The 142,199-nt window shown below is 46.4% G+C and overlaps 1 protein-coding gene across 7 annotated transcripts; it reads left to right on the top strand.

Moving 5' to 3' along the window:
* The first annotated feature begins 41,964 nt into the window (after positions 1-41,964).
* On the top strand, positions 41,965-133,695 carry FRMD4B (FERM domain containing 4B). Of its 7 annotated transcripts, none has more exons than XM_083869759.1 (23): positions 41,965-42,034; positions 74,887-74,952; positions 75,644-75,738; positions 77,250-77,342; positions 80,601-80,685; positions 92,120-92,176; positions 93,113-93,135; positions 106,472-106,555; positions 107,758-107,823; positions 108,898-108,955; positions 109,865-109,951; positions 119,560-119,636; positions 120,035-120,173; positions 120,671-120,812; positions 120,954-121,087; positions 121,176-121,295; positions 122,533-122,761; positions 125,416-125,472; positions 126,910-127,057; positions 128,171-128,296; positions 128,989-129,794; positions 130,350-130,482; positions 131,951-133,695. In XM_083869759.1, exons 2-23 carry the CDS (start codon positions 74,887-74,889, stop codon positions 132,069-132,071), a joined length of 2,946 nt encoding a protein of 981 aa, XP_083725885.1. In that variant the 5' UTR covers positions 41,965-42,034; the 3' UTR covers positions 132,072-133,695. The 7 variants fall into 7 exon arrangements, with proteins under 7 accessions (XP_083725885.1, XP_083725884.1, XP_083725883.1 ...); XM_083869758.1 differs by lacking the exon at positions 41,965-42,034 and adding an exon at positions 63,766-63,870; XM_083869757.1 differs by lacking the exon at positions 41,965-42,034 and adding an exon at positions 71,136-71,348.
* Positions 133,696-142,199: the final 8,504 nt, after the last annotated feature.

Genomic DNA, 142,199 nt, shown 5'->3' with positions numbered 1-142,199 from the left:
CAGATTCTGTTTGTTTGTTTATACAGCATAAACAGGTGTAAAGGCAGCTCCTCTTCTAGACATAAAAATCTATCAAAACCAGCCTTCTGTGCTAACTTGCACAAGCCAGAAAACAACAAAAACTTTCCTCTGGCTTTAAGCACTATTCTCAATTGCAAGAGGAGAAGAAAAGAAGGCTGACTGACTCAAGTGCTCTCCAATGCCTCCCAGCTCTGTGAAACACTTACAGTGCCCTCGAGTCAGAGGTTAAGAATCAGAGCTGGCTTTGACTGATGCAGTCTCCTGGCCCCACACACAGACACCTTCTGTATTATCTAAATCCTCCCTGCCAAGCACTTTTCTGACCTCTTCTGTCAACCTACTGGAAGTGGGGATGCCCACACTGTCACAAAGTGGAGATTATTACTAGCAGAAAGTGCAGACTTTGTTCCTGCTGCGGAACAAGATTTCAAATCCCCATAGGAAGTCCTACAGAACTGGTTTAAAGGGTCTCTGGTAAGTTCCTGATGAGCCTTCACCGCCCTGAGCAGCCCCACCCAGTGCTCCACCCATTCCCATGGGCCAGGAGCCCATTTAAACTCAGCCAGGGGTGTTTAACTTCTCACTTCAGTCATGTTGGAGGAGCACAGCTGTGCTTGGAGTCTGCCATGGGGACCAAACTCCTTGTTTGACCATGGTTCCATATCCTCTGTGAATTTGCTTCCTGGTCTGCACTCCCACCTGGACCTGAGCTCCAGCTGTGGCCCTGCTTTGCTCAGGTAACCCCAGGGCAGAGCCTGAGCTGGCAGGATCCCTGGCAGGATCCCTGCTCCTGTGGTGTCATGCTCTGCACCACCCCCAGGCATCTTCTGGCCCTCTCTGACCCGTGATGTTCTCCTTGCCAAAGGTAAGTTCGCCTACACCCTGTTCTTCCATGGTAACAGACTTTCCTAATTTGTTCTGTAACCTCTATGGAGTGTTTTTGCCACCACTGCAATGCAGAAAGGAGATTTTGACTGTATCTTCCTGCTGCAATGTCTGGAGACATCCAGAAGCTCAGCTTCTTTGGTGAGCCCTGTTTTTTCTGTTGAGGTTGTGTGGGTTATGTGGGAGGGATTTGAATCAGAGGGTGAACGTGCTGCTGAAGTGTGGCTTAAGGGAGCTTTACCATGGCAATTCTTACTGGTTTTTTTAGAGGGGGAACACTTCATATATGGCTTTATCTTCATGAAGCTACATGACAGAGTCATGGAATCAGTCCCCTTTGAGCCACAGCTGAGCTGCATGATGGGCAAGGCTGTGGGCTCTGTGCCTTGGTGTGTGGAGAGGCCAAGGCTCTGTGTGAATGTAATTGCACAGTTCACTCATTCACCAGGAGTCATTTCAGAGAACCCCTGAAGAGCACTCTGGAGGCTGGGGGAGCTGATGGAAGGTCAGCAAGTTCATTTTCAATAGGTCACAGTCTGAGCTAGGTTGCATTACTGACGAGACAGAGCAAATCTCGTGAGCTCAGTGTCATTATTTCTCCTTGACACCACCATAACAAAACCCTTTGGAGCACTTTCAGCTCTTATGATCAAATAAACAGGATCCAACAAGCAGGACTCTGTTTGTCAGAATTATGTCCATTGACCTCTGGTAATATTTTTAGCTGGTTAAATGCCTCCAGTGTCATGCTGTTTTCCATCTTAATGTCTCTTCCTAGACTGGCTGGTGGAAAGGCAAAACAAAAGCCCTCACATAAACCCTCCATGTAGCCATCAAGATGGGTCTGACACGCAGCAGAGTGGCTATGCTTCTGGTTTATGGCTGGCAAATGTGCCTGGAGATAGAGGTTCAAATGTCCCTTCTGTAGAAGCTTTAACCTCTGTCTCTGATATATGAAAGCCAAAAGAAGGGTAAAACAATTCTTTTCTTGAAGCATCAGGAAAAAATCTGACAGTCCTTCCCTAGTGATCAAACAAAATCACAGGACAATAAAGTAGTGGAGAACAGGCCTGGGCACATGTTAACATATTCTGTAAGAGAAATTAAGAGGTGGAGTGCTGAGGGCATAAACAGCATTCTGCAAGCAGCCTTTCTGCCCTACATCCCAGAACCAGCTCTGGGCTGTGTGTAGTGGCTGTCCTTGCCCATTGCCCTGCCCATCCATGAGAGCTGAGCAAACCAGTGCTTCAGGAGTGATGAAAGAGCCCACCAGACTCTCATTTCATCAGCCTCCTCTACTGCTGTAGTCCATGGTGAGGGTGATTGATGTTTGGGTCTCAGGTGATGTTCACAATATGAAGCTTAGCAAGGACTGAAAAGGAAAGCAAGTGAAGTCCTGGAGGTATTTTGGGCTTGAGACACACAGAGGGGATCTGTGTGGGAGGATGGATTTATGAGGAGGAGTGGGACTCAGGAGGGAAGCTTTTTGGCTTATCAGACTGTTCCTCTTTCTTACCCTTGGCTATTTCCATTTATAAAAAATAAGGGAAGCTGCTAATACTAATGTATAATGTTAGTAATATACTTCTGGATCTCCTGAGAACACAATGACTAGTGTTTTTTGGGTTTGTTTTTTTCATACAGGGTGATGTCTCTAGATCCCCTTGGCACTAGAAGGCCAGATCTTAAACTGTTTGGATATGGAACAAATTTGGGAATTGTTTCTTAAGTGTATCACTAAAAAACTAATGAATGCTTCAAATCATTCTGAATGCAGATGTTTATCAGGAATATCAGTGTAAAATCTTTCCACCATTTAGACATAAATACACAGAGATGCAGAGGAATGCTCAGAAGCAGAATCTCTTCTGGCATCACTGGTGCTGCAGGTGTAGGACTGGCTCCTCTGGAAAGACACACTCCTGCTCAGCAGTGCCCAGGAAACTTTCAGAAAGTGCTGGATGCTGTGGTGGGTGCAGTGCAGGGTGGCTGGACTGAAGAGCTGTAACGAGCCACTCTTGTCTTTCTTTCCCTTTTGTAACCTGCCTTTAATTCTATGGAAACAGGAGTAGGATTGCTGACTAATGAAAGAGGAGAAATGCAAGAAAAGCCCAGCAGATTGTGCTGTCAGCCATCAGAATAGGCATAATTTCTGTGAGAACAGTTTTGGTGGTAACAGGAGCAGCACCCATGCCTCCAATAAGCTTCCTCTTGTTACTGTTAAACATGGGATAAAGGTCTCTGAGAGCACGTGGAGCACCTGGATGTGCTTCTTGTCCTTTTCTCCTGCTGAACTGCCTCTTGTTGAGAAACACTGGAAAAATTAGGAGCCTAGAAACCTAAACTTTGGACATTCTTTGTCTCCTTCTGCAGAGTTTATCTGCAGTCTCTGAGCTCAGCTGTTCTCAGCTCTGTGCGTAAGAGACAGTCTCATCTGCAATACAAACAGACAGAATGGGGAGATGGAATAGGTTATGGAAAGCTCAAAGCATGGAGGTTCAGGGTGATGGCATGACTAAAGCTCAGGTTCACTTAGATAGTTTTCACAGAATCATAGAAAGATTTGGTTGGAAGGGAACTGAAAGATTAGCTCATTCCACCCCCCCTGCCATGGGCAGAAACACCTTTCTCCAGACCAGGATGCTCAGAGCTCCATCCAGCCTGGTCTTGGAATTTTAAGTCCTTAATTTTAGGTCCTTAAAGTTGGGAAAAGGCCAGAAAAGACCATCACAAATCTTCCTGTAACATCGGGGATGAAAACTGGCAGTGGGACCTTGAGTGTGTCAGACTTGTAGGAAAGAGCAAATTACCAGGACTAATGGTGTTTACAGTCATTACCAATTCTAATTGCCTTTATACTATTTGAGAAGAATATCTGTGAACAGAGCCACATTTAAATGAAAAATGAAGATTGTGCAGCAGTATTTAAGAGGTTTACTGTTGGACGTAATTAGCAACTCTCTTTTTTCCCATGTTTAAGTAATGCATTTATGTAGTTTAATGCCTTAGAATAACATCAATGTATCTAAATTTAAGGCAAAGAATAACTCAGAAATAATTTAATATCAGGCAAGTTTGACCAAGGTGTTTTTTAAAGCATCAAAAGGAAACAATCAGGGAAATGTGGTTAATTATTGTGGACAATACAAAAAAAGCTATGGCTGAAAACAGGGCAGGAGTTGTATAACAGTGCAGATGTAGAGGAAGACACTTGAGCTGTGCCAAGCTTTGTAAACCTGGCTGGTGCAAATATCAGGAGTGCACTGGTGCCTCAGTGAAAGCTGAGATTAAGCACCTAAGAAATGTATTTGCTGAATTTGGACCTTGCACTTGAATAATGACATCTAAAGTTGGCTCTACAAAGAGCTTCTCAGGATTTGGAGCTGCTGGTGTATTTTTATAACAACACTTAGTGTGCTTTGGCAGTTAAGGTAAATGACATCATTTTCCTCTATCTTTCTGCATTTTATTTACCTCATTTCCTTTTCTAAAAATACACAAATTTGACTGCTAGTGATATGAATCTGAAAACAGAGAAAAGCCAGGAACTCCTTGTCTTCTAACCACATCATACCCTACAAATAGTTTCTGCTTGCAAAAGGTCTTGATGAGGAACAGACCCGAGGATATTTTGGGGAAACAGAGGAAACCCCCTCCCATCCCTCCTCCTTTCCTTTAATCTCCTTTTGTTCTGGAGGAGGGTTGTGCTCAGGAGTGACCAGTCGCCCTCACTGAGCTCTGTACAGCACCTGAAGCTCTGACCTGTCCTGCAGGCTCCAGTCCTCTGGGGCACAAAAATGGGAAATCAGTTTGCACAAGTGAAATGTGTAGAGCTAAGATTTTACAGACTTGTTCTGAAATGGGGGAGGGGAAAAAACCTTATAACTGGAAAAATGTTTTAGATGGAAAGAAATCCAAGAATTTTATTAGTATTGAGCAGCTTTTAGAATCTTCACATTCTTGTTTAGATTTGTAATACAACAGGTGGTTTGTGGCATTCCTGGACCTCCTGTGAGGTGGCTGTGGGAATTTGGAGCTGACCATAGTCTACCTTGAATTGTTTCTAACATATTTTTGTGCCCATACTGTAAAGGTTTATGAATGTACTTGAAATGCCACCACTTGGATCCCATATCCCATCCAAGCTGTTTGCTCTCATTCTCTTCTGGAGGTTTGTGCTCCACCTCAGGTGCACAGTTCCAGCATGTGAGTTCCCATCTTGGTGTTAACAAAAAAATCAGCCAACTTAGTTGAAATCAGCAATGAAAAAAAAAAAATGGAGCTAAGCAGGATGATTTTGCCTAAGATTATATTTTGGTTTTTCAGTTGAGCTGCAAAGAGGAGCCTCCAGTCATGGCAAGTGGTTTATTGCTGGAGTGATTATCATCTTTTTCCAGCTCCAGAGGAACCTTAAAGATGATCTTTGGTGTCAGCTAAACAGCAATTCTTCCCCTTACATCCCCCAAAAGCTGGGTACCTGCTGCTAGCACCTGCTGGCTGAATGTTGACTGTGCAGAGGCCATGAAATACTGCGGGTCTGTGCCTCACCATTCCTCAGGTGATTCCTCACTTTAGGATCTGTGTATGTCAGTGCCAAGCTACATAAACAGCTTGTCTTTACTGGGGTCTCTCAGAAAAATGCTGTGATGGGTTGGACTAGCTGTTCATTTAGCCTGGCATTGCTCTGTTCATCCTAAATAATAAATGAAACCCACTCTGGCAGTTTGTACATATTAGCAGCAGTGGAAGATCTCAGCAGAGAGGCAGAGTGCCTTTTAAAACATTAATATTCCTTCCTTGCTGTGAAGGGATTTTGGAAAGAGGTATGGTCAGAGCTGGGTCTGCCTTTCACATAAGGATAAATTCAGCCGTTTTTCCAAATCTGATTCATGTCCACAGCCTTTAGAGATTTACTTAGGGAGTTGATATCAAAAAAAAAAAAAAATTATGTTTCAGGGCTGGGAACTCAGGGATTCTGTTTCAGTCTGCAAACACTCAGGAAACAGACACATACATGTGTTGACTAACTGTGCTGCAAAGCATTTAATTTCTGGAGGTTTTAGCTGTGTAAATAGCTGTTGGACAAGGAAGGCAAAAGGACTTTGTTGTTGAGTCTTGCTTTGAGTTCTGCTCCCTATTGTGGACTAGAAGTGGAATTTCTCACCAAACCTGAGGCATCTATTGTGAGCTGCAGTCTGAGCTGACTTGGTTGAAAGCAATTTCTTGGAAGAAATTCTTTGTGCCTTGCTGTGAGACCCCAGGCAAACCACATCTTCAGGTTTCTCTCCCTGTCCTTCATGCCTCTGTCTCTCTGCTCCAGAGGGGAAGAGCTGTTGTAGGTTTGTCAGACACCTCCCACAGTGAGGTCTTGGTGGGGGTTGGTGTCTCAGGGTCAAGTGCAAAGCCAGCAGAGGTTACTCAGCTGAAGAATTTTGCCCTGCATTCCTCATCAATCACACTGGAAGGTCTTCTCTGCTGTCGTGCTCTGCTATCATTCATTTTCTGCACGTACTTTGTTCAGGTGCAGCAGCAGTGTTTTCTACGAGCTCCTGATGTTATTATAATACAGCTATAAACCAGATAAAGAGCATTTATTTCAGCCTCTATAAATATTGGCTGACCTTTTCTGCCCAGAGGAAGCTTGCTCCTCTGCCTCTAAATTTTGATTTAGGATTATTTGTGGAGGGCAAATGGATGCATACATCACATCAAAATATCTGTCAGTGTAATTTCCCCTAACGAAGTATTATATGCAGGAAGGAGGGGATGGTTGAAGCAGCAGGCAGTGATTTCTTGTGGCATAGAACAATCTTTTTAGGGATATTATGTAGTAGTTGTTCATCTCCTGCAGTACAGAGCCCACTGGGAGTTGGTGGTTGATGGTATCTGGAAATCAGACAGGGATGAGACTGCTGATACAGAGGTATACATTGCTCAAATCATCTGTTTGGTATTTCTAGGGAGAAGATAAACTTTCTATCACATAAATGTGCAGGGAACTTGTGGTAAGACAGGGAGAAGGGAGCTGCAATATGCAGAGAGCACAGGAGGAAGCTGTGGGTGGTGATGTACAATACCTGATGACCTAAAGCTGTTCTTGCATTGCTCTTGACTTGTGCCAGTTTAAAGCAGAAGAGGCAAACATTGTCACCTTCCTGGCTGTGGAAAATACTTGGGAACACTTCTCAGTGCCCAAACCACAACCCCAGAGGAGCTTAAGGGAAGGAAAACCCCAGAAAAGTCAGATGGCAGCAAAAACCAGGTGTGGGGGCCCTGAGGTGCAAGCAGTGATGAGGGAGGAGAGGCAAGAGAATGAGCATCATTAGCATGATTGATGCAGCAAGTGCCAGGAGAGCACGGGGAGATCATGGCAATAAAATGCCATGGGTGAGACACAGGCAGGGAATGCTGTGCAGTGGAGATGGAGATGAATGCAAAATACATGTGAGAGTCAAGCTGTGTTTATTGCTCTGCTTTCAGAAAAGCACCAGGTAGTCTGGCACTGCAGTCTGTGGATGTGATAAATAGGAAGACCCTGTGTTTCTGGGGCTAATAACCATTATTTGATATAATTCGATTGCCATAAAAAAAAAAAAAAAAAAAAATCTTCTCCTAGGAAGCTATTGCAAGCCTCTTAATTCTGGCCAAATGAATGAACAAAGATTTGTGTGAATTCTCCAAGAATAGCAAAATACCCATTCATTGCAAAATGTTAGAGTGGATTTCTTTGCTACACGACTGCTGTGTGAGCTGCAGTGATTTGATTTGTTTTGTGGCATATACAGAACTCGCTATGCTGCTGTTTATTGCAAACGGCCAGCCTGGCTTACAGCACCGCTTGCCAGCACCTCCAGTGGCTCTGACACCCCAACAAACAATAGCCAGGCTGCGATTCATTACTTTAGGCAGCTCATTTCCATATGGTAATGAGGAGCCCGTGTGTAACATACCAGCACGGCTATTCCTGAACTCATCTCATTGTTCTGCTTCGCATCGCGAGGATGACAAAGGCTCCTTATGGACAGAGGTAGTAGCTGGGTTGGGGCAAATCCATCCCCTTGGCGCAGCCCTGGAGAAATGGCCATCCATCACCCCGGAGGAGATGACACACGGCTGGTGCCGGGATTGTGGGTTGCGCCTGGGAGCAAAACAAAGGCGGGGGAGGATCCACGGCAGCTTTCCCAGGGAATCGCCGGCGGTGACCGCTTGTTGTAGTGAGGAGCGGGGCAGGACCCTCCCCTGGCTGGACCCTCCAGCCCCTCCCTGCGCTCAAGTTGAGGACCGGGATGCTCTAAGTTGTGTCCTCGGCGGCGGCGGCGCTCCGCGGGGTGAGAGCGGCGGGTACAGGGACACCCGGGGGACATCGCTGTCCCCTTGCCGGGGCGGAGCTGCCCCTCGCCCTCCCCCTGCTCGGGGGGCAGCGGGGCCGGCGCTCAGCCCAGCCCAGCCCCGCCGGGCGGGCGCTCCGCAGCCGGGGCCGCCGCGGGTGGATGCAGAGGCGCGGGGGAAAGGCAGAGGCGGCGGGGCCGGGGCCGGGGGCGGGCTGGGCTCGGCCGGGAGCCCCTCCCGGGCTGCCTGCACCGCGGAGCCCCCGCCAAGGTAAGGCCGGGCGGGGAAGGGCGGCGCATTGTTCTCCGAGCGGGATGGATGGATGGATGGATGGATGGATGGATGGATGGATGGATGGATGGATGGATGGATGGATGGATGGATGGGGAGTGATGTCCATCCAGGGTCCCTCCGCAGTGACAGTTCCAGCGGGCACATCCCCGTGCGGAGCGCCTGGTTCAAGTTCTGGAGGAAAAGCCGAGCCGGAGTGTCTCGGGGAGGGTGGAATTCCCGGTGGGATGCTGAGATGGGACCTGCTCTCCCTGGGGTGATGGACAAACAGCACCCGGCTGTGGGCGCTGAGAGCATCCCCAGCCTCGCTCCGTGGGGCATCCCCAGCACCTTCCCCTCTGCCCAGCAGGGCAAACCCACCGCTCTGAGCATCCGTCCTTTCATTCCTCTGGAGAAAGGAGCGGAGCAGCGCTGGGCTCAGCCCGGCACAGGGTCCGTCAGGGCACAGGGCAGGCGATCGGACAGAAATGTTTCCCTGCGCAGGGAGGAAGCTTTTCCTCTGCCTTTGTTACACTTGTTTCCCTGCCCGGCTTGGCCTCGCATTCTCCCTCTTGCCCAGATCAGCCCCTTTCCCAGTATTGTTCTCCGTGTGTTTCCTCTCGCCTCCTTCTTCCTCCCGTCCTTAGCGCCGCTTCTCTGCAGACCTGAGACCCTGATTAGGCATCTTCCCTCTCCCCTATGGCATTTTAAAGTTCAAATCTACCTTTTATTGGAGAAAATTTTCTTTTTTTTTCCTGAGGTTTTTAAATTCGACTTAATCTACCATTCCATGGGTTTGAACTGAATTGAAATAAACTTCTCTTAGGACGTGCTGCAGAACAAGGATGAGATTTCTGGCTGCCTGTGCACTTGGGATCAGTTTCAATTACACTGAGCACCGTGTGCTTTTAGACTGGCCTTTCTAACCTGTCATTGCTGTGATACAGAATAAGGTAATGCTTTACCTTTGACCTCCCTGCTGCCTTTTTTTTATATATATATATAGATGGGATGAGGCGGCTGAATGAGCACAGCCTTGCTGAATGCAGCTGAAAAGTGTTAATGTTGACATTGCTCCTGGAAACAAGTTTGAGGGTGAGATCCAGGGACAGACCAGGTTAGGAGCTGGTTAGAACCGTGTCTCCAAAAGGGTGCAGCCCTCGCCTTGTGCACTGTGCTGGTTTCCAGGCACAAATCCATTTGAGAGTGTTTGTGTCTCTGCTGGAGCAGGGCAGAGCTCAGCTGCTGCAGGGGGGCTGTTGATTTTTCCTTTAGGGGGTTGTGTTCTTTAAGCACTGCCTTTATTTAGAGTTTTGCCTAATGGGAAGCAAAGAGCAGCTGAGCTCATTCTTGTAACTTTTGCTGGATTCCCAATAGCTGCAGTCAAGGCTTTAATCAATTTTTACTTGGCTATAACTTGGGAAATCTTTGAGCAGCCGCAGGGGCACTGGCTGGAGAGCTGTGTCTGCAGCCTGGGGAAGAGACTGCAGTGCTTTAGTTATGCCTGCCTCATACAGAAGCAGGAACAAATGTTTAGAAAATTACATGTATTTTCACTTGTGTTTTCTGCTTTTTAAAAATCACCTTCTTGAAGCTGCCCCTTTTCCTCCTTTTGAAGAGGGTTTTTGCAGAAGTTACCAGTGCTTGCCTTGGAAGGATTGATATTTCCTGCAGCAGCATGGATTTCAAGGATTGGTCTATTTCCAGGGAGATTCATCTTGCTGATTCTCTTGGCCTTGCATAGGTGCAGCCACATCAGATTGATCCCTTTAGTTTAATTCTGATGTATTGAACATGTCAAAACCCTTGGTGAGAGTTTGCTCCTCAGTCCATTAGAAATATGCATGTCATCTTAGTCAAAAGAGATTGTACAGAAACATTTCAGTGTGTTAACAAGCCCTGGAATTCCATAATTTTGAAAACATGACAGGAGCAAACAAATTCCTGAGGTCTGAGATGCAGGTGACCATTTTTTCTGTGGTTTCCTGTGGGAATGCTGGGGTTGTGCTGGGTGTTTCCTGGTCAGGGAGATGAAATTGCTATAGAAATCCCCAGAGGAAAGGTTGTGAATGCATCTCAGCTGCAGAAATCAGGGCTCTCCCCTAGACTTTGAGCTATAACATAAAAAACCAGGACTCCACACACCACCTAGGACTGATTTTTCAGTGTGTGTCATCTGGCTCAGCCCTGTGACAGTGAAGTGTGGTGTAAGAGGGCTCCTGTGGACGTGGCTTTGCCACCACTGTGGGACTCTGCTGACGTGGCCATGGTTGGGCATTCTTGGTTTAGACAATTCTGCTCGTAGTTTCTGGTAATTAAAGCAACAGAAGGTAAAAAAGGAGGCCCAGTGCAGGGCTTACAGGGGTTTGAAAGGGCTCTTGCATATTTTCTGTATCCTATTTTCTTCCCCCAATGCTTCTTAGCATTGAGTGAATGGCAGGGAGGAGGGAGGGAAGGACCTGGATAAATGGAGTTTTCTGGGATCCAAGAACTCTGTTCGTGCCTGTTGCACCTTCCCAGGGAAGTGGTGGGCCAATGTGTCAAATCCATTTGCAAGCAGTAGTGTAAATTAAAGCTGGGGGATAAGCAGGTTAGGAGGTTAATGAGATGTCTGAACTTAATTGATTTTCCATACAAATTGGCTATAATGTCTTTTGTTTGCTTTTTTTTCCCCTCCCAGGATGCTGTGTTACAGCAGTTACACGAATATGAAGAGTAGCAAAAAGGGAGGGGGGGAGTCATGGCTGTTTGGAAACCAAGGAAACCTTGGTTGTACTCCTGAGAGCTGGCTGATGTGTGATTTTGGGCACAGGAAGGTAGCTCTGAATTATTACCCTGCACCCCTGTGTCTTCTGGGGTTTGGTACCATGGACTTGGTGGTCTCTGAGCCTTGGGCAGCACTGTGCCCTGGCTGTCCTGCAGAGCTGCTCATCCCCAGGGTTCAGAGAAAACTTTCATTTAGATGTGGTGTTGCACAGGACAGCCTGGGAAAACCAGCAGAAGAGGAGCTATAGTTTGTGTTAGATGATTTCCAGGTCCTGAGGTTGTCAGGCAGCATCCCCATGAGGGTGGCACTGCTTTCTATAGGCCTGGCCTGGCTTTAATATCCACAGGAATGAAGCTGAAGGGGATTTTGACTTTATTCATCTGGCTGGAAGTGCCTGACTTAACAATGAGATCATGCTCAGGCCACCAATTTTTGGTCTTTTCTGTGTAGATTTTCATTCTATTGGGGATATATTTGAGTTAGTGGTTGGAGCCAGTCCAGTTCCATGGGGGAGAGGAGCTGAAATCCTTCCTGTTCACTTGGTTCCCGGGCAGTGCTGGTGTTGCCCAGTGTCCTTTCCAGTCTGTGCTGGTTTCAGGTGACAGGTCCAAGCTCAGGAGCAGCACCAGGCTCTGCCTGAGGTCTGAGGATGGCACAGCCAGCCCAGAGGAGTGGCACACCAGGACAGGACCCAGCTTTGGTCACCCTTTCCAAGGGTGTCATGGAGAAGGAAAGACATTGTGTGTGTTTTGGTTGCATGACAATAAAAGTTACAGCTCTTCTTGAGCTCCTTTGCTGTGAGAACCATGTGGTTAAATCACATTTCAGACTTTTCCTCTTGGATTTTATACCAAAACAAAAAGAAAAATAAATAGCGAATTCTCTAAGGGGCAAATACTATGTTTTGACTCGTGTTGTGTTTATTTCAAACTGGACCACCACAGTGAAACAGCTTTTGTGCTTAACATGGAAATTGATTGCAGAGTGACTGTGAAGAGTTGCCTGCAGACAGCAGTTTTCATAAAGCAGCTGTATTTTGATTTAAGGGTTTTTGAGCAGCCGAGGACAGCTGCAGAGCACACGCACCACTGCAAGGGAGATAAAGAAAGATCAAGGTTTCTAGACCACCAGATCATCACAGGAAGGGCTGATGGGAGGCTTGGGCTTGGCACCTTGACATTTGTAATCAGGCTTCAGATAAACCAGCACACGCCATATGCTGCAAGATTGGTCAATACTTAAAACTATTTGCTGAGGATGACTCAGTCAAGAGTCGAGGGGAGGGCAGGAAATAGGTCGTTGGGCGTCTTTACATCCTTATCTCGTGTGTGTCACCAGTAGTGACAATGTGTGACAATGTTTAGTTGTAGGAACAATTCCTTGGCCAGTTTGGAGCAGTGCATATCTTATTTTTTTGAACGGGATGAGCAATTTGCCTCCAATGTGATGGTGAAAACCCACGGGGCAAAGCTGCTATTGTTTGGTTGCAGCCATTTCAAAGCATTAAGCCTTCCTCTTGCCCCAAGTCATAATGCATCAGTGCTCTCAGCAATGGTTAACAGTTCTGCCCTTAAATGATATAGGTTAGAGAAAGGAGGGAATTTTTGTTTTCTTTTGCTATTTAAAGCAACACAACAAACCTTTAAGCCATAATTCCTTCAGAATTCTAGTAATTTTTGAAAAATACAGAGTGCACATTGAATACATGCAAACTGTAATTTTGGTCCTTTGTTTTCTGGGTAGACTGTTTACAGGGCAGTGTCAGGAAAGGAAATACTTTTATGTGATGGCCTCTTTGTTCAGAGCCTAAACTCTCAGTAGGTCAGCTGTACACAGAGCTGACAAGAGCTTCAGATTTTCTGCAGTTGTCAAAACTTCAGTGCAGAAGGGGGATGCTGAAGGGGTAGAAGAAAATACAGTTCTGCTGGGGTTATCTGTCAGTTTAACAAGCTGTTATAAAAACTGTTGTCCAAGAGTGTTTGCCAAGATGCCCCAGAACTCAAATGTATGAAAGCCCAAACCACCCAGGCCCTTCATTCCTCTGCCATCACAGGACTGATCACTGCTACACCCCTCAAGCTGGAAGCTGAACTTTTTCAGACCCTTTAGGAATGTGTTGAGGTTGTGTGGTCGAGTTATTGAGTCAAAAGAATGGTTTCAGCTGCTGCTTGTTGGCCTGGGAGAATGCAGGTGATCAATTATTGATTAGCTGTTATTGATCAGCAGTGATCAGTTCCAATGGTCACAGCCTGGTCAGGCTCTGCTGTGTGGCTGTGCCTTCACAGTGGGAGATGGGCATGCAAAAACTCCTTTAATATATGTAAGAAATGTAGCCCTACAGTTTTTCTCATGCTAATGTCTGAGCTGTCTTTAGTTCCTTTGAAAGAGAGTTCCATAGGCTTGTTAATCTCCCTGTATATAAATCTCTTTCATACAATTAATCCTTTATTTTTTTTCAGATCCCAGTGTAGGGGAGAGATGGTTTAGAAACAAATCCATTTACCTTGTGTTGAATTGAAAACAAGCCCCATGTACTCGAAGGCAGAAACAAAGCACAAACACAGACACATTTTTCTGCATAGTCTTGGTTATTATCGCTCTGTGGTGTCAAAATAAAAGATCTCACAGAACGTTTCTCTCTGCAAAGAACTTCCCAAGACAGAGATTGCTTTCAAGGCCTTCAGTCCTGAAAATTCTCATGGAAAATCAAGCAACAAAAGATGCAAAATTGACAAAATCTTGGCGCTCCTGAAGTGAATGGGAATGTTAAGACCAGAATTTGGCCTGGAGTTTTGAAGAAGTACCTCACTGGAATACTATATTTATGTGCTTTTAGAGATATGAAATTGCAGTTTTACTGAAATTCCAGTTGCCAGATGTTCCAGCTTTATGAATAAATGATCTGGCTGATTTTTCCCCTCTTTGAAGTGAAGGATAAGATTAGGAAGCAGACGCCTGGAATACTCAATTATTTTTAAATAGTATGTTAAACAGATCAGCAGAAGTTGTACACCCTTTCCCTTCTTTCCCAGCAAGTCCTAGAAGAACTTGGAGAGACATTTGAAGTATCTGGGGACAGAGACCACTTTGTCTAGTTTAGAAGGAAGCCTGAAAGCAATAAAAATAATCGGTGGCTATTTCTGGGGAGTGTTCTCACTGTAGCCAGCCTGCCCTAGCCCTGAGAACACAACAGAGGCTGTTGCTTGGTAGTCAGAATGTGTGGAATAATTTTGCATGGTCATGCTCATTGCACTCTCTGCTTGGGTTTAACATAAGGAAAGGGGTAGAGGATGATAGATACAATAGGAGGATGCTTTAGAAAAGGAAGAAAACCCAGGTTGGAAAGCTGGAGAAGGATCTAGGAGAGGAGAGGAGCTAGGCAGGGTCATTGTTGTGGACTGGGCATGGCACAGAAGGAGGAGGCTGCCATCTGAAATGCAGATCACAGCACGCTGATGGATTTTGTGTGACAGAACTCCTCTAGAGGCATTGCAGTGCTAAATGTGTAGGTTATGGGAACACGGGTCCTGCATCCCCCTTTACAGCCCTGCTTGGATGTTATGGAAAGCAGATGTACACATCTGGTGGCTGTTGTGCAAGGGGCTGAGTCCAACCAGGAAAGAAAGCAGCTCTTATAAAGGTAAAATGTCTTAAATCTCAAAAGGGAGGGGGGGAAAGTAGGGGTGTGCATGTTTAAGATTAAACACTGACATGCACTATTGTGGTGTTTGTTTCTGAAGGTGATAATGATGGAAAAATGTGTGTCTGGAGCTTAGGACGATCTCCAGGCTGTCTCTAGTACATGGACAGTGCTTCTTACTTTCTTCTCACACTTTATCCCTACTCTGTCTTAGTTTAGACTTCTGTTCCTTGTTTAGAAAACTAAACTACAAACCCCTCTGGATTGCAGATCCAGCAATTTAAACACATTTAATCCTTACACTGAGTTCCCTCTTGTGCATAACACCAAGGAAGTGCCTTAGTTTGCAGGAATGCTGCCTGACAGCAGGGCCTGGCTAAAAGCAAATTGTAAATGACCAAAATCTTAATAAACTCTCCCAGTAACATGACTGCACCACACAGGATAGCTGCACAGGGAGCAGAAATGAGAAGCGTGGGAACTGTACAGGGATGTGCTGCAGTAGGAATCCTTCTAATGGGGACCATATTTGCCAATTTTATGGTGAAACAGACTAAGTGTTTCAAATCGCTTGTTTCTCCTCCACTGTCAAAAAAGCTTAGCAGACAGCTCATGGAATCCAACATTCGAGCAGCTAAAGCACAACTGGCATTGATTGTAAGCATCCTTGGGAGTGGGTTGGAGAGATGTGTATGTATTGTGTAGCTAATGTAGATTTTGAATGCCTGGACTTGGTTCATCTTTCTTGCTTCCAAAAAATTTTTTTTTAAATTCAAGGCAACAGAATTTCTCCTAACTCTGCTAATACCTTGAAAATCAGCTGCATCTTTTTCTGATTTAATGCTCTGTACTGTTGTGTGGAAGAGAGTTTGGAGCAGTAACCTTTCCTAAACCCTTCTCCAGCCCCACCTGATTTTGCTTACACGGGAGGCAGAAGTGGGAAGCTCCAGGAGGTGTCTCCCTGGCAGCCTGGAGGCTGATGCATTATCTGGCACTGAGCTGTGTGCTTATCTGTCAGTATTTCCTAGTGCTGACCGTGTGAGTCTGCCTCTCTTGGCAGCAGCAGCGCTCCTTTTCCATGTTTTCTGCCTTCATTGCACTTACAAGAAAATCAGTGTGAGGGTTGGCTGTGAGTGTCTGCTGGAGACGAGAGAGGAGTCATCTAATGATGTGTTTCCATGAAACAGAAGGTGAAGTGAGGTTAAAATGTAATTATGTTGTGTTAGTTTGAGGCATTCAGGAGACACCAGGAAACTTGGCCAGCTGTTTCTGTAGGTAGTGGCAGGAGCCTGATAAACACACCAGTGTCAAGGCTTGTTCAGTTTGTTATATATATTTTATATAAAGTTGGCTTTTCGCAAGATATGTGTTATATAGTAAATAATGTTGTGGTAAGGATATAGAATATATAGAATATAAGTTTTTAATTCTGCTTTTAGAAAAGTAGGTATAGTGGTAATAGCTGATGCAATATGCTTAAACTGTCTGTTTGGTTGGGATAACATTCAGCAAAAATGTAAAGAGGACCCTTCTATTGATGCACTACCTATCAACATCTACCACCTGAAGAAAGCACGGACCAAGGCCCAAACTGGACGCGATAAAAAGGACACAGCCACGAAACACGCATGCTCTAAAAAGGTGGACCCAAGGAGGGGCCATGTAAAACAGTTCCTGGAATATGGAAACTAGTTTATGGAATTTTATGAATATTCATATATCGATGTAACGGAAAGAGTATTTAACGAGCGACTCTGAGAAAGCAAAATGTGGACTTGGCTGAATGCCAAGTCACCCGGCCGGCCGTAACTGGCTTTTTTCTTATCTCCTAATTGTCTTAATTATTTTATTAAACATATTTCTTAAAATTTACTAAAAGGTGAACCTCGTTTTTCACAAGTTTGTCCCTTAGATGAACTGATTATCACTGGGGAAGGAAAGAAAACCAGGGGCTTCATCGAGTCAGCCTGAGTGGTGAAGAGAGGAGGTTACTGGGATGATACAAGGTTTTGCTTCTAGGGTTAGAGGTTCCTTGCTTCTCCCATGCAATCCTTTAAAAGTTTTAAAGGATTTCTGCTCATCTTTAAAAGTTTTAGTGACCACTGCTTCAGTACTAACACAGGAGTATTGGTTCTGGATGCACGGTGGGTGGTCTTTAGGGATGGAGATTTCTTGATTGTCCACCCCTGGTAAAGGGAGGATGTGGGTCAAAGCCATGTAGGTGGGTGGTGGGTTTGGAAGGGAGGAGAAGGTTTTTGCTCTGTGTGTATAAATCCATCTTTAACCCTGTTTTGGAGTACTTTGAAGGTTTTTTGCTGTCTGGAGTTAACTTGGCTGCTGACTTGGTTCTTTCCATTTTAAACACAGGGGAGCTGGTGTTTAGACTAATTTTAACCTCCTCATTCTCAGCCTGAACCTCTTAATTTTTTTTAACCCAGTGTGAGTAACTTTGATGCTTAATGACAGAAAGTTCTGTTAGCAGTGCATTAACATCTTGTCTTTCAGTAGTTACACCCTGTCAGAGCATCACATGCTTGTTGGGACAAGCTACACCTCTTCTCCCTGTCTGAGAAATCCTTTTCCCTGCTCCCAGCTCCTCCATGATACTTGAATGGAGCTTTAGGCTTTGCAGCAGCTGAGATACAAATGTTTATTCAGATATATTTGAGTGTGTCATCTTTGCTCTCATCCCCAGCATAGCTGCGTGGGATTTCAGTGGCACCAGGAATCAGAGTCCCAGTTTGCTTTAACAGTTGTTGTCTCCAGCTCTGCTGTTGGAGCACAGAGTGGCAGAGTGTGCTGGGTGCCAGACTGTGTGTCTGGCACTTCCTCTGCAGAGTTGGACTTGTTTGGTTTTGTTTTTGCACACTGGTGGTGCTCTGTAGTCCCGTCCTCCTAAAATAAAATGTGGTGGAAAGGAAAAAAAAAAAAAGACAACAAAAAACCAACAAAAAAAAGACAACAAAAAACCAACAAAGCCCAATGGAGTGATTGAGAACCATGGGTGGGGCTGAGCTGGGGAGAGGAGGCAGAGGAGGGACCAAAGCAAGCAGGGTTCACTGGGGAGCAGGGAGGGTGGAAATGCCCCAGGGAATGAACTGCCTGGCACTGAACCCTTAGAAACTCACCTAGGTGAGTGGAAGGTAACCTGAGATTCAGATTTGGCCATTGTTATACTGGAGGGGTGCAGTCCTGCTGCAGCCTTGGGGAGAAGAGGTGTTTGATTTTACAGCTCTTTGTATCAGCAATAAAAGATTTTTCATTCCTTGCCCTTACTGGTGCAGAAACATGAGGATCAGTTCGGGAGATGTGTTCTGTTCTCTCAGCTGTGGAGGCTGCAGGGGGAGATGTGGTGCCCAGGGTGGGAGGCTGCAGCCTGGGACTTGTCTCCTGAGATGTCACCAACACAACTCCTATAGGATGAGTCTTTTAGAGATGTGCCTTATGAAGGTTGCAGGCTCAAACCCCTGCTTTGAGGTGCCAGAACTTGCCTTTAGTTGTCTTCTTGTTTTGTTTTGTTTGTTTGTTTGTGGGGTTTTTTTGTTGTTGTTGTTGTTGTTGGTTTTTTGTTTGTTTGTTTGGTTGGGTTTTTAATGAGTCAGTAATTTCTAGAGTTGCAGAATTTCTCAGGATGAAAAAAAAAACCAGAGCTAATTCCAGAAGGGCTTTCCTTCTTTTCCTGGGGAGTAAGTGATGCTAAAGCAACATGCTAACCAGCATCAGGACTGACCCTGAGACCTCCAGAACCCACAAAACCTGCAAAGAGCCAGTGCTATCAGAGACTGAATGGGACATGAAAGACAAGTCTCTCCAGCCTGAGGTGATGGGCATTGCTGCTGAAAGCAAATCTTCCACCTGTTTTAGCCCCAGAGGAAGAAAGCAGACTACACACAGGTGTTATCATCCATCTACTACAAACTTCCTCATCAGACAGCACCTCCTCCTCCTCCTCCCAAACCTTTCATTCTTTTCCAAAAGCCACTTCGGGCAGAGCAGTACCTTGAGTGTTATCAGACATCTTTTTCTCTCCAACAGGAATTTCCACTCCTGGCTGCTCTGGGAGGTGCAGAACCCCCTCCTCAGTCCTGGGAGAGGCTCTGTGGTTTGATGGCTCCAGGGCACAGGGTTGGGAAGTGCTGGGTGGAACAGCTGGAGAGGATGTCAGGCAGAGATCCCCCTGCTCTCCATCCAGTGTTCACTCACACACTCCTGCAGCACATCCCCACACCTCCTGAGGCTCAGCTCTACCCTCACATGGCACCCAGAGTGGTGCTTTTACTCAGACAAGTTTTGCAGAGGATGGTGAGAGGCACAAGTGATAAATTGCCAGGTATTTGTGCATAGGGAGAAAAATCATGGACAATTAAAAACAAAGCAAAATCTGTTTTTCCCTGTGTGTTTGAGGAGTTGGAAAGATCTGCTTGAAATGCTTTCTTGGTTCAGTGGCCTCTTCTGTGAGCAGGTTCTTGTAGCTTGTGTAGTAACTGAGTAAAGGAGTTTAAGGGCTGCAATTCTGAGTCGAGGGGCTCTTCACAGCACAGGCTGGGGCTGCAAATGAACATCAAAGAAAAAGGGGGTTTGCACAGGGCAGTGCAAAAAACCCATGACAAATATTGAAGGGGGCAAAGCTGCAGGCAGGAGAACTCCTTGGCAGGGTGTGAGGAGGAGTGACAGCACAGGGAGCTGAGGAAAGGAGCCAGCTCTGGGGTTACTGTGTAAAGGGAATTTGTAGATAAAAATCCCTGCCAGGCCCCAGGATGTTGGCTTGAAAAACGAGCAGAGTGTTCAAGGCAGAGCAGAGGCTTTGGAGCAGTTTAATCTTGGCCCAGACACACTGACAGGATCCAAGGGGATGGACATTTTTTGTAGTTTTAATGCAGTTCCTCAACATGAGCATCTCTCTCCTAATGACTCTCTTGGGCTGGAAGAAATCTATCTGTATTTGTAAATGTCCCTGTGTAACTGTGTCACTTATTTTCTGGGCTATGCTGGTTTTCTTTTGCTTGAAACTGTGCCTGTGGAAGATGTTGGGTAAGGCACAGCACCTTGCCCTGGTGGGAGGAAGGATTCCAAGGGATTTATTGATGGTGCTCTGTGCCCTTCTCAAGGACAAAAGGTTTTGAAAGTTTTGTTTGTTTGCCTTTTCACTGGGCAATTATTTCAAGCCAGCAATTTCTCTGCAGCTGTGACACCCATGTCCAAAGGGAGGATGGGGAAAGACAGGAAGAAAAATTTAATTAAATTCAAATTTACCACTGTGAAGTAAATTCTCAGGACTAATGTGACACTAATATATCATTAGCAATGACTTCATTACCACAAATCATAGCTGTTTTTCATGCAGGATACTTTTCTTTACCTGTAGGAACTTTCTGGCATGGTTACAAGCTCCCCTTTTGTCTAAATAATACAGTTTAGAGCCAGCATTTACTGGGATAAATGTGTGCACTCAGGGAGTTTAATTACATTGATTAGCAGAGCACAAAATCAGCTGTGTCCTGGTTTTTGGTGAAAACCAGCAGCAGGGCCATAGCTGTCCCTTCAGACTCTGCTCCTGCCATTAGAATCCCAACTGTTTGTGTGAGCTGGGCAGGAATGTGCTGGTATTTACCCAAATTTTGAAGAAGACACTTAGCAGAGGAATGTGCTCTGCATGCTCACCATTCCGCTGGGAAACTCTGCATTTCAAGGAAACCTCAAGCAAATATTTGGAAGGCTGGGGGGGGGCTTCAGAGGAGCAGCACATCCTCCAGATTTTAGGGAGAGCAAATCCTGACACATTCAGTTGTGTCTTGTCCTCTGTGCAAGCTCTGTCCCACCTAACGCTGCTACCTGGGTGGTTACAATAATCCTCTTTATTTCATTTTAATGTCTGTGTGAGCACCTGATACTCAGAATGGGATTAAGAGAGGTGAATTCCTGCTGAAATTGGTAATAACAGAAAGCAAACCTGTCTGGCAGCATCAGCCCTGTGATCTTCAGAGAGCAGGTAAAAGGATCCTTAATTAACTTTTTTTGCCAGGGCGGGGTGGTGTTTTTGAGAAGAATTCATTTGAGAAAGTTACAGCGTGAATTGTTGTTGCCGGAGTTAGAACAGCCTAATGAATTGCCATAAATTAACTCCCAGCCTGTAGGGAATGCTGTGTTTAAGGGGAAAAAAAAAAAAAAAAAAAAAAAAAAAAAAAAAAAAAAAAAAAAAAAAAATTGCTCTGGGCTGAAGGGAGGCAGCTGACTCAGAGAAACTTATTAAAGGTGAAACAAGAGTGTGATGGTTCTCAACTGCTGTTGTCAAAACATTTCCAGAAGCTCTTTGCCCTGCTCCTGTTTGGCTTTTCTGCCTCCAGGATTCCTCTCTAAGCTGGTCAAGGGCTCTGGTGCAGGCAGGATGTGCCTGTCATGGTTGTACAGGTCCCAGGCCAGTTACTCCACAAATATTTTATCTGACTTGTGTCTTGGGTTGCTGCACATCCCTTATTAACAACCAGCTGGGTGACAGAAAATGGGAAGCTGCTATAAAGCAGTGGATAATTACTTAGTTTTAAACTGAACTGACATTGTTACCCAAAGAAAACCTTGAGAGACCCTTCTGTTGGTGCTGGAGAGACACAAATGGGGATTTCCCTCAGTGAGGGCTGTCTCTGATTCAGGACTGTTGATAAAAGTGTCCCCTCAGACATTGCCACCACGGGATTTATAGTGTATTTTATGCACATAATCCAACACCTTGCTGGGAACAAGTGTGGAGTGGCTGGAGGGCAGGTTTGGAATAGCAAAGATCCTTTGTGCTGCTTTGTTCAGAATGGATCTGGGTGGCTTTACCTGTGGGACAGTCAGAGACACTGCTTCCCAAGGAATTGCTGTCCCAAAGCAAGGTTCTCCTCTTCCCAGACAGTAAAACCACAGGGGTCATTTGAATGAGAGGCAACAAGTGCCTTTAACTGGGTACAATTGCCTGGGAGGGTTAACAAGTTTGTGATTTAGTGCCTCTGTGCTGCTGCTATTCACCACCATGAAATTCTTGTGTTAAATGTCCTTTCAGCTTTGCCACTGTGAAGGTGATGAAAACTTTATATGAAATTTAAAGTCTCAAGTGGAGCCTATAGAAATTATCTGAATAAATTGGGTGGTTTAATACCCATCCCCTGGCAGCACCAGCTCCTTCACGAGTTGTTTTCCAAAAGTTCTGTGTGTGCTGGGATGGTTTTTCCCAAGAAGTTTTTTTCTCAACTTGGTTAGTAACTGGCTTGTGTCCAGCAGTATCCAAGTGGCTTTGAGTCCTGGTAAAACTCCAATTTATTCAGACCTTGCTCTGGAAAACACCAAATATTGTCATGCCTTTATGCTTTGGAGGTGCAAGAATTTAATCATCTGTTGCTGGAGGAACAATCTGAATTGCTGAATTCAGGGAGGGGAGAAAAAAAAAAAAAAAGCCAACCAGCTGTAACATAAACCAAACAGTATTTCTAAAGGCATGATGTCTTGACTGAATGGTTTTAATCAGCATAATTTGAATACTCTGTCATTGCTTAGCAAACAAAGCCCTAGTTGGCTCACAGAGCTATTGAATAACTAAAGCAGGCAATATCCCTGCCAGGGTATTCTTATCTTCCAGTTTGGTTCCTGTCTGTGCACACGGGTAGGATGAAATTGGTGCATGCAGAGGAGGTAAGGGGAGCTCTTCTGCCTGAGTAGGGAGGTGCTGGTTTGAGATCTCTGCCCAGAAAGCAGCTGCCTGTTCTGTGAAAGGGTTCGAGGCTCCACTTCTAGAAAACAGCCTTGGGAACCTCCTCATTTTTGCTGTGCAGGTTATTTGTGTTTAAGCACGTTGTGAGCAGGGAGGGTCTGGTTTAAAACAACAGCTGGGCAGAAACGTGGAACCCATCAGGTGAATCCTAAAGATTCATTTAAAGAAGAAAAACTGCCAAGGTAAAGCTGGCTATTTATTAGATGCATGCACAGCTCTGCAGTGTGAACGATTTCTGCCCCTCATTCTGACAGTTTCTACATGAAAACCTGGACTGCTCCCATGGGCACTGTCAGGCAGGGCTGTACCTGAGCTCCTTCTCCCTGCAGCTCTCCTGCTTGCTGAGGATGAGAGGGAAGGTGACAAATCCTGCAGGAGAGGTGCTGCCAGGAGGTTGGGCACATCCCCCGGTGGCTGTAGGTGCTCTCACCTGGCAGGCAAGCCTTGGCTTGCTTTTCCTGGGGGATCCCAGCCCTGCTGAGGTGCTGGCAGCTCTCACCTGGCCCTGGGGAGTAGGGTGGCCATGGGGTGGGTGCAGCTCCCAGATCAGAGTGTGGTAAAGGAGGAGGTTTGGATGAATTGGTGCTGCCTGAAATGAATGCAAATAGCAGAGGAGATGGAGGAGGAGGAGGAGGAGGAATCCCCGTGGCTGTGGGGAGCTCACAGGCAGATACTTGCCCAGTGCTGCTCTGTAGCTGCAGACCCACTGATCTCAGTCCTCTCTTTCCAAAAGGGGATGGAAATGCAGGCCCTGAGCCAAGATTAAGCCTGAACTTTCTAACAATATCTTTCACTGCCTCACTTTAAAAGCAATTTCTGTCAACAGGCAAAGACCTGCAGTTGGTGTGTCCGAGGTGAAGGTGCAGAGCACACAGGGGTGTGCAGGAGCACATCTGTGAGCAGGAATAACTGCACAGCTGCTCTCCAGGAATTCCCACAAATCTACCTACTTTTGCAGGTGGTTGTGTTGGTGGCACAGCCTTGTGTGTAGGGAGGCTGTTGTCTTCTGATGTCTTTGTATTTCTGAAAGCTGACCACTGAATTCCCAGCAGTGTTAAATGGAGTATAAACTCTCAAGGCTTTCCAGGCACATCGATGCTGTTGTGCAGGGATGTGTGCCAAGGTGTTCTCATTCAAGCTGTTACTGAAATCTGACACTGTTTGGAGCTGCCTGCCTTTCAGGGCTGCTCTCAACCAATGAACCTGGGCTGCTATTTAAATAAAAAGGTTGCTTAATCCAAGAGCTCTCTCTTAAAGAAAATCCAAACCGGCACCAAAATAACCCCAGAAAAAGTAATGCTGCCGCTTTGGGGGAGGAGAAATATGACAGAGCAGTGTCTGTGCTTTTGCTAAATTACACAGGGAGCAGGAAAACTGCTGTTTGCTGATGCTTCTCTGAGTTACGAGCACATTATTCTGGTGCTGCCGGGCATGGCTGGTGCAGCAGTGGGGATACAGCTTCCTTAATGGCTCTGCTGCTCTGCAGTGATCCACTCACTGCAAGTCTCCCCATTTATTTCACTTGCTGCTGCATACAGTCTCTGCTTCAAGCTGTCTTTCCCCTCCTTGTTTTAGGCTCTCTGTTTTGGAAACTGTCACAAGGTATTTTCAGATTAATCTTTCTCTCTTCTCCCTCTGCAACTTCTTCATCCTCATCTGGATGTGGTCTCTGGCTCTTTTTGTAGCTGTTTTGCTCCCTACATTGCTGAGACAAAGGAAAACCCACCTTCTGTAGGCTGGTTTGAGGCCAAGCCTGCCTTATTTAAAATTAGTGTGGGCACTTGCCAGCAAGGAATCTCAAGTCACAGTGTTTGAATTACTGTGCTGCTGGCACTGGCTGTAAAGGGAAGAGTGAGAAGCTGCACAAAATGAGTTGATATTTTCATGTCTGGCTGTGTATTTACAGGATGTGAAAGTTTATAGCCATGCAATGAGAACCAACATGGGTAAGATAATATTCTGCTGGCAGGCAAGAGCAGCAAGCACTGATTTTCCCAAAAGGATTTTGTTTTTTGAGGATGTTTGTGGCACACGTTCTGCCCATGTCAGTGGATGTGAGGAGCAGGTCAGCCCTTTGCTGACATCTCCTTGGCCCAGGATCAGTGTCTGTGCATATTGCAGGGCATGTCCAAAAAAGCATTTCGCAGCCTTTCCCTTCATTTGAGGTAGGGTAAGGAACATAAGCAGCAGAGAAATGTTGCAGCTGGGTGTTTTGTTGAATGGCTAGATGTGCTTTGTGCTTTTTTGGACAGAAAGTTCATTACTGTTTGATTTTTTGGTAATGAGGTTCCTTTGCCTGCACAGGTAGGTAGGCAGGTAACTGTGGCAGCAAATGAGGAATATGATGGTGCTGTAGAAAATAAACTTCTTGTTTTTATGGTGTTTTCTGATGTCTATGGCTCTGTGCCCTGGAGATTTAACATTTCAGGACAGTCCCTTTTTCCTGGGGGTGAGTGCCTGGCCCGGGTGGAGGAGCAGCTTGCCAGGCACCAGGGGCTGGCCTCTCCTGCTCCTACACAAGCTCCTGGGGACAAGGGGGATCCCCCCTGCTTTGGACACTTGGTGACACTCACTTGCTGCTGAACCTGGTCTCCAGCTCCTTGTGGGAATTGTACTTTCCTGCCCCTGATTTGCAAGGGGATGGGCTTTTGTTTTCCTCTCCAAAGAGACCTTTGGAGGACTGGTTTGCCTGGGCTGTCCCTTAAACATCCCTTGTTTAAAAGACACTGCCATATATATTGCACTTCCCACCACAACAACAGCTCCATACTTTGCTCCTGTAGAGAAAACAGTGGGGAACAAGTGCCACTAAAGTGACAGTGTGCCACCAAGGTGGGCAGGTGCCATTTCCTGCAGGATCCTTCCTCCTGGATCCGTGTGTGCCTCGGCAGGAGCGCGGAGAGCGAGCGCTGCCACTGTCTTTGTTCCTGGGTTATTGGCCCTGTCTGACAGCAGGGCTGGGATTTGCTCTGCCAGGGTTTCTTCTCCTGCCTGTTTAATAGGTGCTTGTGGGCATCTAATAATCAAACCCAAAATGAAATGCATGAGAAGGTGAGGCTGCAAGCAGGAGATGTATGAGCTTTGAGCCGTGTCTGCGAGGATTTGCGTCCCTGGGGATGTGTGTTTGTAAATGCTGGGTTTGCTGATGGCATAACAGAGACATAATTACACGTCTGTTCTCTGTCACAGCTGTGTTGTCCTCTTGGACAGACCAGGCATAAATTTGGGGTTCCCAGGGGAAAATCAGAGTAATTATGTGTGTGTGTATTTTAATGTTACCCATGTCAGCTAAAAGGAAGAATTTCCCACTTTTTGCTACCACGTGTCAAGCCTGTCTTTCCCCTCTGCTCCTTTGCCAGTAGATGTGGATTTTTAATATTTCTATTTAAACTATTCTTTCCCCTCTACAATTTGATGTTCTCTATTTCTAAACTTTATAGGGTGCCTTTTTCTGAGTGAAACCAGCAGGATTTGTACTTTTTGCTCATTGCATCTGCATGTCTCAGAAGTCAGCAAGTCATCTGATACTCTTTTCCCAAAAACCTATTTTTCAAAAAAGGTCACGTAACGAAATTTTCTGCAGTAAAGATGGTTTTAAATAGAAGCCCCACTTGGAGCTACTGAACCTCAAAGCATAATGCCACCAAAGACTGTAAAATAAGGAGGTGGGGTGGGGTGTAAATCTCCATGCTAAATCACATAAAGCCAGAGTCCCTTGAGTATCTCTAATGCTGTGTGATGGATGAGAATTTCCCAAAATAGACATTTGGATTTTTTTCTCTTTTGAAAGGACTTTGTCTCACCATGCAGTTGCTGACAGTGATGCATAAAAGCAATACAGGGAGCCAGCTCTTCTCTTGGTTCTCTTCCTCTGGCAGAGGAATAGAATATAGAATAAACACTTTGTTGAATTCATATGCCATATTTCTCACTGGGGCAAACATTTAAAACATTTGGGAGGAAGTATTGAGCCTGACTGCAGTTATCTCACTGTGGCTGTGCAGAATACACCTGGATTGATTTCTGTGAAGCCACTCAGGACAGAAAATGGAGATTGAGCTCAGAGCATCCCCTTCCCAAAGACTGTTCTCACTGGAGCATTGTGCTGCAGTTCTCTTTGTGTTATCCTTATTGTGGCATACAGTTAATGAGTTAAAGCTACATTTGAATTTCTGCTTTCATGTTCTCTCTTTTTCCTGTGCCTTTACCTTACAAGCTTTGCAAAGACTTTGAGCTCTGTTGTTAGAAGTGTAGCAACATCAGGTCAGGCATCCCTGGGGAACAGGGAGTTGCTTTTGGTCACCCAGCAAAGAAGGTGTTAAAAATGTCACGATAGGCAGCAGTATAGACACCAGAACATTTCCAAAGCAGACTGAGCTTTTATAAAGTTTGCACTAGTTAAAGATCACTCAGCAAAGTATTCTTTGCACTGAGAAAGTTTTATAAGTTATTGCTGTCATGTTAATGTTAGTTATTATCTTGTTTTCAAATTGTATGTTAAAAAAGTTTGAAGGTTCTGTTAGTCCCAGCTCTATATAAAGAAGAGAATATAGTTCACTTGAAAGCATCTCACCAGACTAAAAGGCAAAATATAGTTCCAAAGCAATGAGAAACTGAATTTTAATCTTAAAAAATTAATAATTGAAATAATTGGCAGGAAGAGAAGAAAAGGCCACAAATTCAACATAACTTAATCCATAAAAAACTACACTTGAGTTATAGAACCGAATTATAAAGCAATAATAAGTTATTAGCACAATTATAATTATCAAAAAGAGTGACAATTTTTTTCAAGGTAACTTTTTAAAAATAAAACTTAAAAGTACAGCAGCCAAGGCAAAGCATCATGGCTTGCACTAATGGCAAATAAACATCTTGAACTTTCATGGCAAGTCTTAGAGAGGTTGAGGTGCCCAGTTTTATAAACTATTCAACAAATGCTTCATGAAACCATCCCTGGTCACAGGGTGTGCCCTGAATTCCTGTCCCTTGGCTGTAAATGGTGTGGGAGTGCAAATCTGAGGACATTGGCCACACAGTGTGGAAAAATTAAAGTCATGTTCCCTGATGAGAAAGTGGCCAGACAGGGGAGTGTGGGCCACAGAGCTTGGAGAGCTTCAGATGGAGAGAACCAGAGTTGCCTGTCACCCCTCAAACTTAGAGACGGTTCAGAATTCAGACCCTGATTCCATTCAAATTAAAGTAAGTTTTTGTTCCTTATGAAAAACAGGGAAAACTTCTTACTGTGATGAGAGGAGCCTCATGTGTGTAGGTGTTGTTTACATAATGTGCCATATCAGGACATCTACTAAATCCAAAGTGGCATCCTCAGCTGCAGTCAGCCACCTTCTTTTCTGCTATAAATAATGAATCCATTTTTTGCTGCAGAACTAGTCCCATTGGGGAAAACTGATCAAGGCCATTTGCAGAGTTTTGGAGCTTTTAATGTGTTTTCCAGCTGGGATGTTTTGTGTGCTGTGCTGGTCCCCAAGCTGGGCTGCTCTGCAGTTGGTGTGACACAGCCTCAGTGCAGTGTGGTCACCCTGCAGAGCTTGTGAGGGGCTTGGTTTGTGTCACATCTCGGACTAAGGATGGAGAAATCCATGAGCAGCTTCCCACCCACTGCTTCCAGTGGGAGTGCAGTGATCTGAAACACCCTCCCTCTGCCTGTGTCATGTACATTTTACTCTTTTAGGCTTGAATGGATCATTATTTTGTTGCAGTTTGGTCTGTGAGGATTCACTGATTGCTTTACAAACAATCTGTGATCTATCACTAAGATGAAATCATGTTTTCTTATAGCTGTGAAAACGTAACTCGTGTCGAGTTTGAAAGCAATAAGGCTTCTGTCAGGCAAGGTTTTCCTGGCTCTGTTCTGAGGATAAATTACTTTTTAGGAGCATTCTGTTACACGGGGTCGTGTGGGTGGGAAGACTCACAACTCTGGGGCTGCATCAATCTGGGAAATTAGAGGTGCTTGGAGGTGCACCAATTTTAAACAGCTCTCGCAGGGAAGGTGTGGTGTCAGCTGGTAGCTCTTGCTGAGGGGCAGTTTGAGACTCTTTAAATGTCATTTAAGTGTCGGGTTTCATATGAAAGGGCAGAAGGGGAATGGAGAAGGCTGGGGCTGCAGCGATAGGTGCTTCAACCTAGCAGTAGCTAAAGACTTTCACTTTCATAAGTGTGACTGATTTCACAATTGGAGCACTTCCATTGATGCTGCTGGAGAGAGCAAAGCGTGGCTTGAATGATCAGAAGCTCAATTAGCAAATTCAAATGAAAGGGAACCGCTTCTATTGCGTGTTGTGAACAACCTCAGCCAATAAATAGTGGGTCTGTGGTTACAGGATGGTTTGGGTTGGAAGGGACATTAAAGATCATCTGGTTCCAATGGGCAGGGGACACCTTCCACTATCCCAGGCTGCTCCAAGCCTGATCCAGCCTGGCCTTGGACACTGTCAGGGATGGGGCAGCCACAGCTTCTCTGGGCAACCTGTCCCAGGGCCTCACCACCCTCCCAATAAAGCATTTTTTCCCCAATATCCCATCCAACCCTGTCCTCTGTAAGTGTGAAGCCATTCCCTGTTGTCCTTTGCACCCCCTGCCCTGGGTGGGCTGCAGAGCAGTGACACGTGCTGTGCCTGCTTATGTTGGTGGGTGCCATCACTTTCGCTGCTTTTCTCATTTCAGTTTGCTCTCCCACTCCAGCTCTGCACTTTAAATACTTGCAACTGGAATGGGATGAGTTCTGATTAAAATAAACATGATACAGCAATTTAGCATGTGATTATAGGATTTGTGCTCCCACCATAGGTAGGTGGGTTTAAACAAAAACGGGAGTGGGTAAAAGTGGAACCAGTTTGTATTTTAAAAAAAAAGTTCTCTTCAGGGCTGTAAATCAGTTTGTCAGTTTCTAAGTGCTTTGATTCAAGCAAAGGTTTTCTTTTGCTGCCCTAAAATCAAAATGAAGCCAAAAATCACAGGACTGAATTAATTATCTTTGAGTTAAATCTTGCAAGTAATACTGTATAAACACTTCAGATCCAAAGGGGATTACAGGCAAATGCTGAGCTGATGGAACAGTTTAGGGACATTCTGAATTGCAAAACAGGCATTTAGAAAGCATTTCTGGAGCTGCACCTCTGGGCTGGGAGATCATGGAGGGAGGATGAGGGAGCTTAGGGCAGACAGCTGAGAAGAAATTGGACTTGGCTGAGGCTGGAGAGACTGAATGAGAGCAGAAAATACAGAGAGGAACAAGAATGGCTGAATGTCTCTGTCTTTACCCCCTGCTCCATCCCATCTGTTCTCAGGTGCTGCCAGTGGTGTTTGCAATGCTCCATTTGCTCAGTGGGGTTTGGGGTGTTTTCTGTCAGGAGCTGGGGCTGGGTAGGGTGGGTGGGAGCTTTGGCTGCTCCTGGCACCAGGGATCTTTGTATGGATCTCTTTGCTCATCTGGGAAATGAACATCAGCCATAGCAGGGAACCCAAATCAACTGATCATCAAGTACTTGGGATGGAATTTTACTTTGGATCATCCTTGAAATAGAGTGAGGTGTGAAATTCTGTGTTACCGTGACGTGGCACAGATCACCTCACTGTGACAGCAGGGGAGGGGAAGAGAGAACGTGAGTGTTTTCTGTGATGGAGAATAATTAGTGTATTGCATAGTTTTTAATGTGATATCAGGACAGGTATCAAGTGCCAGATTCTTTCTTGTACAAGACAAATGAGTTCTTTATCCTCTCTCTGTCTGCAATAAGGCTACACATGATTAAATAATGGCTTCATTTCCCAAAGAACAGTAGATGAATCTAAAGTCTCTATCTTCCCTGTACAGGCACCTACACAGATTTTATGTTTGTTATAGAAATAATTTGAAATGTTACTTTGTTTTCCTAGCATTTTGGAGTTTTTCCTGTTTCAAATGCTTTTTGACTTCTCTGTTCTCATTTTTACCTGCTGTGACTAGTGGTGCAAGCTCCCTGCACAGTTAATTTCCTTGGATGATTTATTTACCAGTGACACTGCAGAGCCCTTGACATAGTAATTGCAATGATGTGATCATCCAAACATCAAAGGCAGGAGCCCCTGGTTTCTCATCTCCCTCATGCTGCTGCAGTCCTCCCACTTCTCCCTTTGTGCTCCCTCTTTGTTGCTTTAATCCTTTAGGAGAAGGAAAGAATTATGTCATAATTGGATAAGAACTGGGGGTGCTGGAGTAGGTTTCTGTAGGTAATTGCTTCCCTGGCTGGCTTTGGTCAGAGGTGCCAAAATGCTCTGCACCATCACTTGGGCTTTGCTGTCCCCATGTCCCCTGCCTGACCCAGTGTCTGGGTCCCAGCAGAGATGGGTTGTGCTGTAGCTGGCAGAGAACAGGGCTGGTGTCTGCTCTGCTCTTCCTGGAGATGGACTGGGGGTGGGTGAGTGAGGAGAGCCCTGGTTTTCTTCTTCCCCATCTGTTTCTGCATCTTCAGGGGTCAGACAGGTCTTGTGCAAGAGGGGAAGGTGCTCACCCCCTCACTGGCTGTGCTCCAGTCCTCTCTCTGCTCCCTGCATCTGATCTCAGAATTGAATCACTGAGGTTGGAAAAGCCCTTCAGGACCACTATTAAGCCGGCACTGCCAGCTCCAGCACTTAACCACATCCCTAAGCACCACACTTACGTGTTTTCTGAACATTTCCAGGGATGAGGACTCCACCAGCTCCTTGGATTTTCTCTCTGCCTGCTGCCCAAGAGCCCAGCCTGGGCTCAGCCTCTGCAGGAGGAAGACCTCTGCAAAGCCTGCAGGAGAGGCTCCTTGAGCTTGGTGTCCAGCTCAGACCTGTCTGTCTTTGTCACCTCTGCTCTGTGGAGCCTGTCCCAGCAGAAGTGATGCTCTCCCTGGCTGTGGCTGACCCTGGCTGGGTCTTCAGAGCAGCCACCAGTGCACTCCAGAGTGTGCAGCAGATACCTGGGTACAGTGATGGCTGCAAACCAGAACCTGAGTGTGCTGGATAAATACACCTATGCAGCTCCTAGAAATGTTTCCTACTTCTGCAGCCCTCCTCTCTTTGCTCTCTTCTTTAATTAAAGAAAACACATCCTGCAAGAGAAGATGCTGGCAGGATGGAGCAGGATCAGAATAGGCTTCATTCAGCAGGAAGGAATTTTAGTTTTAAACCTGCTTCTGTAGGAGCTTTGGTACCTCCAAAATGAGGCTCTTTGCTGGTCTGACTGGGGTTGAAGAGCTCATTTCTTGCACACTCTCCCGTCAGTTGCTGTGGGGCTGGGCAGCTGTTACAGATGTTCCTCCTTTTGCTGTCCCCTCCCAGCTCTGCAGCCCCACTCCAGCTCCTGAGCTCAGTGGGAACCTGGGATGCTTCTTGTCTTGAGAACAAGCTCCCAAAGAGCTGAGTTCTGGAAGAGGCCCCTCAGCAGGGAGCTAAATGTTAATATGGGGGATTAAAGACAGCTTGGAAGGCGAAAGTCTGGCAGTGAGTGTTGAAGTGCTAAATCATTGCTCAAGGCATGCTGGTTTCACCAATTTAGGCTGAGACCATTAATTAACTTGTTCTGTGAGTGTGCACATCTCATTTAAGCAGCTTTCTGTTATGTGGGAGGAGTTCAGAAGGGGAGAAGTGCTAGGAAATATACTGATAATGCTGTATCTTTGGAAAAGCAACTGGAAGCTCCAGTTCCTGCTGAGAGCAGAGTGGGGTGAATTCCCACCCCCAAGATAATGCACTCTGGGATTTGGAGGGACCAGCTGACCCAAGGCAATGCACTTAGCCCTTGGCACAAATTCTCTCTCTTCCCAGACAGCAGGAGCCAAGGCTGCTGCTGCTCCATTACATGCTAATAGTCTGAGAAATAAAATACAATTATTAGTTGAATTGTTAAATGGACCTAGAGCCTGAACCAGAAATTGCTTTCCAACAGCAACTGGAGCATATAGTAACAAAACACAAAAAAGAGGCAAAAGAAGGAACACTGCAGGGTTTGGTTTTTTAATGTGCTTAAGGACAGTGCAGTGGGCTGTTTGGTGGAGGGGATGCAGCTCTGGATGAGGCTGGGATGGAGCTGTGCTCCAGGCTTTGGAACTGGCTTTTTGTGTGCAGTCAGGTCTGTGCTTCAGTTCCTTTATTACAAAGGAGTGGGGTCCATGAGAATATGGCAAAATCTCTCAAGTTTAATGTGCTCTTTTGCACTGAAGCTGAATCTCACTGTGTTCAGGCCAATACCTGTCAAGTCCAGCACTCCAGCACTGCCATCCTGGAGCAGAATGGATTCTGTTCTTCTGAATCTGACTATTGCATGCTTCAAAACACAGAGCAAGTCCTGGGGATGCACTGGGAGGTCTTGTGGGCAAAGCTCCCCTCTCCCAGGGGCTGACAGGAAGATGGGATGGAAGCAGGTCCAACATGGAAAAAGCCAGGGACTTTGCTGGGTGCTGAGTGGCTTTGCTGCAAATTTTGGTGTGGGTTATGCCCCTTTTTCTCTTAGTGAAGGTGGTAGGACACAGGGAGCAGCCAGCCTCTACTTGTTCCCCTGCAATGGGAAGAAATGTTCTGTTGGGAGACAGCTGCCCCCCCACTCTCTTCCAAAAGAAAACAGCCCAGGAGTGTTGAAGCTTGTCTGCAGAGCTGTAGGTCAGCATGGAATCTGCTCTTCCCAGAATGGAATGCACAGTGGGGTGTGGAGAGAGAGGATGTTTGGTTGTAAGGGTTTTGTTTATGCCAGAAGCTTGGCTGGGTGAAGGCAGATGGAAGTAATTTTAAGAGACAGGAGCCAGCTGACAGTTGCATCTTGATTCAGAACAACTCTGGGCGAGCCAGTCCTTGGAGAGAGCTTTTACCCTAACCCTTGTCATTTAGTGGGTGTTCTGTGCCCTAAGAATGAGGTTTTATACTCCCTTACTGCCTGCCCATGGTGTTTTTAGATGCTGCTGCAACTCCAGCCCTTCCTGGTAATCACAGAATGACAGATCACAGATGATGGGGAATGATGATTTCCATGGTGTTTGCAGCTCTTAAAGGGTTGTGGCCCTTTGCTTTTGATTTCTTTTCTTACCTCTTACAGTCCAGAACTCTTGGAGTGTTGAAATTGCATGTGCTGCTCTCCCTTTGGTCAGTTTGTGAATCTCAGGGCAGCTGAGGAGATCCTGGAAATAGGAACCTCAGAAGGCAGATTGGAAAGAAACCCAAATGATGATAACTGTATAATGCATTTCTCACTGCTTTATGCTGTCTTATCCCAGACAAAGCTTTATCTTTCATCCCATAATTATGTGAGTCCCTGTAGGCAGCTTAAAGTGAGCTTTGGAAAGGTCGATAATTTTATCTATTAGATGCCTCCTATGATCTCTAAGTGCAGACATGGGTACTTGAAGGAAGGTTTCGAGGGCAAATTCCTGCAGTTTCAGTGAATTTAACTACCAGAATCAATTGCTCTGAGCCTGTTTAACAGGATTGTCCACATTTGCATTTGTGATATGGTTGAGTAATTCACTGCTGGAGGGGGCTCCTTCCTCTGCCACCTTCCCTTTCAGCTGAAGCTTAGAATGCATTCCTCCAAGATCCTTTTCTTTTCCTATACCTGTCCCAGAAAATAAGCAGAACCAACAGCTCGTGTTTTTTTGATCTTGGAACTAATATTTTAAACTGAATAGGCATTTAAAACGTGTCCATTTTTTTTCTTCTTCTCCTAGGTTGTGTTATGTGTAATGGTTCATACTAAAGGAAAATAAACTTTCCTAGGTGGTGAAGGGAGTAGATGTTTTTCCAGGCTGAATTCAGCTGCAGCTGTGTAGGACACCACTTGCAAAGAGTGGCTGAGCAGGGTGATTCAGGGTGCAGAGATCACTCAGACCAGTGATGACAGAAGCCACGTCCATTCCTCAGTGCTGAACCCACACTGCCCGTGCTGGTACGTGGCCTTTCCCTAAGGAAAGGGAAAAAGAGCAAACTTGTGCACTGCAGGCTAAAGCAAACAGATAAGAAGCTTTGAAAACAGATGGGACTGTTTTGAATCAGATCCTGGAAGGGGGAGTGAAAGGCATTGGGGGCTCCTTTGCAAGGGGGATGACTCACTGCTGTTGTCATCGAGGTCTCCTCTTACAGGATTAGTGATTATTGCCCGAGAACATCATTTATCAGAACCCAAACTGGAGACAGAAGTCTCTAACCTCCTTATCTAAAGCACAGGGTCATTTCTCCAGCAAGGTCTCCCTGACTCTTGCTCCAAAGCTCTGGCAGGAGGGACCCCCAGTGCTGCAAAGGGTCCTGCCAGGGCTGGAGACTCACCAGCCCTGCACCTGGGGAAATCCCAAGCACTAGGAACCCCATGGGACTGCATCAGGAATTCATTTGGCTGGTGCAGAGATGAAGTGAAATCACTGGATTGGTGTTTGGAGGGGAGAGTGTCTCTAATCCTGATGCTGTGGGAAGTTGGGCTTGGAGAGTGCTGCCAGCTGAACCTCTGCACACCTCTCAAAATATTTTAATTCCTTTTGCCCCAGTAACTGTGAGTTTGAGTGTGGCACTCTGCAAACTGGCCCATCACAGGGTACATGTGGGTGTGTGCTGGAGAGGGACCCCACTGCCATCTCCTCACAGTCCCTGGTCCTGGGGCAGGCCCTGGCTTTGTCTGATGGGCTTTTAGGAGCAGCTTGTCCTTGCTGAGTCTTTGCTGGATCTAATCTTGAGTGTAGCCTGAGCTTTTATTTAACTACAACAGAGCAGAGCAGTGCTTTGGTTAAAAGAGTGCTTTTGGATGGAAAAATATCTGAAAATTTCTTTAAAAATGCCCCCTACCAAAACCCCAAAAGAAATCACGAGACCTCTGCCTCTGGAGGTGTCAGGGACCAGAAAAAATGAAGAGTTGTCAACCTGACCATTGCTGCACAGGTGCCTGGTTAGGAGGCATCACCTGGAGAATGTGACACCCCCTGACACCCAGAGCAGTCACAGCTCTGCAGGAACACGGATTTTCCCTCTCCTGGGGTAATATGGCACAGGCTCCCAACTGTGCTGAGCATCAAAACAGCCTCTTGAGAAACTGTTCTCAGCAGTTCCAGCCAAGCCCCTCATTGCCTTGCAGGGCACTGCAGATTAGTGCTGGTGCAAGACTGGGCTCTCACCACAACCAACCTCAGCTATTTAATTAAAGTAAGGTGGAACAAAACGGGGAGAATTAGTTAAAAATAACAACTCTCAGAAGTACAGCTTGTCTTTTTATTAGGCTTGTCCTCACTTTCTCTGCCGCTCTGATAAGAAGGATGTTCTCCCTCTGGGATGGAGGGAATAAACTGGGATGAAACTCATTTGTTGGGGCATTATCTGTTAATTAATTTTGAACACTAATCCTGTCCCCATACACTGTTTCTTTTTCTCCTGGTTTTAGACAGTAGAATATAGTTCTGTTCAAGGAGAGGATGGGCAGTTTGTGCTGTGCTACAGGAGGGGGGAGGTTGTGTTGTCCCCCTGTCTCCGGGGCTGGGGCTGGTTTTCCCCAGCCCTGTCCTGCAGCTCACTTTTGGGAAGGTGGGAGCTTTCCCTGGAGCTCACTTAGAACATGGAGAACTTGAATATTCACTTCGAAGGGTGCCCTGAGTCTCCTGCTGGTGTGAATGCCCTGAGGGCAGAGTGAAGGGGCTGATTCCCTGTATCCCATGTGGAGCTGGCACTCTGGGAGGGACTTTCCCTCCACTGTGTCAGTCCCAGCAGTGCCTGTGCCCCTGCACTGGGCAGGAAAGCACTGCCAGAAAATTATTTTAGTGAGAAAAAGAAAATATATAGCATCTTTCTTTCTATAAATTTTTCTTTTTAGAATAAACTAAAAGAATATTTGAGCCTCTGGACAATATGAGCTGGTTTCCCTTTTTGTACCCAGACTTCTGATGGAAGACATTCTGGTTTTAAGTGGTCTCTTTAATCTGATGGGAAGTTTGCCATTCAAATGCAGGGAAAGAGGGACTCTCTCTTTAATCTTTTTTGATTAAGTGATATATTTTTTTTTCCTATTCTTTTTAGTCCTTTCTCTGGCTCAGCAGCTACGCCTGGCTGCCCCTGCATCCTACTCATTTAGCTTAGCCCAGTCTTTCAAAATCAATATGTGCTGCTAAACTATTGGAGTTGGATAATAAAATTAAAAAAAAAAAAGAAATCTAATATGAGGTTTTGGCATGTAAGTATTGCTTATAAAGTCCTGGGATGGTCTTTAATACAAGCCTTCTTGTTTTCTTATTTTTCATGTATTCATAAGTGTCCATAAGTGAAAATCTCTGTTCAAGGAAAGGAGTAATAATATTCAGGAATCCTGGAAAAGGGCTAATTCTTCATTCTGTCCAAGTTTCTAAGCCAGTGCAGGTGTCTCAGGCAGGGACTTCATGTGCAGATTCTTTCCCACAGTGGCTCACTCTCTAGGAACAGAGTGAAGGGTGACCTCTGTCCTGTCATCCTGCTATGGCTTCAGGTGGATTAAGGGACAGACTGGAAAAAATGTGTATGAAACAAATTGCAGCTTGCCAGTGTGCTCTTGGAATCCACAGAGCAGGAAAACATTAATTACATGGTGGCTGTGGACAAGAGTGATTTCTCACAGGGGAGTTCTTGGATATGGTGTGTTTCACTCCTTAAAGCAAGGAGACATTTGGGATCTGACATTTGGGGTCTGGGTTTGGAATTGGGACTAATGATGGGCTTGAAGAGCTTGAGAAAAGGAGGAAAATTGTCCTCTTCTTAAAAACCAGTGTTCTTTTTGGCAGTATATTTTAAATTATGTTCCTTTATAGTCCGAGAGCGATTTTCTTCTAACAGAGATCAATTTGTGAAGACTTTTACCTGTAATAAAACTGAATTTGGTTGGTTAAAACGTGGAGCAGAAGTGACTGAAGGGCAGTCCCTGCTGAGATGGGGTCATCCACAGGGCTGTGCTGGGTTCAAGCCTCTCCAAAACCATCTGTTGGCACTGGAGGGACTGACCCAGCCTGGAAAAGCTCCAGGAAGTTTTGGATCATATTGCTGGTCCCTCACATAAATAACATGCCATCAGAAAATAGCTCCACTGGGAATATTTGATCTGTTTAACTATTGATCTAAGCAAATCAGTCCCAGTGGAGGTTATTAAATCCTGGTGAGAACTTACACTATTTACCTTAAATCCCTGTTCCCATGGTATTTCCTAATAGGATAAGGTATTGTTGCCATACAAAGGCAATTACACCATGGTAAGCATTTACTGTAAATACCTCAAATGCTGAGCAGGTCTCCCAGCATTGGGGTTTGATCTCACTGCTTCTGGCATTGAAGGAATTTGGCCAGTGAGATCCAGGGTATTCCCATGGGAAAGGGGAACTTTTCCTGGCATGCTGTTGGTTCATTGATTTATATTTGTCAAGCAGGGAAACAAAATTAGGGTCTGGTGTGGTTTTTTTGGTGTTTATTTTTTTGTTTGTTTGGGTTTGGTTTTTTTTTGTTTGTTTGGGTTTTTTTTGTTTGTTTGTTTTGTTTTGTTTTTGTGTGTGTGTGTGTGTGTGTGATAATTGCTGGGATTTTTTATGAATTTCTGTTTTTCCCACTCTATAGGTAGCCTAATAACTCTCTGCCTCTCTCTCCTGGGGTTGAGGAGACAAATTTAGAGGTTCTGCTGAAAAACCTGTATTTTTCAGTAAATATTGGCGCTTTCATGGGGAAAACCATCAAAATCAGGGTTCAGTATTGGAGTCGGTGATGGAGTTTGAGCAGTCGGAGCTCTGGGAGAAAGGAATGTCCCTCTCAGAGTCCCAGCCCCTGTCTGAGCCACACCACATGGTCTCAACAGGCTTAATAAAGTGTTTTATTTCTCCTTCATCGCACTTTCTTATCTTCTTCATGTTAGAGCCAGGATTAATGCACAGGAAATGCAGCTTTTTGTGTTCAGACTCAGATGTTTATTAATTCATATCTACAGCACAGTCCCACAAATTGTGAGTTCTATCTAACAAGGTAGAAAACGTCTCCTCTCTAACTCTTTTCATGGTCTTTTAAGCACTAATTACCCAACAACGAGATGACACCTATATTACTTATACTTTTAACCTAATAACTGACCACCCAAGGTCCAAAATGTGGATCTTTTTCACCCGGTTAGGGAAAAACCATTCAAAACCGTGAAGAAGAAGGACTTAACCAAAGCCTTAAATCCATATATATTACTATATACTTAAATCCATATATATTACTATATACTAACTATATACCTTATATATACTATATACCTTAAAATCCAAGTTTTCCAGGGTTTCAGCACTGTCCCTTCTGGCCTCGCACAGCCGTTCCTGTGCTCTGTTCTGCAGAGGTTTGGGGTGTGGAGCCGTGTGCTGGCTGCCCTCTAGTGAGTCTCTGCCCGGGATAAAGAAAGGAATAAAATCCCTGCGGGAAGCGAGCTCAGCTTTTTCTCCTCTCCATCATCAGGTTTTTGATCAGTGTGTAGTAATCCTTTTCACCTCAGCCTGCTGATGCTCTGCCTTCCCGGTGTGGGGATTTAATCCCAGGTGTGAAGTGACACGGGGTAAATTCACCTTTCCTGAAGAGCATCACTACCTCAGGAGGTGGGAAGGTGTCTGTGGTATCCATTTAATAAAATGGATAAAATAAATAAAATTTTACATAAAATTTTAATATCTGAAAAAATCAATAATTATTTTAAATATTAAATAATACTTAATAAAATGTAATAAAATTGCAGGGAGGCTTTTAAGGGTTGGGGTAGTGTGTGCCCTGTGCTGCTGTGCCTGGTGGTGGGAGCCCCCTGTTCATGGGACAGGCTCTGGGCACCACCACGGTGTGCTGGCATCCCTCTGTGCCAACCACACCACTGGGAAAAGTTTTGCTTTGTGCCCGTAGTGCTGAAATATTGAAATACTTCAGGATAGGTGTTTTTATCCTGTGTTTCTCTGGCTCTTTTACATTGCAGCAATCGTGGTGTGCACGTTGTGTGGGGAAGGTTGAGACCAGTGAAAGTCCTGGCAGGTGTCACCATTATCATTGTGATAATGGGATTAAAAATACAGTTCTTGAGATGAAGTTGGCAACCCTGGAGTCCTTGGGGACTGCCCAAGCAGTGGGTAGCTCCCCATGGCTTGAGTTTTATATGTGAGGGCCCCCAAAACTGTAAGCAATGCCTGCTGCAGCTGCTGAGGACAAAAGCCAGGGAGAGCAGGAGATTTTTGGCAGCAGTTGGATGTTTTTAATGCTGGAGCTGCCCTGTCTAAGCACAGGTGTGTGGATGCAGGAGGGGAGCCAGGGCAGAATTCACCCAGGAGGGGAATTGGACAGATTCCTTGCATAAGGGCAGGCTTGAAACAGTCGCCAGTGCCCCTGGGCCATGGAAAGACCGGTCCTGCAGCACCAAAGTGCTGCTGCTTTTTTGGGGATACCTAAGGGCTGGAGGAGAGAGATTGGGTAAACAGGGTTAGGAGAGCTTAGTCAGGATGTGCTTGTTTAAAGGATCTGCTCCAGCCTGACTCCTGTAATTTGGTAACAAGTTGTGTTTCTGCTCCTTGGAAACACTTCATTCATTAGCCTAATGGAGGGGAGGATTATGCAGGGATCAAGCTAAAAGATGCTAAGCAGGGAGGGGTTTGCATCTGGGCTGGACCAAGGCATGCAGCAGGAGTGGCTGCTGGGCTGGGGGACACAGGAATGGCACCATGGAGCTGTGCTGTGGTTCATTCTGCACCAGGGTCTTAATCCATATCTGCTATTCCAGGCTGGGACGTGGAGGTGGTTCTGTGTGACTGTGGGTAGAAATCTGGAAAAACGTTTCCATTTAGATGCATGAGATTTTTGCAGAGGAAAATAGATATTCTGCCTTGTATTTTCCCATAAAGACATTGCAAAAAAGGTGAAATCATGAAAAGGATGAAATGCACACATGGTGTATAAAACTGAGGCTGAGCAAAGGCTGGAGAACTGTGAGTTTGAATTGATTAGGCTTCTCCCAGCAGAGCAGTCCAACAACAGGCCAGAAGTGCACTCGTGCACAGATGCTTGAAGAAATTTTAAGATGTTTTAAATCCTGAATGTCAAAATCTCCAAGTGGAGAGGCAGTGGCTCCTTTGAGGGTGCTGGTTTTTTTTTTTTTTTTTTTTTTCCTTTGGGGGATTCACAATGATGCAGGTGAATCTCTCCCCAAACAGCAACAGTCTCTACTGGAGGGCTGAAATGTAGCAAAGCACAGACACTAACAGTGCTGCAGTGATGAAGAACGAGGTGTCCAATGACTTCTCCCTAGGAAGTCATTTTACTGGGAAAAAATGAGAAAAAGCATCCCAAGATCTGAAATCATTGGGGCTCTCTTGAAGAACTGGAGTGAGATTGTGTTTCTGATGGCATTGAGGGGGAGTCCCATTGCCACAGATGGGCCAGTGGCTCCTGTGCCAGGCTGGCTCAGCTTGGAATCAGCCTTTCCCTTGGCCCTGTGCTGGCTCAGAGCTGTGCTGTGTTTTGTGGTGCATCCCTCAGGTAAACACAGCAGCTACTGAAACCTGCAACCATGGGAGTTGAGATGTTTAAGGTATAAGAAAAGTATAACAGGTTGTACTTCCAGATCAGCTGGATCTTTTTGAAACATTGATGGATCCTCTCCTTCCCTTCCATGGGAAATGAGGGCAGGTTGTTTGTAAAGTGATGCTATTGTCTTCATTTCTTACAGCCTGTGCCATAGATGGGGCTGGAGGGAAGAGAAGTGGAAACAAGACTGCCCATTCCTGACTGATCAATAAAATCAGAGCTGTATAAGAGAAGGTGTTTAGATGAAAAGAAAATCTGGGAGGAGGAAGGGTTTGTTTTGCTACAACTTTGGCATTGAAATTCTAGGTCTTGTTTTGTCCTTATTTCAGTCATCAAATAACCTCTTTGAAAGCAGTTAGGTGAAAGTCTTAAATCCGACGAAACCACTTGTTTTTTGGTTTTGTTCTTTTGTTGTTTTGCTTTTTTTTTTTTTTTTCAAAGCTGGAGCAGGAGCAAACACATGACTTACACACCTCCTGTGCCGGGCTGGCCTTCAGCAGAGGCAGCAACAGGCTGAACCAGTTTGCTCCTTTGCTTTCGTCTGCTGACAGGCGCTCTCTTGTCCCGGCTGCCCTGGGAGGTGCTTGGCCGCTTCTCCCGGTGCTGCAGGAATTCCCCTGCCTGCAGCCACCAGCCCGGCTGCCCTGACTGTGTGGCCAGCAGCCCCTGGCCAGCGACAGCAGCCTGGACAAGGCTGTGCAGGAGAGCCAAGGTCGGGAGCCAGTGTGGACACACTGAGCGGAGTGTCCGGATCCTGATTTAAGGAGGGTTTTATGGCGTGTGGCAGAGGGTGAGGTGTGCCAGCAGCTTTCCCTTCCAGGAGTGCCCATCTCCTGAGTTTCAGGTGAGAAGAATTTCTCTATGTTGGTGAGTTAATTGAACCTGGGAGACTGTTACCACTTTAGGAGTTGGGGGGATGCGGCTGTGGTTGGTGGAGGTGCTCCCAGAGCTGGGGTCAGAAGTGACAGAGCAGGAAGGATATTCAGGGAGTTCTCCCAAGTTTATTTTGGCTGGGTGTTGCTGATGGCAGACCTGCTGCTGGTGTGGTTCCCAGTGCTGGGCTGGCAGGTGGGTCAGCTGTCCATTTGGACATGATGTTGATCATGGGGATGGAGGATTGGGAATGCTGTCCTGGCTTGGGCTGGGTGCTGCAATCTGTACCAGAATGTCACAGCCCCAAAACTCTTCCTGCAGCAGCAGCCAGAGCTGCTCCAGCTGTCGAGGGCTTTGCTCCCTTGCTGAGCACAGAGCCCCACCAGCTGCTCTGCAGGCAGAACAGCAGGAATTTGGGTCCAGTTGGAGTGCGGGTTTTGCTCTGTTGTCTGCCAGGTCTGTCCAGCAGAAACTCAAGGGAGCTGCAGATGGGGCAGCCCTGGGAGGGCTCTGCACCCCCTGAACTCCCCCTGGGAATGGTCACCCTTGGGCTCTGCTCTGTACTGAGCTGTCTACTGTTTGAGATCTGCCTGAAGCCATTACACACAAGAAGTTTGGAAAGCCTGACTGACGTCTGAGGCTTTCACAAGCACTTGTGTACAAGTCCCTTAAATTTCAATCTAAAGATGTGCAACTGTTGGCTGCTTTTCTCCTTCTACTTTATCATAGTGGAAAATTTGCAGCAACCCTCAGAATATTTAGAAGGGAAAATGCTGATCCAAATGTGTTCTGGCACAAGGCACAAACAGCTGGAAAATGTGCCTTCCCCTGCAATATTTTAAGGATGTGTAGCATCATCAAGGGCTATTCACTGGAGCTGGCACTGTGAGCCTGTGCTGGATGACAGAAAATAAACGTTCTGCCCCCACCTTTCAGTAGGTTGTGTCCCTAATAGGCAGTGGGCAGGTGACAGATCCCTTTCTCCTGTGACAGATGCTCTTCCCAACAGCTCAGCTCTGCCTTGGAAGGGCTGTGGGAGTAAATCCTTGCAAGGGAAGCTGGCAGCAAGCATGTTGAGAAACAGATGGTGCTGTGCTACAATTTTACCTGCTGTAAGGCCAGTGCATCACTTAGCAATACAGAAGCAGGAATTGTATTCCCGTGGCTGCTGTGTTCTTGGTGGGGGAAGCATTATTCGATTTAACATTCAGCAGCAGGGGAAGGGGGCAAGGCTATTCCATTTAATTCTTTTATTTATTTATTTTTTAATTCCCTGAGGATTTGAAAATGTAGCACCAGCTAGATTTGTTTTCAAACCCCAGAATTTATTTTCCCCTCCTATGTGAATTCTAGCCATGAGTTAGTTGTGTGCTGAAGGAGTTTGCTGTCTCTGTGCAGGAGGGACAGATATCCCTATGTCCCTGTCCCTGAGTGTCTGGGCAGGGTGGGAAGGACAGGGCTGTGATGGGGGGCACAGTCCCCTCTGTCTGTGTCCCCAAGGAGTGATGTTACTGTCTCTGCAGGCAGCCTATGGGACATTTGAGCCGCTTTCAACCTTCAGCTGTGCTTTCTTTATCCTCCAAAACCCTAGTCCTGGAGTTGTTCCCACCCAAAAGCTACTGCCTGCCTTGAGGAACGGGTATATGGGGCAGGGGGGAATGAAACTGGCTGTAGCAGGGTCCAGTCAGAAGGAGCTGGAAGTTCTCCTTCCTCCTGATGTAGAACTGTAGGGAGGGGAGGACCAGGTGCTCTGGTTTCCCTGGGCTGGATGTCCCCTGTCCCCTTCCAGCCAGGTGCACAGGATGGGAGTAGAGTTTCTGGGGAGCATCCTCCAGGACCAGCTGGGCAGGACAGAGTGACCCACTCAGGCAGGCAAAGGACTTTTTGTGCTACAATTTGGCCCATTGATGTGAATGAGAACAGCAGATTTTTATAAAAAACCAACAGTTTGATCCTCTGACCTCTGAAAGGGCCTAATATAAGCACCCCAGCTCTACTTCCAAGCATCCTCTTCCTGCTCCAAATGGCTTCCTTTCCCTGTCTCATGTCCTCTCCAAGGAGGAAGGGGAAAATGCATTAGAGTTCTGCAGTCTTGGCAAGTGAGGAATCACACCCATGAAAACAAACATGTGTTAATTAGGACCATGAAATGCTGATTGAATCACAGCTCTGATAATGGCAGGGGCAGTTTTCAAGTGCTTTCCATCCCAAGGGGGTGGGGAGAGGGAAGCAATGGGATTTCTTCTTTTAGGAAGCCATTTGAGCCCCTCTTATCCATCTATTTAAATTTTTCTCTGCCAACAGGTAATACTCATTCCTGCGTTGTTTCCATTGGAAGCGAGGGGGAGACTGAAGTTACTGCCTGGGATAATTGTTAACAAATGCAGAATTCTCATTTGTGCCCGTTATAGCAGGAATAACTTTTAAAGTGCATGAATGGTCTCAGATTGACCCCCATTGGGGAGTTCATACTGCTGCAGAGTGGCCAGAATTGAGATTAGGAAACTGTGGGGAGCCTGGCTGGGCTACAGCCCCACTCTCAGCATGTCTGCTCTGCTTCCCTTCTTGCCAAGGTTAAAAATGAGAACCAAACACTGGATCCAAAGTATATTAAGATGAGTTTTAACAGCCTGTTTTATCAACTTTGGCAAAGTGGAAGAATGGGCTTTACCATTGAGTGACTCTGAGTTGTGGTCTGAGGTGACACCCTCACCCTCCACAAATACTGGGATAAGGGGTTTGTTGTTTTCATTTATAACAGGTTGCACAGTTTTTCCCATGGATCTGGCCACGGCCACCAGCTGTGGGGACAGATGTGCTGGCAAGGGGGGAGCTGCTGTGCCCCAAGTGTCTGCTGGGGCTGTGAGGATGGGGTGAGGTGTGGGTGAGCCTCACCTGGCAGGGACAGGCTCCATGCCCAACACCTCACTCACCCTGTTTCCTGCAGGGGTGAGGTCCTGCTGACCTCAACGGGCTGATTCAGCCATCCCCTCTGCCTTTCCCTCCCTCTTCCTCTCTCATTGTTTGTGTTTCTGACATTTCCCAACGTCACTGCTCCCACCCTGCCCCTGCTCCCACCCTGCGGTGTCTGATAGCGCTGCTGGCGTCAGGCTTTTCCCTTGGAGAGTTCTTTATAAAAAGGGAGGGAAAATTGGATCAGGGCTCGTGGCTTTTGAAGGAGCTTTGCTCAGCTTGAAGGTGCAAAATGTGTTGTCTGAACTTGACCTGTCCTGGTGGAGAAGAACTTGGAATTTCTGTGGTATCAGTGCAGATTTATTGTCCCAATTCCTGAAAGCTCCAGGGCAAACGTGAGGTGGCAGCTGGGGGAGGACTGAGCTGTGTCCTGGCTCCAGGAGGAACTTTGTGGAGAACAGAAGCAGAGCTATGGTTCAGGTTTTTGGTGCAGATCTTGTGAGCCACAGCTACGTCAGCAATGGATTCACGACCTGTATGAGTTCCTGGGGCTGGGTAAAAAAAAATAAATTTACTTTTATAGAAGTATATTTAATATAATTTGGATGGCTTGAATAGCTGATGACTGCTGGGGCTAAGCAGAGCAGAACAAGTGGCAGGAGGAGCTGCAGGAGGGAGGTGCAGAGCCCCCACTGGGGTGGGTGTGTTTGTTGGTGGGGCAGCCCCTGGGGCTCCCAAGGCATGCCCGGCCTCCCCCTGAGCCTATTGAGGGCAGCTGGAGGCTTTCCACTGCTCTCAATGGGCTTTGGAACAAGCCCATGGCCATGCTGCTTGTTTGTTTTGGATGCCTTCTGAGGATGAAAACATCCTTTCAATGGCTGCTCTTTCTCCTTCTCCTCTGGAGCAGCTGCTCCTTGCACCCCCCACAGCCACCAAGTGACCCCTCTGGGAAAGTGCCATGAGCTGCTCAGTTTGTTTCCTTCTCCACAGCCAAACACCCCGAACCCAGGCTCACCTTCAAGAGGTGCTTTACACCAGAGCTCATCTGGTCTAACAACAAGATATCCCAACCTGCCTCCTTTCCAATTTTAGATGGTTATTGCCCGTTTATTAGTCCAGAGAAAATGAGCACTGTACAGGTACTTTGTTAATAAAATGAGGCACTAATTGTTGTAGCAACAGATGAGACATTGTGAAATGTTGTTTTTGTGTTTTCCTAGCTCTGGAAGTGCAATTGCAGCACACTTGTGTTCACAGAAAACACCAGTCCATAGTACTGAAAGTCCTGGCAATTGATTATATGGACTTACAGTACCAATTTCTTTTTGCCTTTTCTATTAACAAGTGCTCTCTCTTTCCACTGTGATTCTCCTCCCCTGGCTGGGAAAAGGCACAGCTCTGCCTTGAAAGGATCTGAACTGACCCCACTTATGGCAGGTGCAACAAGATCTGTTGTCTTCAGGTTGTGCAGGATCAAGTCCCAGATAAAACTGCCCACAGGACCACTCTCTTGAGCATGCTGGAGTGGTGGGGCTGGGGCCTGGGGGAGATGAAGTGAGTGCTGGTGGCCCTGGGAGAGCATCAGCTGCTCTGCTGTGCTGCTGCCCTCATCCCTGTCAGCCTCTGCCAGCCACCAGCCACCAGCCACAGAGATGGGTTACTTTAAATAAATTGGTGCTCTGCTGTGCCAAATGCTGAATGGACACAGAAGTGAATCCTGCTGGGTTTGTGGAAATGGGGATAGGGAGATGAAGCACAAAGGCATCCAATATGTTGTGTTTGATGGAATGCAGTGATGTGGACTCTGTCATCTGAGCAGGTACACAGGGAAGGACAAGTCCTTTCCTAGGTGCACACCTTCCCTGGGCTAGGCATGACCCATGCAGTCTAACCAAGGGCAGAGCATTGCTCTGAGTCAGGATTTTTCTGGAGGCTACAGCATCCTGAGTTACTTATCCTAAGAAAATGAATGCACTGAGGATATAATTATAAGGGTTAGATATCACTTATTCTCACTCTTTAAAAGATTCTTGTCAGGAAACTGGTAGGTTTAGGTTCTTACTTTTGCCTTTGTGTCCATATATATCATGCAAAATGCTGAAACTTTACTATCTCATTTATGCTTCCTCTTACAGAGCTGTAGATCTCTGCCCAGTATTTAGGTTATGTAGTAATTCTGCCCCATTTGCCACAGATTAATGAGGCTATAAAATAATCATAGAGCTGGGGCAGCCGTGGTTTTTCACGCTCCTCACGTACTTCTATCTACTGTGAAATACTTCATCCAGAAGCAATTACCTGGCTTCTCCAGGCTCCCTTTAATACTCCTTGACGACTCGAAATTGAAGGAGACGCTGGCCCGTTTTCATCTGGGACATTAGCAGGGCAATGGCAGCATCCATAGTGATGCCTGAGGGAGGCTGAGCACAGGTGTGGCACCTGTCTGTGTCCACCTGAGTGACCAGAGCTGGGGAGGAAACCCTCCTGCTGCCAGGGGAGTGTGGGACAAACCAGTGGGGCTGGATGTGTCACCTGCCTGGAACCCTTTCTTTGGTCCTCCAGACTTTGAACCTGCCACTTCTCTGATAAGACCCTGAAGCATTTCATGGCTCCAGTAAGGCCAGGGACATGAGGAGTGTCCAGCCACAGAGAGGAATTTGGAATTATTCCAGCTGCTGGGAAGCTGCTGCAGCAGGTCTGGGTGGGAGGTGAAAGGACTGTACTGACTCACCTGAGTAATTGAGCACAGGAGGTAGAAATTTTGTCAGCATGGTGTGTCAGTGCACAAAAGATGTTATAGTTTTGCCTCCAAAACTAGGATGCTGAAAGTATTTTGTGCACTTTATTACTCCCCCTGCCAGTTTAGGGGAGGTAGAGGTGCAAGACCACTGATACTGGAGGTATGGAGGATGTTTGTCTCTTTCTATAATTTATCTTCATGGGGTGTGACAGCTGCCTGTCCCTTTGCTCTACAGGGTTTCAGTCCCTCTTTGAGGGTCTCAGTCCCTTTTTGGAGGCTCCTTGTCCCCTCTCAAGCTTGAGAACCATCTCTGAGGGTTGGTGTTGGGGTAGGAAGCACAGCACAGCCTGTATGGGAGTGAGAGTGACCTGCTTCTGGGCTGGGACCTAGTTAGGAATCAGAGGTGAAATCAGCAGCTTGGAGAGAAATTGCTTTTCCTGCCTCAGTTTCCAAAGGCAGCCAGAGTCTCTCCCTGCTGTGCCATCACTTCCCCTGGATGCTTCCCAGAAGGATTGCCCTGAGCAGGGGGTCAGGGTGTCCTCCCTCTCACAGGGGGCTGGTTGGGGTGGATCATTTCCTCTGGCAGCTCTGTCTCTGGGTGAAGCCCTCTCTGGGAGGGTGGTGGTGGTTTCAGTCTCTGCAGCTCTGAGGATGCTCCACGTTTCCACCCTGTGCTGTTTGACCTCTCATTTCCTCCAGATGTGACTTGGGAGTAGCACCAAGTGCAGGATGATTTCCCATGGCACTTGTGATGGCTCTGCCCTCCTGAAGGAGCTTTCCTTGAGAAGGAAGCCCTTCCCACGAAGCAGAGAACAAGAGGATGGTTTTCCAGGGTTCTGCCCCATCCTGGAGCAGGGAAGGCAGTGTCACATCCTGTCCTGCTGTGCTGTGTCCCTGGGCAGGTCTCTGTGCCCAGGGAGGTGCAGACAGTGGTGCTGGTGGCTGGGTAGATGTCAGCCTTCCTGCCAGTCCCCATTCTGCTCTGCTGGCCATCACCCATACAGCTGAGAAAAGGACATAAACGTGTATTTGGAAAGCATTCACAGGCTCTGTTGTGTGTGATAGAGACAAATCCTCTTTCAGCTGGAGATCAAACTCTTTTCTCCCTTTTCCTCATCCTTCTTTCCCCACAAGTCTGGGCTGGTGTTTCTCCCTAGTAGGTATCTTATCATTGCAAACTGACTTTGAAGCTGTAAAGTTCTTTCTCAGCTTAGAAATATGTGTTTATAAAAATTTAAATACAATTTGTATGCAGGTATATGTTAATAGTGACCTGCATTAGAAGTCCTGCTGCCAGGTGTCACGTAGCCTCCTTGTGCATCCCCACCTGATTGTGTGTTTGGACACATGGGGTTTCACTGAAGCCAGTGGAGCTGTGCCAAATTACAGCCCTGCTGCACTGGCCATGGGGTGCTGGAGGAACTAGGTTTGTGTTCTGAGAACTGGGTGATGTTGTTCTGATGGTGATAAAGTGGCAGTGCGAGATGATAAACTCTGACTCGTGAAACTGGAGCATCTGCTGCTTGTTTTGAACCTGACCTGATTTTCATAGTTCTGGGTATGGCAGGTATGAAATTTGCTGTTTGAGGAATCAGACAGCAGCTGCTTAATCATTTATAAAGTTAAAAGACTGTGGCACTTCATTTCTGATGTGAAGTGCTAATTAGTTTACTATGGGATCCAGACTGCAGGAGATTTGTGTTTCTGGCACAGTGGCTGTTCATCTCTAAAGATGTGTTTGTCACAGTGTCGTGTTTATATTATTAGTGTAGAGCAATATAGTACAGCCCAGGCTCTGTGAGAGGAGGGAAAACATCAGCACCTCATTTAGAAATATGTAAGGCTGCTGTTAAATGAGCTTATTAGAGGCTGTGCCCCATCCAGGGAGGAGAGCATTAGGTATCAGCCTCCCTCTGGAGCTGTGGATCATTTTGGGTGTAGTTGTGGCTTTCAGCTACATCAGGCACTTGACATAGAGCTCAGTGGGCAAAAGCTGGGAATTGAAATTCCTGCTGTAGAACCTGATAAATAAATAGCTACACTGGATGCTGTTTTTAGCCTTAAAGGAGAGTAGCATGGCCCTTTCATTCTTTCTAAGTTAAAATTTGATAATGTGAATGACAGTAAATAAATCTTTGTGGAAGTGTCGACTTAATTTCTGAGAGGTGCCCAAATTTGTGCTAATACAAAGGATTAAGTGGGTTAGTTAGAGGCACATTATGATTAATTCTTTCTGATAATCTCGAGGAACCAAATTGGTTTGCAAACACTTTTATCAGAAGTCGAGACTTGTGTCTAAAGCTCTCGATCAGGGCAGGTTGGATTACAGATTTATCCTGTGCACTGGTGCTGCTGCTTAAGCATCTTATGTACTGAGAGGTTAGAACATCAAAGAGAGGGTGCCCAATGTCTGCATTTCACTTTATATTTAAGTTGGTAATTAAGGGCCAGAGTGGAGCAAAACCGATTTCTGAAAAGTCACTTCATCTTTATTTGGGGTTAATTGCATTAATGCTCACAGCTTGACAGGCTTGGTTCATGACAGGAATTTAAAAAATAAAGTTGTGGGGGACATGCAGCCTTCAGCATTGTCTGAAAGTCCTAATTCCCAAGTAATCCTGTTGTTCATGCTTGTGAAACCGCCTACAAAACAGCACCTTTGAGCAGTTCTTAAGTTTATTTTTAAAGGCAGTGTAATTGTGTGCTGTTGGCTTCTAACTCGAGCAAAATGGGAAGATTTTCATGCAGATTTGTACAAAAAGGAGAAACATGTCTGGGTGTGAAGCAGGATGAAGTGGGACTGCAGCTGGTTCCTGGTGGGAATTTAGAGGACAATGAGGTTTTTGGTTTTATCATGGACCTCAGTGATGCTTCTCACTGCCCTGAGCCCACCCAGGGGGTCAGGGCTTGAGGGTTGGAGCCCTTGGAGCTGAGGTAACAGCAGATGTCAATAGTGGTGTGTGCCATGAAACAATTGTGTCTCATAACTTCATGAGAGCTCTCTGTGGTTTGTTGCTTTGTTTTGGTTTTTTGGGATTTTTTTAATGTGTGTGTTCCCTGAACTTTACTGCTCGGTCTACAGAATGCTGCAAATATTGGCTGCAATCAGGTGTAACCAATCTGAGTGCAAATTATTGATTAGTGTATGTTTTAAAGCTCTGGTCAGGACAGACATCTGCGAGCCTGCAGAATTAGGCATTTTATGCATCTGCACAATAACTCACCTTGTTTTGTGGAATGTTCAGAGACTGAAAATGATCAAAGCTTTAATTTCCTTGGCTATCACCAGGGACTTTGTGTGTGTGTCTCTTTTCCTGTATGCCTAATCAAAAGTCCTATCTAGGAGCAATACTGCATTGTAGATTTAAAAGCAGATTGATGTTCTTGTCCTCTGGCCTCACAGACAGATGAATTCTTTATTCATGTGAACTTCATATGAGCAACTTTGAAGAGGGGAGCAGCAATTCAGCTAAGCCTGGTTCCATTAATTTTGGCATGGAAGATAACATGCAAAGAAACCTGAGAATCCACTTGGGATCACCTTTTCCTATTGTGTTGGTAGCAAACCTTTGTTCATTTTATTACTCATTATTCTGGATCCGCAGTCAATAATGTGAGGAGAAGCATGAGCCTGCCACACATCAAGTTTTCTGTTGCCTTTTAAAGTGACATTCTCCTTAGATCACTGTTGTGTAGGCTTATTCCTTATCAGCAATGAGTGCTGTGTTGTTCATATGACTGTACATCAAACAGAGCTGCAGTAGCTGTCTCTTCTGCTCCCCTGACAGTGGTACATGTATCTACAAAGACATTTTCTGAGAGCTCTTTCTCCCCCTCCTTCTCCTCACAGAATAGAAATCTGGATGGTACAGCCTTTGGAAACCACCTGGGTATTTATCCTGCTGGCTTTCCCTTGCTGAATTTTTGTTTTCTGTTCTGACTCTAAGGAGCCTGGGTATTATTTAGGTGTTTCAAACTAACCCACATGCCAATCAGGTTCTTAGAGTGGAAGTCAATAAAAGACTAAGACTGATGTGAATGGATAATTCATCAGCTGCATATAACTCCACCAAAGTTATCCTAAATTGCATTTAGCTGCTTTTTGCATCACAAACTTCCTTTGCTCTTTTTTTCTTCTGTGTGTGTTTAACACTGTCCAGGTTCCAGGGACAGTGAACCCTGTGCTTGGGTCAGCTGGGAAGGGGAAGTCCAGATGGGACTTAATTCTTACTTGTTATCACCTACTCCATCTGTCAAAGGGATGAAAAAAGAGGGTGAAGCTCCTGTTCATGAGACTGGACTTGAAGTCCATGTGCTCTGAATAAGGGTGAGAAGGTTCTTTCCTTGCTCCAGCCTACCCATGGAGCTGTAACTTTGCTGTAGGAACACAAAGCCTCCACAAGGTCATGGGAATATTGATGGGAAAAGCAGCTGGGAGTACTGAGGGTTTAGTACCTATGGCTCTGCCTTCTGAGATGGAGCATCTGAGGCCATTGCTCAGGCTCGCAGGAGCTTGTGAAGCATAAAGAATAACTGTGCAGAACAGGTAAGTTAAATGTACAGATATCATGGATCATACAGCAATTGAAAAAAAAAAACCCCAAACATACAAACAAAACTAAAACTGAAAAAGCCTAGCACAAATCTGCTGTGCTCTGCTAAAGGAGAAAATCATCATCTTTGTTTTTCAATCTAGTTAGGCAATAGGGGAAAAAAAAGGCAAAACAAAAAGGCACTGAGGGCAGCAGGCACAGGCACAAAACCACGTAAACTTTTCCTAGTGGGTCGGTTGGATTTTCCTGGCGCAGGACAGGGCTGCTCCCTGCACTGTTTCTTTAGCTACAAGGGTCCTTTTCTTTTCTTTTAGAAATGGCACTTGAAAACTGGATTTTTTTTTTTTTTTATCTCTGTGTTTAAATTTGGATCTGACTTGACCACAGTGAATGGATGCCATTGGAGATTTTCCTGGCTGATTGCTCTCCAAAGCAGTGTTCTGTGAGGGAATGGCAATTCCCTGCTGGCACTGCTGCTGGCTCAGGTTATTGGAATAACCCCAGGGATATTTGTTACTCCCTCCCAGTAAAAGAGAGAAACCTTTTCTATTTAGTACCTGTGGATTGCTGTCAAAGTGCTCTAAACACAGTGGTGGGCAATACTGGAGGAGGAGGAAGACTTTTTTTGTGTTTACAGGCTCTAAGTAATTCCAGGGGATGACAAAACCCTTGGAGTGGGAATATGGATGCCGGATTTCAATGTAGAGCCCAAATCTTTGCTTGTCCCTTGCTACAAGAAGCCGTATCTCCTCTGCCTCGGCTCACTTTGTAGCAGCTGCTTATCCATTTGAAATGTGGTTTTTGTTTTCCCCATGTGAAAGCAACACTTGGAGGGACCGAAACTCCCTGGCAACAGCACAGCCAAGGGACACCAGCACCAGGAGGACCGGGGCTGCTTTCACTCTGTTATGCATGAAAGGGAAGGGGGTGATCTCGGAGACACAGGTCCAAAGCCTGTCTCAAACAGGCAGGCAGGCATCTGTCTGCAGAATTACATCACCCAGCTGCCACAGCTCACGGCGTGCGAGCTCCTGCAGCACGGAGCAGGCTGATTAATAAGGAATGAAGTGAGGTTTGTGGATACTTCCACTGCTCTGTGGGCACCCAGGTGTCCTCCTCCCGTGAGGACCATTGGGGATGTGCAGGCAGTGCCCTTGGGGAGAGCAAAGCCTTTTTGGGGATTTACCTCTCCCACCCAGCCTGTGTGCAAGCTGCTCCTGCCCCTTTCCATTACTCTTACAGGTCTGCCTTACTGATGATTTTAACCAAAAATCTGCTCCTTGAGTAGTTTCTTTAACAAGGCGCTGATGGGTTTTGTTGGGCTTGTGTGGCATGTTAGGCTCCCTCCCAGAAGCTTCTGCCCCAAAAAGCTTGGAAAGTGTCAAATCCTCTGAGGAGGGGCTTTAAAAGGATTAATCATCCTTCGGCATCCACCCTCCTTTAGCTTGTAATGGGGAAGAGCACTCAAATGGAACGTTCGGCTTTAAAGCCCCAGAAGGGCAGGGTGATGTTACATTTTAAACTGGCTGGAGGCAAGGCTGGAGTCCCCTGTGGGATGTTATTACCGCAGTGTTTATTCGCTGTGGGCTGTTGTGAAGAGCTCGGCTACAATGCCCAGCTTTGTTTTCCTCACGCAGCAAGTGCCGTGTTAATGGAGTTAGTTTAAGAGTAGAGCAGATCATCTCTTTGGGCACGTTTTGGGTGTTTTACCCATAAAGATGCAACAAGCAAAGGGGAGGGAGTGTTGAACAGAGGGATGGCTCTGTGCTGTCGGTGTTTGCCACAGTCAGAGCTGGAAGAGAAGTCAGTGCATCTATTCCAAGTGTTCAAAGCCGGGCTGGATGGGGCTCTGAGTAACCTGCCCTAGTGGAAGGTGCCCCTGCCCACAGCAGGGAACAATATCAACTTTAAGGTCTCCTCCAAGCTATTCTATTTCTGCAGGACTGATTCCACCCCTCGCTTTCCTCCCCTTGCTGGTTCCTTTTTCAAGTAGGATTTCTACTGTATAATTTGAGCACGGGCTCAGCCGGCAGCAAACGATGACAGCTTTGTTCCCTGTATAGCAGATAATGAGGTGTTGGAGGCAGATACGGCGGGATTCGTGTGTGGAGCGCCTGCCCAGCTCACTCGAGTGCGGCAGCCTTTCCTCTCCTCCTGCAGCATCTAAATAGGAGTTGTTGTCAGGCGAAAAGGGTTAAAATTTAATTAGAAAACATAGTGCTAGCTACTGGAGCTTAACGGAGCTTTATATAAGCCGCTAAAGGACAAGGCTGCTGTGTGAGCTGCTGGTGGGGCTGAGCTACTGCAGCCTCTGGCTGAGCGTCAGGAGCCGGGGCATTGCCTGGGAATCTGCCCAGGAAGCGCCGTGAAAGAGGAGTTTGTTCCAAGGCTCCGTGCGACACCCCTGCCCGCCGAATAAAGCCGGGCAGCCTCATGCCAGGAGTCTGATCCAGGCGGCGACAGCGGCAGACCGGAGCTGGGACGGGAGGATTCTCTGTGCTGCTGCTCCTGATGGCTTCGGTGCTGATGTGCGGGGTGGAGGATGTGCTGTTCAGCGGCAGCCGCCTGCTGTGGACCGTGACGGTGGCAGCGCTGCGGCGGTGGTACACGGCCCGGCGGCGGGCGTGCCGACAGGCGCTGCGAGCCTGGTGTGGCCTCCGCGATGTCTACCAGGTAAAAACAGAACCAAATCTAGCTCGCCGTGACGGGTTTTCCTTGGGACAGCATCCCTGGTACCTGCCCCGGGTGGTTGTTGTTGCTCCATGAGATGCAGCCGGGATGGGGGAAGAGGAGTGAGGAGGCAGCGCTGGGAATGTGTTCAGAGGATGCTGAACCTGGCTATGAGTGATCCCAGTGTTGCTTTGAATTGAGGGTTTGAGAGATGTTTTCTGTGCTAAATGTGTTTTATCAGTCAGTCGATCTACAGGTGTTTTGGCTGCCCCCTGCACATAACACCCCCTGGGAGCTCCTCTTGCTGCTGTCACCATCCTTGCCCTGGGGATCTGGGGAGCTTCTCTCCTGTGCTCTTGGATGCTCCCATGGGAGAGACTGACTGTGGCTTTTTCTGCTGTGTTTGTGTCACTGAATAGCGGCAGTTTGTAACGTGATAGTCCTTAGCACGGCACAGGGGTTGCTGCTTGGGGAGGGGTGCACTGAGTACTGGAATGGCAATTGGGGGGCTCCCCTTGGTGCAGGCAGGAAACACAGCCCTGGACTTGCACTTACTGTGGTATCCAGTTGCAGTGAGGGTATTGTCACTCCTTTTTGACTCCCTTTTTGCTGGCAGTCATTTATTTCTGTCTCTCATGTGCACTTGTGCCGGCTCTCAGTCTCACTCTGTGTGTGTTTGCTACATCAGGGTCAATATTTCATGGATGCCACTTCCATGGGAAAGTTGTGCTAACAGGATATCTGTGCCCGTTTAATCCTAAAGTGATCTGTTGTTGGTATTTAGCTTTAGGGCAGGTCCAGGAGTGGCAGAGCAGCTTTGCAGGGGGAGATGTACAAGTGCTTGGATGTGTCTTGGGCAGATCATGTATGGAAACACCGTGTGGTGTGTCTGACTCAGGTGTCACTGTGGATATGGACCATGACTAGTTAGGGAATGCAGGAGTAAAGGCATCATTGCTCTTCCTTTGCCCACCTTTACTGACCTGTAGGAATGTGGTGGGATGCAGTCCTGACTCTCTTCTTTGTCTCTAAGTAAAATCCAGCTGCACCTGTGCTGTATGAGTGTTATTTTTAGGGTCCATTCACATAAAGGGCATGCAGCTTAGACTGCCTTCCCTCTCTATTGCATCCCCATGAAGGTAAACCCCATCAAGGCTGGAATAAAGGCTTGGTAGGACCAGCTCTGACAACAGCTGTATTCAGCCTGTTCACCTGCCATATCTGATGCCTGGCTTGAGGTGAAAAGAGATGCTTTCAAAACAAAGTGTAGCTATATCTCTGCCCAAACTTGCTGTGTCCTAGTGGTTGGTTTGTGTTGTCTCTTCTTTATGAAAAGCATCACTGACATGTCCTGTGTCTGAAAGTGGGGATGTGAAAATGGGTGAAAAGAGGAGGTTTGTCCTTCTCTCATCCTACCAGGCAGACCTGGAGCCAGGGAAGTGGACAGGGAGTGCCCCTTCCCCTCTGCCCACAATCTGTCCTGCTGGGGACTTGTAGGGACCTGTTGCTCCCCACTTGATGCTCTGAGAGTCTTCCCTGGGAGGTGAAACCTGGCAGGAGCAAGGCAACTCTCACACCTTAACATCAGGAATTTGCTGGTGGTAATTTGGGGTGTATTAAAGTGAGACAGCTGAAAGAATGTCCTGCAGCTCTTCCTTGTTGGGTTGTATAACACTTTACTTTTTGTGCTGAAGTTTTGGCTCTCAGCTGCTCAAACCTCTGGCTGAGTCCAGAGAGTGCAGGACTGAGCACACAGTGTTAAATGTCACCCAACTGCTCAGGTACCAGAGCCCTGCAAGAGCCTGAATCATATTGATTTTCTTAAATTTTTAAGCACTTCAAGCTATGGAAACAGCTAAAGACAGTGGCTGGATGATCCTTGCATACAGGGGGGAACTCTGAGCCACCCTGGGTTACATTTCTTCACCTCAGGCTCAGTGGAGCAACACCAGCAGTGCAGAGCACTCCATGGGGTTGTTTCTCTGAGGAAGTGGATGTTGCAGTGTCTGTGGGACACTCACACAATCTATGTGAGATTTTGTGTCCCATCACTACCACAGATCCTGCACTCACTTGAGCAAATTGTTTTGCTCTGTTCCCCTGTTCTTGGTAAAAAGAGTATATAACAGTACTTCTACTTGCTAGGGATGCTATTTTTCCTCTCACATTTTTCCCCAGAAGCCCTGTAGTTACTGCAGCCACATCAAAACACCTTTTTGCCCCGTGATCTTATTAAAATTGACTCCTGGACAGGTACTTAACATTTCCCACCTTGGCTCCATGGAGCATGCTCGTATTTCTGTAGTTCCTTTGCATTCATATTCCAGATGTGAAAAATACCATGGGTTTCATAGGGAGGAGGTTCTTTTGGCTAAACAGACTTTTCCCCTCTGTGAGGGCTCCCTGGACTGTGTATAATGTGACAGATCAGGACACCAGGCAGAACTTAGTCCTTTGAGCTGCATGCAAGAGACATGCAGGGAAATGTGAGGTGACAGGAACTTGTGCTGCTGATTAGCCCTGGAAGCCTCATTTCACTTTGATCAGTATTTGGGGATCACATTTTGTGGAACAATGACTATTTTCATGTAGGTTGGATGCAGCCAGTAAGTCTCTATTGAATCACCAATACATTTTTGTGGAGAAAGGAAAGCAAGTAGGATTTCTTCTCCTTGGAGTGCTTCATTTTGGTGTTGTGGTGAGGGGGATTTTTAGTCTTGTTAAAATACAAAATGCTTGGTAGCCTGGTGAGAGAGCTGAGCTCATGTTGCAGCATGGAGAAGCCACAAACACCTTTGTGTGTCTGAGCAGGGTCCCCAGCTGTGTTTGGGAGCTGGCAGGTGCAGAGGTGGTCACGGGGCAGGCTCAAATCCTCCCTGCCAGCATAAAGCCCTTACCTGCCTTAGCAGCTTTAAGCACAACTAAAACCCACCCCAACAAGCACAAACCAGCCTTTGTCAGTCACCTTCTCCTCAGCCTTTGTGTTTCTGGCATGTAGATCTGGGAAACCTTTTCCAAGGTTTCACCTGTTGTTTCACCTGGTCACTGGCACAGGGACTCCAGCCCAGGCACTTCCCCAAGCTGATCCTTGCTCCAGGATGCTTCCCATCATCTGTCCCACCTGCCAAAAGAGAAGCGATGTCCTGCTTGCCCAGAGCCCATTCATCTGGAGGAGTTTGTGAGCCAAAGCACTGCTGGGGTATCCTGTTTCACTCTGAAATAACCCCTCAACCCTCCCCAGGGGAGTTGATTCTCTGAGCCCTTGGGTTGTATGCCAGGGAACATTGTCTTGTCCATGGCAGGGAGCATTTAAAGCCTGTCCTAGAAATAACAGATTTGCAGAGACAGCTGACAGAAAAGCTGGCACAGGTCTTTTTTTCTAACCAGCAGCAAGTCAGTATGAATTATTGGGGCTGTTAGGGCTTGGGAAAATTCCTGGGTGAGAATTCAGCATGGAAGCCTTCACTCAAGGGTTCCCATTTCCTACCAGGGAAAGGAGTGAGGGCTGTTGTGGAGCTCTGGCATATAGTGCTGTGGCTTTGGGGGGTCTTCCCAGAGCCACTCCTGATGCCTGAGATGGGACAACTTGGCATTTCTAGGTGTCCTGCTACTATTCCCAAAGCAAGCTTTCTGCAAGACCCTCCACGTGCTGCTTTTATAGGCCACCTGTCTTAGATTTAATTATAGGGCAGTAAAACAAAGTGGAATTTTTATATAAATGAGGTCAATAAGCAGCTGCAAAACCAAAAACTTCCAGAATCAACATTTCTCCTGTGTTTAGTTACCTATATTACCACTGGCCTGGTTTTCATTGGGGTATTGACATGAAGTTTTCCTCTGAGATATCAATGCCAGTTGCCACCAATACATCCCACAACACATGGATTCCTCAGTATGGTTAAGCAGGAATGAGACATGGCACCAAAGTCTATTTAATGATGCAGCTATAGCTCTTATAAATTAAAAACTGGTCAAGTGAATGGTTTAGGGTCAGGGTTAAATGTGTGTCAGTCAGTCTGCTCCATGCAAAGGAGTAAAGAAATAGGGAAAACTGTTCCCAAGATCCCTGAAGAATACAATGGCATTTTATGATTGATCTGCTGGATGTACAGCCAGATACTGGAGCATCTCTGTGATTAAGCAGTTTAGGAGGAACTGAAATTTCTAATTGCACTGGTAATTAATTAGCTGATAAATTATGGCGTAAAAGTATAAACTTTCCATATGGGTCTTTTGGCCAAAGTGCTTTTTAACCCCTGAAAGGTCATTTCCTCTGTATGAAGTGAAAAAATTTTGCTGATGAAGCACAATAAATCAGCTTTTTACATGTGTCTGGCCCATGGTACCTGGGGTGGAGGAGCAGCAGAGGAAGCTGCTGCCTTCTGTTTCCTCCAGCGCTCACGTAGTTGGTTTGGATAGTGAGCACCAGGCTTCCTCTGCTGCCACACCTTAACTTTTCATTGTGAAAAATGCTGACAACACATTGAGGTGCCTTTTCTCCTTTTCACAATGACAAAAAGCAGTGCTGGAGTGGTGGGGGAGAGCACAAAAGCTGGGGCTGTGTTGTCAGGGCAGAACTTTGTTCCACACCAGGCAGACCCCAGGAGTGATGCTCAGCAGAAGCATCTCAGGTGTTCTTACAGGTCAGGGCTTTTCAAAGGGAGCCTGAAAACTTTTTTAGAGGACACTGAATATGTGTCTGTGTTCCTTCAAAGATTTAAACTTGTGCACTGGGAGTTACCCTGGAAAAGCTTTGCTCAGGCTGCTTTCATTCAGCTGTTTTTCTTTTTGAAGGGATCTGATCTGATGCAGTGATGCTGCTCATATGTCACCTGCAGAGCATTGGCACTGCTCAAACTCCCATCATGTCCAAACCTGGCAGGTGGAGGTGTCTCCATGGCTGGGACTTTGGGAGAGCCTTTAGGAGGGCTGAGAACAGGCTCAGCTCTGGGCACTGCCTCCTGACAGCTTGGAGTTAAACTTGGCTCTGCACACTCCCAACAGCAGCTTTCCAGAGCTCTCTGCCAGACACATTTCCATCTGAGCTCATGATACACCGTTTTCTGTTTGAGAGAGTTTATTCAAACAAAAATATGATTCTTTTTAAAATTGTTTTTTTATGGCTTCTCCCTCTTCCCTCCCTGACAAACTTCACAACCAGACTGTGAACTTCATCTCATTTCCTTCAGGGGTGTCACGGTGCCAGTTTCAAACAGTGCCTCCTATTCACAGACCACTTGGGCCTGTGTAAATATTTTTCCTCTTCGATGTGACGCAGCTCACAAAATACGTTCGATTTCGAATGTCGCTGGCGCAGTTTCTCAGAGGCAGAAAGTTCTGTACAAAGGTGTCACTGTGTGAGCTTGCCTGGACAAATCTCCACTCTGGCCTTTGCAGAGGGGCTGCCCAGCTCGCTCTGACTGGACACAAGCTGTATGAAAAGGTGAATTAAAGGTGTTTCAGGCACATGCTGTTTTTTCCAAGCTTTGTTTTTGTCCTTCTGAGTGTTTGTGTCTCTGTCACCCCGTTTGCTGGTGTTGTCACTGCAGAGCTTTGTGATCCTGGATTTACTCCTGGATGGACAGTCCATGTGCCTAAAATAACACTGTGCTATCTTTGTCCTCTCATTTTCTGAAAATCAGGCCACCCCTTGTACAGTCTGCATTGCTCTTAAAACCTCTGAGTCATAATTAGTGATTAGTGATTCTACTAATCTTCTGTACAGATGGAGGCCAGTTCATTCTCAGAGACTGCAAAGAGGATAAAGCTATCAGTGCTGGAATATATTAGCTTAAATACCCTCCCACACACAAATACACATGTACACTTCTCCCCACTAATTGATCTGTCATTCATTTAAACATGCATCAGTGGTGTGTTGGGGAAGGAGGTTGGGAGACTAAGTGCCATCAAAAAGCTGAGGAGAGCTTGGATTTAGCCATTAAAAGTCATCTTTGGCAGTCCAAGTAATGCTGGAGTTAAGACTGATGTTTCTATCACTTTTCCAAGTGATGTGGAGTAGGTGCTGTCCTGGGGATGGGGACCCCAGAGTACTCCCTGGCCATCAGGCACAGGAGTGTGGTGCCAGCAGAGCTGGGAATAGGTCTGGAGAAATCATTGCCCTTCCACCCATGGCACTGCTGGTGATGTGTTGGTTCCTGAGCATCCTGGCTTTCCCTTTGCTTGGACCAGTGGTTTCTAGGCAGGGAGATGTGGGCTGGGCAGAGAGTGTGAGGTTTGGAGCAGGGTGGTGTTTGTTAAGCCCTAGTGAAAGTAGCAGTAATTCCTCTCTCCTGTCAACCTCAGTGCATCTGTTCACCTTGCTGAGAGGCTGGGGTGTGCTGTATCCTCTGTAGGGTCACCCTTCAGTGACAGATCATGGCACTGGTGGGTGAGGTGTGCTGTATCCCCTGTAGGATCACCCTTGAGTGGCACTGGGGGCTGGGGTGTGCTGTATCCCCTGTAGGGTCACCCTTGAGTGCAGGGTTTTGGCACTGCTGTCCCCAAACTCAGCTCATTTGTGCCTCAGAGCTGCAAAGACTTCCCTGTGTTCAACTCCAACAGCTCCCTACCCCTTACAGGTGTGCTGTATCCCTTTTAAACTCTATTTTTTCTCAGTTAAAAAGTGCAGCTGAACTATGCAGCCCTGATCTCTGTTTATTTGGAAGCTAGGGATCCTCTGAGGAGCTGTGCTCTCCCTCCTCCAGCTATTCCTGTCCCTGTGGTTATCCCAGCAGGGCAGAAGCTGGCACCGCCCAGGTAACCTCCACATCATTTCTCTAAGGAAACATGACTCACTGCCTATTTTCCATCTTATTTTTGGGGCTTTGGAGTCTGTTTTGGAGACAAAATGCAAGCTTGTTGCTCTGAAATCCTCTCCCAAAACTGTCTCTCTGCCACCTCTTAGGTTGCTGGTGCAGTCTGGACCAGCTGGCTGGACCTGACCTGGCACCCTCCTGCCTGATCTGGGGCCAGCTTATAGTTTTTTCATGAAACCTGTGATACTGAGAGCATGAAGTGGAAAGCTTTTGTAGTCTTATGACTATGAGAACGTTGGCTTTTTACAAAATAACTTTGGGAAAAAAAGACAACTCTTTGTCTGCAGCTATTTAAAGGGTGGTTATTTGATCAAAGCTGGTTCTTCTGAGTGAAACAAGGAGGGCGAGACACCTCTGGCACCTCACTGCATCCTGGGTGTCTGGGGTAGGTGCCCTCTGGAGGTGTCTGGATTGATGGTTATTTAGGGAGAGGAGGGGAGCTGACTCACCCTGTTGATGGCTGGACCAGGCAGTGCTGCTCCTCTCCCCAGCATTGTTGGCAAGGCTCTGTCTTCACACAGTGCTCTGCAGCTTCATGGAACCTGTTGCTGGCCTCAAACATTTGGCACAGAGCCTCCTGTTTGGGGGACTTCAGCTGGGCCAAGGGGCCTCAGGACCTCTGAGGTGCTCCTGTCCAAAGTTTGACTTGTTTTCATTCTGGGAAAAGCAAGTTAGTTTGTTCCAGGTGTTGAACTTAATTTTTTTTCCTATTAAAATAGATCCCTTGATTTTAAAAATTCAGTTGGGAGAGTCTTTATAGCTTGTCCTCTGTGTGCAGAGTGACTGCTCAGTTGAGAGCATAAACAACTGAATAAGAGCATTCTGATTTTTGAAGTAACTTCATGTGTAAATTTGAGACTTTGTGCCTCTTCTGTACCTGCCTGAAGGTCAGGGTGGAACTCTGGAAGCTGCAGCTTCCTGGATTTGGGTGCACAGCTCTTTGTTGTTCTGGGTTTTTTTCCATTTTCAGTGAAAGCAGTGTCAGTTGTTTGAGTTTTCTTTGAGGAGAGCTGTTTCTGTGCCTGTGTGACACCTGTGCTCTGCCTGGCACAGTTACACACTTTGTGCTGCTGCCTCAGAGCTGGGGGTGTGTGAAGCCTCGTGGGCTGATGTGCCAGTGGGGAGGGAATCAGGGGATCAAAGCAGAACTCGGTGTTTTGCACACAGAGAACAGCAGGTAGATTATTTACTCCTCTACCACCAGCAAAATGCATTCCTGTAGAGCAGGAGCAAGTTCAGGTTGATGGCCAAGGATGTGAACTGTGTCCAGTTCCAGGGTGTGAACCCTGCCCAGAGTGCAGCACAGCACATCAGAGCAGCAGGCCTGTGCTTTGGGAAGCACTTTGGGAAGTCCAAATGCTGTCCTTGGGGGTGTCTGCTGGAGGGAGGGACAGTGGAGATGTGAATTTCTGAGGTGAGGGTGGGTGTGCTCTGGTTATCTCTGTTCCTGTATCCCTTCAGGTGGGTTGGTCCCTGCTGCCACAGGGCTCAGCCTTGCTCCAGGGGGTTCAGACTGGGTGGGGATGAAATTTTAGTGCTGTGCCAAGTTTTTTACACAAAGGCCCCTCCTGTCCCCGGATAGGAGTGTGTGGGTGGAGGAGCTGGGAGGGGGGATGGCAGCTCCCAGCGAGCTCAGAGCTGCCAGCATGGGGGTCCTCAGCCACTGCTGTGACACAGGGAGCATGATCACACACTGAGGTGTCTCACTGCCCCAGGACAGGCACCTGTGCTCTGTCTTTGGTCAGTAACTGCTGGTTTTTCATTTGGTTTTGTTTTATAATAAAGGGGTTAATATCACAGACGGGAAAAAAAAAATAAACACAAAAACCAACCCACAGTTGTAATGCTTTCCCATTTTTAACAATCCCATTTCAACCCCTTGTGTCTCCTGACTCACTCTGGAAGGGCTTTTGTTTCTGAAGCTCTAATCAAAGCAACAAACACCAAGGTCACTTCCTTCAGATTATATGGCAACGGAAGGAGTCCGGGACCGTGTCTCCCTTCTCCCCCCAGCTCAGATGTACAGAAAACATGAAGGCTTAGTGCCTGCACACTGGGACTGCTTCTTGGGTTTCTCCAGTCCATTTAAACCAGCAGGGTGTGTGATGTGGAGGTAAGAGGCTGTATTTTAATTTCTGATGCTTAGCAGTGACAGACAATGTTATTTAGTGCTCATGCAGTGCTGTCCTGAATTAAACATCGTGCAGAGCTCGGAGCTGGGAGCTCTGCAGAGCCAGAAAGCAGCACAGAGCAAGGAAAGTTTGGGGTGATGTGGGCTGAAACCTTTCTGCTTGCTCTTCTCTTTGCCTTGAAGAATCAGTCCATAAAAATGTCTTTGCATCTTTTGCACTCCATTGAGGAGATAAGGAGCTGTTTGTTTATCCCCGAGTTTACAGCTGCTTTTTCCTGCCTTTGTTGTAAATGCTGCCTTGGCTACTTCAGCAAAGGGCTAAATCCAAGCTGGATTCTGGTAACTTTGCTGCAGATGGAGCAAGGATCTCTAACTTCTGCTTAGAGAGAAAACCTCTTTTCAGAGATTACCCTTCTGGGCTGCTCTGAGATATGATTTAAGCTGAACAAAGCACAGATTCATGAGTCCCAAGAAAAGGCGGTCAGTGCCTGGTACAGTAACTCCTTTCAGCATGCAACTATTAAATATCTCCTCAGAAGGTCCCCTCCCCTCTCAGCCCCCAAAAAAACCCTTGTGAAGAGGTGGCCTGGAGATGCAGCAGTGCACACAGAGCTGGGGAGTAACGGCTACTGAGAAAGAGCTTTTGATGCAAAGCACTTGTTTTGCTTTAAATGTGCAATGTTTAAATGTGGAACCATCTGGATGAGCCCCCCTGAGTGCCTGGCAAGGTGCTGGCACTGGGAATGTTGGCTCCTTGCCTCCCCAGAAACGCTGCTCGCTGCCTGCTCCAGCCCATACCCACTGTGGGGACTTCTCTTGGTTTATTTATTTGCTCTCTGCAATTTTTTTAAGAGTTGCAGATTTAAAGGACTTGTGCTTTAGCCTTCTTTTTAAATTATTTTCCACCTCCTTCTTACCTGATGTCTGTCCAAGGCTGGCACCTGGGTTTCTTGAGGGGCTGTTTCCAAGCGTGAGTGGCTGGAAAAGTCTGGGGGGGATGCTGAGTGCAGGGACCTGGATGGGGCAGGAGAAGAAGCAACTCAAGATGACTTTAGAGGATGAGATGCTGCCTGGAGGGAATGGCAATTATTTGTACAGGGTTTGCCCTGCCTGTGTCTCCTGCTTTGGGAGCCTTCCATCAAAAACCCAGCTCAGGGGTGAGCAGGGAGGTGGTGGAGGGGGCAGAGGAGCATCCTGTGGAAAGTCATCAGAAATGGGGAGGAGCAAAAAGGCATCAAGGGCAGGGTGTGGGTCTCCAGGGATGTGAAACTATTATTCTATAAGGATATTTTTTTGTCTTCTGTAACAGGGAAAGCTGAGTTTGTTCAGCTGGGTCAGGGATGCCTCTCTGGGGTGAGATAAAACACAACAAAAGTTGCCAGAGGCTCTGCACAGAATAAACCCTGAGATTCCAGTTGGGGAGACTTAAGCAAAGAAGCTGGAGCTTAACTGCTTTGCCTCCTGGCCGAGGAGCAAAGGTCAGGACAGGTCACAGGAGGGGCAGGTGGCCAGTCCTGCCCCACTGTGGTCTCTGCTTATTCAGGGACAGAGGAGGCTGCTGCCTCCAGGCAGTGCCCCTTCACAGGCAGCCCCTGCATTTGTTCTGTCAGGTAGCATCAGGAAGGCACTCTGATCCCACAGGATGCCTTTTCCCCCTGGATTCCCAGGAGATTGCACTGGAACAAGGCACCACCATGGGCTGTGTGCAGTAATGACCTGCCTGCAGTGTCTCAGCACTGCTGGTGATAAGAGTGTCTCCGGCAGACACGGATTTACTGGCTCTGTGCTGCCAAGGAAAGCAGATGTTGGGTTTCATTGACTTGATATTTCTGGCAGATTTGTACTGATTGTTTCCTATTAATTTTCCAGATAGTTTTTTTATAGCATTAGCTGCAGAGCTGCCTGCCTATTCTTTTCTTGCTGTTGTTTTAAATACACTGCAAAGTGGCAGGAATGGAATGACCCGTTGGAGAAACACTTCAGTTTTCAGCTTGGGACACCTTTAAGGAGAATACTCCTGCAATAAAGGTGCTGATCCTTCAAGAGGATACCTAACCTCTCCCCCTCTGTCAGAAGGACTCAGCATCTGTGATAACAGTCCCAGAGAGATCCTGTGGCCTTTGGCAGTGCCAGGAGAGGTGAAATGCTGGCTGGGTGCTACTTGGCAGCTGGAAAATCTAGGGTCAGCAGAGCCAGACTTCAGCAGCAGCTCTTCCCTCTGCCTCCTGCAAGGGGGCTGATGCTGCCTGGAGTGCCATTGAGTGCTTTCATCCCTGTGCTGGTGCACAGTGAACAGCCCCTGCACCCCCATGTGGGATGGAACAGAAGCAAACACAGGAAAAGCTGTGGGTAGATCAGGAAAGGCAGGCACACTGCAAGATTTCCTCATGGGGAGGGGTGGGGTGGGGTTGAGTTTTCTACATTGTACATTCCTGGTAGGGAGCAAGAAGCTGCAGTTCTGCTGCTTTTATTTTGCTCTTGTCAAAGGGCTTTAACTCCTGTCTGGGTTACTGGATTTATCTTTTTGAGGAAGATTGAATTAATTTGTTTTCTGAATTTCAATTTATTGCTGTTCTTTGGTTTTGTTCAGTTTCTGGGGGTCTTATTACAGCGTGCTCATCATTATTTCTGAGAATTTTGGGAGAGGAGAATGAGATTTAGAGCCCCATGACCTGCTCTGGTGAGTGGGATCTTTCTAATGCCCCCAAGAGACTGTGCCTGTCATGCTGTACAAACCATCAACAGAGTGAATTAAAGAGTCCCTTAGATCTGCCATCCCCTGCAATGAGAAATAATAGAATAAATGGGGAAAAGGAGGGTTGCATGGAAAGTCTGTTGGCACGTGGCCCTGCAAAGCCACAGTGCCTGCAGTGAGGGAGAGCACTTGGGCTGTTCCTGTGCCAGACTTTTTCACTGGCTCAGCTGGTGGGGCTTACATGAAAGGCAGTTGATGCTCTGCAGGAGCCAGTTTTTTCATCCTATCTCCAGCTCACATGGCTATTTTAGGAAGGTGCCATGCAACCCAGGCGGCCTGTGAGCCCCCTGTTCCAGGCACTGTGTTTTATCTGCAGCTCATTGCCAAACTTCAGCAGAGCCAACATTTCCATGTAGAGCATCATCAAAGGGGCATCAAAGTGCAAAGCTTGCACTTCTCTCCAGCCTGTCTCATCTTAAAACGTTATTACTGGACTTGTCATTCAGTTTTGGCTTTAAGTGTCTGTCCCTGCCTGCCAGGTCCTGAGAAAGAGAATACCCTGAGGCCTGGGAATGGTTCTGCACAGTCCCTGCAGTTGCTGTGGGTAAAGGTCTGGTGAGTGTGCAGAGCCAAGGTGGCCTCTGCAGCCCTTGGGAGGGATGGGAGTGGCCCTTGGAGTCACCTGGTTGGTCCTGCAGGATGGTTTGCCAGAGCACAGGGGATGAAGGGTTTAGCCAGCCACTGTGGAGCATCACTGGCTATTGAACGTTAGGCAGATACTGGCTTCTGTTAAAGGTTAATAGTGAGATAACAGATGATTTAAGGCAAAACCCTGACCCTATTAAAATTAATGGCAAAATTAATTGACTACACTGGAGACAGACCTTCAGCCAAAGGCTTCTTTATGACTTGAAGATTAGGAAGGAGAGGCAGTATGTCTGGAGACGTGGTCTGCCCCCATAAAGCTGATGGGAGCTCTGCCACTGCCCTCAAAGGGATCACTGCAGCTTTATTGTGTCTGTGTGAGCCAGACTGTGTTGTGGCAGGAGCCCACTGGCTGGTGTGAGCAGGGACTGGGGAGACACAAGTTTTTGGGGAAACGTGAGTTTTTGGAGCCAGAGCTGACCCACTGGGCACTGCAGGAGGTGTCAGTGAGTCCAGAGGGGAGGGCACTGCACTGCTCTGTGGCAGAGGGGCTGGTGGAGAGGCATACAGTGGGGTAGGATATGGCAGTGCTTCCCTTCTTGAGATCTTCACTCCTGTGAGAGTGGAGCATTTCCAGTCCTCATCCTGAGGATTTCAGTTTCACCCTGAGCACCTCACAGCATGGGACACTGAGTGATGGCACCTACACTGCTCAGGGAAGACATGGGGATTGCAGACAGGCTCCCCAGAATGTCCATCATGGTGTTTTTGGAGATCTGTGCAGATTGTTTAAAAAGCTCCCATAGCAAAGCTGCTATAGCTCCAAACTTCTGTCTGTTGTTTTCCTGCTTATTCCTTAAAGTTCCGAGTGACTCCAAGTGCTGGAACATGATGAAGCTTTGCTCTCCCAACAGACACACCAGGAAACTCTGAGGTCATTTAAACCATTATAACTTTTTCCCTCTTCCCCCCAGCTGCATGCAGGCCCCTTCCTTCCAGAAGGACAGGCAAAGGCTTTTATTTTCCTGAGATGTGCCTGCTTAGGGCAGCTCCTTATTGCCAGACATTCTTGCATGTGATTTCACATTTTGATCAGGCTGTGCACGTTCAGGGGCCAGACATGAGCTGGCTGCTTGTACCAAAGTCAATGAAGCAGTGCTGATCTGAGGCAGCTGAGGAGCTGATCCTAAATACCTTCAGAACCAGAGGAAAAACCCCACCTAAATGCCAATGAAGATCTGAAGTGTAAGGGCTTCAGTATTAAGCTTTGAAATCTCTTACAGGCTTGTGAGTTACAGAAGAGAGGTTTGGATAAAAACCCAGAACCTTTACAAGAAATTACTGGTGGTGCTGGTTAAGTGCAGCTCAGGTGGGGATTTGGACATTAAATCCTTTAAAGATCCAGGCTGGTGCTCTAAGCTTGTGCTGCTGCCTCTGAGGCACTGCCAAAAGCAGGATGGAAGCCTTTTGGGATGCCCTCATGGCACAGGCTTTGTGAAGTCAGTGTGCAAAAGGGACAGCATTGCCTTCTGGGAGAGGGAACTTTCATCTTTGGCTGTTTGTTATTTGTATTATTTTCTTCAGTGCTCTGACTGCCTGAGCTCACTGTGGTGTGCCTGTTTCAGGAATAAATGAGGTAGTTTTTATAATCTATGTACTAATGATGTACCACAGTCCAATTTCTCACTTTCCGAAGTGCAGGTTTAAGGCTGTGTGCTGCTTATTTATGTAGTGAAAATGGTTCCCCTTTCTCTCTCATCACTGGATGCATCAGTACAGGTGGTTTTTTTCCTGCCTATAAAATATCTTTTTTGAGCTATTCATCTGCCAGTGAAATTTAATTTCACGTGGTTACCCTGCCAGTAGCTCATGAAAATAACATGCACAGCTCAGTGCATCTGGGACCAAATCCCTGGTGTCACACTGGGATGTTTCCAGGAGCACCCAGCTCTGAACAAAAGGGTTTATCTTGGGAGGAAGGAAAGAGGAGAACTGGGGGAGGGAGAGGTTTTCTCCTTCCAAAAGACTTCTCATGGAATTCAGGGTATTAAAGATGTGAAGCTGGATGTGGCTGTAGTGGTTTTAAAGCTTCTGATGAATATTTAGGTGGCTGCAGGACCCCTGGCTCAGCCACCCTATCCCTGGGGAGGTTGCACTTGTTCAGTGGTGCAGTTTGTGTGCTAAGCCCAAAGCATGGCACATCCCCAGGGAAGAGCAGCTGGGACGCAGGCTCAGAGCTCTGAGCCTCTCACTGGCACACACAGCTCCCAGTTTTGTCTCAATTATTACGTGTAATCCTCTCTTCTTTGGCCAGAGAGTTTTTAGGGTTTGGGTTTTGTTTTTTGGCTTTCTCTAGATCTTAAAACAAAACCAAAAAAAAAAAAAGGTTTAAAAATAGAAGTCAGTGATGGATAGGCCAAGTGACTTCTTTGTAACTTGGCCAGTTCTGGGAGGGAGGAATCTGACCTGGAGGGAATACAACACATTGGGGTTTGCTCCTGACCCAGACCCTTCATGATTCTCCATTCCTGAGCTTCCCTCCAGGAGATGTGTTATTCTGACAGCTTTTTTTTTTTTGGCTTAAGGGTTTTGGGTTTTTTTGAGATTTCCTGTTTACACCCTGTCTAATTACTCTTTTCTTTTTCTGATTTTTCCCCTAACGGGATGACACACATGGATGTCTAAAAATATTGCATGTAACAACCAGCTTTGCATAGAGAGGATGTTTCTGTCCAAAAGAAATAGCATAAATATCCTGCATATGCTTTTTTTCCCAAATAAACATTCAGGCTCAGGATATTGTAGGGAATTGGTCTAAGAAACCAAGAAAGTAGTTGTTTTTTTTTTCTCTGCCTTGCTGATTTTCCTTTTAAAGGCTGGATGCTTTGGAAAATCTGCTTTGATTTTAGGTAGAGAATTTGTTATAATTTTTTGTGACAAAAAAGGGACGACAAAATGTTTCCTTTCAGCTAATGAAACCTTTATGATAATGCTAATTTTCCATGTAGAGTTACAATCTCACCATATGCTTTAATTACCACACGTGGATATTCTGAGAATTGTTTGGTTGTTTCCCTTCATTATCTGCCTTTTTTACTGAAGATTTGGGTGAATCAGATTCTTGCTGACAGCCTGTAAATTAGGAGAGCTGCAGTATTTTGATACAACTATATTTCTGCAGTGGAAAGTGTTTCTCTCCTTTTAGTCCTCTCAGTTTTTGAGGTTTTGTTGCTTACTTTGGTACAGAGAATACAAGTGACTTTGGGATGTTGGCTTTTTATTGCTTCCCAGTCTCTCAGTATGGTTTTGCCAAAAATAGGGCTGTGTAATGTCTCTCTCCTAATTTCCTATTGGGAATGAGATGAGACACGGAGATGCTTCATGAATTTTATGCTGCTACTTCTTTTACTGGATAATAGCTTAAATATTAGCAGGCTTTTAAAAATAACTGCTAAGAAGACCAATTTTAGGGGCATGTTGCAAAAATTGTTCATTTGTGCAGACAATGCCAAATCAATGAGAACAAGATGAAAACAGATGTGTGTGTGTATAAATATCTCAGGACTGTTCACACCAGCCCTTGACTGAGCCAGACAGCTGTGCTCATCTCATGATAGATTGGTCCAAGACAGAGAAAATCAATTATATTGTTCAGATTAGAAGGATCTCCTGAATTAAAGATGAAAGAAAAAAATGTACCAGTGAGGGCTGCAAGGCTCTGGATCTTTGGGGGGCCTGGTGCCCTGAGAGCTGGGACACAGCACAAGTCCCTTCCCACAGCCTGAGGAAACAGACCTGCAGGCGGATGTGCTGTGGGGAATAAATCAAATAAATCACACCAGTGTCATTGAGGGAGTTAAAAAAGGAGTCCTTTGCTGCTCCAGCTCCAGGAGCTCAGAATCTTCAGTTGCTGAGCTGGAGGCACCTTTCCCTGGCCAAAATCCATTGATGAAAGTGATGGAAGCCTCTTCATGAAGCTCTCCAGCTTTTCTCCAGGCAAGAAGATGGGAGCAGGTTATTGGTACCTGTGACTGTGCTGGAGCATTGCTGTGCCACAGTCATGTCACACCTGGGATGTGCAGGACTGGTGGAAGAGGATTGACACTCCAGAGCTTGTGAGGTGAGCTTGCAGCTGCAATAGCTTCCAAAGCTTTTGGTTCTACCAAAAGAACTCTACAGGAGTACAGAAAAGGCTTGTGAAATGTGAGTCTTGCCTTGCACATCAGAGCCCTGTCTGCACAGGGAGGCAGCTGGATGTGAGGAGAGTGTTGTCTCCTGGAGATGACCTCTCTGGTGGGCGACATTCCTGGTGTAGGATGGGCTTGTGCTTCCCTGTGATCGTAATTTGGAGTGATTTTCTTCTGATTACAAGAAGGGGGTGAGCCAAGTCAATGCTCTCTGCCCCATCAGCAGTGGGGTGGGGATATTGGAGTGAGCTCCTGCACAGCTGCAGGAAGCAGGGTACTGCTGGCTGGAGCTTTGGGTGTGCAGGAGGAGGAGAAAGGCTCAGACTGGGTTAACACTGCTTTGTTGAGGGACTGCAGCCTACAGGTGCCAAGCTGATGGTCACACCAGCAGATCTGTGCTCCCTGAGCAGGCTGTGGTGCCACACAGTGAGTACCCCTGTGTCTCAGCCTGGGTGGAGAGGGTGTCTTAGCAGGAATGGAGCCCTCAGGTGTTCAGGAATGGGCTGGGGGGAAGCAGAGGGGTGCAAGCAGATCTTCTGGGAGCTACAGCCACAGGCATTCCATGGCTCTGGACATTGCTGTCCTGTAGCTTTGTCCATGGGGTGAAGTGTTCCTGGGGTGACCCAGAGCTCTGGGGATGCAGGTGGGAGCTGCCAGGTTTGTCACAGCAAAGCTTTGTCACTGGACACCTTGGCATCTTCTGCAGCTTCTTGCCTGAGCTTTCCAGCCCTCTGAGAAGTGGATGTGTGATTTCTGAGGGAAGATTCCTGGCGTCTTCAGGTTTTAAATGCTGTCTGTATCTATATTTGTAAATGAGGCTTCTAAGCTGTTTCCTTCTGTTGTCTCATCAACAAAATCAGGGATAATTATATCTTGCCTATCTACAGGGGTGTCAGGAGGTTTATTTACTTTCAGGTGCTTTGCAGTTACCTTGGATAGCTGAATTGAAGCACGGATGATGCTTGGTATATTTCTTTTATGTTTTAATCCTTCCAGATACTCTTCTTTCTCCTCAGCTCGAGGCTTTGTGGATGTGTTTGCTACAACAGAAACCTTTTTTACTTAACAACAGACAAGCGAGGCAATTAAAACACTCAGAAGTGATTGATGTGATTTCACTGGGTGAAAGCTAAAGCAGCTCACAATTAAATAGTGGCAACCCCTGGTGCTATCTCGGAGCAACAGATGGGGAATGATTTAAAAACACTATTGGATCTGACACTTCGCAACGGGGGCAGATTGGTAACAGTGTGTCAGAGCCAGAAAAGTGCTCCACCTTGAAGGGTGCGCTGATGAAATGATTAATTGATGGTAACGGGCCACTTAGTTATGAGCCTGCCACGGCAGCCCTTCAGCTCTGGGGAACAAATGGACCTGGGAGTGGATCATAATGGATTTAAGGGCTCTGGGTGCTGTGTTTGGGCAGCAGATAAATCTCAAGGGAGCGTGCTGCAAGCTGGAGTTGGGGTGGTGCAGCTTTGCTTCCAGAGTCCGAGGGGTGAATAGCTGGAGAGGGTTCCTTTCTGGGAGTGCAGGGCACGGGGATGAAGCTGTGCAGGGTACAGGGCACAGGGATGATGCTGTGCAGGGTACAGGGATGATGCCCTGCAGGGTGCAGGGCACAGGGGATGATGCCCTGCAGGGTGCAGGGCACAGGGGATGATGCCCTGCAGGGTACAAGGCACGGGGGATGATGCCCTGTAGGGTACAGCTCACAGGGATGATGCCCTGCAGGGTGCAGGGCACAGGGGATGATGCTGTGTAGGATTTAGGGCACGGGGATGATGCTGTACAGGGCACAGGGATGATGCCCTGCAGGGTGCAGCACCGGCAGGGGATGCAGCGGTGAGATCACTGCTGTCCCCAGGGTGGAGTGGAGCAGCCTGGTGCTCTGAACTGCTGCATGCACCGTGTGTCACTCCTCATCTGGCACTTTTGCACAAACTCTTGTTCGTAGCAGTAAGACAAAGGGATTTCTTTCCTCCAGACTCGCTCTGCAGACGGTCCTTGTACCAGTATTGCTGTTTTGGTGATGATGCTCAGCAGTGGCAGAAGTTGCCGGTGCTGGGGCACAGATGCTGCAGCCCAGTTTTCCCGGACACCACAGGGAGCTGTGCCTGCAGACGCTCATCCCTGACCTGCTCTCAGAGCTCCTCAGGAGGGCACTCCCTCTCGGCTTTTGGTCAAAAGGAGCTCAATTAGTTGGGACAATGAGGCTTTGTTGATTTGGGTGCTTGGGGCAGAAGGGCTGGCTGGTGACAGAGGCGGCTGTGTCTCGGCAGCCCTCGCTGTGCAGAGCTGGGAGGTCTCTGCGGTTGTGCTGGAATCACATATAAATTGTGTTTATTTTTAAGTCTCTGTAAGGCCTGGCTGTGCAGCGTGCACGGGGGCAGGAGGTGATGAGAGGTGCTGATGGCACTACAGCTCAGCCCTGTCCTTGTCCCTGTCCCTGCAGAGCCAGAGGGATCTGAAAGGAGAAACCATTGCTTGTTACTGTTTAATCCCTCTGGGAGCCCCTGTCTAAGCAAACCAGCCCCGGCCTCTGCTCTCAGCTCACAATTTATAGTCGGCTGGGAGCTTGTGCTGTCAGGAGAATGAGTTACTTCGAGCCTGGGAGAGCAGATATGAAAGCCAGGTTTCCTTCACCAGCTCTCACCCGGAGAGTGCTGCAAAGCTGGTTCTCACTGAAGCTGCTGAAAGGCCCAGAATTAGAACAGATATTAAATAATGGAAAAGCTTTCATTGAAATGTATTAGATTTCAAAGGGCAGATATTAAAAGGGCATAATGGGCAGCTATTTCTGAATTGCTCGCCTGCTAAAGAGAGGAAGAGACTTAGTTTGCAGGAGATAAATGTGACATGAAAGAAGTGGTTCAGATATAGCATCAGAGGTTGCAAAGCTCATCCCATTCTTGGTGATGCAGTTCAAGCACCTTCTTGATGTGTGCAGCTCCTATGTAAGAACCCCATGGAGGTGATGGCTTTAGGAGCTGCACAAGTGAAAATGTCACTGTGCTGGTAGAGACTCCATCTCTTCTAGACACAGGTCAATGGAGCAGATCTGGGCTGACCCATCTGCTGGGAGAGTTGGGTGGATCTGGGTTTCCTGGGTCCCTGGTCATCCACTCCTCACCAGAGTAAAAGCCTGTGGCTGTGACACTGGCCCGGCTGATTCATCCTCACATTGAATTCTCACAGCACTTGTGGGTTTTTTTATCTGATCCTGAGTGTTTCTGAGCACCTTTAATTCCAGCTTGAAGTTGACAGGAACTGAGAGTGCTGAGGCAGCTCCCCAGATGGAGTCCTTGGAGAAGGACTCTCAGCTCGGGTACAGAATCAATTCCCTTATCCATCAAAATCAGACACTTGGCTTCACACTGCCCTTGTCCCCAAGCCTCACGTGCTCTGGTGGAAGCCAGGAAATCCAGGAATGCTGCCCTTCCTGACTGGGCTGTGTTGGTGTCTTTGCAGATGACCGAGGGCCGGCACTGCCAGGTGCATCTCCTCGATGACAGGAACTTGGAGCTGCTGGTTCAGGTACAGATCTCTCCTCCTCTGGGGACTGGCAGCCAGTGCCAGATTTCTTTGCTTGTTTTCTTCTGGGGGCTGAAGTGAAGGTTGAAGAAAAGTTATACCTCTTAACTAGAAAAAACTCACAGGAGTGGAATAAGGGTGCTGAGGCAATATGTGCTTCTGACACCTGGATTAGCTGAAGGATTTCCCTGTGCATCGTGGGCAAAATATCTGCCATCAGTTTTTGCTTTCACCAAAATTCATACAGGATATCAAACACACCCCTTGTGGTGGTGGTTTTTTTGTCACTTAGATGGGAAGAAAACTCTGTGGTTTGGAGGATGTTTTATTCCTGTAATAGAATACAAAGCACGAGATCCTCCACTACACAATGTTGTCTTAATTGAAAAATCCTTCCTGCTATAAGTGCAGGAAAGCCTGGGATGCTGCCTTTTCCCCCAGAAGGAGGAAAGCAGTGCTCAGTCTGTGTGCCCTTCAGCTTAATGTCATGGATTAAGCACAGAATTGCCTCTCCATGGCCCACACAGCTCCACTGAGACACCCTGAGTCTGATATGCCACTTCTGTATTCACTTGTACAACAGGGTTTTAGCATGGCCATATGTACTCAAATGCCAGTATTTGCACAGGAAACATTTATTTTTTATTAAAAGCCTGGACTGAAATGAATAAAACTATTTTTGTTCTTTCAACAGCCCAAACTTTTGTCTCGGGAGTTGCTGGATCTGGTGGCCTCACACTTCAACTTGAAAGAAAAGGAGTATTTTGGGATAACATTTATCGATGATACGTGAGTGTGTTTATTCAGTTTAAACAGCTGTGTCATTATTGCAATGTACAACCTTATCTCTGCTATCGTGGCAGCTTGGCATGATGGAAAAATGACTTTTTCTTTCAAAGAAGAAAGTGTCCTACCTTGTGCTTGTGCTACTTGGCTGGGGGAAGGGGAAGGCACAAAATAGAAAATATTTGGAAAATATCTTCTGGGCACAAACCAGAGAATCCTTGTAGAATATTTTCCTGATGATTTCACATTTCATATTTGACTCAGTGAAAACACTGATTCAGTGATCATTTCCCATGTGAACACCCTCAGCTTTCCTCCTCTGCACTTTTAGTAACAGCAAATAGGTTTTGCATTTATTTCCAAAATTAATTGCTCCTACTGCTTTGCACCTGAATCTCAAATGTGTTATTGAGCCTTTTAACCCCAAATTTCCCAAGCAGAGTGAGCTGTGAGGTCAGTCCTGCCCAGGAGCCACTTTCCTCTGGCTGAGCCTGGGTGTGATGCTCTGCCCACTCTCTGGAGAGCTGTGGGAGGTCTGTTCCATGGCACTAACCCAGAGTCAGATGGGTTCATTGCAATCTCACCTGGTGCTTGGGCTCATCTCTCAGCAGGGCACTGAAGTGTTTCCCCACATCTGCTGGCTGCAGCATCTCCAGAGGAGTCACCTTCAGCTCCCCCATAAAAGCTGGAGCAGAGGTGCTTAGGGCAGTGGGGACATGGAGCTGTGCACTGATACAGCCCCTAAATAAACCTCTTGTCTACTGGGAATAACATTAATTCCTGCTGCTCTCCATTGCCACTTTTTATGCAGTCCTGGATGGAAGCCTTCACGTACAAATCCCATCAGAGCTGTGTTTGGGGCACCCTGCTGAGGCACATCCCAGACACACTGGAGTCCATGGAGCTGCTGGGAGCTGTTCCTGTGGAGCCCTGACCCCAGCACTGTGTTATTTTTACCAGCCACTCACAGCTTGGGCCATCCCTAGAATATTTTTGCCACATCCTCGTCCTTTTTTACTTGCTGGAAAATACTTTCCCCCAGCTCTTCTGTAAATCCCCTGAGGATGCTGTTTGTACTTGGCTTATTTTTTCCCCCCAGAAGAGCTGCCATGAAATTCTTCTGGATGTTTTTGGTTGCTGGCACTGAGTCACGGAGAGGTTTAAAGTGCTGCCAAGGGGATTATCCAAAAGCTGTTGGTTTCCCCAGAAACTCCAGTGGGATTCCAGGGCCTGCCTGCCTTGCTGTGTGCACAGGGCTGGGTGCTTGGAGAGAGTGTGTGGCCTCTGGAGGGCACCCATGGCTCAGCCTTGCAGGGTTAAGGGTTAGGTTAAAAAAAAAAAAAAAAAAAAAAAAAAAAAAAAAAAAGTAATTTGATGAGATATTTGCCTGCCTTAGAGCTGAGTCTTAAACTTTTTGAAGTTGGCGTAAACAGAGGCACAAAAAAAACCTGATTTCTGTATTTTTCACCCCATTTTTTTTTTTTTTTAACCTTCTCTCCAACCTGTTTCCACAGAGGTCAGAGTGTCTGGCTGCAGCTGGATCACCGTGTCCTGGACCATGACTTGCCCAAGAAACCAGGACCAGCCACTTTGTACTTTGCCGTCAGGTGAGTAATTGTTTCCACCAAGCAAACATCACCACTTGGGGTTTATTTATCACCAAGGGGCTTTGTTGAAAGGAACTGATTACAGATTTGATAAAGGAAATAAATGTCAAAGCGATGTGTTATTTTTAGAAGGAGATTAGGCCCTGGCTAAGTGCTGCTCTCTTTTGTATTTAACTATGAAATAAAATAGGTTGGAAACTACTACTTTTTAAGCTGTTACTAGGACGTTATTCATTATTCCTAGGGTGGGTTTGGGTGGGGTTTGTTTTATTGTTGTTGTTGGGGTGTTTTTGGTTTTTTGGGGTTTTTTTGTTTGTTTGTTTCGTTGTTTTGGGGGTTTTTTTTAGTTTTCATTGGGATTGTTTTGTTTTTTAAACCTCATATCTTAAATATCTTCTTTACCTGACTTGTCTTTGAGTGTGCTAAAATTGCAATACAGTTTATTCAAACAATTTTATTTACTTTTTTCCTTATGTTTACTTAAGGGTTGTCATACATTTAAAGGATTGCTGATAGCTCTTTTGCTCACAGCTTAACCAGTCCCCAGGAAAGAATAAAATCCCTGGCAAAATGATGATTTTGGCCAATGTAATTGCATTACTTTAGGGCTGTTGCTGGCAAAGTTCTGCTGGGTAAAAGCCTGAAAAAAAACTCATGTCCTATGAAACAGAGCTGTGCTGGCAGAAAAGATCCAGCATCATATTCTTAATATTGTTGGAGTTTTTGTTTTCCTTGCAGTCTGTGAGGGAACGTGAGAGCAGACTGACCTCGTTTGCTTTTCAGATCTGGGTAAATTTATGCCTTGTGTGCTTAATTATTTGTAGCACTTCCAAGGCAGAGCCTCTTGTGTAGCTGGGTCTGTTGGCACCAGTGTCCCCCCATGTCCCCCCTTGGTCAGCAAGGGAATGGGACAAACAAGTGGCACTTTGTTCTGGCTGAATACATGCTGATGTGTGATGGTGTCCAGAGCTCCTCTTCCACACTTAGCAGAAAGAAAAAGCTCCATTTATAAAGGGATGATGAGCTCTTCACTGTATTCCCAATGTTTGATCAGGATCTGGGAGGCCAAAGCCCAAGGCAATCCTGTAACTTGAGCATTCTTTTGGTTGGAGTTTATGCTGTTTGCTCATGGTGCTCATTTTGGCCCTCTCTGTTGCAAGATGGGCCTCAGCAGGACAGGGTGTGCAGAGACTTGGGCCAGAGTCAGTGTGTGAGGAGTGGCCTTGGAAAGATCAGCTCTAGGAGGGAATTTTAAGCCTGACTACTCTGGGGTCACATGAGATCCAAAACAGGTAACCAAGGAATTGGGCAGTGAGATGCAGAGCAGGAGGAGGAAGATACAGAAATAATTAGCACTACAGAAACTTCCTGATCCATGAAAATAGATATTCCAGCAGAAAAGCCATTTCAAAACCTGCAGTTTTCAGTTCCATTACTGGAAACTGAGGAATCTCCAGATTCCTGATGTTTTTTCATCACTTATCATCCCTGAACTTTTGCTGTTCAATAAGGAAACATGTGATGATCCTTTGAGATTTTAATTACTGCCAGCTGGCATAAATTCAATCCAGCCACAGAGGTTTTTGGATGGCACACTCAGAGCTGAAGGGCTCTGTGATGCAGATTGAGGACTTTCAGAAGTGCCGTTTTAGTTTCAAGAATGCTGACAGCATCGTAAGCAGAAGCAGAATGTGCCCTTTATGGTGTTCCCAAATGAACCTGCCATGCCCTGAACATCCTTATCTCTGTGGTTCAGTGTTCCCCATCAGTACTGGGGTGATAAGAAGGTACAGCTTGGAGCACAGAGAGACAGCTGGGATTAGGGGCAGTGCCCCTCTGTGCCCTCACTCAAAATCCATAGATCCTACAGCTCCCTGTTTTGTACCAGGAGTGGCTGGGAGCTGCCTCTCTTCAGAACCAGAACTGTTCTGCTTCTGAGGAACACACCTGACCCTGGCTGAAAGAAACTGGACATGCAAATGAGGTCATTAGCTGAGGAAAATCATGTTTAGGTGCAGTGAAGATTTTAGCAGGCTGAAGAAGGTCCACTCAGTGAAGGGCTGGTCTGGCATCAGGTTGGAAAGAGATGAAGAGTGTGGGTCCTGCCCTCTGCTCTGCATTTCTGAAGAGAAACACTTGAGGGTATTTGAAATAAAGTTAAGCAAAGCTGTTGGAAAAAAATAGATATCAGGTGAGATCAAGAGAGGGTGGAAATACCTGTGGATCATAGAGTTCATGGGGAAAGGTGAGTCATGAAAATGTCTAACAGCTTTTCCAATGTCTGGGGCAGGCTGCTGGGCTGCCCCTTGGCCAGGCTGCATGCCTGTGAAATGGGTAAATCATCTGCAGAGGCGTTCTGGAGAGAGCCTTAAAATTAATTTGGTGGAACACGCTGTAGGAATGTGAAATATCAAAGCAGCTGCTATTTAATCTATCACTTTCCTGAAGTCACAGCATAAACACTGCAACCCTTCCTGACACGTGTGGCAGGTCCCAGCTTTACTGCTCTGTGCTGCTGCTGGGGACTTGCTCAAATGTCCTGCAAATCATCCCCTGCCAAGGTGATCATCATGGGATGGAGCTTGAGGCTGTCAGGAGCCTCAAGAGCAGAATGGGGCTGTGGGAGAGGTTGGCCTGGTTCTGATTGTCCTGTTTGGGTCATCCAGCTCTCCTGCTGTCAAGGACTTTGGGAAGCCCTGGGGTGATCTGCAGGGCTGAGGCAGTGGTGGGCCAGGTCTTTGCTTGGCTGTGGAAAAGTTGTGTGTTCTGCCTGGCATTTTGTGGGAGTATCTGGACCTGGGGCAAAGTTCACGGCATTTATTAATGTTTCTGCTCTCCTGGAAGGAAGGTGGTCCTGCAGGGACCTGTCCGCAACCCCTGTCCCCCAGCAGAGTGTTGGACTGGCTTCCCCCCCTGCAACATGTTTGGAGTTGCTTTTTCCACTGCTGTGACTTTACCTGCAGAGGAGGGATGGGCTTCACTCCTGTAGCATTCCACAGGGTTTTCATCTAATTTGAAAAGTGATCAGATATCCAGGATCTATTGAACCAGGAGTCCCTGTTCCCTGTGTACTCTCAGGCTGTGATTTCTGCTTGTTCCCTCCTAAAAGGCAGGAAATTAAGTGCAGTAGCTCATAGTTCCTCTGTGCTATTTTATTGCTAGAGAACAAAACATTGAGGAAATAAAATGACTTGGGAGGAAGATTAAACCTATTCAAGAGAGTAACTCATGTTTTTTGTTCTTTTTTTTAATTTTCAGGTTTTACATTGAAAGCATTTCCTTTCTCAAGGACAAAACTACAGTAGAGCTGTTTTTTCTAAATGCCAAATCCTGTGTACACCAGGTAAGACTTGGAGCTTCAGTCCTGAGAACTTTGTAGTAGCTGTGTCTCGTTTCTAGAACTAATTGAAGTATTAAGATCTCAGCGTGCTCTCTCCTTGCCTTGAATGCTGATGTTCATGCAAATGGATAAAGCTGATGATGGTTTCTTAGTCCTGCTTCCACAGCCCTGCTGTGTGCTCAGTGCTCTGCAAAGAGCCTTAAATACTCAAAAGCTTTTAAATGACTTAAAATCTGTGTTGTAACTTCCCAGGTAGGCTCTGCTCAGTGGCATATCCTCCTACACTCTGCATAGCAAACACTCAAGGCAAACATCTCTTTACTGACCTTGAATCAAACTTGTCTCAAGAAGAAAAGGCCTGTGAGGAAGGCCCTATGTTGTGGATTTGGTCCCTAATTCCTTTATTTCCTGCCTTTATTCAGTGAGATAGTAATTAGTAAGAGCAAATCCTATAAAGTAGCAATCACAACCAGCTGTTGGAATACTTGCTGTATTTAGTTTCTGGCTGAAAAGCTTCCACTGCTTTATTAAAATATTCAGATCGTTAAAATGCATGCTTTTAATCAGTATGACTACATCCTGATATTCAGAATCTTAAAAGAACAAGGTTGATTGTTCAGGTACATCTTGGTCTGGAATAAGAGTGGTGTGACAGCCAATTTTTCCATGCCCCTACACGCAGCTGCACTTCAGTGAACTTTACTCTGATGCTTCTGGGATTTTCCAGTTAATGTCAAACTCTGGTGCCTTTTGTTTCCACTCAGAGTTCAATCAGTCTGAGAGGGTCACTTGGTTCTTACAGCCTTTCCTTGGGAAACAATCCTGTATCACTAACTGGTGGTGGAGCTCAGTGTAGCCAGCCAAAGTTTTTTTACCTTTAATATGCTACAGATATTGGAGGATTCTTATTCAGCATCCAGTATTCACTGTTTTATGAAAGAATATAGAAACCTGAAAGTGCTTAATGGCAGAGCTATAACTGTGCTTTGTACAGGAATTGCTTTCTGGAAGAGCAAAGGAAATTGGTGCATTTTTACAACACACTGAAGTTTGAAAGATGCTTGAAGAACTTGGGGCCTCATTGGTTATGGTTATTAAAAAGCAAATCTTCATTTGACATATCTGTCACTTAAAATGAAGGGTCTTGGCAGCTTGTAGCCATTCCTAAACTTTTCCTTAACTAGAGCAGTTTAACAAGACAGGTAGCACAAATAATTTTAGAACTGGAAAATGGGGTCTGGTTTTGGGATGGAATGTGAAAAATGCCACTGCTATAGGAACAAACCCTAGTCAATATTAACACATTTGGGTGCAAGTATATGTGTTTATGTATAAAGCATATCAGAAAGCAAAGGAGAAGAGAAGCATAAAAAAAGAAGTTTGAAGGCAGGCTGACTCTTTTATTTCCCTATGGCTTGCAAGGTCTTCTCTAATTGTAGCAGCCCAAATTGTGGCATCCTTGTTCCTGCAGGCAAAACTGCCAGAAGCAGGAGGTCTCTGCTGTGTCCAGTTTCTGTGGGCAGCAGAGGGATGAGGATGAGGAGCATCACTTCCTCCTGAGAGAGGGATCTCTGGGCAGCACCAGGTGATTCAGCACTCAGGGAAAGCTTCAAGGCTTGCAGCCTTCTCTGTGCTGGCAGTTTCACAGCCCAGCTCAGGCCTGTGGCTCCTTCAGCAGGAGCCAGTTCATCTACTCTCAAGTAGCTTTTAACCTTCCAATTACCTCTTGTAAAAATATCCTGTTCTGTGTGACAAACCTCAGGTCAGTCTCCAGGTTTCAAGGAGTCATGAAGGGCAGGTGTGGCCAGCCCTCATCTCTAAGCCCTTGGGACATGGACAGGGGGATGCATAAAGATGTGCATCCCCCTCAGATGTGCTCCCACAGCCTGTCCTCTCCCTGGCTCCTCTTTGGGGCAGGGAAGGAGCCACGGGGTGAGCAGTGTCTGAACAGGAGCAGATCCCCAGCTCCATGAGGCAAGTGGCTGATGCTCACTGATGACAGCGAGGAATGTTCCCTGGCATTTCTCAGTCGTTAATCCAGCTCCAGGAGGTTAGACCTGCCTCAGCTTGGCCTTTTGTTTTTGATGTTTCCCCCTTTCCCCCTTTCCCCCTTTCCCCCTTTCCCCCTTTCCCCCTTTCCCCCTTTCCCCCTTTCCCCCTTTCCCCCTTTCCCCCTTTCCCCCTTTCCCCCTTTCCCCCTTTCCCCCTTTCCCCCTTTCCCCCTTTCCCCCTTTCCCCCTTTCCCCCTTTCCCCCTTTCCCCCTTTCCCCCTTTCCTCTCCTCATTCTTGGAGTGAGAAAACCCCAGTGTGCCCAAAAGCAGGAACCCACACCCAGCCCATGTGCTCAGGAGGGCTCCCCAGTGCCCAAGGATGCCAGGGCAGTATCCTAACCTGGATCTCTGCATGAAGCATCTGCTCTGTGTGGGCCAGGAATGTGGTTTGGGATAGATGCTGCAATACCTGGGCTGTGCTAACACCTGTGTGGATAAGATTCCTTAAAAGTCAGTCGTGTTCTTTTTGCTTTCACAAAGGTGTTTCCAAAGTTTTCACTGTAGCTTTTCCCCATAAGGGAAACCCAAATCCAGGGTGGTGCAAATGCCTGAGTGCTGGAGTGCTCTTGTGACATTCCTGAGCCCTGGCATGTGTTGACAGCACAGCAGTGTGTGGGTACCTGTGCTCCCATGGCTTTAGAGGACACTGATGTTTTCCTGAGCAGAGGGGGGAGAGGCTGATGCTGCCCTGCATGTGCCATGGGCATGCCAGTGCTTCTGCTGGCACCTGGGACACACCAGGAGAGCCACACAGCACAATGGCAAAGCTCTGTGCCAGCCCTTCCTGTGGAGGGGATTTATCCTTGGCTTACAAGGTTCAGAGGCTGCATCAGAAATGTATTTACAGTATTCTTTGAGATGTGTGTGTGTGAAATCCTGTAAGTGGCCGTATCTAAGCAAAGAGAATGGAATCTCCCTAAGGAAGTTCAGCGCCTCTGGGGTCAGGCTGGAGCTGCTGGGCAGTGTGTGCTGACCATGTTGTGCCAGATAAATAAAAATTTAGGGTAAATACTAAAGCAAATTACTATATTCTTAGTTACATAATATATTGCAAAATATGATTATGAATAATAAATAATGAAATCAAAACCTGCATGACAGCTGTGAAAAGAGTGAAGGCTTGCTTGGTGTTCTGCAGTGCATAGCCACAATTTCTCTTCCTCACCTTTCAACCCCACATTCCTTCTTGCAAATCTCTCTGCTCCTCTCTGCAAATCAGGAACTGCTTTACCCTGCCAGGACTTGGAGGAATCTGGGGCTTGTGCATTTTGCAACCTCTGTAGACATTTTGGCAAGGAAGGGACAAGATAGACAATAAAATCTCAGCTGCCAAAAATTTATTTCTTTCTACTCCCCACCCACTCCTGCACCTCTGTGCTCCTCTCTGCAGTCAAAGCTCCTTTGTGCCCCTGGGGCCTTTGCTGGCACGTGCCAGGTTTGTGCATCCTCTGTGACCTGTGCTGTTCTCTGTGCAGTCTCCTCTGCCTGTGAGCATCTGGGGAGCTGGAGGAGACCCCTTTGAGGCACAAGAGGGCAGAGACTTCATTTTTACTTTTGTGAGGCCTTCTTTGCATGTGAACAGAACACAACACTTGCTGTTGAACTTGCAGAGCACCCGGTGCCCCCTCACTGCACAAACCTTGGCATTCAGCTGAGACAACAAATGCTGCCAGAGCTCTCAGCCTGCCCTCCTTTCATGTCAAGCTGCCCATTTTCCCCCTGGTCTGGTGCTGCAGTCCTCAGGCCCTCTCAGTCCTGTGTGGTCCCAGCAGCTGCCTGGCTCCTGCTCTCCAGCATCCACACTCTTGGAGCTTGGAGAAGTCACCTCCATTGCCAGGAACAGCTTGGACCACCGAGCAGGAGGTGGGAGCTGGGGATAATTATATATCCATGTCTGTGGAGGTGTGTTCCAGTGACTTGGTTAAAAACTCATTTATCTGCTTGTATTTTGGGAGGATACAAGCAAAAGCTGGAAGTGCTTTGTGTGTGTCTGGGCTCTCATTTTCTTACACACCTCTCTTTTCCAAGGCTTTGAGTATCACTGCCTGAAAACCTTCAAAGTGGAGACAACTTCAGTTTAAAAGCCTCTTCTCCCATCATTGACTTCTAGAAGTTAAGATTTATAGCTGTCTGAAATCTACTGTACAGCTGGAATTCAGGAGAGTGGGAGCCTGGTGCTTGGTTCCAGGTGAAATGGGCATCTCAGAATGGATGTGTTTGCACAGGGAGCTCTGCAACGTGTTCAGTGTGTTATTGCACAGCCCATGACCAGAGCTGGGATGCTTTCAGGGGAGGAGGGTCAGAACTGGTCACGCACATGCTGATGATAAATTTGGAAAGATAAATTAGTCTTTTCTTCTTTTGAAACAGCCAAGTTTGGAAAAATAACACCCTACTTGGCTAGCAAAGCACTGTCAAGTTTATTATGCATTAGGGCTAACCTCCATACGGTTGAATCTTTGCCAGGCCTTAAAATATGTTCTGTAAACGAAGATCTTGGTCAGGTTGGCTGTGTTCCCCTTTTCCTCTGCATCTCTGGGTGTTGGGGGGTTTATTTAAATTCCCATTTGTTTCAAGGACTTGTAAGAATTGCTTTAAAAAAAAAGAAAAAAAGGAAAAGTTAAAGGAAATGTAAGTTTTTAGAGGAGTCTGTGATAGCTCCATGAACAGCAATGCTTGTGAGCACTTGGCAGCCTGCAGACCAGTGCTTACCAAGAAGAGCTGCTGAAACAGACCCCTGGTGTGAGCATAAAGTCTGGCTGGCTCCCAGCTCATGGGAGCAAAGTGGTCATATATCAGAGAGCTCTCGAAAGTTTTATAATGGATATTTCCTAATTCTCCCCCACCTCCAGGGAGAGGGGAATGTTCCCATGTAGCCTTGTAACACTGCGCAGCCTGATCCCAGCCAAGGCTATTAAATACCCTCTGTCCATTGCTTGAATTGGCTGCTCTGCTCCCAAAGGCAGCACATGTAAAGCCCAGGTTGAGGTTCAGCAGGACCAGTTGGCCTTTGGCTCCTCCAGGGCAGTTCTCTCCTGTGGATTCTGCCATGGCAGCCACCTCCACAGCCCAGCCTTCATAGCAACATCTCAGCAGATGAGGAGGTTGTGCCTGTGAACAAAAGGTGACAGGAGGGGGAGGCAGGACCCAGGCTGATGTAGTTTGGCAGATCTCCATGGGACCCCCACTCATTACCCCCAGAGACCTCACATGGGGCTGTGCTGGTGGCTTTGGGGAGGGGCCTGGCCATGGTGTGGGGACAGTCCAGGGCCTCTTCTGAGAGTGCTGAGGTCGATCCAAGTCCTGCTGTAAAGGGTGATGGTGCCCCAGGCACCTGTGAGGCTCTTGGGGAAGTGCAGGTTGTGTCCCAGCTGGGCTGGCCCATTGCATATGAAGATTCAGTTGATTGTTGCAGCCAGAGTTTTGTCTCTCGATGTAGTCACCTCCTCCTGGGACTAACGACTGGGTTAATTGCCATGAAGAGACCGGCACCTTTGATGTCCTGGCCACAGAGCAAAGCTGCTGTGACAGCTCAGCCAGTTCTGTTGTTGTGTGTGTTGGGTATCTCACTGTGATGGTGGGGTAGGAAAGTGAAAGGCTGTGATTATATGTCAAGGCTAATGACACTTGCTAAGTACCCTGGCTTGCAAACCAGGGAAGTCTTTATGCCTTTCCCCCATTCTTTGCTCCAACTCTTGCATTAATGAGAAAAAAAGCAGCAGTAAACACGTTCCTGTTGCACTGTGCAGGAGAGTCTCTGCTGCTCCTGTCCCTGGAGTTTCATCTAAGTGTTGGCTGAGGCACAAAAAGCAAAGGGAAATGGATGAGAGTGCCTGGCAGAGACAGCAAAATAAAGGGTGTAACAGGGAAACCTGAAGCTGTTCCTGACTCCATGAGGCGCTAACAGCTTTTATTTTTGAGCTGGGTTGGCCTAAGCCCCTGAGGTGGGAAGCAGCAGGTCTGGCCAGGGAAGAGCTGGGTCAGCCTCTGCACACACTGAGCTGTGTTTGGTCTCAGGCTGTGCTCGGTATGAAGGGCTGTGGGGTCTCATGTGTGAAAACAAAGACATCATGGACCATCTGAATGCTGTGGAGCAGCTGGGAGGCCTCCTGAGCCACCCAGGCTGCAGGTCCCCCGGGGGAGATGCAGCACGAGTGGAAATCTCAAGTGCTCCTCTGAGGAAGGTGAGGAGAAGCAGATTTCCATTTGCACCTACAGCAGCTCCTATTCTGCTGCTTTTATGCTCTGCTTTACCTCCCTGAGGTGCTGGAGACACACACTTGCTCTGCTGTGCTTTTTCTCAGCTCCTTGGGAACCGAGTCCCAGGTAGGATGCTCAGCAGAGCTTGGCACACCTGATGCTGCAGGGAGTGGGATGGTGCCTCCAGTGCATTGCAGGGCAGCGAGAACAGCAGGTGACACCACTAGGACTGAGACGTAGGTGTGAGTGGTGGTAATTGGGACAGGCAGCTTAAAGCTGGAGGTTATCCATGCGCTGCCAGTGTTTGTCTCTGTGCCGTAATTAATTACCCGGCACAGCCACTCCGACAGGGCGAGTGACAGGATCTGCCTGACCCAGTTCCTCCTGCACAGCTTGTGTGGTGTAACAGGTTGTGGCCAACACCCACTGCCCTCCCCGGCCTGTCAAAAACAGCCTTAAACACTGAAAAGCTGCTGAGCTTTCTGCACTGCTGGGACCTGCCAGCCCTTCTCTCTGGCTGCCAGGACACACAGCAGGGACTCTGCATCCCGGGTGGGAAGTCACCTCGGTGCTGGATAAGGGCACAGGGTGCTGGCACTGCTTAGTTCACTTGTGCTGGGTCCACACCCAGCTAATTGCCTGCCTCGGTTTGAACGTCTTGGGTCCTTTCTTTCCCTCTGACTAATTGCACCCTTCTTTCAGTTTTTTTAAAATCACCTTTCGGTAATCACTGGTAATTATATTCAATCTTGTGGCTGTCTCGAGGCTATTCAATAACAGTGTGTGCATTTTTGGACGGTGTCTTTGGCTAATACAACTTCTTACTGAATTAGTTTGAGGGAACAAGTGTGTTGGTATCTCAATTCTCAGATCTTCAGGTGAAATGATTTTGTTATCCTCTGCCTTTAACCTCTGGAGGTTACATGTGGTTTGAACAAACCATGTCTGCTTTCACTTCTTGCTCTGGCTCTAAAGAGTTAAACATGACAGTTCCTGTGTGTGCTTATTTTTTTAAATCTGCTTTAATCTGAGTTTACAGCCTAAAGATTTGCTTAACACAGTTAATGCTCATCTGACTATCATCACTCTTGATCTGAGTTTTCATCAGGATTTCAGGCTCGTATCTCTATGGCAGTAAATTCTAGTGTTGTTGCTGTGTCTAATGAGGGTTCACTGCTCTATTCATGACCGAGCTTGTGATTTTTGTCACATTCTAAGTTTATGTCTGTGCAGCAAGACTCTGAACTGGGGGCTAAATTCTGCCCATGGGCACTGAAGGTTCAGTTGGTCTTTACCAGATGCTGAGATAGTGACCCACTCCTGCTCTACAGTAATTGCCAACCAGTTTGGACACCTGCTGCAGCCTTTTATTACCCTGATATTTATCAGGACAACAAAAGCCACCACCTGAATCCGCTGGACCAAGTGCAGTGTTCAGATAAGCCAGTGGTCTTTTGGCTGAATCTGTCTCACTGGTTCAAATGATCAGTCCCTGTGCAAACTCTAATTGAAAAATATCAGTTTCATCCCCTCCCTGGAGCTGCAGTCACCAGTCTGTTCAAACTCATTTACATCTCAAATGCAGAAGACTCAGATTCCATTATCTGAATGACATACATCTACTTAACCTCGTGCTGGTGACCTGGTTCCCACTTGGAATAAATCTGGGAAAACCTTCCACCTTCATCTTCAACACATGGCCGTGGGAGCACTGCCTGCCCTGGCTCTCAGGGCCCCTCGGTTGCTCACTGAAGCCTCTGCTTGAATTACCCTGGTGATGGCAGGCATTGCAAATTAATCTTCTTACAGTCATTTTCCTCATCTATTTTTGAAATCTGACCTTGCTGATAAAGCAATACTAGAACAGAAACCCCCATCTGCCAACCTCCAGGCTGAAGGATGATTATAAAATCAAAATATTGCCTGAGTGAGTGGGAAGAGTCATGGTCCTGCACTCCAGAACGACACATATCACTGTCTGGATTTGTGTCAAGCCAAGGGCTGTCCAAACTCCGTGACAGCCCAGGGCAGAGCTGGATTACATTACAGCAATGGCCAATTGTGGAGCCAGATGGCAAATAATGTTACATTATGATGAAAAATACTTCCAGGCTCAGAGGGAATTGTCCAAGACACTGTCACTTGGATAGAGCATTAGTCTGTCAAATACAGGCTGAGCTGGGCTTTGGAATCCTTTGCTTCAAATCCTTGCTCTGCTACTTAGCTACTGCAGGACTTCAGGGCAGTCCCTTCACTTCCCTGCACCTTTTTTTCTGTGATTTTTAGTCCCTTTGAAGGGTGGGTTGATCTTCAGGTTGGTTGTGGGTTTTTTGGTTTTTTTTCTCCTGAGCCTTGCTTAGAGTGGCCCCAGTGTCCTGCCACTGTTACTGTGTGGTGGCCCAGGAAAACAACTAGGGCTGGTCCACCCTGCTCTGAGGTTTGGAGCAGCTGGAGGGACATGGTGGCAGCCCTGCTCCTGGGGTGATCTGTTTGTCCCCTTTGCTTGGTCAAAACACCTGCAGCAGCTTCAAGAGGTCAAGTTGTGGAGGACCCTCTTATCTGTTCACTCCTTTACAGCTTCTGAGCAAATGTGTTTGAAACTGAGGGCACTGGCACAGCAAATCCCTCACTCTGAAAGCAAAGACTGAAACTCCATCACTTGGAGAAGTCAGTCCCTCTTCATGCTCTCTTTGGTCTCCTAAAACCCTAAATGAAGTGGTTTGTGGGTTCACTGTTAACACTTATGGCAATGCCATAGCAGCCAGTAAAGTGACCAGAGTTTCTAAGGTCAGTACCTAGGAAAAAGCAAATAAATACAGAAGAGAAGCCTTGTAATTATTATTGCTAATTAGTTAATGGCTGTGAGGTGCTTTGAAGATGAAAAGTGAGAAGGTGCTTGGTTATTAAGTCCCAAACACCCCTGTAAGGCCAGCAGCAGCTCTTGGAGTCAGCAGAGACTGCTGCAGCATCTCTTGGAGTGCTGCTCAGCTTATCTGGGAGACAGCAATAAATCAAGAGGGTTTTGGAGAGTTAAATCTCCCTGAGTTTCTTGTAGGCTTAAAAGGTGATGAGCCACACGTAGCTGATTCTGCCTTGGGCAGGACAATGGTCTTGATGAGCTTTAAGGTCCCTTCTGTCCCTGTTTTCCCTGATTTTGTGATCCAGGGACAGCTTTGCTGAGCCAGATCTCAGCTTTCCTGCTGAGCTGAGGTTCTCTGTGATGATATTTTCTCCTGTGTGACTTCTCTGCCTGCTGGTGCAGGACACCGTGGTGCTGAGGTGACCTGATCTGCAGTAATCCTCTCAGCACCACAGCTGGCATCAGAGGCTGCTTGGGCAGATGCAATTTGAGCTTTCAAAAAGCCAGCTCAGATGTGCATGACAAAGACTAACCTGATACAGACCTGGAAGTAACAAAGTGCCTTAAAATTGCACTTACGTGAAGAGTTTCTGGGCTGCAATCTTGTCTCTTTTCTTAAGCACCAACATGAAAGAGATCTGAAGGAAGGATGCACTTCAAGCTATTATTTTTTTCTCTCTTAACTTGTGATGCACCCCTCCTCTTCTTCTAATAAAATACATCTGGGAATGCTTTGGTGCCACACCTGTTGGGAAGGGGAAATTCCTCTTGGTCTGCCTGTCAGAGAAGCCTGGGGGAGTGCTGCTGCTGGAATGTTTTATTGACAAAGCTGGCAAAAAAACTTCCTTTCCATGAAAATTGAATTATTTGTTTGTTCACTTTTGAATTTAGTCTCTGTGGGCCAGACCTGCAGCTGTGGTAAATTAGCTCAGCTCCAGATGTGCCCTAATATATTTCGAGATGTCATTTCCCTGTATCTGTATGTAATTCTGTAGATCTTCCTGCTGCCCTGGTTTTGGCATTATTTCAGCTTTTGGTCTGCTTTGTCTCCTCATTCAGCCAACAGATCCTGGGGACTAAGGATGTGTTGGGATCTCAGTGACATGAGGCAGGCATCATGCCCACTATTTCCATTTGCAGAAGGGCAATAAGAAAAATCTGTGTTCCTGGGCTGCTTCATGGGCTCAGTTTTGTGCTTTACCCACTGTTTGCAGGATAGGATGCAGGAGGAGTAAAGAGTACAATTGTCAGTGCATCTGCTTTACTCTTCCTGTGTCACTGCTGGTCCCAGAGGAGAACCAAGGCCAGGGGTTTTCCTGGTAAAAAAAATGACCTGGGAAGTTTGTCCTTAAGCTTGTAAGCAGGAGGAAAAAAAAAAAAAAAAAGTAGTATCCGTGTGTAGTTTTGATGCTTTGGCACCTGTAGCGTTTCTGAGGACACAGGGCTGGTTCTGGAGTGGGCTCAAGGCACAGATTTCCAGCATGGGGTCCATGCAGTTCTACTGAACGTTGCTCTAGAGCTCCAGTGGGGTTGGAAGAAATGAAGGCTGTAGGATGCAGACTGAGCAGGACAAAGGACTCGGTTTGTGCTGTCCTTGTGATTAATCAGTATGACTGCTTTAGCATCAGGGGGCTGCATACCACAGTGACAACAAACAAGGAACAGTCCTAAAACTGTAAGCAATAAAACTCTTTATGGAGAGATGGATGTTGGTTTTCTCTTGGCTGTCCCAGTGGTTGCTGCACCCAAGTTCAGCTTCTGTACTCTGGAGAGCACAAAATGAGCTGGGAAATACCTTTTCTTATAAATCGTGTCAGGGGTTTAGATCTTGTCAAATACTGATGTGATGTGCTCCTGGGTGTCATCCAGCCAATATCTGCCATTCCCCATCCCCGAAAGTGCTGAATGCCGGGCTGGACGGGGCTTGGAGTAACCTGCTCTGGTGGAAGGTGTCCCTGCCCCTGAGAAATGGATGTTAAGGTCCCAAACACCGCTAGTGCATGATTGCAATCCAAACCAGAGCTGTGACCATCGCCCTGGGATTGGGGTGCGCTCTGAACCATTCACATCCCTTCCCTGCCGCAGGCACAGGCTGGCACCGTGCGGGGAACACGGAGCGGCATCCCGGGAAATGCAGATTTGTAAAGAAAGCAGGCAGAGGGCAGGGCTGGGGCTGTGACAGCGGGGGGACACGGGGCGGGAGCTCCTCTCGGGGGCCGGAGCCGGCGCCGCCTCCCCCGGTGCCCCCTCCCCTCCCCTCCCCTCCCCTCCCCTCCCCTCCTCCCCCGGGCGCGCCCCGCTCACGCTCCGCTCTCTCCGCCACAGGGGCAGATCGAGGTGGACAGCGAGACCGTCTTCAAGTTGGCCGCCCTGGTGCTCCAGGTGAGTGTTTTTTCCTCCCCGCCGGGTTTGGCTCAGCGTTTTCCCTTTCCCGGTTTTTCCCATAGGGATAATCCCCCGCAGGGATGTTGATGGGGATGGGGGGAGTGGAGAGGGAGCTGCAACACATGAGTAATTTTTTTTCTCTCTCATTTCTCAGTAAGGGAAATATTTATTCGAGGAGTTTTAAATTGAAAGAGTAAAAAAGCTAATCAAGGGAAGTCATTTATCTGGGCAGGTTTCCATTCAATTCATCACTTGCCCTGATTTAAATACATTCCAGAGATCTGGGAAGGAAAGTGTAAATATTGTAGCTAAATCAGCTGTATTATGCCTGTGAATCTTCCGAGCATATGGTTTAGATACCTCTGTTATGTTGAAATATACAGCGTCACTTTTCACTCTCATTAATTTAATTTTCTTCTACTGGGAGTTAAACTCCAGTTATTTACCGCTTTCTATGAAATAAAATTCTACCTTTAAAAAACTGGGGGTTTTTCTCCCTTTGCATTGTCATTGACAAAGTGCCACAGCAAAGCTGCAGCAGCAGCAGCTCGATGTGCCTGAACAGTTGTTTTCATCTCGAGTGAGCACAATTCCTCCCAAGTGCTGACCTGACTGTACAGCCAACCTTTGCCTGGATGAGAGAGGAGAGGGAGAATTGTATTTCACTCCTTGTGCAGCGAAAGCGACATTTGATTTGCAATGTGAAATTCATCCCCGTTTTGGAAGCAAGTTTTGTTTGTGCTGTAGGTGGATTATCTACAGCTGGGAGCACCAGGGGCCAAGTCCAGCTCTTGAGTGTTTTGCAGGGAGTGAGTGTGGCCGGGGTCAGGATCTGCCTGCAGAGCTGTGGGAGTGGGGAGCTGAACAATGCTGGGAAAACCGAGGGGTTTGAAGAGATCGTGTTTTAATTCTGTCACTGTTTTTCAATTGTAGGAAGCTAAAGGGGACTATTCCAGGTAATAACATTTTCCTTTCTAATGCTGGTGTGCTTGATGGATGTGTTTTTCTGTGTTGGCATTGTACTGCAAACAATCACAAATGGGGGTAAAGTCCAGCTGCGAGCAGTGCCCAAAGAAAGTGAGAACTGCTGCTGGGCTGGATAAAATCTGAGTCTGCAGGGTGAGTAATGCCTTTTGTGAGCGAGCTCTGAGTCAAAACACTGTTTCAGGCAGCACATTTTGCTCCCCTCCCAAAAAGTGGGTGCCACAGTGGGAGAAGGGGAAAGCTCCACACTTCCCTGCCGGAAAAGCCTGTTCTTTGCCAAACTTTTGCCAAGCAAACCATTGCCTGTGCTTGGGTCCCTGGGGGTGACTTTGCCCACAGCCCTGCCCGTGCAGGGACCATCAGCTGCCCCAGGGATCAATGAGCTGTGTGTGTTCTGCAGCTGCCCCGGGGGCTCTCCCTCCCCACACTTGACCCAACAGTTGTGCTGTGCTTGATGTGTGACCCCCTTTTCTCTGCTTGAGCTGTTTAAAGCTGCATCATCAAGTGTGGCTTCCCCTTGGAGGTGCTCCTTACCTAGCTCTGCTTGTGCTGGGGGGCTGCAGGAGCAGGTGGGGTCACACCTGGACCTGCTGGAGCCACGGGGAAAGACCTCCCATTAGAAACAGCTCGCTGAGCAAATAGAGATTCGGGAGATTGGCTTTGGTCACGTTAATATTTTACTCCTTGCTGGGTTTCCGTACCATTTGCAGGGAGGAGAGGTGTGTTTTACGCTTCAGCTACAACAGAGAGCTCAGTACAGACCTGTCTGCCCAAATGCAGGGGGCAAGTCACGTTTGATTGCCAGAGTGCCTCTGCTTTCCCTTGAGGGGGCAGTTGTCAAGTAAATGCCAGTGCCAATCCCCAGACCCCTTTCCTTCAAAGGCCTGTCAGTTCTCTGCTGAAGGACACGCTCTGTGGAGTCCATCAAACCTCCTCCTCCTGTTTGTTGGCATGCTGTCACACCTGGCAAGGAGAAAAACGTGTTTTTGATCAGCTGGGTGGGCTGACTGTGCAGACCATTTCTGTTCCTGTTCATGCTGTAGACCTGCTTTGTGACCCCCAGTATATTGCTGTATAATACGCTGCATTTTTCTCTAGAAAAAAAACCTTATCTTGCCTGATCTCTACAGGGACGCCCTAAGCTTAGCTCAGTTTAGTCACAGATAACCAGAAAATCACTGCTGACTCCACAATAAGTAACTTGTTAAGCTGTAGCAACTGGTGGCACAATTTTCTTGATTCTCAAGAGCAGGGGTTAATGCTAAAAACCACCTTAGTGGTGAAAAGCTCCCTGATGTGGTTTAAACTTAACCCTGCCTCCTTATCATTTGCCATAAATAGTTTGTAAGTATGGCCTCACGAGCCCAAGAGCTGTGTCTGTGGTTGTTTTCCATGGTTCCCTGGACACGTTGCAAGGAGTGGATTGCCCATGGGTACCTTCAGAAGTATTTAAAGAAAACTGTGGGGAAGAGCAGCACTCTGCTACAAGAGTGATTTCCAAATGCAGCTCTTCCCCTAAGAGTTGCATGGAAATGACTGCAGCAATTGTTTCCTCTGCTGAACTGAGCATATGTTATGCCCCCATAGCACATGAATACAGCCAGCTGTCCCAGGCCCAGTGAGCACACCAGGAGTGAAGGAATTTCATGTCGCATATCACAAGTGGTCCTTTGGGCCAGCGCTGATAAAAGCACTGGCTTAATTACCAGCATATCTTAACAACGACACCAAAGGATTGGCCCTTGCTGTGCTGCACAGGCTGTGTCCCTGCAGCAGTGCTCCTGGGCACTGGGATTTGCCTCCCTGCAGCAGTGCCTTGAGTTTAGTGTGTTCTCTGCTCGCTGTCATTTGGACATTCTGCTTTGAATCACCTTCTGGAATGTGGCTCTTGCACCACCTGTGCTTCCGTGAGAATGTGCAGGTTGATTTTTTTGATGCTGGATTAGTGCTGAATGAACGCAGGTAAATACAGGAATTGCCTGAAGTCCTGGAGATTAGCTCTGTGGAAGTGAGGGTTGGGCCAGTCCGGGCAATGCTGGGGTTCTCTTCCTGTCTCATTTTTCACACACATCCCATAGGCAGCTTTTCCTCGGGGACACATCCTGTGGTGGGGTCAGCGTGTAGAGTTCCCACTGACGTCAGCTCTGTACCAGGGCCTGTACACTCAGACTCCTGTGGTTCTACAGGAACCTCTTTCCCAATCCACTGCTCAAATTCTCAGATAACACCCTGATGGCAGGGAGCTGCAGCCTTCTGAGAAACACCCTCCCCTGCCCCATGCTGAGTGGGTGAGCACATTCCTTGGAAATCTGTTTCTTTTCAGTGAGTGAACCTGACACGTGGGTACTTGGAGAAAGTAAAAAACTTTCGATTTCTGCACTACAAAGGTGACTCTGCAGAGGCTTTGCAGTCTGGTAGCACTGGCAGCATGGGAATACCAGGGACTTTGGGGTTTGGTTCTTGTAGGTGCTTTGCAGTAGGACCCCAAGGTCCTGAGCTGAGCTCTTACAGGGACAGGGGTTTCATAGAATCATTGGGTTGGAAGGGACCTTAAAGATCATTTAGTTGTGCCTTATTACTTGGGAAGAGACTTTATGTGAGATGAAACACCCAAGTCCCACTTTGAGAGGACCCTGGTTTTGAAGACATCTTTATAAAACTTTAGTGCGTGCTTCAAAATTGCACCCACAGCATGTCCTGATTTGGACAACTCCAGATTCTCAAAGGCAGCCTAGACTGGCTTTGGGACACAGGAGGAATGATGACAGAGGTGGGTGGCAGCAGACCATGGTCAGTGTAGCTCACCATGTACCCATTTCCTTTTCCTGTTTACCCAACTGGTGATCCCAGCCAAGATAATTCCCTGCTGTGTGTGATGAAGAGGATGTCACAAGGATTCTCATTGAGCTGTCCCTCTCCCCCACTCCCTGAGATAGTGTCAGGGCTGCCCTGAGCAGAGCAGGACACTCCTGCAGCTCTGCTGTCCCCAGCAAGGCTGGGATTCTGCAGATTCCTGCCCCTCTGCCTTCCTGTGCAGTGCTGGGCACGCTTTGCTCAAGAGGAAGGATGTAACACTGCCTCGTGTTTGCTTTTCACGACTCACCCATGACTTCCAGTTGACTGCTCCTCCTTTTGAGCTGAGTTCCCAGCACCTTTTACCCAGCTCCTGCAATAGGAACCCCAAACAAGCATTAGTCATTGATTGGAGTTTTGAAACTCTGCGTGAGTAAATTGCGTTTCTACACACTCCTATTTGCAAATGAAACAGAAAAATCTGCAAGCGTGGTTTTATGAGATCTTGGTTTTTAAACTTTATGCAAAGGTTTTAGAAAGGGAATGTGATTCAAATTGCAGCTTCTGGCGTGGCTCAGTTTTGGAGGAAAAACATACATATTCTGTTTATTTCAGGAATTTTATTTGAATTTTAAAGAAACAGCGTTTTAACAGTCTGTTAATTATTCATCTTGTAAATATGCAGCTTATAAAGTCTAGCCTCCTTGGGAAATAAATGATTTAGCTGCATTTAGTTCACAAATTAAACATCTGCCATCAAAAATGCTGTAAAATATTACATACTTTTTATTTTCCTTTGTAGCTTGATGAGAGAGACAATTTATAACCGAGAAGTCCTAAATGCTGTCCTTGCATTGAAAAAATGTTTATCAAAATCAGATTAGCTACAGGGACTATATAAGGAAAGTAAGTCGGGGGGAAAAAAAAAGTTTATTTTCTGACTGATAATCTTGGACTGTGTTTTCCCCAGTACCATTTCCAGGACTGAAACCCAGCCATGCTCCCTGGAAGTTAATTAAATTGCTGGAGGAGGGCTCCTATTTTCTTTAAATAGCTGACACATTCGTTTTTGATTCTGGCCTGTGGGCTGCAAAGATAACTCCCGACTGGTATAACATAACACAGACAAAATAATGAATTCCTGATAGCTGACATGTGCGAGGCACCGGGGTTTTATCGTTATGGAGGTGATAAGGGCAGTTTGTAAAAGGGAAAGGTTTGGGTGAGAGATAGCCCTGCGACTGAGGCTATGGGGTAATTGGTTCAGAAACTCATGATTTTTAAAATTCTGCTTAGGAAAAAAGTGAAGTTCTTGATCTAGGTGCAGAAAGTAGTATTAACAATTTGCTCTTAATTAGGAGTGAGTGCTCAGAGTGATGTTTTTGGGTGTAGTGTTTCGTTGGGAAGCTGGATATTTTACCAGGCAAACCGGAAGATCTTCTGGTAGAAAAGAATGTGGGAAGGATAACTTGGGCAGTGCTAGAAAATAGCTGTTGGAAAGAAGTTAATGATTGTCTGATAGCAAAGCACCTGCTCACTCTACCGCTAACCCCAAGATTAAGGTACCCTCAGGAACAGGACACACCTGAGGTCTGTTGGAGGTGGCTTGTCCAGCCTGTATCTGGGAATTTTGCCAGGTTTGTGTGACCAAAATTCCAGGTGTGGCCGCACCCAGGACAGGGGTTGTAGCAGGAAGATAATTTCAGGGATGAGTTACAAGGGGACATCTCATCTGGCAGCCAAAGACCAGAGCCCAGTCTGGATCCTGTTTCATTCCCAGGTATTTCCTCACACCTGTGCCAGTGGGTGATACAACAGAGCTGGTGGGTCACCAGAGGATTCACTCTCAGAACATCCACCTGGGGCCTGTAGCAGCAGTTTAGTTTAGTTTCTGATGTTCTTTTCCATGCATTTTTTAAATGCCCATGCACTGATACCCTCAGCCTTTCTCCAGGCTGCCCCCAGCTCCTGTGGGCTGTGTCTGCCTGGCTGTAAATCAGTGCTCAGCACTGGCGCTGCCTTGTGCCCCTTGTGCTCCTGGCCCTTGTTTGTCAAGTGACTCATTGTGTGCTTTGCCTTTCAGCTGTGACTCCCAGCACTTTTCCTTTAAATACCTGCTGAGGCACTGGCTCTGAACCATTAACTCTCTCCTCATACCCAGCTCTGTGCTTTCCTTACTCCTTCTTTTTCAATAGACAGCTAATTTAGGACAAGATAAGCAAAGATTTGCTTACTCAGAGCCTGTTAGTTGAGGGGGTTGATTATTTCAGTTTATTTGGGAACATCTGATGAACCAAGGTAGTAAATAAGCAAGTTTAGGGAAAGTCATGTTTCGTGTCTATTTCAGACAATGATGGTGATCACCCTACTGACAGGTATCAGATACTCACTTTCCCAAGAGCTTAATTGAATTTTATGCCCTCTTCAAAGAAAGCTGCTTGAAGACTGCAGTCATTTTCTCCAGCAGGGTGAAATTTTTGCTTTCCTTGGTGAATCCCTGCAGGTTTTTGCCATGAGGAGCAGGAGCTGAGGGAAGGCAGCAGGCAGAGGGGAGCCAGGCAGGGAACTGCTGAGCTCCATCTCCCTGAGCACTGAGGCAGCAATTATGAGATGAAAACATTGTTTTCTCCTGGTGTTTTATTTTTCATGTAAACCAGGTGCAAATACAAAGAAAAAGTACTTAAGATGCCATTTCTTGGATAGACTTTTCATAGCAACAGGGTTTTTTCGAGTGGTGCTACTTGTAGATTCATCCAGTTCATGGCAGACTAAAGCATATCCAGCCTGCAGTGATGTAATTGTAATGGTTTTTACAATTTCCTATTTTAAAGCAGTTCTGTAAGGACTCTCAAGGAATTTGTATAGAATGCTTATTATGTAGCAGATTAATTAGGTGGAAGCACTGTGGGTGGAAATGAGCAAAAAGGATTAGATGAAGAGGGGGAAAAAGAAAAGGATATTTGCAGTAATTTAATAACCTGATCTCATGGGATTTACTACTTGTATATAGCAATGTAACTGTTAATATTCACACATAATTGTGGCAGTTTGGTAAGGAAGAGTGATTTTTAGATTTCATATGCATGGTGTTTGTACAATTTCCAGAGGGGCAGAAAAGGGGTTACTGTGTTTTGTCCTCTTTAATAATCCCTCCACAATACTTTCTTTTCTTTGCTTTTTCTTCTTTTTTTTTTTTTAATTATTTTTAACTCAGAAAGCAGAGCTAGAGTGCTTACAACCCTGCCACCTAGAGAGGTCTTTTGTGTGTGCTCTGCATCCAAAACAGATGAGAGACAAGGCAAGCAAGGTGCCAGGAAATTCAACATCCCCCAGCTTGTCTCCCATGCAGGGAGGAAGCCATCCCATGGGGTAGCATCATGACATCCACAGCCATAGGTAAAAGATGCTTTCCCCTTATTCCTAGAAATACATGTTCAGTATTAAAACACATGGCTTTTTCCTATTGTAAAAACCACATTTCATGGGTTTTGCATTGTAATGTATTCACCTTCTTTTTGTCGAATATCTGCAAAACTTTCTCAGGTCTGCAGGGATTATTTTCCAGTCTTGCACCCTCAGCTATGAGCAGGAGTTTGGACTCTGGTCTGATTCCTAACAACATCCTCACTCTAGAAAAGCAGGAGTAAACCTTTTGCTTTTCCTTCCCATGGTGGCTGAGATCTGACACATGAAGTGTATTTTGTGCTTTGAGGAAATGGACCGACAGCTTTTCAGCCTCAGCTTTTTTGCTTTTGCAGATTTGTCAGGTCTTTATCATTATTTGGACACTTTATTTTTCTTGTGGTTCCATGTATCTCTGTATCAGCCGGGCTGTGATAACAAGCTTTAAACTTTGCTACTGTACTCAGACATGCTAAAAACTCACAACTAATATGGCTAAGCTGACCTTTGTGTGAACAGGAAGAAAGTGTGGATGTTAGAAACAACAGTCTGTTGTTGGGAGGGCTTGGGATCCTTCAAGCATTGTATCAGCTGTGAATATCCATCTTTTGCCTGGCAGTAAATCCCCAGGTACAGCAGAGCCATTCTGCTTTTGTCTGGTTTGTAGGGGAGCACTGCTGACATGTGCTGTAGGTATGACCAAGCAGCTCTTTAAACATGGATATGCCATAGCAGATCTGTGGGATGGGACCCACCACCCCACTGTAGGTGGTAGGTCCAAGGACCAAAAGGGTTTTTGTCTTCAGAATATTCATGTTTCACATCAAGAGCTGTAAAAGAGGACCTGAGGATTTAGGGCAGCTCCAGGTCACAGATTTTCCCTAGTCATGACAAGCTGCTTCCTTGGCCCCTCTTCCTTGTCTGGGAGTTGTAGCACTGCCTGATTCTGCCAAGGTGGTTCTGGGAGCAGCTCATGTTCCCATTTATCTGCACCATGTCCTCGTGTGGAGAGGTGTGTGCATACAGCTGACTGGAGAAATGTTACATTTTCCTTGGTGCTCTTGGCCCATCTTCCAAAAGCCAATGTCTGGGGTCACCAAACCCCAGCAGATCTGCAGCTGCTGCTGCTCTGCCCAAGAGTTGGGCAGTGCTTGGGAAGCAGAGAAATTTGGCTCAGGGAACAACAGGGCTGGAGCTGAAGGTCAGGCCTGGGAGTCCAAGGCTCTGGTCCAAGTATAGGGAATGGTTATCCAGTCCCATCCACACTTTGTGTTTGGTGCAGGTCCCCCCTGAGCTGTGAAACTAAAGCTGTTGCAGTTGCACAAGGTGGGAACCTGCAGCGTAGCCACAGCCTAAATATCCAACAAGCTGGGGCTGAAAAAGCCATCTGCACTGCTTATCAGGGTCCTTTTCACAGATGGGGTTGGAAGGCTCTTAAATGCCCCTTCAAGTACCTCTCTGAGCAGGCGGCTGCTATCTGGTGTTCAAGTGGCAGCCCCTGCAACCTTGCTCCCACCAAAGCTCCTGCTGCCTGCAGGGAAGGTCGGACTCTGACAGTCCTGTACCAATGGCAGCCCCTTGTTCATGGCCTTTCCACATCCTGGGCTCCCTTGAATAGAAAAATAACTTTCTTGAGTGTGCCAGCAGACCATAAACTGAAAGGTTGGGAAGTGATGGGAAACGTCTGGCATTTGTCATAAAAGAAGATTTGTCCGAGAGTGCATTTTTCAAAGTCCTGCTGCCAAGATCCCGCTGCTCTGGCATACTCAAAAGCTGCTAAATCCATCGTCTCTCCCTGTACCTCCCCTGCTCTCTCTTCCTTTCCCTCCCTGCCCCTTTTCTCTCCTGCACTTTTAACCCTGCTTATTTTTTTTTCCCTTCCACTGCCTCACTGCTTGCTCCTCACACCTGTTTCTCGTGGTACCTTGAAGGGCAGAGCAGCTTCCAGGGGAGCCTGAGGTTGCCATGCTCTTTATTTTATGACAAACCCAAAGCCTACAGAATAGGCACCTCTTGCTGAAGCAGCCCAGCTACAATAGGCTGGTCCGTGTTGCTGGTTTTCATCCATACGTGTAATGAATGGGAGCACCTTGGAGACCTTGGTGATGTTTCCCTGAGTCTCTGGTCACTTGAGAAAATCACTTAAGGACCAGGTTAGGGTGTGTGCAGCAGCAGAGGATGTTCTTGTACAATTTGGTGCCAAGGAATTCAGTGGTCATTCTAAAGAAATAAGGCTATTACTGACATCAGTTGAATAATTTGACCCACTGAAACCCTTGCCAAGCTTTCAACCATCTGCTCTAATTGTGTGCTGTTTTGGAATGTTTATTTTGCTAGCTGTAAATATCTTGAAGACAACGAGGTGACAAATCCTAGTGGAAACGTTTTGAATCATATTAATGGTGTAGGGTAATAGTGTGTCATCCTTTTGCTGCGCAGCTGCACATTTCCTTGAATCTCATATATAATTCTCAAATTTGCTGATATTTAGGTGTCCATTAAATAACTTTCAGGTTAATTTTGTGAGGCTGATTGACATTTTCAAAAGGCAAGGCCACTTTAAATTCTATCTGTGCTAAATTTCATTTCAAGAATTAACTGAACATAACCAAATGCCATTCATGAGAACCTGGGAGTGACTTACTTCAGTGATCCTGTAACAGCACAAGAGAGAGTATTTGTGTGAGGTCAAAAGGCTCCAAGAACAGAGGGAAGTTGCTATACAAAGCACTTTCCCTAGTGATAAATTCATACCTTATAACATGTTATAAAGGCAATTCAGCAGAGGCAGACACACCTGCCCTTGCTTTAGTCAGTTAAGAGTTGTCTGAAGTCCTGTTCCCATCGAGTTGTTAATATTTACAAAGAATCTGTGGGCTGATAAGTTTCTATGCTGTACTCCAATATATGGCTTTTGCTGCTGGGTGTGTCACTTGCTCTTCATGTTTGGTTAATCTCATTAACCACATCTTACTCCATCTAAGCTCTTTACCTGCGTTAGCAAGGGGCATAAGCTGCTTTTTGACAGTGGGTGTAGGGAAATGCCAGGTATTGACAAATGGTCCTAATTAGCACAGTTCTGTAAATCTTTGCCTGGCAGGGAGTGTTGTATCATTCCATTACAAGCTGTCAAGATGTGCTTTCTGGGGGCATAAATATGTAACTCTTTTTTAATTTTCAGTAATGTGCTCTAGAGGCAGAGCATGCCATGATGGTCTGGCTTGGTTCCTTCGTGGATTTCTGGTGGGGGTTTTATAGCAAGATGCCTAAAATTTCACTGTAACATCAGCAGGTTGTAGGAAGCTCATGAAATTGGTCCTGTTTTTGCTGCTGGAGACAGTTTTAAGTGGGAAGTCCAGTTGATAGCATGGTAGATCATTAAATGTTGTTACTGGTTGTTTGAGAGTCAAGCTGCCTTCCCTCTCCATGGAGCTGACGAGCAAGGCGTGCTGGGGACAGCATCTTGCCCAACGTTTGATCATGTTGGGACAGAGAATTAATTATGGGCAGTACCAGGAGTGCAAGTTGAGGTTCAGCGTGAGGAGGCTTTGATGCAGATTTTCATTATTTCCATTTGCATTGCCCAGATTAATCCAAGTCCTGCTTTGTATCTGCCAGAGAGAAAACTCCTATTTAGAGGGTGGAATAGGAAGGAAAAGGTCTGTCTGCTCCTTTTGTTTAATTCTTCTCCATAGTGGAAAAATACTTGAGATGAGAGTTTCCTATATTCTCCTCCTGGGGAATAAACAAACCTTTTGCCAAAAAATGTTCAGTCCCATTGACTCTGGGGCGGTTTTAAGTTTATGTATTGAAATCATGCCAAAAACCACCAGTCCAGAAACCCCCTCCTTAGCAGGGGTCAGATTAAATGGAACTTGGGCTTCCCCATCCCGACAGCCTTGTCCTGCTCCTGGTGGGAACCCACCATGGACGTGCCAGATACAACAGGGGGTGTTTGGCCGGCTGATAGTGGGGTTGGTGGGACATCTGGAGCCGGGGCTGTCTGCCCTGGGATCGCTCTATCGTCTTGTGGTCGCTGTGAAACCAAACAGGAACAGGTCATAACTCAAAGCCTCAGCTCCTGCTATCGGGAGTTGTCACCTCTGGGGAACCGCTGGGGCTTGGGAAAGTGATCCTGAAGGTCAAGGGGAGACTTGCTCGGTGCAGATGAAGTGATAATGGACTCTGTGCAAGGAGGGGGAGGACCACTTTGAGGCTTTTTATTATCCCTGAAGCCGTGAATCATCCCCAGTGCTAATCCTGGGGCGTGCAGTCAGCAGATCGAGGCTGCTTCGTGCCAGCCTGCACTGTCTGAAGGCACAGGGAGCTGTGCCCTGTCTCTCCCAGGTCTTTTACATTTTTCTAGGATTGTTTCATGCTTGATCTCACAATTATGCAGGGGGAAAAAAATTCCTCATGTTGCTTCTCAGAGAGTTTCAAGCCTTATAAGTCCACTTTGATGGATTTCTCCCAGTGCGTGTGGATGGGATGGTGTCAAAACCTCAGGATGTGAGTTTGGGTCCCATCAGGAAGACAAATCCCAGGGGGCAATTTTGCCTCATAAAATCAGTGTATTATTCTCTGTTATTGCAAAAAGTTGTATGGGTTTGTAGGTTGGCAGAAGAGGAGAGAAGGCCCAGCAATGCTGTAAATTGTCACAGCTCTGTGGCCCCTGCCTGCTGACAGTCTGGGTCTGGGTCAGTGCTGCAGGGACATGCCCCCTGCCATGGCACAGACGTGGTGACAGCCCTTTGATCACTGAATGTCCCAGCTCAGAGCCCACAGGCCCTGCTCGGAGGTGAGTTTGCTGGCTGGCCCTCAAAATTTAAATTCAGTGGTAGACATTTTCATATTGATGAGCTGCTACTCATCACTCAGGCTTAACTAGCACCCTTGTTTTGGCATTGAGGAGGATTAAGTTGCTACTCAGCCAGATTTGGAAAGGCAAGGGGCCCAAAAACCAGAGAGGTGAGAGGTCCAAAAACCAAGCAGGAAGGCGAGTAGTTTTGTTGGAGGTCACAAATGTTGTAGGAGGTGGCATTTCAGAGCATGGGAGATGCAGCTGCCAGGATTGGTGGCATTTCTGCACACTCTCAGTGATGAGGAGGCTCCTGGCCCTGTAAGGGTTGGTGGAAGAGAGTTTGGGACCTCTCCCCCCATGTGTAGAGGTGACAGCTGGGTGTCAGCTGTCCCCTGTGCCCGGCTGCCTCTGCCAGAGCTCAGCCCTGGCCTCCCACATCAGCCTCCTTATTGCCTCAGCCCTTACAACCAGGTTTTTAAATAGGGGTTTAATGACCACCCATTAAACCTCTGGTTATGAATACTGCGGGGCTGAGAATCTACATTTACAGGAACAGCCCTTTTGTTTGGTAAAAATGAGCTATTTTGTTAGTGCTTCCTTCCAAAACCTCTCCTGCTTCACTGAAGTTCCCTGCCAGCTCTGCCTGCTGGAGCAGCCATTGCTGTGATGAGTCAGGTTTAAAAATAGGAGGAAAACTGTGTTTTAATAATCAATTATCCTGTGAGTCTGTGATTGAAGTTGGACCTTAGGAGGTCATCTGGCCAAACCCTCCAGCTCCAAGAGGGAGTTCAGGCCAGGTCGCTCAGGGTTTGGGTTTATTTTTGTTTTTATTCTTTGCTCTGGTTTCTGAGGCCTCAGAAGAACATGCTCTGTATCTGCATTTCCATGTCACCCTACAAACACCTGGTAATCTGCCTTCTCTCTTCAAGCCTAGATGTGCTGCAGCCTTTTGATCCCATCAAAATGTGCTTGTAAAGAGGTGAATCAAACTCAGCTTTTGTGAGCATTGGCTGTATTTGAGCGCTGGAAGAAGAGACCCTGATTTTCTGCCCAGCTGTCCCTGTCTGTGACACTTGGGTGCTGGCCAAGCTTGCAAAGAAAAATGGATATTCCTGGCAGAAGAGTGCAGGGACCAGCACTCCTCGGTGCTAATTGACCCCTTCTTGGCAGCTTCATCAAAGATATTGAAGAATAAATAGGCTGTTGATTGAGCTGTTTCCTCAGAGGTGGTCCCCCTTTACCCAGGGCTGGGGAAGAGCCTTGCAGGGTGATTAGTCCATGCTCCCGAGGAACAAAAAAACTTTTTATCTCTTGCGATTTCCATGTGCCATCTGGGAGATGGAATCCTGGGATGGAGGAGATTGCTGTGTGCAGAGCTCCATCCACTCTAGGGATGCACAGGGTGAAGCGAAGGGGGACATAGCTCTGATGAGAACTCTAATAGCTCAATCTGATGAGAAGAGAGGTTAGGAGCAGAAAAAAACGCCTTCAAGGAAAAGCCTGGACAAAGTTGAGGCAGATGCTGATGGACGTGACTGGTGCATTCTTTGCATAGAGAAGTCGTGTTGGTGCTTGCTGGCGCTGCCGCGAAGGCACGCAGAGATCCTGCTGAAATGGGGCGTGCAGGTTTCAGCTGATGAATTAATGGACCGTGTGAGGAGAGAATATGAACCATTTTACCCATGCCTGTAAATAGGTTTTGAAATATTCTGCTGGGGTTTTGTCATGACAAATTGCATTCACATACTTCAACCCCCCCTGTATTTCATTTGAGGTTGGGCCTAGAGTCCAGAATATCTGAACTTTCTGTACAATGGGCAGTCCAGGAGAACTGTTTTCACTGAAAATATTTTAAAGCATATGAACTGAAACCCTTTGTTTTGAATCAGATCACTGTTAAACTTCTGAGATTTAACAAATACCACACTGCTTCATGAAATGCATTGTCTAGAGGTAGGGCTTTAGCTGAAGACAGAGCAAAATTTAGCACTACAAGCCTTACCTTTGGGCAGAGGCTTTCCTGCAGCTGTTTCAAGGCTCATTCTGCACTCAGCAAATAGGCTGAGGGTGTGCAGAATAAATATTGATACGGTGGTGGCCTGAGCACCACGTGTGTGTACAATGAGCCTGCATGACACCATATCCATCACTGCCATGTGAGAGGGCCTCTAGAGTTACGTTGCTATGACAGCCTGAAATGGGGCAACATGACACATTTGTGAGTAGCAAATACAGCCCTTCCTTCTGCCCAAACTGATGAGTCCATCTCTGATTCACTAGCACTGACTCTGGGCCATTTTTTGCTTTTGCAGTGATGAGAACACTAGAAAAGACTTGAAGACACTGCCCGTCTTTCCTACCAAGACACTGCAGGAACATCCATCACTTGCTTACTGGTGAGCTGTTTAATTTAAAATGTAAATCATTGCTGTGAATGGTAACAAGAAGATCACTTTTAAGCAGTTTGCAAACTCCTCTGAAAGTTTTCAGCCCAGGACGTGGAATTAATTGCTCGTGTTCAAGCATTTCCAGTTTTTAGAAGATGATAAATTATGCAAGATCTGATGCAAATTCCTCCTTCAAAGTTTGCTTAAATTAGATTGGTGTGTCAGAAACTGCTGGATCAGAGTATGTGGGGACCCTGCAATAGAAGGAGCTGAAGTCTGAGCTCCAGCCAAGCCTGGGTTTGCAGAGAGCACCTCGGTCTTCATCTGTCACACACTGGAGCCTTTGTGGTGGGCTGACCTTTGCTGGCTGCCAGCTGCCCACCCAGCTCCTCTCGACAGAACTGGGGAAGAAAATAATCTAGAAAGGCTTGAAAAGGAAAGACAGTTCCAATTCCAGGGCTTGGATTTGCTGTAAAGGAACACAGCATTTAGGATGAATCAGTGATATTGTTTCCTTGGAATTTATGCCCTTTGTGCAAATTCAACTCCCTCATTTGTTTTGGTTTTTTTTAGGATTGATGTGTACGTGATGGATTTTCAAGTATACCATGCTTGCTTATTATTTGTTTGTCTCTGAATGAATGCTGCTGGGCTTTTCTTTGCTTTCAAGTGTCTGACACAGAAATGCATATTTTATTTCGCATTCCTCCAAAACAAAATGTTGAAATATGTTACAGAAAGAATGCAAAAAAGTCATTGCTGACAAATGTGTTGGTTTTTTTCACCTATGAAATGTCAGGGAGGGGGAAAAAATACATGGGAATGAAAACAGCTCTAGTTAAACTTCTCCTGTCTTGCATATGGGGCATTAACCAGCCTTTGAAGTTTGGGTCCTTTAGAAAGTTAGGATGAATTTACACAATTAGCACCATTCTTCTGCAGCAGCATCTGCAGCAGAACAGGCTGATCCGAAATGGTTCGTTAATTAGTCTGGGAGGCAGGATGTGATGGTGGGGATCAGCCAGGCAGCTCCACGCTGCCTAATGAAGGGTGGGAAAGAAATCCGCAAGAACCAGAATGTAAACCAGAGCAAGAAACGTGCAGAGGGACCCTTCTCTGCATGCTGAGCAGGTGGCTGAGTTTTGGCAGATGCTGTCACACATGAACAAAGTCACTGAGCCTCTGAACTGGGTTTTGTGCTTGGTTTGCAGTGAGGACAGAGTAATTGAGCATTACATACAAATCAAAGGTCTGACCAGAGGACAAGCCATCGTTCAGTGAGTATGACACTTGATGATATTTTTATTTTTCTCCTGGTGTGGTTTTTTTTTGTTTGTTTGTTTGTTTGTTTGGTTTTTTTTTTTTTTGGTTGAGAAGTGGCAAGGCAGACTGGGTCACTATTGTCTGTTCATTTGTATCTGTCATATTCTCTTTTTATTGAGTTACATTGCAAGGTGGAATTTTTTCAAGTCTCACACTTCACAGGCTTACAATTCAGCATTTGTGTAGTCATTTGGGTACCTCAAATACAAAAGAAATTGTTCATATCTTACTTTATTGGAAGACACTTCTCCGTACCTTGCTTGCCATCAATTAATTTCGCTCCAAACTCTTAAGGGTGTGTATTACCCTAAGTCCTGTAAGAAATTCTGAAACGTTTAGAATTTGGCTTTCAAAACATCAAGGTCTTCCAAGCTGCCCACTGAGCCTGTGGATTTGTATTTTTCATTTACCATTAATATTTACTGTTCTTCCTACAAGCAGATGCAGTAGGATGTGTTATGAGATGCTTGAGATGATGGCCATGGCTGCACAGTGCAGACTGCTCGCAGTTTTTCTCATGTACCTTAGTGCCTGTAAATCTGTCTCAATAATCTGTGGTCTTTTTTTCAGTAGGAACAAGGGAAAAATGGGCTGTTCCATGGTTCTCTGAATTGCCTCATGAAACAGTTGTACAATGGCATAAACACATTCATTTGGAGCCTATCCTTTGTAACCAGAGCTCCATAATGGAATAATTATAGGCAGGTCTTTATTGCCAATATTTCCCAAAAGGCTCACATGTTCAGTTCAGAATTTTTGTTTTCAGTTCTACAATCTTCTGATAAGAGATTGAATGTTCTGTTGTATGAGAGATTTTCTTTTTGCTTTAGCTGGGCCAAAATACCCCATCTTTCCCCAAACCAAGATGCTCAGTTTTTTTTCTGAGAACATGGGCCTTCAATTATTAAGGCCTTCAAAATATGCAAATGATAAATGACATGTCTTGGATGTATGTGTGAAAAAAATATGTTAATAGATATTACTCCCTCCAGAGAAAATCATCTGATATGCTATAAATCTGTCTGCAGGTACATGAAAGTGGTAGAAGCTTTGCCAACATATGGAGTTCATTACTATGGAGTAAAGGTCAGTAACTGCCTATAGATAATGTGATTGCTGAGCTTATTACATGGACTTGCATTCCTAAAAGAGCAGTTGGATGATTCAGTGCCCTTCTATCAGTATGAAACTCCACATTTTTCAACCTCTGTAATTTTTCCCCATTCCATGTACTTTAAAAATTGTTTCCAGAAAGCAGAAAGGAATCTTTGTAAAACCTCATGTAATCCTATCAGGAGCTACATTCCTATCATCTTAATTAAACTGGATATCGCTGCTAGACCTGAAGCAGTTAATAGTTTCCCCAGAGACATTAATCAAGATTAGAAAAACAAAATGTGGAAAAGACTCCTCCTAAGTGGCAGGTGATTAGTGGTGTGTGCTTGGAGTGGGGAAATGCTGAGAAATACTTTTGGAGAGTGATGGCAATACACCATTTATTCCCATTTGTAGAGCAGAGCCGGGGCCAAAGGGTTTTGTGCCGAAGAGCTCAGCAGAGATGATGTCTCCTTACTTTTGAGTCGTGGCCATGACTGTGGTACCTGAGAAGCTGATGTTTTGTGCTGGTGTCTCCTCCTGTGGCTGTCCATGCCTGAATATAGTGGTTGCAGTCACTGGCCACAGTTTTTCCCTGTCCCCTGTCCTTGCCCTTCACAGCCACCCCTCCAGCCAGTGACACCCCGTTGTTCCAGCAGCACTGTCGCTTTTCTGTCCACGTTGCACAGCCACCACCTGAGGTTTTGTGCCTCTGCCTCAGAAGGCAGAGGGAGAAAGTTTCCATGTTCACCCCAGCAATCCACTTCACCTCAAATTGTTTGCCAGAAGATCTTTGTTCTGTACCTACTCGTACTTGTCACAGAGTGAAAAGGGCTGTGTAATCTTGGAATTGCCTAATTCTTGAGGAGCTCTTGATTGACGTAGACATCCATTTTTCAGGATAAACAAGGAATCCCGTGGTGGCTTGGAATAAGTTACAAAGGAATCGGCCAGTACGACTTACAAGACAAAGTTAAACCCAGAAAAGTAAGGTTTTTTTACATCTGATTGTTTTTTTTTTTGTGGGGGGAACATGGTTTGGAGTATGTGTCAGAATATTCTCCTTTAAGCTGTTGCTTATTAGACTGGTGGGCAAAAGACCAAAGGCTGGAGGCAGGAGGAGATTTCTGCTGGCACTGAGGCAGTAAATCTCTCCCTCTCCTAGATAGTGGAAACTCCCTTTGGGAGCTTTGGCTCGTGTGTCTTGAGTTTGGTGGTCTCAGGGTGGGAATTTTGGCAACCCCCAGGGGTAACCACAGAAATACGAAGCCGTTGTGTTGCTGCAAGGCCTTGTACTCGGGCAGTGTTTTCACTTCACTTTTGTAGGTGGGGTTTTTTTGTGCATGAAGCATAAAAGGCTCCACTGATATATGCAGAATGTGAGGGGAACTGGGTGAAATTGAAGGCTTGTTGGAGCAACTGTGTGTTTCTATAAATTCTAAGGAGTAATTGAGAATAAATGCCAAGTACTGGAGGTCATTCTTCTCCTGCACTGCTTTCCGGTGTGTCTTCTGCAGAGTGAGCTCTGCCCACACCCTCCTGTGCTGTTTGAACAGGGCAGAGGGTCCTGTATTGCTCTGCTATGGAAACCCACCACACACCCACCCAACACATGGCGTGGTGGGAGCTCTCCCCCTCCTGTAGCCACATGTGTGTCCTTGTGACAGCACTGAGCCCCAAAAGTCTTTGAAGGGTTATTTAACCCCCATGGGAGGTGGGAGAGCCAGGGCTGCTCATGCTGGAGCCATGAGAGATGGGGATGGGGCTCGTTTCTGGTCATGTCTTCATTGAAACATCTAAGCCATGAGGGGATGGAGACCTGGGAGTTTGCTGTTCTTCTTTCCCTGGGAGTGATCTGGGCAGGAGTTCACAAGAAGTTGTGCTCCCTGCCAGGGAGTTTTTACATTTGCAAAATGATATTGTTTAGTGTATTGGTGCCAAAAAGCACAGCTTAATAAAACTTCCTTGTTAAAGAGTAGTCCCCCTCTTCAAGCTTTCAACTTGATCTTCTCTTTTTCCAGAGTAGACTATGACTTGGTTTCTTTCGGTGTATTTATGTACCTGTGTGTCCAAGGGTGAGCTCTCATGTCCTTCCTTCACTTTGTTTAGTAAAATACAGAGTTTTAGCTCAGGTGTCTCTTCCCATGCCTGCACTAAGAGACAGTAACACAAGGGGAACCCTTTGTAAATCAACATGATGAAGCCATTGAATGTTTAAAGAGAGCATCAAGGAGGCCCTCTTGCCCTTGAGCACTTCCCTGATTTTAGGCAACATCTATAAGATTTTCCTGCCAGGAAAGGATCATTCTGCAGCCAAGATGTCCAGCTGTGACCAGCAATGCTCTCCAAGAAAACGGAGCCTGCCTGGCTGGAAGCATTGCTTTGCCAAGCATTTTTTATGCTTGTGGGATTTCAGTTTACAACATCAACCAGGCAGATTAAGGAAAAATTTTTAAGGTCAGCAGGGCCCAGATACCAAGTCACACCCTGCTACAGTTAGTTACGAGGCGTTGTCTTTGAATACAGTGGGAGTTGTGTTTAAGAAAAATAAAATAAAAACCAGAGGTCATCTCTGCAGTGGAGGTATTACAATGAAAATGAGAGTAGTTGTTGGCTTCACTGAAATTATAATTATACAACAGAGGATAGAGGTTAAAAGGGAAGGTGAGAGAGAGAAGCCTAAATGCAAATGGAAGGTTTAATTACAATAATCTCATTGAAATTGTGGGGATGGATATGGCTGTAGTGTCCTTAAGGATTTGTCTGGTGTCAGTGCAAAGGGACAAAAATGATGTCAGCCACAGCTTGTCCTGAGCCATGACTGCCTTTAACAAGTGGCTAAATATACAGACAGTTTCTTTATATGAAAAACGTTTCAGGGTTTTAAATGCAGAGTGCACTTTGGATACGTGATTGGAATCAGATCACTTCTGGGAGGAAAAGCAGACATCAGGTCTAGAGGGGCACCTACACCCAGGCTTGGGTTTGGAGTTAAAATGCTGAGATTCTGCTGCTAATTTCAGTGTAACCACAGCCCTGCTGCCTGTGATGGAGCAGACAGAAGTTCCTTTTAATCTGTATTATTGTTTGTTCATATTTATGAATGTATCAGAATTTATTTCAGAGAGAGGAGTATGTACAGCTTGCCTGAATCTTCCAGGAGTCTCTGGAGTAGCAGTCAGGAGGGGAATAGACATGTAAACTATTCCTGTCTGTTGGAGCAGTGGTGCTAGTTTTGCTGGATTTAGCAGAATTTTCTTGCTTTGCTTTTTGGGAATGGAGCCAAACTCACAACTGTCGTGTGAAGGTGTTATCCAGCTGTTTATACTGTGGATCAAAACTGCTGTTGTGTTTATCCCTAGCCATCTGGGAAAGAGCGTCCTCATTGTGCTCCACTTCTCCAGTTGGTGATGTTTAAATATACATGCAGCTGATTATTATAAATGGAGAATTAATAAGAGGGAAAGGCTGAGTCCAAGTCGAGTGATGACTGAGTTTGCCTTCCCAAATTTTAAAGCTACAAGTGATCTCTGGGTATGCAAACCTCTCTGATACTGGTTGTGGTTGGATAGCTGCAGCATTTTGGATGGGAGGCTTTTAACAGGAATTGGTGCCTGTGCCCCAGTGAATTCACACCAGGAGGATTTATTTTGCTGCCCATGTCTTTTCTGCAGTGCTGACAGGTGTGTTTGTTTCTCCGTAGAATCACAGGGATCTTGCAAGAGCCAAGTCCATATTTAGAATAAAATTTTACTATTAATAATAGAAATAAAAAATACATTAGCTGCACCCATTAATGGATAGTCAGTTAAATCCAAAGAAATTTAACCACCCTCTTCAAAAAGTGAAATCTTTTGGCTTTATCCAAGTAGGTCTTCAGGCAAAGACACGTAAATGCGAGCCTTGGAGCGCAGTGGTTATCCCAAGATTTTGTTATTGGATCAACACCGGTGCATGAAGTCCAAGGCTGAGAGCTCCTCACAGGAAGCAGCTTGCAGGAGAGGCCTGGATGAAGCAATCTGCAGATCCCTATCACCCAGCCCTGCCACTGCTCCATCCTCACCATCCATGAAGGGAGTGTGAGGTGTTGGGGAGGCTGGTGTGTGAATTGGGGCTGGACCTGGAGAACCTGCCCTGGCTGTGTAGAGCTGGCTGGGGAGGTTTGGCTCCAGCTATTAATATTTTTCTGGTTGACCTGAGACGGTTTGGACAAGGGTGTTTTGTTGCTCCAAGTCACTGCTGGGAGCTTGTGTTGTTTCAGGAGCAGTTTCTAGCAGTGCCCAGGTGTCACCCAAGACTGCCAGCTGGGGCACTGAGGGAAGCACTGGGCTCTAGTCTGTAACAGACTGAAAAGGGAGAATTATTTTGTGTGTCCTTTATGAAAATTGTCTTTGTGGATAAAAGCAGTGGCTCCACACTGGCTGGAGGTTATACTGAGCTCACTTGATTATCATCCTGAAGTCTCACGGGGCATTAAAACAGACTGGCTTTGGCAGTCCTTGTTCAGATTTGAGCTCAGACCTGGGGTTAGTTCGGCAGTCCTGCTGCTTTGCAGACATATTCTCTTTCAGTTGCAGTTAATATTGAGAGTCAAATCCTGCTTGGAGAAGTGCCTCCTGCTTGCTGTGGGGTGGCATGCCAAGATCCTGTCCCTGGTATCCTCTGAATCAATTAGGAAAAGTATAAAACAGGTCCCAGGACTTGGTTTGTCATTTCAAGCCAGAATAGATCTCCCTTTATCTCTACCCCATTCTTCTCACTGGCAAGATAAACAATGTATGTCTTGTTAATCTTGTTAAGGGAGGGTGTATTAAGGCATGAGTTGAGTTTATTCTGTGTTCAGCCAATATGTGAGGATCCTCTGAGGGCTGGAGAAGGCAGCTTGCTGGCTCTTTGACTTGTTCTCCCACTTCATTGTGTTTCTGTGGGCGACTCCCTCGTGATAAATTAGCTGTGTTATCTGAAGAGAACTAATCTTGCTATGGTATTGTTTAAAATGTCCAAGAATATCGGTTCTACTGCTTGATGTCTTGACTGCATTGTGTTCTCAGAAGTGTTTTTGTTAGCATATACTCGTTTTGAATTGGGTAATGTTTATCACAGGATGCTGTGGGCTGGAAGGAACCTGAAAGATCATCTTATTCCATCCCCCTGCCATGGGCAGGGCCACCTTCCACTGTCCCAGGTTGCTCCAAGCCCCAGTGTCCAACCTGGCCTTGGGCACTGCCAGGGATCCAGGGGCAGCCACAGCTGCTCTGGGCAGCCTGTGCCAGGGCCTTGTCACCTCCACAATATCTCTGGCTGGATTTAATAATTCCAGGGCTTTAGCTTTCCAGTCCAGACCCCTGGCTGCTCAGACAATTTCTCTGTATTTCTCCCAGTCTATATAGGGGGTTTTTTTGTGTCTGAGTTTGTCCAGAGGCTCTTTGTTCATCCTTGCAAGCCTCCTGACACTTTCTCCTGACTTTCTCTTTGTTGGGATGCATTGCTTCTGAGCTGTGAGGAGGAGGTATTATGGTATTTCTTTCTTAATTCAACATATGCTGAGTTGATGCTAAAAGTTTTCCCTTGCAGAACATTTACTTCATGTAAATTTGCTTCCTGCTTTGCTGAATAGTTCAGAACACAGCAGCATTGGGACAGTCTTCTCAGCAGGCAGCTCTAATTAGGCAGAGATTTCTTTTATTGTGTTTATTTCTCACCAAGCCATTGATTTAGCTAGAAGATACTAACCTGACATAATTACTTAAAATAATTTATGAGCTTTTATGAGATTGCTCTGAAATTCAGTTCTTTCCAGATGTGCAAAAAGTTGCTTGAACGTCATCTGCTGCAAAACACAAACGTTTTGGGGCAGTTTGATGTTGAGACATCTCTCAGCCTTATGATGCCAGTGCTAGTGAGGACCAGGCAAAAAAGGATCATAAGGTATTAGAAAAAAATATGATTGAAGAAGTTTTTAGAGGACTGGCTTAATATTTAAGGGCTGAAGGATGCCTGCAGGTGAGCTCTGCCAAGGTAAAGCTGACACAGGTGGGAGCTGTCTGCCTCCTTCCCTCAGAAGTTGCTGCAGGTGGGGCAATTTGGCTCTCCTGCCATCTCCTCAGGTGCCTCCCTCCATGGGCAGGCACAGCAGGGAAACACAGGATTCCAGCTGAGGGCAGAATGCCAGACACAGCTGAGTGCAGCAGAGGGGCTGAAACACAGCCCTGCTCCCAGCACTGCTGCCAGGGTGGTAATTTCCCTCATCGGGTGGGGTGCATTCCTGTGGGCAGAAATCTTTTATGTTTCCTTGCTCTGAATTGCCAGATTTGTCTGCAGATTGCTGTTCCCAGCCAGTTCCTGAGGTGCTGGTTGCTGAACCTCCTTGCAGGCCCTGCACGTACCACGAGGTGCTTTGGAAGTGCTTCCCGAGGGAAAGGCTGCTGCAAGCACTGTGGCATGGCTTGCACTTCCATGCTGACCTTACTCCAAGACCCCTTGGGTGGAAAGCCAGAGATTTGGGTAATTTAGCTCTTGGTCAGCATCTGTCACTAACCTTGGGAAACATCCCAGGTGCAATTCTGGCACGTGGGCTGGTGCAGCAATGTGTGGCCACACAGCCCATGCACTCAGCTGCTCTCCACGTTTTCACCTCCTTGCAAAAAAATACTATAATTTATTTTTTTTTCAAAACAAAATCCCTGAGGCTCACAGCAGTATTGAGCCAGGAGCCCCTGAGTATCTCTCCTGCACGTCTCTTTGGGCAGGGTCTCTGCCAGCTCCTGCCTGCAATCCTGACTGGGCTGTTTTTCTGAGCCAGTTTGCTCTCGCTGTCAGGCCGGGACAAACTTGCATTTTATTCAAAACTGGATGCAAGATCAGCCAGGTTAAAAAACCAAACTGCTTCTTTTATGGTGCTTCAACATTTAGGCATGCCATGTCTCTTTGGGCTGCCTTAGACTGTTACTGTTCTTCTTATGAGGGAAAGAGGGCCATTCCTTTTGGTTCAGTGCTCTCTGGAATTGATTCCCACTAGAAATGGAGGGAAGGCTGAACTCGTGGGCTGGAAAAGCACAGCTGGGTGGTAGGAGCCTGGCTGGTGCACAGAGGTGCCTGGGTAATGAGGTGTGATCAGAGCTGCACCTCCACTTTTCTACAAAAAAATAATCAGAAAAACAACCTTGACCAGGCCAAGCTCTACTCAGAGTCAGACAGGCAGCCCCTGGGATGCTCAGTAGTTTTTCAGGAGCATTTAAGTGTCTTGACAACCTACATGGATGGGAAGGCTATTAAGAAAACATTAATTAGCTCAGGTGGACTTAATCATCTGGTTAAAGGGAACATACATTGCAAAACTTCCACAAAAACATTTTAATTATTCCTAATTGTTCTTCCAGCCCTCAAAAACCAGTTCCAGATTTACAGATTTTTTTTTTTTTGGCCACTCTTTTGTCTTTAAAAATGCATGTAGTTTAGGTAAGATTGGAATTAGGAATTATTTAGGAACATGTCTGTACAGGGTAGGGAGTATTTGAAGGGAGCAGGATATCTCTAGAGCGGTGACGGTTTCCTGAGTGTTGCCTTTTGACCACGAGGTAGAAAAATTTCAGTTAAACAAAGTTATTACTTTATTACTCTGTCCTTGTTTGTATTGGGTGCATTTTTTTCCCTCTTCATGGATCCAAGCGTGTTAGGCAGAAACTCGTAACACTTTCATTTGGGATTATTTTTATGTGCATCTGCATAAATATTATTAGCTCACAATTTATTCTGAAGATGTTCATTTAATCACCAGCCTTTTTTTTACAAGGATTGATTTAGGAGGGTTTGTCAGATGAGGTGATAGCTAAGGAGCTTGTATTGTTCTTATGTGAGATAGTTTGAGGACAGGGCACTTTTCAGTCCTTGAGAGCCAAGATGTGTCTTGGGTACAGAGTCAGGTCCCATCTCTGCTGCTGTGGAACAGCAGAGGAGAGACCTGGAGTTACCCCAGGCTTTGGGCAAGGAGGCAGAGATATCTTTGTAATGTACCCAGAATACTTGGGGCGCCCGTCAGCTCCTTTTGGGCTGGGATGGATCTCACAGGGTGGGGAGGAAATGGGGCAAAGCTCTACCCACATCCTGAGGCAATTCCGTGCAGGTTTTCTTAAAAACGCAAACTCTTTTTTTAATTTATTTATTTATTTTATTTATTTTATTTTATTTTTCCCCTTTCTCGGCACTGCAAATGATCCTGGTGTAGGATTTGCACAGACCCCTGTATCCCTCTTCCTGGGCAGGAGGCTGCTCCAGCTGCTGGGGCTGCTGCATTTTGTCGACCCTCCTCACCTTGGGACAGGTGCCCCCTTCTCCCACAGCCCTCAGGAACGTTGAGCGCGTCCGGAGGAGAAAAACCCAAAGGAAGTGATAAAGGGGCCGGGGAATCATCACCCGCCACGATCAGAGGCGGCAGAGAGGCAGTTTTTTTTCCAGAGGTCATATTTGAAGCACGCCCATGGTTTTTACGAGCGTGGGAGCGGGCGGCCGGGAACGCCGGGATGATGCTTCTGGTTGAACCTGTTGCCTCTGGGTGTGAGTCAAGGCTGGCGGGGCCAGGACAAGGCACCACGGGGGACCCCGGGCAGCCCCCACACCACTGCCCTGGCCCCCCACAGATGCTCAGAGTGCTGCAAGGGGTGCAGCTCCTCAGTGGAATCCTCCTGGTTCCCTCCGCCGTTGGGTTTTCCCTTTATCTGGGGAAAGGGGCGTGGGAGGCGTCGCAGGGGAGCGGGTGGGTGGTGATGTCAGGCGTGTGTCAGCAGTGGGAGGCGAAGCTGCCGAGGCAGAGCAGCACGACAGAAGGACAGAGGGACGGCAGGGCCGCCTGGGCTCTGCTCTGCCCATGCCAGCCCTGACACTGCCCGGGGGAGCCGGGATCAGGATCGGGATCAGGATCGGGATCGGAGCTGCAGCGAGGTGAGTGTGGGACACGGGGAAGCAGCTGGGGCTGTGCTGGGATCCCAGCCTGGATCTCTGCCGGAGCACCCATGGGCAACTATTGCTCAATGTCCTGACAGGCTGTGCTGGGGTTGTTTCCTTTCCTGTTTTTATAAATGGTTTTTATAGAAATTTATTTTCCAAGTTCAGTGCGGAGTTGTAAAGAGGCGTTTCTGGCAGCAGCGTGACTGGGCTGGAGAGCTCTGAGACAAACATAAACTTACTTAAGCAGCAGAGGGAAACTTCCACAGTCGTCTGGAAAATAATTTATTAATTCAAGTTAATTATATTTCCACTTGGCTTCACTTTTTCTACAGCAGGTTCTAATAGTCAGTTGTAGTCCTAGGAAAGTTTTAATTAAACAGAAGGAAAGGCTGCTGAAAGAGCCACTTTTTTCCCCTAAACACAGATGAGCTGGGTTATATTTCATTGTGTTATAAATGTTTCTGATGGCATCACAGCGTAATGTGTCATTTTTTACAAAACTTGAAGTGCTTCTGTAGTGGGAGGTAGGATGGCATGCCAGGTTTTGGCAGAGGCCAGCAGGAATGTGGGAATGTTGTGTGTCCTGGGGGGTTCTGGTGTGGTGGCTGCACCTTTGGAGGCTTTGGAAAAACTCCAGTGGGGAAAGGAGGGAGTTGCTGTGCTGGCCTGGGTGCCTCAGCTGGATCCTTGGTGTCAGAGGCTGATCTCTCACTGAACCCTGTCCCTACTGAATGGAAGCACCTCCAGTACTTTCATGTGGGCTGCAGCTCTGCAAAGCAGCTGATGTAAACTCCAGCGTGCTGCTGCTCCTGTGCAGCCCATCATGGTCAGGGGGACATCCCTGGGGACACCATGTGGGGTCCCCATGTGCACCCAGGCACCCTGGCATTGCTGGGGAAAGGGGCAGGAGGTGATGCTGCCAAAACCTGCAAGGCTGGGAAGATGCAGCCCCTGGTGCCTCATCCCCAGGGGGTGGCTGTAACTGCTGCAAAAGGAGAGCAAATTCATATGAAATTCTGATCCCACGGGTGCAGCTGCCAAGCCCTGACTGACTTTGATCTCTCCTCCCAGATGGCACTTTGGAGGAAATATGTGGGTTTCTAGCAGGAGGATGTGCTGGGGGTGGCTTCCTCCTGTAGCTGCTGTTGTTCTGTACATGGTGTACCTCTGCTCTAAAATGTCATGCTGGATGTCTCACACAGTGTCTTCACGAGAGAAAGGTCTTGGTTTTTCCGAGCTGCTGCCATTCCCTGGGGATGTTCTGACTCAGGGAAGTAGACCGTAGTTGTCTATACAATTACTTTGTAAAGAGATTTTTGCGTTTAATCAGAGAGAAAATGACTTTAGCTGCCCTGCCAAGATCTCTGGGAACTTCTAGCAGTGAAATTAAGTGTGCTGTTGATGGAGGCAGATGTTGTCACCAGCAAAATCCTCAATTTGCAACACATTGTCTGTAAGAGTGTGAAATTACTGAGGAGGAATCCTGTATTTATGTGCTTCTTTTAATTGAAGTTATGAATGTCGTTATTGCTCAGTCCATGCCATAGCTGAGGATGCACAGGAATTGTAATTTGCTGAAATTACATCACCTTGGGGTGAGAGGACTGGTGATTTAGTGACCATGTTCTGCTTGTCTCTCCCAATTCTCCTAGCTATTTCAATGGAAGCAGCTGGAAAATCTCTATTTCCGTGAGAAGAAATTTGCTGTGGAAGTACACGATCCTCGCAGGTGAGGCTGGAGGAAGTAGCTCTGTCATCAGGATTAATCTTTACCCAAAGTGGGAACTCATCATCATGTGTTAGTGGAAGGGGTGGGAGGTGCCTCAGAGGTAACACCTGAGTTTACTCTGGGCTTTGGGACTGATCCTGATCCAGCATTTGGCGAGGCAGACTGGGGCTGTCACAGCTCTGGGTATCCTCTCAGATTCCCTGTGTGTCCATTCAGGGAGTTCTTGGAGCAGGAGGAGAACTGTTTGTCATGGCCCAATGTGCAGCAGCACTGGGTGATGGGATGAAGGAAATCTTGAGTTTTTGCATCCCTAAAACAAAGGCTGAGCCTCACTTGATCAAGGGAGAAGCATTGTGAACTTTAAACCTTTAAAATTGCATTTCTTTTCACCTCCTCAGAATTTCAGTGTCGAGAAGAACCTTTGGTCAGAGCGGGCTTGTGGTCCAGACCTGGTATGCAAACACTTCTCTGATCAAGTCCATCTGGGTGATGGCAATCAGTCAGCACCAGTTCTACTTGGACAGGAAGCAAAGCAAAGTAAGTTATGAGGCATTTTACTGCAAGCATGGGTTTCAACACCTTTCCTGTATATCCTTCAGCCTATGTTTTTCCACGGATGAACTGCTCTCCAGAGAAAAACTACAAATTGTTCATGTCAGCTTTTTAAGCAGTCTATTAGTGGAAGTATTGTTATTTCATTCATTTTAGCCTGCCTGCAGTTAAGGCCTATGGAAGTGTAATCAGGAAGAGGGAATTCCCATGTCTGTCTAATCTGCCTTTCCTATTGTCTGCTTTCCTGTGTTTGTTTTGAGAGCTGCAGAGATTCTGAGCTGGGAGATGGTTCAGGTTTTGGGGGAGAGGGAGAAGGAATGCCAAACAGCCCTTGTATACCACAAGCACCTGTGTGATGCTGTTGCTTTAGCCCTTAATTTTGTGGGAGATGAGGTGTGAAATGTCATCTTCTGTGATGTGTTCTGAAGTTAATTAGAGGTAACTCAATGAGGCTGGATTTTTTTTTTTTTTAACTCCTTCAGGCAAAAATTCCATCAGCCAGAAGTTTGGATGATATTGCCATGGATCTGACGGAGATGGGAACACCAAAAGTATCAAAGCTGGTGACTTTGGAGGCCAAGAACCAGCTTATTATGGCCAGCAATGGCAGTTTGATCTCATCAGGTAACACTGCACGTAAATGTGACATAGTCAAGTATAATGGGGCTTGTGTTTGTTAAAAGGGAAATGAGACTACCAGACAATAAAAATTTTATGTAGAAAAATTCTACCTAGAAATTCTCTGATACAGAGTGTGTTTTCCAGGCTCTCAGGATTCAGAGGTCAGTGAAGAACAAAAGAAGGAGAAGATTATGGAACTAAAGAAGAAAGAGAAACTCCTTCAGGAAAAACTGCTTCAGAAGGTTGAGGAGCTGAAGAAGATCTGCCTGCGAGAAGCGGTGAGAGCTGCACCTCACACTGGGGTCGGGCAGGTGGGGACCCCTTTTCTCCCCCTGGGCCTTACCTGGAGCCCTCTCTGTTCCCCAGGAGCTGACAGGCAAGATGCCCAAGGAGTATCCTCTGGGTGCTGGAGAGGAGCCTCCCCAGGTGAGAAGGCGTGTTGGCACGGCGTTCAAGCTGGATGACAACCTGCTCCCCAGTGAGGAGGTGAGCCTGGCAGATTGTTGGCACAGCAGGGCTGGGGTGGCCACACCAGTGGCCAAAGGCACTTAGAGATAATCCAGCTCTCCCCTGGGTGTTTTAAGAGGAGTTGCTTGTGTGGAGTAGGAAATTTCCATAGGTTCTGCCCTTCCTTCGGCCACTCTTTGAACAGGCCAGGAAATTGGCTGTTTCTAAAGGCCTTAAGTTCACCTGGCCTGAACCCCTGATTTGCATGAATTTTAATGGATATTTTGCTGCTAATTAGAGAAGATCAGGTGCATAATGCTGCATTTGGCCAGCCCATGACTCTGAGCTTTTCTGGAGCATTGACTTGCATCACACTGGGATGGTGTTTGAACCCAGAACGTGGCAGGGGTGTGCACTGTCCCCCTTGCAAAATCAGCTGCCTGTGAGCATAGTTGTGTGACAGGTGACAGGAGGAGGAGTTTTAAGTGGCTTAATGGAGGTTCCACCTGAGTAAAACCTCCCTGTGTTGCTCAAGAAACTAAAATGAACTTTGCTGGCAGAGACTGACTTGAGAGATGCCGTAATTCAGATGTTTGCAGTTTCTGGACACACTCCATTCCCCCTCATTCTTTGTGAGATTTGTTAACAAGCTGTATCATCCAAGTAAGTAGGTGTTGGGCACTTGGCATCTGTCTTTCACCAGAAACTCACTGCCCTGCCTCACAGGACTGGTGTGCTCCTTGTCTGCAGCAAAGTGATTTTGTGGACTGCTTAAATGCTATTAAACCAAAATCCTGCTGACCAGATTTAATAACGTGTTGCTGAGCACTTCTGCATTGCCTTTCATCTGAGCTTCTCAAAGTAGTTTACAAACAATTAATTAAAGCCTGAAACTCCCTCTTATGTAGGTATGGTGATACCAATTTCCATTTTTATTTCTCTGAAGTAGAGAGAGATTTTTGAAGAGAGGTTTTCAGGGTTGGACTCACAGCAGGAGGTTTAGCAGCCTAAACCTGAATTTAAGAGCCTGTGTTATGTCACCTGGGCTTCAGAACTTTGGACCTTGCCTAAGACATCTCAAAATTGTATCCTAGCCAGAAATAAGATCTAAAACTTTAATATGCTGGGATTGTCTTTTGTATGAACTTTGATATTTCTGTGTTTTGTGCTCAAGATTTCACTTCATCACCACAAAAATAGTTCTTATTCTTAATTACTTTCATTTGATAATTTCTCTCTGGAGTACAAACAAATAATTTATCTCACACATTTTCAGGATCCTACTTTGCAGGACTTGGAGAGCAATTTTATCATACACCAAAAGCTGGTGGAAGCTGCAAAGAAACTTGCCAGTGAGCCAGACCTCTGCAAAAACGTGAAGAAGAAAAGAAAGCAAGAGTATGCCGATGCTGTAAAAAAGCTGCAAGAGATAGAAAACTCCATAAATGAATACAGAATCAAGTGTGGCAAAAAACCAACCCAGAAATCAACTCTGGCTCTACCAGGTGAGAGAATTCCCCACATTCTGATGCAAACAGGAGGGAAAAGGAGCAATTTGGCTTACTTAGAAATTTGGTTTACATCTTCTTTATACAGTTTTTATCTTCTCCAAGACAGTTAAATAAGAAAAAAAAAGATGAAACTGCTGCATCTGATACAGTCAGTGCACTGCTGTAGGCTGGGGGCAGAGAAGGCTGCAGCTTTAGGAGCAAGCACAGGCATGTTCCAGCACCAGATATGGGCTGAAGGTGCTGTGCACAAAAAGGCTGGCAGCAACACCTTGGATGAAGCTTTTCTGATGCCTGAATTCCTGGTGTGTTGAATTCAGTTGTACATCTGAGATGCCACATGCAGCATCTCTCCCCTGTCCCTCCCGTGGTGCTTCAGTTCTGGCAGAAATATACCAGGCAGGTTTTCCTGCAGGATCCAGGAAATAAGGATGAAAGACATTGCTTCCTGAGTCAAAATTCCTGATTTCCAGGAAGTTGCAAGTGAAGTCAGGAGTTTATGGATGCAATAGTAGCAAACAGATTTCTGACTGAATCCGTTTGCACTGATGAGCAGAGTAAAAGCAGATACTCTTGGCCCCTCTGTTCTGAGAGTGTGATTCTCCTGAGGGAAGTGAGATTCTTGCTGCTCCATGAGATAATGTGTTAATAATACCTGTTGGTATCCAAGCCAACTGCAGGAGCTTTGGTTCCTTACCCCTGACACACCACTGGGCTATCCATCATCACAAAGTGATTATTCTGAAAGGCTGATGATCAGTATTTAATGTGGCCCAGCTTGTTCCTGATTGACAGAAGGGAGGGAAACATCTGTTTTTCCAGTCTCTTGCTCAGCAGTCTGAATACTGATTGTGGAAGGTCCTGTCTTACCTGGGGCACCTGGTGTGTGGTAATGGCCAGGAAGGCTGGTGAGCAGAGATCCATCCATCCATCCATCCATCCATCCATCCATGGGTGCTGTTGTTTGTTGCTGGCAGTTTTTTGCCCTGTTGTCCAAGCCAGCCATAAGCTGCTGCATTTCCTTCCAGTCCCAGGCTCTCACCCTGCAGTGTGTATTTGTTTACCTGAAGCAGAGCTGTCACCAGTTTCAGTAATTGATTTTATGTGTGACCTTGTCACCGGTGGTGCTCTCGAGCTCCAGGTCTGGGTTTCAGGAGGCCAAGCAGTGATGAGTCACTTGTGTCTGTGAATTCAGGGAATGACTTGCTGGAAGTAACATGTTAAATAGCCCCATTGATTTATTGAATCAAACCATAGCTATTTCCATCCCAGCCCCAGGGGGTAGGAGGTGAAGGACATACTGGACTGCTTTCCATGTTCTACTTTCTCTTTCCTCCCTCTCTAGCCCAGAGTTTCTTCCTCCTTTGCAGGGATTTGCACAGACCCGGAATTTAAATTCAGATATGTCACCATTTCTGAATATGTCAGCATTGCACACCCCCCTGACTCCAGCACTGTAGCTTTAGGCTGGCTTTTTTCTTTTCCTCAGCAGGCTTTGTTCCTCCCCGCACTGGGCCCAGTTCCATGTTTTACCACCCTGTGGTCAAATCCACATGAATCAGCTCCCCTGGAGCTTTTTCCCAGTGTCAGGTTGCAAGCAGAGTTGCAGCCCATTCTCCGTGGTCTGACAGGTCCCCCTAGGGCAGGGGCCAAGTCCTGATTTTTGCTGTTCCTGAACAGCTGCTGTGTTTAGTACATTCCTGTAACCAGACCTTCCCTGGCAGCAAATTGTGACAGCAGGAGCAGCGTGTGTTGCACGTGCTCGTGGTGGCTGAGGGCACAAGCAGGTGTCATGCACAAAGTGGCTGCCACTGTTGTTTTTTATTAACTTCCTTTCTCTCATGCTTGAAGATTCATGGAGATTTTTTTACCCCACCACTGCCATATCTTGCCAGAGACAGCCTAGGTATTGAGCTGTCTGTGGGTTAGTTATCTCTAGTTCAGTCTCATTTTTCTGCTGCTCCAAACCTGGGTGAGGACAGGCTGTTTCTCAGTGTGTAGCATCAAGGTGAGACAGGTACAGTGAAGTGCTGTGAATAAATAACAAAATGTAGAAGAAACAAACAAAAAAAAAAAATCGTATGTAACAGTTCCTGTTTTCTGTGTTGTTGGAATTTGCAACACCTTGATGGAAATCAGTGGAATTATTCTGCATTGATCTTAATTTAATTGAAACAGGATCTGTATGCTGATGAAACATTCAGAAGTGAATGCCAAATTTTAAAAGGCTTTTTTTGTACCTACCTGGTGGAGTTTCAGGTGTACCTAGAGGAGATGAGCTGCTAACAGCCAAGATCTACATGTCTGTGTAGGCTCCTGACTCCTACTGAAGCACCAAAACACCTTGTGAGATCTGTTGGAAGTGGGGTGGAAAACACCTTTGTAAATCTTGGCCTGATTCCCGCTGCAGATTAAAAAAAATAAATTAAAAAATCTCCTTTGATAATTACCTGGGTCGCTTGCTGAACTGCAGTGAACACACAGAGTGATGATGTACCAGGAGTGTCTTCAGGCTGTGGGGGCTAAAGAATATGGATTGCAGAGTTAACAAGTATCAGCTGGCTCTGAAACTCTAGAAAATAAACTATATTAAGATATTTGTAAGTTGATGTTGGCTCTTTTATGCTTAAGGTGTTTGTTTTTATTCACAGATGATATAATTCCATCTGAGAGCAGCTCCCTGTCAGACACAACCACCTATGATGATGGTATGATGCTCATCCTTTTTTTTTCCCCAAGAACTTTGTCCATTCAGAGATATTTCTTTGACTTAATGTCCTTTTAGCATTTCCCATCCCTGGAAGTGCTCAAGCCCAGGCTGGACATGGCTTTGAGCAAAACCTTTTAGAGGAAGAGGGAGTTGGAATGAGATGAGCTTTAAGTCCCTTCCAGTACAAGTCATTATATAATTCTGTAATTTTGGTGGTTTTTGATGACAAATTACTTTATAGCAGAGGAAGAAATACTACTCAGGAATGTCTTTCCTCTTAATGGGTTAGTTATTGAAAGTTTCTGCTCTGTGAGCTGAGCTGAGTCAGCTTTGGAGAAGGCAGTTGGTTTTAACATGACCAACCTGCAAGCTGAGGACACTGTGGGTGTCAAATACGTTGTCCCTAGGGCCTGGCTTAGAACTGAAGGACTTACAAATTGGGAGAATTGGCCCAGCCCTTCTGTGCTCACAGCCACCATAAAACTCAGAGAAAGGTGGAATAGTCACAGATATTAATGCTCTGTTTACGTTTATCTGTTCCCTGGTGAGCTTGCATCTTGCATGGGGTGGTGTTTGCTCAGCTTACTCATTTCACACACACACCCACAGACACACTCACACCCTGTTCCACAAGGTGGAAAGGACTTGGCCTGCCTCTCCCTTAAACTGGATAATCGTCATTTGGGGACAAACATCTGAATTATTACTCACTTTTCAGTTCAGGCCTGATTCTGATCTCACTTTGTCCCAGTTTTAGACTTGTAGAAACCAGGTGGTGTTATAAAATGGATTTACACCTGATTGCTGCTTGTACAAGTAGAACTAGAGCCAGGCTTGTGAACATGTTCTCTGTGATGCTCATCCTGCATTTATATGTATTAGTTGGAGTTTCCTGTTGGCTCTGTCAGGACCTGGTTGTGCCCTAAGCAAAGTGAGAACAAGGATCAAACCAGCATCTTCCCAATTGCCTTCAGCCAAATGTGTCTGTCAGTTGTCTTTGCTCATTCAGTCGCTTTTGAAGTCAGTCCCTTTTAGGTTGTATTTCAAAATTAATTCTTAAAATGTCATTTTCAAGAACTGGAAGCTGAGGGAGAGGAACTGGCCTTTGCAGAGGCTGAGCTTGTCTGCTTGGCTCTGGAGAGGATTGCTCTGCAAACAGATGTTTTCCCAGGAAGTTCCATTCTGTGATCTGGCAGCCCCAGGCTGGGTGTCATTTCCATAAGAGTCTGTGTTGCAGGGATCTGGAGGAGCTTCCACAATGTCCTCCTGTCTGTGTGGAGTGAGCTCAGTGCAGGCAGGAAATCTTGTCTCGCTCCACAGCTCCTGTCATTGTCCCTGTACTGTAAAGTGCTTCTCCTTAGGGGCCACAGGTTTGCACACAGGGCAAAAATATCACAGATTTTGCTCTAACAGAATGCATATTCCTTTCTGACAGTCAGTGAATCACTTCCTGCGGCAGCACAGAGACCCAGCTCTGCACAGCTTTCTCCAAGACTCCCTCCACCCAAGTCCCTTGGAGTGGAGAGAATTCATCTCAGGAAGTCATCCATAAATGAGCAGCTCTTGGAAAGCAGACACTCCAGGTAGGCACATCTCATTGCTGCTGCCATGAGCTCCATCCTGCCCTGCTGAGCATTCCAGCAGAGCCCACTGCCTCCGTGCTCTTCTGGGCTTACAGGGCTTGGTGATGGGAGCTGAATTTCCTGGTTGGAACAAAAGTGGGTATAAGTAGTTGGCACAGTATCTTGTACCAAAGATGAGTGTAGTTTTTGTGAAGAGGTTTGAGATGGGTGAGAAATTTAATAGCAAGGGCTGTATTTAAGGAGTTGTTCGTGCCTACCACTGCTGTCATTCTTTGTGTCAGTTTCTGGGTTTTTTCAGTGTTAATTTAACAACTTGTCATTTTCCTGATGACTGTGCTTAGTGGATTCAGGCAGCACCAAACCCTAACCATCCCTCCTGATTGTATCAGTATTTCAGCAGGTGCATGGTCAAAGCAGGCATAATTCATGTAAGGCCTGATTGAGAATTCTCTGTTTACAAGTAGAGCTCCTGGGATTCAGCCAGCTTCTCTCATTAGTGGCAGCTGTGTGTATCTATAGGATTTGGGCACTTTCAGAGCTAGACCAGCTCCATGGAGCACATCAATAACAGCAGGTTTGCAGGTGATCACATTATGTGTGATCATGTCAGATCTGGTGCTGGCAGCTGTTCCCAGTGTAGGGATTCCTTCCCACTGATCCTGAGGTTTCTTGGACTGCCTTATGTGAGCATGGTGTTAAAGACACACTTAAGAACATTTTAGAGTTTTGGACAATGCCATATCTTTGCTTTTTTCTCATCTGTCCCTCAAGATAAGCGAAACACTCCTTCATGTCAAATTCAGAAGTCAAATTGTAGCCATATGTACTCATTTCATTTGAAAACCTAATTTGTGTGCTTCTCTGTTACCTGCTCTGTATCTCCTCGATGGTTCTGTCCTTTGGCAGCAGCTGAGCATCCAATGAAGACCTCCCTTGAACCACAGGAAAGGGCCGAATTCTTCTTCCCATTTAACAACTATTGTTTTTTAACACATCATCGTTACACATGCTCCACTCTTCCATTTGTTTCTCCAACACTTGGGGTGCCCGTACTGTGTGTGTGCTGTGCCTTGTGTGATGTTTAACTCATGGGGCTCGTCTCCTTTGCTGCAGGGACGTGCTCTCCACGCACAGCAGCCCTTTCCGGACGCTGGAGCGGCCGGCGCAGCCCCGCGGCGGGAGGAGCATGCCCACCACCCCCGTGCTCACACGGAACGCCTACAGCAGCAGCCACCTGCAGTAAGCAACCTCTGCTTTACAGCTGGGGAGGCACGAGAATAAAGGGAAATGGTGTTGAGAGAGGGCAAAGGGTGGTTTGGTGTGTGGTTTTCCCGCAGCGGGGCAACAGGCTCTCAAAATGTTGGTTAGAGTCATTGTTGTGGGAAGCCAAGCTGTAATATGAGCTCTGGTGTATTGTTAGGCAGCTGACAAGCTGTGCTGGGGAAGGAGAGATGCAGAAGAAGAATCTTACAATGAAGAAGAATCTTAAAATGTTATCAAGAGCTGAAGGTTTATTTGGTTGGGGTAGTGCAGCCCTGGAGAGACAGATCCAAAGGAAACCCATCTTTCCATGTTCTGCTCCAAGCTTATTATTTGTGTAAGCTTTACCTTTCTAAAAGCTGAGGGAGCCCTCCCATAAATCATTACCAAATGTGCGTTTGTGACCTTAGCTCTGTGTGTCCCTGTCACAGATTAACCTTGCTCACTCTGACAGATTGTTATATGGGAGATCCCCTGCTGTTGCAGCCAATACAGAGTTCAGCCAAACGGAGTTCTGTGCATTGCAAATACTCTGTATGGAAAGATAAGGCAGGGGTTGTGTTGTGCTTGGTCTGGGGAGGCAGCTGACCTGTCCATGTGTGCTCTCCCCAGCTCTGTGTGTATGTTTGTGTGAGACTGCCTTTAACCAGCCAACATCTGTGTTGCTCCAGGCCAGATGTTTCCCCACACCACTGCCGGCAGCGCAGCGGAAGTCTGGAATCCCAGACCCACCTGCTGTCCGAGGCCCCTGCTGAAAAGACAACCTTCTCCCTCTCCAAATCCCAGCGGAGCAGCAGCACAGAGATCCTGGACGACGGATCATCCTACACCAGCCAGTCAAGCACGGAGTATTACTGCGTGACACCCTCTCCCAATCCTTACTACACCACTCAGACACTTGACAACAGGACCAGGGGCCGCAGGCGGTCGAAGAAACACAACATCTCTGCCACCAGTTCGGGCAGCATGCCAAACCTGGCCCACAAGGACGCCCGCAGCGGCATCTTCCACAAAAACCAGGAGCAGCCTTCCTCTAACTACTATATTTCTGGATACTCCCCCTACACTGAACCTGATGTTTACTACAACGGAGGATACGTTTATGAGAGTGACACGGAGGGGCAGTACAGTGTCAACCCCTCCTACCGCTCCTCGGCGCATTACGGGTACGAGCGGTACCGGGAATTCCGCTCCTACCACGAGGACGAGGTGGACAGAGTCCCACACAACCCCTACGCCACCCTGAGGCTCCCCAGGAAGCAGGTGGCTAAAACGGAGCACATAACCAAAAACATCCACAAGGCCTTAGTAGCGGAGCATCTCCGTGGCTGGTACCAGCGCGCCTCCAGCCAGAAGGAGCAGGGTCACAGCCTGCCGGCGGGCTTTGAGCCTGACAGAGGATCTCAGAGGAGTTTGGGCTTTGCTGGGCTGCAGACGCCGTGCTCGCCCAGCAGTCGGGTGTCATCTTTCTCTTCGGGTAATGTCTGATTTTTATCTGTGCTCAGAGTTTTTGTGAGTCCTTGCTGTGCTCTGTGCTGTCAGTCCTGCCCCCTGTCGCTGCCTGGAAGGTGGATGAGGAACCAAGTAGGGTCTTGTTCTGCTCTTGGAAGGAAAGTCTTGCTTGTTGTCTTCTCCTAAGGGTAGAAGGGTAAAAAATCTCCTTTTCCTCTTTGTGTAAGCACAGTAACCCAGAGAAGGATAACAAGCATTTGAATTTCAGACAGGTGTATTTAGCGACTAGAAGCAGTTGTACAAAGCTTCATGCCATGTAAATGCAGTGGCTGTGATGGGTTCCAAAATACATTCCAGTGAGCATCACTGAATGTGTCAAAAAGCACTTTAAAAGCTCCAGAATACAACCTGTGCAGCGCTCGCCTCCCTACAGGGCTTGTAAATCGTATTTTGTGTTTGCATTGTCTGCCTGTGTCCTGCAAAACCCCATGGAGGTCGCTGATGAGAATTGCCTTGTTTGCCTCAGCTGGTTTAGCTGAAGAAAGGTCTAATTTGTTGTAATCCTTTTTTAAATTTCCAGCATCTTCCACAAACACTGCTGGGAACTGGAGAAACCCCCTGGCACTGGGACTTTCAGACTACGATACGTTGTCTCATTCCTCCTACGCCAGCTGTTACGGGAATGTTTATGGCAACCTTCCTTTGCAGAGCAGGTGAGTAGAACATATGAAAATTTTCTGCCATTCCTCCTGCATGTCACAGGCTCTTAAAAAATTTCTGAGCAAATCAGCTAGATTTCAAACTACAAAATTGAAGGTATGAGAGCAGGTTTTCTATGTGGAGCTGTACCACCACTGACACTGAAGGAAGGGGGGAGCAGTTGTAGTGAAGGATGAACTCCTTGGTTACACAACTTTTTCCTATGGCTGGTGCTGGACAGTCAAACCTCCTGCACTCCCTGGTGGCTGTGATGCTCTGGGCAGTGTTGCAGGCAGAGCTCACAGTGAGCCCAGTTCCTCTTGTGTGGGGGTCACTCCTGAACCCCATCAGCAGTTTCATAGGACACAGTCCTGTTGGGTTTCTGAAACGGTCGTGCTTGTGCTGATAAACTTTTGGAAAAACAAGGAGAGGAAACATCTTCAGCCTCGTGTCTCACATGGTCCCACCTCTGCCAGGTGCATCTCCCTTGGCAGAGCTGAACCTGGGAGCCATGGGGGATGTGCTGCTGTTTGCAGACACCCCCTGCTTGTGGGGGCTCTCCCAAGGGCTGCAGAGAGCCCAAGGTCTGCTTGGTCCTTGCAGGAAATCCTGAAGCTCTTGCTGCTTCTGCATGGCATTTTTGATGTGTCCCCCCCACTGTAGAATGCTTGGCTGTGAGGACCGGAAGCTCCTGCCCTGGGGGATGACTCTGCCCCCACAAATGCCATCACATTTAAATACACTTATGCTCAGTGTAGTAAGTACCCCATGTGTGTGCCTCCTGCTTTGTGGGTTGCAGTTTGTGCTTGCTGCCAGACCGACTTGTGTGAAAATACTGAATTTTTAATTTTGTTTGTTTTAAAATAAATGAAAGTGTAAGGGAATACATAAAAGCTGCTGCTAGATTCTTTTTTTTTTTTAAGCTAAGTGCTATGGGCTGTTTTACTGAAGTGATTTAAAATATCTATGGCAACAGTGTTTAAAAATACTGTTTCTACTAATTTTTTTAATTTCTTGTAATTGAGCTTTGAAAATTCTGTTTGTATTAGCAGCTTTATCTAAATGAGCTTCATTAGCTATTAATTTCCCATATTCTGAATCACTTGTCTGATTGTTCATCTGCTTTATTTTCTACTTTAATGTGATCATGGCAAACAAGCAATCAATACACCCAGCACTTCTGACAGAGCTCAAGGCCAGGTTGGGTGAGGCTTGGAGGTGTAATGGAAAGTGTCCCTGCCCAGGGTGGGGATGTTGGAACAAAATGAGCTTTCAGGTCCCACCAAGCCAAACCAGTCTGTGATACTCTGACAGTTTTGAGCAGCTGAGATTGCTCTTGCACACACTTTTACTGATTACAGCACAAAAACCAGGTTTGTCTTTGGAGGTAAAATCAAAATAACCAGCATAACTTAGAGTTGCATGAATTTAGGAGCCTGGGGAAGCTCCTCAGCTGACCCTGGTGCCATGTGTGTGTTGCAGGACATACGCAGAGCCCAGCCAGTTGGGCGGTGACGAGGAGGATGGCTTGGAGGAAGAGCTGCCCAGCAGTGAGCAGAGGCTGTACTGGCACGAGGACTCCAAGCCTGGGACACTGGTGTAGCCCCCCGTGCAGCCCCTCATTCCTACCCCTGCGTGCCTTGCACAAAACGCCGCGGCTCCGAGGAGGACCTCGGGTGGAACTTGCAAAAGGAACAAAAAAGAGGAAGAAGCAGGCTTGTTTTTTGCTGGGAAAAGTGGAATTCAGCATTAAGAGGGACTGCAGCAAACTGACAGAGTCTTACCACGAATGGCGTTTCTTTGTGAATCCCTACAGCCCACGGGAGCCAGGGCAAGCCACAGTTCATCTATGACCGGATGCAGCACTTGGTTTGAAGTATTTATATTTAGCAAGCACTTTTTGGGAAGGTTGGAAGGTGTTGAAGGCAAACCTCAGAGAAAACAAAAAAAATGTGAGAAGGAGACTCTTATGGAAAAACCAGGAATTCTAGGAGCACAAGTCTGATGTCTGAAAGAAGAGGAAAAAATGAAAATTTATTCTGCCATGGCTTATGAGGACCTGGAAGAGGTTTCATAGGCTTATGAAGGATAGATACTGTGTGTGTGAGTGAGGCAAAGGGTGACTGAATCAGTATTGGAACATTACTTGAAGGAAGGCTGGAAATTTTTTTTATTATGGAGGTTTGAATGAGTCTGTCCAGTTTTTGAGGTGTTGTTAAGAGTGTTTGTTAGCACCACAAGCAAGTTCTGGAAAGAAAAAAATTTGCTGACACATACGTCGTGTAAAAACTACAGTTAGTCGTGGATTTGGAAACAGAAGCAGTAAACTTTGAGATCTTTTTTCCCATGATAAAACATAATTAATAACGGCCCATTTAATGACTTTTCCATGGTACAACTTCACTGTGTGCAGGAGTAGGCAAATTTTCCCTGTGGCTGCACAGTGACCCCCTGTTAATTGGGTGACAGTGACACGTTGCTGTGCCACAGTGGGTTGAGGATCCACAGTGGGGAGCCCCAGGGAACAATTTGGTAGCAATGGCCAGTATTTTAAGGTGGATGCAAACACAAAAACAGCCAAGTGGGTGCCTTAAAATGAGGGGCATTAGGACTGTACTGCGAGTCACCTGAACTGCCAGGTGCGTGGCAGAGTCACTGAGTGACAGAACAGCGTTTTCACAGAACCATTTGTGTAGGGATAAAACCATCCAACTGCAGTCTTGATTGAAGAGGGATAAACCTACCTCAGGTCATCCATCTGTAGGAACAAATTGGCACAGGGTTATCCTGCCTGATTCCTGATGACTCGTCTGCATACGGTAAAATCTCTCTCGTTTCTCAGCCGTACCGTGCTTCAGGATTCCAGAAATGGTGCTCTTTTGTTCTTTTATACAAAAAGATTAGTTACTCCTTGTTCATATTGTGAATAGAAAGGTTTCTGATAAACTTTTTTGACGTTTTTTACCAGTATTCCAGAGCATGTAATATATACAGAAGGACACACTTGTTAAGCTGGTACTTAGTTGTTTGTATTATTAGAGTCGCGATTTGGAATTAAACGAACAAAAAACCACAAAATAAATAACTTATTTCCTTGGTTTTGCATATTTGTATAGCCTTCTAGAAATGCGAAAGCTCTTTTTTGCTTATTCTTTTACTACTTCTGAATTTTTTAGACCTATTATTTTGTATAGGTCAATAAACTAAAAAGTGTGCTACCAAAACCACTTCAGCATTCCTCCTGTTTCTCCTTGAGTGCTTGGGAAAGTGCAGTGTTTGTTATTCCAGGGTTTTGAAGTAAATCACTGTGGTCTGATTTCTTTTGGTCTGTGGTGTTGGGTGGAGTGCAGAGGGTCAGTGGCCTCCTCTGAAGGAAGATTGGCCCTAGGCAGGTCAGAGATCTCAAAATATCAGAATATCAGGTCAGAATTTCTGCTTCTCCATCAGCTGTACTGAGGGAGCCAAGCTGTACTCAGTCTGCATCCCTCCAGTGATATGGACAGAGATGTCCTTGTATTGTTGAAAATGTTTCTTGCTCATCTGTCCTTGCACCTAGGAATTGCCACAGCCTTTCCCATTTGGAATGTGGCTTTTGGGGTTTGCGTTGTTCATGTGCTGGGTCCTCTTTGGAGTTTGTACCCCCCGAGAGACCCACCTATCTGGAAGAGTGACCTGGGTTTCAGATGCACAACTGCTTCTCCACCCTGGTTACCCAGTTTATTCAGTCTTGCTTTCTTCAGAGTTATTTATCATTCCCTACTTTTTGTACTGTCCATAAACTTCACAACCGCCACTGAATTTTATCCTTATTTCCAGGTTGCTGGTGAAAATAAGTGTTAAAAAGCCCCTGAAGGTGTGCCCATTAAAATTACCCCCCATGACACTGTACTTTTTAATTTCTCCAAGCAGCATTTGGGGTTTGTCTGCTGGCAAGTTCTTCCTACATCAACTGCTCCCTGCTGCTACAAACCACCAGTGCTTTGAGCAGGAAGCTGAGTGGTCCCAAGTCCAGTTCCTTACCCACAGCTCATGGAATCAACATTCTCAAAGCTTTTCCTACAGAAAGGAAATGAGTTGTGTAACAAGGCCTGTACTCCCTTTAAAGCTTTGTTTTCATTCCTTTATTTTAATGCTGCAGCCACGGAGTTTTGTATTGGCTTTTCCATCAGTGTTCAGGATTTAGCTCAGCCCAACACATCCGTGTTGGCACAATGCTGGTGCTCAGCCTGGCCTCCCAGCCTGCTGGGACAGAACCAGAGTGATGTTGGATGAAGTTGAAGATGGGAATTTGAAGTGGGTTTGGGTTGAGGATGGTCTGCTGTATTTGGGGGTATTGTGTATAAATCCTGTAGGGCCAGAGTTCGGAGCCTGGTTGTGGTTTTCAGTTAGCCAGAGCTGAGCAGAGAAACTGGGAATTGAAGTGGAGTGGTGGAGCTGTAGCTCTTGAGCCCCTCTTGTCATTCTTCACATGCCTGGCTCTGCAAGGGTTTTGTTTAGAAACTTTGATGAAGGGTGGAAGTACAGTGAAGAAGGAGGCCCAGAAGAAGAGAATAAGAATATCCAACTTTTCTTTTTTCAGATGTTGTTTACGGTCAGTCTTACGTGGCACAGGGAGGGAAAGGGAGACCATGACATCCCTGTGGCATCTCCTGGCTATCAAATGAGCTGCTGCTGCACCCAGTTGTTGCCAATTGTTCCCCAGGACCTTTAACTTTCCCTTTGCAAATTTCCAGTTTGCTTTGTTGTGTTTCTGGAGATGCATATATACAACTGTTCAGAGACCAGTCTGTATAATGCAGCTGAGGAGGTAATAAAGACATAGTTGTAATCATTATCTTATTTGTTCACAGCTGAAATACAAATTGCCTGTGCTTTGTTTGAATTCCTATCTCATCTGTGTTGCTGTTTAACCACAGCCTGCCTCACCAAGATAACTGAGGACATCTAGTGCCTGATAGCAGAGTTGAAGAGAGGAGCCTTCCTGCTTCTTGTGCTCCTCTGAAATCCTTCCTGACCCTTCCAGTATGAAGAAATATCTAGAAATTCTTACTTGGTAATATCAGAACAAAGCCAAGAGGTGAACAAGGTGAAACACCAGACCCACAGGGTTTGATTTTACAAACATCTCTCTTTTCAGAAGGTAGATGTTGATGGGAGTGTGGAGGAGAAATAAAACCCCGCTTAAATCTGTGTCTAGTGGAGTGTTTCTGAGTGCTTTTAATTAAAAAGAAGACCCTGACCTTGCCAGGAATCCTTAAAAAGGAATTTGGGCACTGAGCTAAAATAAGCCATGCCTGATATTTTTAATTGCTGTCTGCCTTTTCTCTGCTGTTTTGAACAAAAATACTCTGAGATACAGGAGGACAAACACTGCTGGGAGCTGCCATGAGCCCCGTGGGAGGCTGGTGTTGGACATTCCTCCAGTGCAGGGACCAGGAGGGATGGGGCTCAGGCCAGGAGCCTCTTCCCCAACACAGGAAAATCTTTTAAGATCACTAATCTTTAAAATTCACCTGCCTATACTTACGTGAAACTTTTTGTCCAAGGTGATTCAATATGTGACTCTTGCAGGTTTCTGCTGACTTGTCATTTATGATCTTGGACTTGCTCAGATGAAGTGTGAAGAGTGCAGCAGCAATGTTTGCTGCTCCTGTGTGGGTGAGGAGCCTTCACTGTGACCCAGCCCGTCCCAGAGTTTGTGTAGGAAATCCTGTAAAGGCTGAAGGTTTGCTCCATCTTCTGGGCTTTGGGATCATTGCAGGAGAGCTGCTCCTGAGCCTGGGGAGAAGCTCCCTGCACTTGCCTGGCACTGTCTGGGTATGTTCACACTGCTCCTAGGAAGATTTCTGCATTCTAGACTGTTCATCTATCTCCTTTGTACTTTTTTTTGTCATATTTAATACATTTCTAAGGTATAGAACTGACAGTCTCAGCTACAGCAGGGCCTCACACAAGTAGTGAAATCTCTCTCAGTGAAATCTCTCCCAGGGCAGGATTTATCATCAAACCTTTTCACCCTGTGCTCTGATGGAGCCAGTGAAGCCTGAGGAGCCATTCCCTCTTTGGGAGAAGGGGCAGTGCGAGTTGTGATCAGTGCTGGTAGCCCAGGAGGACACATGACACAAAGGTCAGGGCCTTAATGACAGAAGCAAGACTTTGAACAAGAAGCAGCTCCTTGCCATCCATCCAACTCTGTTATCCCTGTCTGTCCCTTATGATGAAGGGAATCACCATAAATCCTTCAGCAAGTCCTTGACTGCAGAGGGATGTGCTCTGCCTCCCCGGACATCTCCTGCCCCATTCCAGCACAGCAGGAAGGAGTCTCAATTTATATTTAATCATTAGAGTGCCATCAAAGTGCTGCAGATGGAGAGGGGTTTGCAGCCAGCCAGGGCTCAGCTGGAGTAACTCTAGAAGAAATCCTTCCACCTGTTGACAGGCTGAGGTTAGGGAAGGACGTGCCCCATGTGTGCAGAAGGAGGTGGGCATGTGGCCTTTGCAGCATCACTCACTGCCTGTGGGCATGTTTTGGTGGCAGGAGGATATGAGGTGAGGGGCTGTGATAGGTTTAGATGCTGTAAAAGAAAGATACAGCCTATTTCACTGTGAAGGGTGACATTATTTCCTAGAATGACTCTGTTTCTCATCTGATCTGCTTGTGCTGAATTCAGTGTTTCATAGAAATGTGGAGGTGATTGCACCTTGCAAAGATTTTGATGTTGCTTGTTGAAGAATCCTCGATGTGGTGTTACTGCAGTTCTGATTTAATGGCACTGCCAGACAACAATAGCAGTGAAACTGTAGATTTAGCCTAAAAAGAGAGGGTACATTTTAACATTTAATTCTGGCCCTGTTTTTAGCATGAGGCTTTCATCACTCCCACAGTTCTGCCCTGCAAACCCAGAGCACAGATAAATCCTAGGAATAAGGTAGAGTTGGCAGTAAATAATTGCTGAATTGCACATGCTGTCACAGATGGGTTCTTACAGAGCTTTCAAGGAGATTAATGTCTTCTCTCAAAGTCTGAGCTTGCATTTCTGGTGCAAGTATTGGATCTCTGAGCCTGTTTTGTGCACAGATTTGCAATAACAAGCCCCCTGTTAATAGTAGTGAACATTTGGGTAAATGCCCATGGGTAGTGTGAGATCCAGCACTGTGCCTTGTGTCTGGGTGAGCTGTGCCCATCAGACAGGAGCCAGTGCTGCCCCAGGTCTGTCCCCAGGCAGACCCTGGTGCAGGGGTTAGTGTCCCCTTTTGATGGCCATAACCAGCCTCAGCTCTGTCCCAAAGCAGGTGCAGCCACACTGAGGCAGCTCAGGGCACCTTTTGGGTTTGCCCATTGATGGAAAGTCCCAGGTAGAGCTGTAGCTCAGTCTCTGAAGCCGTGGTCAGGTAGCAAACATTCTGAATTGCCTGCTCCCCATAAAATAACAAAATTACTCCTGGTCTTTCACAGACCTGTATTTATTCACCACAGGCTGGTTTTCTACTCCTTTTGGCAGCTGTTAGCTCTGTGCTTTGGGAAGAAGAGGTAACAAACCACCACCCAGGGATGAAAACATTCAGCTATTTAGAAGTGCTTCACCAAGGTCACATAAATAACAAGCTGGGAAAGGAAAATACCATGTTAGCAGAAATTACTACTGAGTGTTTCAGCATTTTGCCTATGTTTGTACTATAAATGATATCTGGGAGCAGAAACTCCCTCCTGTAGCCACAGAACTGCTCTGTGTAACTGAACATGGTGCAGAGCAGCCCCCTTGGCTATGCTGGGGGTGCTGCTCCAGCCACTTTAGAATGTGGTCAGTAAAAAAAAGAGCTGGGAGTTGGCAGGGGAGGTGTAGTGTTGTTCAGTGTTGAGCAAGCACAGAAAGTCAGTCTTAGGGGGTCAGATTTGGAACAGGTTTTGGCTCTGAATGAGGCAAAGGTTTGTCCTGGGTCAGCCCAGACAGCTCAGTTGCCTTTTGTGTCATCTCCAGACCCCCAGCAGCAAAATCTCAGTGTCAGCATTCATATGTGGGACTGTCTCCTACCCCAAAATCATGGGAGTTTTGATACTTTTAAATGGTTTTAAATGGTTCAAATTATTTAGAAACCCATCTGCTGATTATTTAACCCTTTTTGATACAAACCAAGACATATACATCTGACTTGCCAGTGTGTGTTTCCCTACAGGATTGCTTTGGACAGGCCACTGTGGGTGGTCAGTGCCCTGTGCCAGGCTGAAATGTTCTGTTCTTGATTTTTGTCATGACCAAAGTCTTCTCCATGCTCCACTTTTCTCCCTACACTTGTTAAAGTTTTCTTTTCCCTGTAATCAAGAAGGTGGATGATGACAGAGGTTGTTTCCTACTGTGTAGGTACTGTAGCTGTTCTCAGACTTCTCTAAAAATAGAAACTAGAAAAAAAACAAATCACCAAGTTCTTTTTTGGGGGGCCAAATTAGAAGCATCCAGGTCCCACTGAAACAGGAGATGTTTGCTTCTCTAGAGGCAGAGGAAATTACAAGACATCAACACAGTGATGATGGGAGATGATGAGAGATTTCAGCACAGTGAGATGTGGTGATGGGTTGAGCTGGGGCAGCAGTGGAGGGCTCGAATCCCCATCCCTGCTGCTCCATCCTGCCCTGATCCAGCCACTGCTGTGCCTGCTGCTTCTCACAGGGTTTGACTCTGCAGCTCTCTGTCCAGTGACTTGGGCAAATACTTCCTAAGTCAGATGTCCTTACTCTATTTAAGCAACAAACTTAATCTGATATATTTATATCTGGAAGAGTTTGGAGGTGTGGTGGGTGATTTTTTTTTTCCCCTTGGTGTTTTTCCCACAGGGTGTCTCTCTATGACTGCTCCCACCCCTTAGTGGTTGTTATTGTTAAGATCCCATCATCTGACCCTTTATAATCCCTATATTGGGTTACACTGCATTGCTGGACATGCTTGGTGTATGCTCTTGATTGTCAATTTTAGACTCTCCCATCAGCCTACGAGTTTCTTAAAAGTAAGGCAAGGTTATGTTACATGGGCACATTCCCTGACTCGTTCCAGCTGCACTTGGAAATGCCAAGGATTGGTAATAGAGGGGAATGAATGTGGGGAGAGTTTATAAGCAAAAAAAATATGAAAGCCAGCATTATAAAAATTGCTCTCCAATATTTGGCCACAGCATGTGTCCCATCAATTACCTTAAATATAGAACAGGTTTAGGCACTCATGAAACATGGGTTCTTGGGCTGCCTCGTGTCAAGTGATGGCACAGGGGTCAGGCCTTCCTGATATTCAAGTTAAGGACTTGTGAGCCTTTTGTCTTTCAAGAGGGACAAGTGGGAATTTTTGAAGAGAATGTGTAAATGAGAAAAAAAAAAAATCAATGAAGTGAAGCAATCCTACAGGAGAGGCTGCTGGGTTTCATCCTAGAGTTCATCCATATGTGAGAACCTGCTTTACAAACAGGGAGCAGAGAGTCAGAATGGTTCATTACCAAGGGCAGACCTCTTCTTCTGTCAAGCATGCTCCTAAAGTGCTTTTGTTTAATGCTTGTTGGGTACCTACTTAGCACGAATTCTGAGCTGCTACTTCCTGTAGGAATTGCTCTGTGATTGCTGCAGGTACCTCTTGCCTTCTGCTGGGGCTTTGAGTGCAGCTCTGGCACAGCACGCCTCTGCCCTCCAGTAAAAGGGCACCTCGAGGAGCAGCTTGTTAGTCCAGGGATTCCTGAACAAGTGTCAAATCAGTGTGGAAATAGCAAGTGTCACCAGTGGAAGTGGCTTTCCTGTCTTAACGAAGGTTGAGAAATGTGTGATTGCTTTGGAAAGCTCTGAGGGGAACACCAACAAATGTTCTTGGGAAGAAGATGGGGAGTTTAGACTTGGAAAAGTGTTTTAGACCCACCGTGAGCGTGTCCTCCTCACCTCAAGGGTGTTGTTTGTTGCTCTAATGTGCTGTTACCAGAACACCAAAACACTAAGCAGTGTGTTAGGAAAGGAAGTACATCCTGGAAACATAATTTATGGAGGAGAGACCTAAAGTAGGCAAAATATGATACCCATCTCTGAAATCTGTGGGATTAGCACCTGTGTCACCAGGAGGGGTGTCACCAGGCAGCCCTTTGCTCTGCATCTGATGGAGAAGGCATCATTCCCAGTATAGTGTTTCCTAATAGTGGCATTGACAAGTGATATATTTCTGCTTAAGAGAAAAAGTGGTTTTCAAACACCTGATAGTGTTCTCAGTACTCCTGTTTTCCTTCTCAAGAGGACTTCATGGGTTTGACCCTGCTTAACTTAGATGATCTGACAAGACCATGGCCCAAGATGGCCTGGCTGAAGAACATGGAAACCCAAGAAGGTGGCATGGGGCTTTATTTACAGTCAAGAAATTAGCAAGTGAGAAGTAAGCACTGAATAGACAGCTTCTGTGGCCCAAACTACATCGTTTGGGAGAGTAGCATACCAGCTACTGAAGAACATTGATTTATTTGATAACACCAGGAAACCATTTATGGGCTCTATTATGGGCAGCAATTGCTGGGGGTTAGAGCTGCTGGAGCAGATAGATTGATGTGTGGGTCTGCTGTTGTGCTTGCTACTGCATAATATAAAACAAGGATGAGGACGTCCCTGAAATGCCACAGGGGCAAATGGAGCCATTGCATTCTTGGCTTGGGTTTTTATTATCTTTTCCTTTGCCACTTACTCTGTTCTTAAATTTTTGCCCTCTTCCCTGCTGTGTAATAGCATGAATCAAATGAGGACCTTTGGATAATGGACTTTTAACAGAGGTTAACAGGGATTAGAGCTCCATGTTTCTTGTTACAAAACACAGCAAAGAGGCACCATGGTCACGCAGAGCCTATTTTGCTGCTGGCAGACTCCAGCAGAGCGTGGTTGAGACTGTGATGAGAAATATGGCTTAAAAATTGGCAGGGCATGGTTTCACAGCCTGTCCCCCATGGTTTTGCTCCTATGGAAGCTGCATTTGCAAGGTGAGGATTTGGTTTGATACCCCTGCAAAGAAAATTTGAAATTATGAGAGGAAGTCTTCCTAATCCAATGAATGGCCCAAACTGTAAGTAACAAAATTAGCCACAGCCACCCTTGGTACTCTGCTGTTACAAAGAAACTGTGCACAGGGTGATGTTGGAGGTATGGCTTTCTGGTTTGCTGTGTGAATTGAGCAATAAAATATTCTGAAGCCTATAAAATATTCTGAAGAAGGAGGCACTTAGATGAAATGGACACCTAACAAAAAAAGTAGTTTGGGGAGTTACATCAGGTCTACAAATGTAACAAAGTAAATCCTTGTAGTTGCTAACTAATTCTGTAAAAAAGTGGTAAAAAGTAGGAGAAGGATGAGCCTGGGGTGAACTGTCAGCCAAGAAGAGTTGAGGGTGCAGATGATACTCATGATGGGGACAGACCAGCCAAGAAAAAGGCATTGGCATTGTCCCTGGATGGGAGCAGAGATGTGCCATGGGAAATGCTTCCCTGGGAGCACTCAGGCTGCTTCAAAGGGCTGGTGCCTGTCCTCACATGGACCTCTGTCCCCAGGCACAAGGTGCATATTGTACCAGCTCTACCCACCTTTTTCCATCTTGGAGGACTTTCCCCTACCCAGGATGTGAAGCTTGGGACAGGTCCCCAACTGAGGGTGGCTGCACTCACACCAAAACCCCCTGTGATGGTCAGTCAGGGCTTAGACATGGCCAAAGGCAGTGCAAAACCTGTGGGTTT

This window comes from Zosterops lateralis (genome assembly GCF_965231275.1).
Source record: "Zosterops lateralis genome assembly, chromosome: 11".
NCBI lineage: Eukaryota > Metazoa > Chordata > Aves > Passeriformes > Zosteropidae > Zosterops > Zosterops lateralis.
The sequence above is the reverse complement of the archived record's forward strand: the minus strand, read 5'-3'. Positions and strand labels throughout refer to the sequence as shown.

Excerpts from the sequence above, each read along its gene's own strand:
- FRMD4B (XM_083869756.1), top strand. The coding sequence starts at position 71,791 with ATGGTCACACCAGCAGATCTGTGCTCCCTGAGCAGGCTGTGGTGCCAC. Across the intron at positions 74,953-75,643 it reads ACTTGGAGCTGCTGGTTCAG|CCCAAACTTTTGTCTCGGGA; the intron begins GTACAGATCTCT and ends TTCTTTCAACAG. Across the intron at positions 125,473-126,909 it reads CACAACCACCTATGATGATG|TCAGTGAATCACTTCCTGCG; the intron begins GTATGATGCTCA and ends CCTTTCTGACAG.